General features: G+C 39.6%; 11 protein-coding genes and 1 long non-coding RNA gene across 19 annotated transcripts; 9 read left to right on the top strand and 3 right to left on the bottom strand.

Moving 5' to 3' along the window:
* The first annotated feature begins 11,613 nt into the window (after positions 1 to 11,613).
* On the top strand, positions 11,614 to 21,019 carry kiss1ra (KISS1 receptor a). Its single transcript, XM_041055096.1, has 5 exons — positions 11,614 to 11,872; positions 14,659 to 14,783; positions 19,295 to 19,430; positions 19,621 to 19,859; positions 20,607 to 21,019. The coding sequence occupies exons 1-5, from the start codon at positions 11,614 to 11,616 to the stop codon at positions 20,985 to 20,987; spliced, it is 1,140 nt and encodes a 379-aa protein (XP_040911030.1). The 3' UTR covers positions 20,988 to 21,019.
* Positions 21,020 to 87,899: 66,880 nt separating this feature from the next.
* LOC121193403 (ATP synthase subunit g, mitochondrial-like) lies at positions 87,900 to 89,615 on the top strand. Its single transcript, XM_041055662.1, has 3 exons — positions 87,900 to 88,038; positions 88,332 to 88,492; positions 89,421 to 89,615. The coding sequence occupies exons 1-3, from the start codon at positions 87,987 to 87,989 to the stop codon at positions 89,517 to 89,519; spliced, it is 312 nt and encodes a 103-aa protein (XP_040911596.1). The 5' UTR covers positions 87,900 to 87,986; the 3' UTR covers positions 89,520 to 89,615.
* A 290-nt stretch (positions 89,616 to 89,905) lies between these two features.
* ift22 (intraflagellar transport 22 homolog (Chlamydomonas)) lies at positions 89,906 to 91,747 on the bottom strand. The gene is made up of 5 exons (XM_041055661.1): positions 91,484 to 91,747; positions 90,829 to 90,911; positions 90,478 to 90,564; positions 90,140 to 90,342; positions 89,906 to 90,054 (listed from the first exon to the last, which is right to left on the bottom strand). The coding sequence occupies exons 1-5, from the start codon at positions 91,520 to 91,522 to the stop codon at positions 89,906 to 89,908; spliced, it is 561 nt and encodes a 186-aa protein (XP_040911595.1). The 5' UTR covers positions 91,523 to 91,747.
* Positions 91,748 to 91,758: 11 nt separating this feature from the next.
* LOC121193401 (outer dense fiber protein 2-like) lies at positions 91,759 to 99,434 on the top strand. 2 transcript variants are annotated; one of them, XM_041055660.1, is made up of 16 exons: positions 91,759 to 92,000; positions 92,347 to 92,518; positions 92,644 to 92,767; positions 92,917 to 93,048; positions 93,228 to 93,302; positions 93,653 to 93,724; positions 93,829 to 93,945; positions 94,054 to 94,239; positions 94,351 to 94,460; positions 94,578 to 94,713; positions 94,984 to 95,094; positions 95,677 to 95,781; positions 96,924 to 97,024; positions 97,152 to 97,314; positions 97,758 to 97,883; positions 98,034 to 99,434. In XM_041055660.1, exons 2-16 carry the CDS (start codon positions 92,355 to 92,357, stop codon positions 98,205 to 98,207), a joined length of 1,896 nt encoding a protein of 631 aa, XP_040911594.1. In that variant the 5' UTR covers positions 91,759 to 92,000; positions 92,347 to 92,354; the 3' UTR covers positions 98,208 to 99,434. The 2 variants fall into 2 exon arrangements, with proteins under 2 accessions (XP_040911594.1, XP_040911593.1); XM_041055659.1 differs by having other exon boundaries at positions 91,759 to 92,004.
* A 986-nt stretch (positions 99,435 to 100,420) lies between these two features.
* Positions 100,421 to 102,694, bottom strand: LOC121192655 (CCN family member 1-like). Its single transcript, XM_041054423.1, has 5 exons — positions 102,559 to 102,694; positions 102,241 to 102,454; positions 101,777 to 102,127; positions 101,412 to 101,614; positions 100,421 to 101,235 (listed from the first exon to the last, which is right to left on the bottom strand). The coding sequence occupies exons 1-5, from the start codon at positions 102,598 to 102,600 to the stop codon at positions 100,933 to 100,935; spliced, it is 1,113 nt and encodes a 370-aa protein (XP_040910357.1). The 5' UTR covers positions 102,601 to 102,694; the 3' UTR covers positions 100,421 to 100,932.
* A 4,409-nt stretch (positions 102,695 to 107,103) lies between these two features.
* bcl10 (BCL10 immune signaling adaptor) lies at positions 107,104 to 109,216 on the top strand. 2 transcript variants are annotated; one of them, XM_041054425.1, is made up of 3 exons: positions 107,104 to 107,611; positions 108,132 to 108,420; positions 108,540 to 109,216. In XM_041054425.1, the coding sequence occupies exons 1-3, from the start codon at positions 107,561 to 107,563 to the stop codon at positions 108,926 to 108,928; spliced, it is 729 nt and encodes a 242-aa protein (XP_040910359.1). In that variant the 5' UTR covers positions 107,104 to 107,560; the 3' UTR covers positions 108,929 to 109,216. The 2 variants fall into 2 exon arrangements, with proteins under 2 accessions (XP_040910359.1, XP_040910358.1); XM_041054424.1 differs by having other exon boundaries at positions 107,105 to 107,611; positions 108,537 to 109,216.
* Positions 109,217 to 110,896: 1,680 nt separating this feature from the next.
* Positions 110,897 to 115,592, bottom strand: LOC121192657. 2 transcript variants are annotated; one of them, XR_005895235.1, is made up of 5 exons: positions 115,432 to 115,592; positions 114,585 to 114,820; positions 112,766 to 112,909; positions 111,216 to 111,319; positions 110,897 to 111,034 (listed from the first exon to the last, which is right to left on the bottom strand). It is a non-coding gene; the product is annotated as an uncharacterized LOC121192657 (long non-coding RNA). The 2 variants fall into 2 exon arrangements; XR_005895236.1 differs by having other exon boundaries at positions 110,927 to 111,034; positions 111,212 to 111,319.
* On the top strand, positions 110,901 to 114,762 carry mcoln3a (mucolipin TRP cation channel 3a). Its single transcript, XM_041054422.1, has 12 exons — positions 110,901 to 111,116; positions 111,242 to 111,409; positions 111,503 to 111,656; positions 111,987 to 112,068; positions 112,144 to 112,240; positions 112,413 to 112,512; positions 112,792 to 112,904; positions 113,472 to 113,621; positions 113,835 to 113,936; positions 114,046 to 114,168; positions 114,307 to 114,513; positions 114,622 to 114,762. The coding sequence occupies exons 1-12, from the start codon at positions 110,901 to 110,903 to the stop codon at positions 114,760 to 114,762; spliced, it is 1,653 nt and encodes a 550-aa protein (XP_040910356.1).
* ssx2ipa (synovial sarcoma, X breakpoint 2 interacting protein a) lies at positions 115,567 to 121,692 on the top strand. 2 transcript variants are annotated; one of them, XM_041054420.1, is made up of 14 exons: positions 115,567 to 115,692; positions 116,879 to 117,025; positions 117,263 to 117,429; positions 117,571 to 117,780; positions 118,393 to 118,503; positions 118,615 to 118,750; positions 118,870 to 118,945; positions 119,042 to 119,222; positions 119,459 to 119,606; positions 119,782 to 119,918; positions 120,169 to 120,342; positions 120,435 to 120,552; positions 120,673 to 120,826; positions 121,092 to 121,692. In XM_041054420.1, exons 2-14 carry the CDS (start codon positions 116,983 to 116,985, stop codon positions 121,234 to 121,236), a joined length of 1,800 nt encoding a protein of 599 aa, XP_040910354.1. In that variant the 5' UTR covers positions 115,567 to 115,692; positions 116,879 to 116,982; the 3' UTR covers positions 121,237 to 121,692. The 2 variants fall into 2 exon arrangements, with proteins under 2 accessions (XP_040910354.1, XP_040910353.1); XM_041054419.1 differs by lacking the exon at positions 115,567 to 115,692 and adding an exon at positions 115,717 to 115,843.
* Positions 121,693 to 121,821: 129 nt separating this feature from the next.
* On the top strand, positions 121,822 to 124,100 carry LOC121193072 (guanine nucleotide-binding protein G(I)/G(S)/G(O) subunit gamma-5-like). The gene is made up of 3 exons (XM_041055194.1): positions 121,822 to 121,986; positions 122,921 to 123,064; positions 123,817 to 124,100. Exons 1-2 carry the CDS (start codon positions 121,906 to 121,908, stop codon positions 123,044 to 123,046), a joined length of 207 nt encoding a protein of 68 aa, XP_040911128.1. The 5' UTR covers positions 121,822 to 121,905; the 3' UTR covers positions 123,047 to 123,064; positions 123,817 to 124,100.
* Positions 124,101 to 125,501: 1,401 nt separating this feature from the next.
* Positions 125,502 to 140,428, top strand: gpt (glutamic--pyruvic transaminase). Of its 4 annotated transcripts, XM_041054854.1 has the most exons (13): positions 125,516 to 125,654; positions 128,436 to 128,486; positions 129,649 to 129,835; positions 134,148 to 134,237; positions 134,438 to 134,546; positions 134,727 to 134,860; positions 135,613 to 135,856; positions 136,119 to 136,198; positions 136,302 to 136,438; positions 136,921 to 137,095; positions 137,855 to 138,010; positions 138,991 to 139,103; positions 139,771 to 140,428. In XM_041054854.1, exons 3-13 carry the CDS (start codon positions 129,698 to 129,700, stop codon positions 139,859 to 139,861), a joined length of 1,467 nt encoding a protein of 488 aa, XP_040910788.1. In that variant the 5' UTR covers positions 125,516 to 125,654; positions 128,436 to 128,486; positions 129,649 to 129,697; the 3' UTR covers positions 139,862 to 140,428. The 4 variants fall into 4 exon arrangements, with proteins under 4 accessions (XP_040910787.1, XP_040910788.1, XP_040910789.1 ...); XM_041054853.1 differs by lacking the exon at positions 128,436 to 128,486 and having other exon boundaries at positions 125,502 to 125,654; XM_041054855.1 differs by lacking the exons at positions 125,516 to 125,654; positions 128,436 to 128,486 and adding an exon at positions 128,941 to 129,095.
* fuz (fuzzy planar cell polarity protein) lies at positions 125,662 to 127,950 on the top strand. The gene has a single exon (XM_041054856.1). The coding sequence runs from the start codon at positions 126,043 to 126,045 to the stop codon at positions 127,348 to 127,350; it is 1,308 nt and encodes a 435-aa protein (XP_040910790.1). The 5' UTR covers positions 125,662 to 126,042; the 3' UTR covers positions 127,351 to 127,950.
* Positions 140,429 to 140,867: the final 439 nt, after the last annotated feature.

The following is a 140,867-nucleotide window of genomic DNA, read 5'->3' as shown; positions in this document are numbered from 1 at the left end:
GTTGCTTCCTGCTGTGTATAGAGTAAAAACATTTTTTGTATCACCAGTCTGAGTCATGGTTACCAATTTTCATCTGGTGATTGAAGCAAAGACTTGTTCAGTTAACAGTGAGGTTTATCTCGACACCAACCATTTATACCTTCATTGTATAACCCAAGGGAGCACTGGTTCCTTTTATGTCAAACTGTCACTATATGGTGTAAGAAAAAAATAGATAGAGATAGCTGTCCACAAAATGGACTGCAGCAATCTTTGAATTCAGGACAGGTGCTTGGATCTCTGTATTCTGTGTCAGGAACAGGAAAATAAATCTGATTTTCTCACAGGGTTTACTGTGAGAAGGGTTTACAAATAAGCTACAGAATGCTTAAATTTCTATAGTCTGTTCTGTGTTTATTTACAACTGTTTTTTGGGGGTTTTTATTTATTTATTTATTTATTTAGCGTCTTACCTGAGGCTGTTTCTCTCCCATCCAACAGCCTCCCTGCTCTGAAGTGGCCTGTCAGTCTGTGTTGTGCAGTCAAAAATGGTCCAGATTTTCCATTTGCCTGCACTTTGAACAGTTTCTGATTATAATGATCTCCATTCAAACAACAGCATGTTCCTCCATGCCCTTCAGCGTAAAGCTGAAGGGAATGGAGATTAAGCTTTTGGCATGTCTTGACTGCTGACTGCCTGAGGAGTGCATCATGACTGACAACCTGTCAGGAGCTCAGGGAAACCAGCATGGACAACCTTCCTCTAACAAAGGACATTTTTTATGACATACTGAAGATAATTCTTCTACTACTCAACACTTAGTCTCTTCATTCATATATTAACTTCAGATCAATTACAAAAATTAGCTTATTTGATTGTTGAATAAAAAATCAGGCTACTTTAAGTAAACCACAATAAAGTATAAAGCATCTATTTTCCTGTGGTACTGGTTGTACTCTGGTCAGGTTTGTCCTGTTTGTTTCTTTTCTGTCTCAGTAGTTCTTTCACACATTTGTGATTAAGATGTAAACAATTTAACTAAATGTCTGCTAGTCTGCTCAGGATACAACATACAATTGGTAGATATTTGTTTATATACTGTAAAAATAATACATCAATACAATTATCAGAGTAAGTTAAGTTAAAACACTTATTGATTTCATAAGTTATTTGCATTATGCAGCCAACAGTGAGTGGACGCTAATGCATATTGTTTAATTCCTACGTGATACCACATTAGTGTGCCCTGCACTTTTGGGGCCTGAAAGGTGTGCAACACCCAATACTCCAAATACTTTTTAAAATACATTTAAAGGTCCACACCTAATAGATACTAAGGGAGAATGATACCAAAAAATGATACCACCCTGCAAACTCATTAACATGGATAAATCCAAAGCTTGACAGTCACGCTGTGCCAAGTCAAGGTTGCTGAGCTGTGATTAAACAATTGCTGTTTGGACTTTAGGGGTTAGTAAGTGAAATGAAACGTGAAAAGCAAGGAATGCATGGTGATAACATGCAAAACTGGCATGTTATTCATGCACCATTTGGTGAGACCAAGCTGCCCTGATAGAAGCGTCTGATATCAACAGGAACAAGACTCAACTGGAGCAGGTGTCTTCTTTAAAGCTGGTGATTGTCCTCATCTTCCAGGAACAGCTGAGTAATTCATGTAATTGGAAAGGAGATTGCGTTGCTAAAGAGCTCCCTCCCTAAAACTAATACAATACTTGAGGCAATATTTTACTCTGGTAGATTTTTTCATCCCCAGCATGCACACATCCAAAGGGATTAAAAATTTATCTTGTTTTGGATTCACCTGTGTCTTTTGCCAAGCCTTCGACATGAATAAATCACATACAGCTGTTTTCTGTTTATGCTGTAACACCATACTGTTCATTAATTATCCAGAGTGCACATCATGCTGCAGTGCCATCACAGGAACCAGTAAAGTTGCTTACAAGTACATCTGCATTCAGATACAGATGTCTTTTCTTATGTCAGCAAGGGACAGCAAGTGTTTTGTTTTTGTTTTTTTTTCACTTTGCTAACCAACACATATGCCTGCTTTATTAAACTTGAATCACTAACCTTGCTGTCCATCTGATCTGTCTCCCCAATGAGGTCTTCTATTCATGCTTCTAGGTTACGCTCTGCTTGACACCGTCCTGGGTCAGTTTGACCTCTATCTCTTTCTTCCTGTAACAAACCATTCAATCAATCAATCAATCTTTATTTATATAGCACACCTTTTCATACAAATACATTGTAGCACAAAGTGCTGCCAATTCCATCAATAATCACAAAGTAAAAGAAAAGGGACTCAATAAAAACAGCAACTGAGAAAATACTATCATAAATCTCATGGATTTGCAATGAGGGAACACCAGGGGTAGGATAAAAATTAAAATATCAGAATAGCAAAATAAAACCAGTAATTCAGAAAACAAAAATCAAAATAAAAGGATAAACCAAGTAATAAAATAGACCAGCATGTTTGAATAAACAAATAAACTTCACTTTCATCCTTTGGCTTTGTCTGGGCTAGGTCTAGGTGCACAGCTATAAAGTGAGAAAAACATGGATCTTGAAAGAGCAGATTCTTTTCCAACTTATCCATAATGCAAGCCTACTGAATCACCCTTTGGCATGCAAAGAAACAGCTGACTATGAGTGTGCATGCCTTACTGAATATTACAGAAAAACAGAACATTAGTTTTACTTTATAACTGACCCTTTCAGCAGTAATGTTAATGCATGCAGCTTTAAACACATCTCTTTATTGTCCTAAATGATCACTATTCATTCAAGGCACATTTCCTCACATTTCAGTGGCCCCGCGGCCTTTATGTCCATGAATGTGTTTACACACACACAGAGTATTCTGTAAAATGGCCTAAAACAGTATCCTCGTAGCCATATCATAAGTACAAATAGAATGATCTAAATGTTGTCATGGGAACAGAACATGTATAATATACAGTATAAAACGGTTATGTATGAGATGAGGTGCAAATGTGTATCAGTGCCTGAAGTTATATAACCATTGTGTTGATATTATCACTTTTTTTTTCCTGACACAGACATTCATCAGGATACCAAGTATCTTGAAAATTAGATATTGTCTATCATGGTAAGAACATGTTGTCTGTTCTCCTCTCATTTTATCTTTTTCCATCCAGGAAAAACAGCACAAAATGGTCCCAATCATGAATGTGCAATTCATTTACATACGCAATGTGCACAGTCCACTGTGTGATTCATTCACATTAAATTAAGAGATAGCACGTTGTGCTCTCGCATGTGCTTTGTTTAGACGTCTCCTTCTTCTTTTCCCCACAGACACCATATACATGCAAATGTCCTTTCAGATAAGACAGAAATCATAATATTCCATTCAAAATTGTAAAGCCCCACCTTCCCAGTGAGTGCATGCACACTGACACCCCATTAGTCTTTGGGATACTCAGGTTTTGCCTTTTTCAGCTGATACATTTAAAGCAACCTTATATAATCCTGGTTAAGAAAAACATGACAGTGAGGGGCTAGAAAATGAACACACACATGAATGTCATAGGTTTTTATGATCTCTCCTGTCTCCTGATCTTTCCTTACATGTAGATTTGTGTTTGGAACATAAAGGTGCATAACTTTAATCAAGAGGTAAGCTTTCACACCAACCGCTGTGTGCACATGAAATTTCCCCAGGCCCAGTTCTGTTTATGTAATTATTACTCACTGACATGAGTGAGCCTATAATTCTGTCTGTGGATGCTACAGATGCTGCTCCCATTTGCAAAAACAAATATCGTGTCCATCTAGGACAGAGCCACACAAATTAACTATCTTTGGGAAAGTACATTGAGTCTCAATAGTAGGCAGAAAAAATATGTTTTTGCATTAGTTAACAGCTTATCAACTGTGCTCATGTAAGAATTATTCAGGTCAATTCCGGCTGTTTTGCTTGTTAATTTCCTGGCTCTGCTGAAGAAAACACATGACAGATTGTGATTTATTCATTTATTTTGTTTGTTTTAATTTTACTCATACACGCAATATCTCATCAGTCCCACAGGCACATTTCTCTTGAGTAACTGTACTTAGAGAAAAGAGTGCAACGTGGTTGCAACGTTAAGCAGGGCTAACGTAAAGATGGCTGGAGTCGGACCGGAGACAAATCCAAGTCTGAGGAGTTTTGATACTGAGTTAACAACAACAGCAACAACAATCATGGTAACAGTCAGCTGTGGTGTAGCTTCAGTCACTCAGTATAGTCTCTGTTTAGAACATGAACAGGAAACAGTACATTTGTCTAAATGTGGCATCACTTTGCTAAAACTGCAACAACATAATGTTACAAGAAAACTATCATACTGTTGTATGATGTTTCCACACATTTGTACATAAAGTAACAGAGGTGAAGGTGAAGGGGTATATAGAGAAGGAGAAGGAACATTTTCCGAGGAGGTCAAAGCTCCTGCAACACTTGTAGCAGAATAACTTTATCATGAGACCAGCACATTTCAGCTTGTGGTTGACGTCTGTGGTTGCTGTTGTTTATCTAGAGTTTCTGAAGGTCTGGCTATGTCATGCATCTAAAATGAGACACACTATGGAATATAAACATAATCATTTGGCCAGTCGATGCATCAAAGTGCAGAACATCTAAATGAAGATGTGACAGCTGACAGACAGCAAAGCAGCATCTCCAGTCTTCAAAAAGAATTAGGAAGGACTTATTTAAAGTGGGAAGGACAGAGTGTGGTCAGTGTAGAACTGATTTTAATGAGCTCCTTTGAACTAAATATAGAAATGATAATTTTATGTAATAAAAAGACTCTATCATTGATTGTTCCTACATCATGAATTATTGAAGATCACTGCAGCTGCAATCCTAAACGCACCCCTTGAAAAATTAAGGACTGTAGTGCAGGACAAAATAACCACATATTCACCTATTCACCAATCTATTGTCTGTCTCCCCTCCACTTCCTTCCACTGCTGTAACTGCTGTTTTCAGCAGGCAGTGAGGGTGTGAAGCTACCCATCAGTCATGATTGATTTAAATAGGCTTTCATTGGCCAAAGTCGTGCTTTAAGCTACCAGTGGCTGATGAGGGACAGAAACACCGCCGTGCTAGTGATCAGTCACAGCAATCATTAGCTGCCTCTATTCTTAAAGAACAGGAATTACTAATCAAGAAATGGAGTGACTTGACATTTCAAGGTTGTGTAAAGTGACCAGCTGGCCAACTAAAGTGTCAGCATTTAAATGTTGCCTCTGAGTTGCTTTTAAGCCATCTTTTATCACGAATCTGCTGCAAGATATTTCTCAGTCTCATCACAATATATAATCAGCAATTTACATGCATCTTCTAGCATTAGTCACAATATGAGGCTCAAAAGCCTCCCATTACTCGTGTTAAGTGGATAAGTCAAACATTACAGTACATTAATGCAGTTTTTCTTTGGCACTTTGTGCCTTTGGTTGATGGCAACAAGAGACACAGAGGAAAAGTGGGAGAGAGAGCAGGGCAATGACATGCAGCAAATGGCCTGGCCGGCTGAGAGTCGAAGCAGGGCCTCGCCGCTCAGGGCATTTGGACCCATGTGGGATGCACCCTGACCACTCAGCTGTCAGGTGATGTGATTGAGGTCAGTTTTGCTGTGCATTTTTTTTTCCTGCAGAAGCTTTTCACTTAAAATGGAATAACTGAGCGTACACTAGAGCGAAAATGTTCTTACCAAAGCAGTGGATATAATCTTAAGGGAAATAATAATGTAACAGCTTTATTAAATGGCAAATCTTGGTAAAAAGTCAGCAGGAGGCTCCAGTGACTTAGCTGTGGCTGCACTCAGGATAATAACCCAACTTTAAAGAAGCTTGAAATTCTGGTATACTACCCAACCCTGGTGCCAGAGGAGACTGCTTCAATGGACAAGTGGTTTCCCTGAAGAGGCCCTTATTTATTTTGTTTTATTTTCTCTGCAAAATGTTGACCAATCACATCTAAATGCTTTGCTTGTTCTGAGCAACCACACTCGAAGGTGAGGCAAAAAAGCCTGTTGTCACACATAGTGGCCAGGTGCGATACATAGTTTAAATGGGGAGAACAGTGAACAACTTCAAACAGTCTCTCCTCAAAGGAATTCGTGGTGTGGAGAAGGTCTGGGCTGAGAATTCTCTATTTGAAGCACACTAGCCTTCAGTTGTCTATGTTTGGACTGAAAGATGTAAGTGCTGAAGTCTTTCCGTTCTTTTGGCAAAATTTGCATGTGAAAGCCAGTGAATCATTTCATTGTGAGCGCTGACAGGCGCAGAATGCACCATAAGAGGTAAAGGAAAGAGTGCTGACTGTTTTGAATTATAAAGTGAGAGCGATGCTTTGTTGCGACTCACCTGTCTGGGCTAAAACCCTGAACACTTGCTCACAAAAGGTAAAATAGTTCATTAAGTTTTGACTGAGAAGCAGCAAACAGATCATGGCTGGAATCATCTGAATACATGAAAGATTGAATCAAATAATCTCAGCCGGGAGGGATAACTTTTCCTTAAACCTGCTGATTTTACAACGATTAGCCTTGAGCATGATAACTCCAGCACATCAGTGGTTTGTTTATCTACTGAAGGGCAAACAAAATCTACAAAAGCCTACCTTATATTTCTTTCATTTATTGTTATCATTAGATATTTACTTTGACCACCTTCCCTAAAATGTTAAAATTTTTATTTCAGTATATGAGAGCCCACACAAAAAGACATTGGAGCCATTTTCTGCTTTCAGGCTGAAACAAACAAACCCCAGCCAAGCAACTGGTGCATTCATGCAACTTCTCAGAGAAAGTCTGACTCTAGGGAAACTGGACTGGTACTAGATTCTTGAAGACATTTCTCCTCTGATGAGACCCAGGAATCTAATACCAGTCCAGTTGCCCTAGATTCAAACTTTTACGCAAACTTCATGCAACTAATTTTAAATGTGGTGGTTGAGGCTGATCTTCAGCTTCCTCTGCTTTTACCCTACAATCCAGATTACTGTTTTTCTTCTCAGCCTGAGACAGTGTGATGGTGCAGATTAGAATTCAGTTCTTGCCTCTGACAGAAACTATTCAGCCTCCGACACAAACTGCTCAGCCTCCAGCTCATCTGCTCGTCTCTCACTGGTATTGACGGACAGTTTAACTTCTCGTATTAATTTGTGTTGTACAAAGATGGGTTGATTATGTAGCTGTCTCTGCTATCGATAACGCCATTGAGTACTGGGTGCTTGTTTCTGTTGATAATTTGTATGTAGGAAGCAACATCGAATCAGTAGGTGGTAACAAAGACAGACATCTATTTCCCCTTCATTGTTAGTGCAGTGCTGTCATGCAGAACTCATGCATTGTCATCTTTTGTGGAGTTCTACTGTGCAGCCTATGAACAATTGTTAAAACTCACAGTAAGAAGCAGCAAATCTGGCACCAAGCTGGTTCAAACCTATACTGTGCTAGTGCCTAATGGAATAAACTCATTTAATAAACAAGGTTTTGATTGTACAGATATTTCACAAATTGAATTACAGTGCATTTTCAGTTGGTAAGAAAACAATATCACACAGGCTGGAGAACAGTAACACAGAGGGTGTTATCACTGTATAAAAACAAACAAAATTTAAAAAATTATCAACCGAGTAAACAAGCCAAAACAAATACCAGGGAGATACATACTGATTTAATGGCAAAAACTAACCTTGCTTTCAGTGTGACTTTAAAATAGTATTAATTTATTTTTTGAGCGGACAGGGGGAACAGAACACAACACTGGCACATTATTATCTAATAAAGTTGCGGAATGTAGCACATGTTAGCAAACAGGGCAACATCAACATTAATGTGGAGTTGTGTTTCTCAACATATGGAAAGTCCAATATTCTCTTCCCCACCAAACCCTGGTGGAGGAGGGTCAGACATCATCAAACGGAAGCAAAGGATTAAGTCGGGTGACATTGTCCACCACTCAAAATAATAGTGAGTGGGTCACAGCAGTAAAGCTGTGGACCGTGAAACCACCCAACATGTTGAGATTCTGTACTTGTTGCTTGAGGGTAGTGTCAGCAGTCAGACCTGCACATGCCTTCACATGTACACACATTTACTATGCATGTCACATCTCTCACTCTCTCCTCTTCTGATACACAAACACATGTACACACACACACACACACACACATACATACACACACTCACATGATCTCCCATATGAGAACACACACATTTATACTGGATGCTCATTTCATATGAGGACCCTGTGCATCGTACTCCTCCCCCATTTTAAATCAGGGGAATGGCTGAAAAAGGTCATCACGTATGCACAAACACACACGAGAGACACTTCAAACAACTTGAGCATCTTAAAATTACCCACATGAGATATTTTGATTATTCTTCCTCTCCTCTGTGTGTGGGTACGTGTGTACAGGAGTGGGCATGTGTGTGAGCTTCCACTGCTTTCTAGAACGGATAAATGTGAAAATGCCAGTCTCCTACTTTTAGAGTGGACAGAGAAAATTAAGCTTTTGGAAAACAAAGAAGTAAGCCTGCTCAGAGGCAGTAAAGTTAAGACGATAACTTTCTGCTGCCTATAAGGGGGGCCTTCCACTAGTCGATCTGGCTGGGTTGTTCCGGTCCCAGTGGCAGTTATCACCTACATCGAGGTAGGTGAGAGAGGAGGACGTGCCGCTCCTCCTCTCTCTCCTTGGTGCTCTCTCTCCTCACTCTTTCTCTCTCATCTGTCCTTTTTCCTCACTATTTTCTTTTGCTTATTTTCTTGTGATTTAGTGAGGCTTTTAGTTTTATCTGTACATTTTTTTATGAAGTATCCACATTGAAATACAGACCAAGTAAAGTTGTTTCCAGTTTCTGTTTTGCTCCTGGTGTGAATGTGAATCCTTCTCATCTCTTTCCCATCATACCTTTGCCACAGATGTCTGACTGGCTGGCTTACTTTAGACTTACAATAACATTGCTCACAAAGACTCTTCAGCACAGTCTTGTATGGCTAATGGACCCTGCAAATATACCCCAAAAGCATACTGGCTGCTCACTCTGCACTCAGAAATGTAAGTTACAACTCCTAGCAAACAGTAAGATTTGGCTTATCAGTGTGTCAGCAGAGAGTATATAGTGTTTCATAGCTACATCATTACACTTAATCAAGATGCTGAAAAATGCTGGAAAATATGTATTGTTCTTCTCTGTCCAATTATTATTGTTCAATGGTTGTTGAACAATACAAAAACACCCACCTAATGTTATAAGAGGCTCCACTTCACCCATGATTGTCTGGTCTCATTATCCCTACAATAGATAACTACCACTCTAAAGTGATTGCCTTTGTTTTTCTATGAAAACAGTCTGCTTGAAACAAGCTCTTTGTTTTGAGTGACACATTAGCAAACGGGAAAAAATAATAATATTAAACATAACCATAGCAAACTTAGTACTGAATGAAAGTTTTGTTCCAAAGTAGGACATCAGCCATTTTGTAAGTGTGTAGAGATCTTAATGTAAAGGTCACTGACTTCCCAAAATGTCACCCTGCTTAAAAAGCCCCCACCCTTTCCACAAAGGACCAGATCCCATCCATCCATCCATCCATTTTCTATACCGCTTGATCCGTCAGGGTTGCAGGGGGCCGATGCCTATCCCACCTGACTATGGGCGAGAGGTGGGGTACATGCTGGACTGGTCGCCAGTCAATGCAGGACCAGATCCCTCTAGAATAAAATGCTGTTTGTGGTCGCTTCCTAGATGTTCAATGTTTCTTGATGTTTTTGTCCCTTTACTGTCATTTTGCATCTTCATGTGGTCTTTCTTAGTAACTTTGTTTTCACTTTGTGTCTTATTGTAGTTGTTTGTCCAAATTGACTCACAGTTTTTCCCTTACAGCTTCACACACTGGGAGCCATTTAGGATTCAGTGTCTTGCTAAAGGACACTTTTGTATGTGGACAGGAGGAGTCTGGGATTAAACCACCAACACTTTCATCAACCAATGCTCTTTACCACCTGAGCTGACCTTCTGTTGATGCTTTAATGAGAGATACTAGCATTTATGGGTATATACAGTTTTAGAAAATAATCTTTATTTCACTACATTTATTAAGAAGCTTTCCTGGTTTAAACTCTTCAATGAGACACATTCACTGTGACACTCTGTCTGTGCAGAGGCATGTTATCTACCTTAGCCGCAGGACTTACAATATTGTAATTTCCCATGGAACAGAGGGAGAAGAGAGAGAGAGGGTGAGAGGGTTTTTGGCAAATCGTTACAAAAAGATGGATTGAGGGATAACGTTGCTAGGAGACCCTGACATCAGCTATTTATCCCAGAGTCATGCAGTAGCCTACGTGCATTCAGACTCACTGTATGTGCATGTGTGTGTGTGTGTGTACCTCCTCTCCGCACTGCATCTGTGTGTCCTTGCTCTCGCTTGCACTATAAAGCCGTCAGCATCTCCTTCGCTCTGCTCTCTGCTCGAGCACAGTCGAGCCCGTTTCTGCTGAAACAAAAATTACCGTCAACTCAGCTGCGCTTGGAGAATGAACAATGAATAATGCTTGAGCTTTTTTTTTAGTTTTTACTTAAATACAAAGCATTTTGGAAGGCATACTTTTGTCAGGGTTATAGAGCAAATATCCAATCCTACACAAGCCTGTGTCCTCTTTGAATCAAGTTACTGTTCTTTCCTCCAGAGCAAAAGCCCTGAATGGAAGACTGAGAAACAGAGTGAAAAAATGCTTGAACCTCTCTACGGGTGGTGGAACAAAGGGAGGTGAAAAGGAACTCAGTGAAAGAAAGCTGTGAGTACAATGGATTGTTTACTTTGGGGTATTTGATGGCTGAGCTCACAGAAGACATCTGTCTGCCTCTCAGCATACTCTCTGCTCGCTTCTCGTGGACAAATCCCCCAGAGCTGCCCGGAGGCTTGCTTATCTAGCCGGTCAGAAACACAGCGTGCTTCAAAGCTCTGAAAGCGCGATGTGGTGACAACAAAGGGGGCAGTTTTCATACAACCTGATCTGAAGGAAAGACACATTTTCTCTTCCCCTGCGCCTTCTTTGTCCATCTGTGTCCTCTTCTCATGAGCACATCTAAATTCTCTCTCTTTGTGTTCCTGCTTTGGGGCTGAAATGTAATGAACACCTCTCTGCAACTTCAGGATCTTTTTTTTCATCCCCTTTCCCTCAGTCTCCTTCATCGCTCCTCCTCGTCATTCACTTTCCTGACTTTCCTCTTTGATCCCTAACCGGTTTCTTTCATTCCTCCATTTATTTCCTTCCCAAATCCACTTTATCCTCAGACGCACTCATCTCATAGCCTTCTTTCTCTAGGCTCTTCCTAATCTACACCTCAGTTCATCCCTCACTGTTGCACCTCTACTTTTCTCTCATGCCTCTGTCCCCACATTTTCCTTTTCCTTTCAATCTTTGTCTTCTTTCCATAGCCTAAGGGCAGATAGGACTCAGTGCAGGCATTCTGCACACTCTTTCCTAATTGCCATCTCTTCCTCTTATACCTCTCACATCCTGTGCTGCTTAGCACTCTTTCTCTCACCTCCATCACAATTATAGCTCCAGTCCCGTCAAAATGTACTCCTCCAACGAGCTGTGGAACTCCACTGAGCAGGTCTGGATCAACGGCTCCCGGATGAACTTCTCTCTGGGAAGACATGGAGACGATGAGGAGGAGGAAGAGGAAGGAGATCAGCACCCCTTCCTCACAGATGCCTGGCTGGTCCCCCTCTTCTTTTCCCTCATCATGCTGGTCGGACTGGTGGGCAACTCTCTGGTTATTTATGTCATTTCCAAACACAGGCAGATGAGGACAGCAACCAACTTCTACATTGGTGAGTAAGAACAGTTTATGGCTGTTTGTGAAAGAGGCACTGTGACAGAATACATGATCTAAAATACAAAACATCTTGGGGCATCAGTGGGCTATAGGTTGTACATCATGAACTTCAAATACATCTTATAAATATTTGATGTATGTCTCTTTCATCTGTCCAGCGACGCTTCATTGCATGCTAATAGTGGGTTCAAAAAACCTTCCAGGGTTCATGAGAAAGCACAGTGTAATTTCACTCACTCTTCATTTGCTCAATTAGCACACAGCTACGTGCAGGAATGTCAATGTCGATTACAGGTTTCACTTCTACCATTAAAGGAACAGGCAGGTGTTCCGATGTGTCCTGAATCACAACTGGGTGCAAATTGTTTCTTAGCTTGTTCATCCAAGGAGAAAAAAAATGGATTAAGCAGTGCTGGGGGTGTTTCGGGAGCCTTGCTGCATACAATTTGGAATTATTAGTTTGTACAAGAAAGCAATTTTTACTGGTCAAGTGCTCAGGGCTTAAAACATCGTCATTAATTTGTGCTTGTTTGCAAAAGTTTCATGCAGCATGATGCTCAGGGGATGCATGATATTAAACAATAAAAGTGTTTAAAGTTCAAACAGAATTCACCATCAAAACTGATGAGCCTCATGTTGTGGCTATTTGAGAACAGAAAGACTCAGCATTGAAAAATGGGAGATAAAAGTCAGGCTACCACCCACTTGTAGCACAAAGTTTAACAGAATTTCCAGAAATTCGGCAAAAGAAAATACAAATTAATCAGTGTTTCCATCTGTCTTTTATGTGAATATTAGGAGCTGGTTCTCTGAGATAAACAGTGGTGCTAATTCTCCAGTCTGATCCAATTAAACTGTTTCAGATGCAGAGGGAAACGTAATTAAAAGAGTGCTAAGTTCAAATGCCGGAGAAAAAAAAAAGTAGAAAACGTGATGGAAATATGGCATTCATGTATGTTTCTTGCACTAATTTAAGAAACATGACAGTCTTCCCATCGCTCCACACAGATCTGATGTATAAATCTGCTGCCATTTTTCGTGCCTTCAGCAGAGCGGAAGCTTTAGTGACGTTTTGTATCAGGAGGATTACAATAATCTTCTGTGTATCAATAAAACAAGGGGAATCAAAGGAGTGCATCAATCATGAACCTGTCTTATATCTCCTTTGGTATTCAGCGCACATAGACCTGAAACCTGGGTGATTGATTTTAGCTGATGAGGCTCATCTGATAGAGTGGTGATGTCACCTGCCACTTGAGGAGAATTGTGGGTGACTGATTAACAGAGGTTAAGTCCGAAAATAAGAATTCAAACACGAAATAAAAGAATGCATGTCACATAGATACTTCACATTTATGCAAGTGATCTTGTCTGTTGATCTGTAAATGAGGAAGTGGTTTGTGCAGGTCTGTGGTTGTGGATGCACACTGCACTGTGGATGTGGCAAGAATTTGATCTTTGATAGCGTCTCTAGGCCACGGAATTGAAACAGTTTAATATTCAGCAACATTAGATTAGCACCTGCAGCATCTGCCCGTGCTTTCGACATAATGGTCCAGCAACTATGATGTGATTAGATCAGCAAGTAAAACAAACAGGAAATAGTGAGGGGGCATATTTGTCAGAATGACAGATTAAATGGAGAAAAGGGAAAATCAGATCAGACTGCCAAGGTTACTGCTGCTGCTGCCTCTGCTCGCTGTGCTATCTAAACACGAATGTCTGTTTTTGTGTGCATTCATACGAAGATACTGGGTAACCACCGTGAATTTAAATCAGGCATTTCATCTGTGTTTGTGAGAGTCTGTGTGTGTAGGTGTACTGCTCGACCTGTTGTCAGTCAGTCAACAGTAGCTTGATTTTCTTAAAGCACCTACCTACAGCTCTTGATGAAGCAAACACCACATTTACATTACTTACCATTAGGCTTTTCAGAGTCCTAAATGGATAAAATCCTAAAGAGGACAAAAAAAAAAAACATCAGTTCAATCAACAAGCTGAATTAAAACTGAACATTTTAAGGTAGAATTTACTGTATAAAAAAATGCAATAGATTACATCAGATTGTGCATGTGTTGCTTGCTGTTCTGTCAGCTCCTGGTAGATAAAAGAGCATACAGAGAAGTATACTAGGATTTTTTCGATTTCTTAATTTCTTAGAATTTCATGACGTTCCTTTACTGTCATATCTGTAACGACCAGAAGTGGACAGATACATATTTGTTCAGGGTTTAATCCAGTAAAAAAAATTATGCATAATGTAATTCAGAATTGATTAGGCTGAACTGCATTACTATACACAGCTCGGTTCAGGCACATTTACAAACATTTACTACTTCATCACAATCTTTAGGCAGTTTGTAGACAGTTGTAAATTTTGGATGCGGTGTAGGGCTGCAAACTTACTTTCTATTATCAATTAATGTTAAGAATTTTCTTGATTAAATGCCAAATTAAAGGCCCATCCCAGCTTCCCAAAGCCCAATTCTACATATTCAAAGGACAAAAATCCAAAGATATTCAGGTTAATATCATAGGAGACTAAGAAAACTAGCAAATAAACACATTTGAGAAGCTGTTATTTACTTGAAAAAATATTTAAATCATTATTTGATAATGGAAAAACAGTATATTAAAAAAAAAGATGTTTCTCTGTTTTCCTCTGGCAACATTAAAGACTCTATGTGATATTTACCTGACACACTCTTAGTTATACTGTCTGTAAAACACTGTGCTGTGGTGTTCTCCAGAATTACAACATGTGGTTTTCTCCCTGTGCAGCAAACCTGGCTGCCACTGATATCATCTTCTTGGTGTGCTGCGTCCCCTTCACTGCTACCCTCTATCCTCTCCCTGGATGGATCTTTGGCAACTTCATGTGCAAATTTGTTGCCTTTCTTCAGCAGGTAAAAACATGACTCATGTTTTTAAATCTTATCTTAACTGAGTTCATCCTTGGCTCAGAAAATTGCTTTCACATTCACAGTAGTGTTATTTTGCTGTACTTTCTACAAAAGACACTGGAAAAAAAGACATTTCAGATTTGCTCTTAAATTGAACATAATCCCTGATAATTAGAATAATTCAATAAATCTGCTCACAGCAGTGACATTAAGAGCTTTGATACAATCAAATGCTCTTCCACAAGAGCAGCCAAATGTGTTCTGATTGCATAACTCAGCTGTGTCATAAAAGAAACCCATCTTTTTAATCCGCTCAAGGAGATCAAACCTCGTGCTTAAAAAGAAAAAAAGGACTGCTTCAAGAAGGTTGAAATAAAAAAAAAGTTGTTTTATCCATTTTCTTAAGTTATTGTTAAGATGCAAGATAAACAGCTAACTATTGATTTTAATAAAAGTATACAAGTCAAAGTAATAAAAAAAAGGATGCCCAAAAAACAATCAAAGAAAAAGAAGGGAAAAACAGCATCAGCTGTTTCTACAAGGTGCAGCAACAACAGGTACAACGAGCTAAAACTAATGCAGTCTAATACATCGAATTATGTTGACTGATGTTGCTGTTATTTTGTTCACCCCATTCAAATGAATGAGGGTAAGCTAACTAACAGATGCAACTCTTTGTGCAATGCAGTACACTTCCACAGCACCACAAACTGCAACCATATGGTTGAATCAACAGCTCTTTAACACAGTGTAAACATTCATTGTGAATCCCAAAATATCAATTTGTGCAGCTTTAAAAACATCTTGCAATCTTAGCAGGAAGTCTGCAGCAGAATGGTTTATACATAGGCAGATAGTAAATACCGACGCAGGTGACGTAGACCTACTTTACATCTTGATGATAAAACACCCTGAAATGCACAGCGTGTGACAAAAAGGGGGCGTCAAGTCCAGATCTTAAAACGTCACGTTTTCCACTGCACTGTAATTAACAGTTATTGGTGCCACGCACTAATAACTGCTGTTGACTGCTCTAAAAATACGCTCATCTGGCAACCATGGCCAAATAGCTTGGAAGGGCATCACTGTCACAGAGGGTCTAAAAGAAAAGGAGGCTTCTGTTTAGCAAGCAAAATGACAAAAAAAAAAATCCTAAACCAACATTAGATAAGACACGACTTTCATTTAGAAAACCAAGCTTGACTAAAATATAATACTTTTTTTTTTTTGGGCAATTGGGTTTCAAGTGTACTTCATTCATTATGAAGCTAGAAGGGAGGAGGAGACAATCTGTCAGGCTTAAAAAAGAAAAAAAGAATGCTGAACAATGAGATGTGCATGGCTAATGTGAGCATAAAAGACTAAGATGTTAGTCTGTGAAGCAGGCCTGGATCACATAAAAGCAGGGAGGCTAAAAGCATTTTTAATTGAAAACATGAAGATGTGATTTAGTTTATTCATCCATCGAACATGGAGACTGGTAGCTTGTGACTCTGAGTCTGAGGCTTTTCTCTCGGAAAATGGAAAAGGCAATTGTCTGTCATGCAGCTTTGTCTGTTTTTCTGCTTCCTCAAACCATTTTCTCTGTCCTTTACCATCCTACCCTGTGTACTTTTTAAAATGTTTTAATCAGTTACTGTGAAGGTAGACCTTCCACCATTTATTATTGTATGTTTCTGAGAGAAGGGTAATTAGGTTTTTAATGATTATAATGAGAGAGGGGAACTGACCGCTCTTTTCTCCTCGGTTTTACACATTTTTCAAAGAAATATGGCCTGTTAACCTGAGAACAGTTTCAAAACTTCTACAGTTCAATGAAAATAACCAGAGGGAAACATCAGGTGAGGTGAAGCACGTCTGCTGTGTTTACATCCACCATCAGTCTCAGATTACCCAACTACTGCTGCTGCTGTTTCACACAGAACTTGATTGTACAATGGCAAAAATGACCGAAGGCTTGATTAGACTGTTGATAAATACTAATGAAGCGAAAGCTGCCAGCAAAACCTTTTTCTTTCCAAAATAACCTTCCACTCACTTTCTCCTTTTCAAATACTTGTTTTCAGTAGCTCAACAGTGGAGGACAGTGCAAAGACAGCAGTATTATCACATTTATGTGATTACACATTTCAGTTAGCCTCATCTGTAATGATGTAAGAACTGTCATCTGCTCTACTTGATGAGGAATTATGCCACAGTGTGTTCGGCACAATAGGAAGAAGAGCCCAGACCTGACAAGCAGAAATGGTTCAGTGATTTTGATTAAAAAAAAAACAAAAAACAATAGTAGTAACAACAACAACAAAAAAACATGGTGATAGTTATGGCTTACAGGTGGGCAGGAACGGGTAACAGGAACAAAACAGGCCAGGTAGAACAAAGATGAAGCCATCAACATGGGAACTGACTAGGCTAAGATGGCTGGTATATATTTACTGTGAGCTGATTGGGGAATGGGAAACAGGTGAGGTGGGTGTGGCAAGTCAGATGACTGAGACCAGGAGGAAAGTCTGAGGACACCTGGTGGGTGAATAGAGCGTGGCAGGAGAAACTGAGAGGAGTGAAGATGCAGAATACTCTATAATAAGGACCCCCATGTCCCCCATGTCTCCTTTTATTTTCATTTCTTTGTTCCGTCCCTCTGGAGGACTTGCCATGTCCACCAGATGAAGCCAAGACAGTGATTGCGACAGTACAGTAACTCCTCTTAAAATAATTTTAAAGGAATTTTTAAAGGAACAAGATATAAATATGGTAATGAGTGAACTTTAGAACCTTTGGTAGGTGATTTTATTTTTTCCCTTGCCATTTACCTTTTGCTCACTTGCCTTTGTTATTTTAAGAAATATTATCCAACATAACATGACATAACATTTCCTCATTTTACTGAAAGAAATGAGAAGAAATAGAGATCATTTTGTTAGAGTACACTGCTCACCTTATGGTCTAAATATATTCCTTTGAATAGACATTTTGCATTAAAGATAACAAGACAGCATGTTTGTGGTGTATTAAAAATCGAGGGATTCCTGAACCCACTTCCTCAGTGGTCTCAATGCTGAACTCATCGTGACCGCTTTCTGTCTCTATCATCGTGTCTTCTGAGACCCTGATGTGGTGCTCTGAACTTCTGGAGGGTAATGGGTGCTGGCTTCAAAGTCACAGAGAAGAGGAGGAGGAAGAGAGAGAAAGAGGCAGATAGACAAAAGAGGGAAAAAATTAGATTGTACTTGGAAAAGAGCATGGAGAGAACTTCTGACCCCTCATTTCTCACCCTGCTGCACCCTGCAAGCAATATGGATAAGTTTACCCACATAAAACACAGTACAACCTTCAGAGGCCCATGTATTCGAAATGAACACAATGTCTCTCTCAAAGGACATTGAATCAAAAATGTGTTTTGAACGGGTTAAACTTATTGTGCCTTTAAAAAAAATCTTACTAAATTGAAGTCAAGACTTTGATATTAAAGAAAAACCTTGTTTTTTGGCAACAGAAACATGATATCTGCAAAAAAAATCAATGACTTCTCTCTCTTGTTGCCATAAAATGGCATCTTGAGTTTTGCAGTCTAGTTTTCAAGGGTTTTTTTCCTGGGAGATTAAAACATGCATATATACCTAAACATTCCTACTGCAACACGAATTCTACATTTGGCCTTAAATTAGCATTCTTCTGATGTGCCAGAGTTAATTAAATCAAGCATCACTGAACCCCATTAAGAATTAAATGGAATGATTTGTTCGTATGCTAATTAAAAATACTTATCGCAAAGGCAGCTTCCTGTCTGCTTGCTGTCGTTCTGTTCTGTTTGTCCCTCGCTCCTTCTCTCCTGTTTGGTTTAATAGCACGAAAGCTCATTAGCAAAAACCTCAGACAAGTTGAGTGACTCTGGAATAAAGCTGGTTTCTCAGAGACAAAAAAAAAAAAGTTGTTTGAACTTCTCTTTTGCTTCGTAATGAGGGGTGATTAACTACCAGACCTCACACACAGGACACCTACAGGGGTGTTCACCCATCAAAGTTTGAAAGATCTTGCAAGTTTGTGATAGGCTTTCTGAGAACGCAACTTGTTGCACCAGTTTTTTTTCCAAAGAATCATATCAATTATCACTTCCATGGAAAGAGGTAATTATCAGGGGATAGCAGATACCATATATATAACTGTGTCAGTGATAAATGTGGAAACTACCAGATCGTTGCTCTTCTGATACACTGATATTAATCTCCTGCAGTGTTTTTAATAATGTTTTCTTGCTGCAGGGCATGCCTTCTTCCTCAGTCTGAATGTAACGCATCCAATCTTCTAAGTAATGACCCTGAGAAAATGTAGAATCTCATGCTGGCACATCATACATTGCTTTAGAAAACCAATTAAAAATGTATCTTCTGCCCTGGGCTTTCGCTGTAGTAGAAACACTAAATTACAAATGAATCTGCTAATGGTCTCTGACACGAAACACATTCAAAGTACAGTGTTAAACATAACGTTTGTGCCTCCCTGTACTTTCTTAGGTGACAGTCCAAGCCACCTGTATCACTCTGACTGCTATGAGTGGAGATCGCTGTTATGTGACAGTCTACCCTCTGAAATCTCTGCGGCACCGTACCCCGAAAGTAGCTATGATTGTCAGCATCTGCATTTGGATCGGTCTGTCCTGCTCGTTTGATTAAAAAAAAAAAATTCTCATCACGTCTTCTGACTGCATGCACTAATTATTTTTGATTTAAGTAACCACTGAGCTAATTAATAATTAGAACCAACCGTATATAAAATGCGTAAAAGAAATAGCTTGTGCGATTTCAACTACTTCAACTAACACAGTCCTTGTCCTGTCTAGGCTCCTTCATCCTGTCCACCCCGATTTTAATGTACCAGCGTATAGAGGAGGGCTACTGGTACGGTCCTAGACAATACTGCATGGAGAGATTTCCCTCTAAAACACACGAGAGGGCTTTTATCCTCTACCAGTTTATTGCTGCCTACCTGCTGCCTGTCCTCACTATCTCCTTCTGTTACACTCTGATGGTGAAGAGGGTGGGTCAGCCCACTGTGGAACCTGTAGACAACAACTACCAGGTATGGCCATGGTTTGCTTTAGCTTTAAATGCTTAACTTAACTTAACTTTAAGAAATGCTACTAATTGTGAGCTAATTAAAATTCAAAAAGGTCATATCTTCTCTTCTTTGTATGATGGCTGTCTTTGAACATGAGTTCAAAGCACCTTTCTTTAAAGCAGCAGCAATGAATTGTTTCATAAAAACAATGGATCAAATGACAATGTGCAATGCATAAAAAGACTGTGTTTCTAATGACAAACCCAGCCCACAGAAGATTACAGCCTGACTCTGCTCTTTGTTTTGTTCTTTTGGCCTTTTTGTTTTTGGTTCAGTTTCATCACTCTCATACCATTTCTGAGTTCCTAGAACATTTGTTCAACAACTGCAAAGACCAAGTGCAAAAGTGCAAATGATCAAGCTCAGAATTGCGGAAAAAAAAACACCAAAGAAAAAGAAAAAAGCAAAACAAAATAATAAAAAAAAAAACAAACCAAGACAGGCAATAAAGCCACTCTGGAGCTGTTTTTTTTTTTTAAATGCAATCATATTTCACATTTTAGCTCTTTCTCATATTTCATAATTTGGGTTGCAGTTCTTGTTGGACCACATATTTCTTTGCAATAATAATATCAACTCCATCCAGCTCCAAATGGCAGACAAATATCTGATGCAGTGGCCAAATGTGGCCAAAAAGTCAGTTATTGCAGATTTAAACATTTTTATGTGTTGTGTACAAAGGTTCCTCCCGTCTTATCTGCTCCCCAGGTCAACCTCCTGTCTGAGAGAACTATAAGCATCAGAAGCAAAGTCTCCAAGATGGTGGTAGTAATTGTCCTCCTCTTCACCATCTGCTGGGGACCCATCCAAATTTTTGTCCTCTTCCAGTCTTTCTATCCAAACTACCGGCCAAACTACACCACATACAAGATTAAGACCTGGGCCAACTGCATGTCTTATGCCAACTCTTCAGTCAACCCCATCGTTTATGGATTCATGGGAGCCAGCTTCCAAAAGTCCTTCAGGAAAACCTTTCCCTTCCTGTTCAAGCACAAGGTGAGAGATAGCAGCATGGCTTCAAGGACTGCCAACGCTGAGATCAAGTTTGTTGCAGCAGAGGAAGGCAACAATAATAACGGAGTGAACTGAATGTAATAATAAAAAAAGGAGGAATGAGGTTATTGTTTGTATCCAGACCAATCACTACAAGAAGAAAATTACAGTAATGACAAATGGCAGCCATGGGTTCACTGTGTAAACGTCTCAATAGAGCAACTGGCTGATTTCAAAAGGCTATGTTTTTATTCATGTTAATGAATACAGCTAATTAGCAAATTAACATGGTGAAACACACTCATAACATGAATGGATGCTAACAGTGTTTGGCACAATATGTTACCTTTTTCACTGCCAAGGCCAGCTGGCATTGGCACATGTCATTCACCGAGCTGCCAAACACCTCCGCCAAATAACTGAAGACAGTCGTTCGCATCTGATGACGAAAGAGGAAAATGTGGCCTGAAAGCTGCAGGTGGGAGTCCCAGTTCCTGTCCGATCTGACAGAGTCTGCAGCTTCGGTGTAAACTGTCCAGCATTTGGACAGATGATGATCAAAGACAGTATATGAACAATGAATGTGCATTTCAAATGGATGAGATTATACTCTAGAACAAATGCCTATGGACATTTTTTTTTTTTTTTTAATTTATGTGGTTTACATTTGTGCCCATCACTGGAGAGAAAGAGAACAATTCAGCTGAAGACACTTTCATTATCTGTCATTCTGGGAAACCACTAACATTATTTAATTTTTTAAAGGAATAGTTTCAGATTTTGGAAAAAGGCTTTCCCATTCTCCTGCTGGGAATTAGATGAGAAGATTGATAATACTCTCATATCTGAATGATAAGTATGGAGCGAGGAGGTGATTAGCTTATCTTAGCGTAAAGACTGGAATCAAAGGGAAACAGCTAACCTGGTGCTCTCAAAAATTTAATATGAGTACCTCCAAAACACAATAATTAACATGAACAAGAAATAGTTATAGCAAATAACTCCCTATAAAACCAAAAGGTGTCACTTTTACTTTTCTGTTTGTACACTGTGCTAAATTAGTGAACTTTGGAGCAGCTGGTAGACATATTTAGTCAGGCAAGCTGTTTCTAGTATGCTAAGCTAAGTCATAGGATGCAAATGCAGTATTAATATGCGGATCTGGGATTGGCATCAATCGCAGCTCTTAGCCACAAACCAAATAAACACATTTCCCAAAACGTCAAAAGACTCCTTGAAGAAATATGTCTGTATCTTGATTTGTTGTTGGTGAGCTCATGCAATCAACCTGAATGCCTGAAGATAACACGACAAACATCAGTGGTATGTATTTGTATGGTGGCTGCTGTCAAAGTGCAAATACCTCTGTGGTGTCCGTGACGGAGATGCTGACAAGAACCTGCATCTGAAAAACAAAAAAAGGTTGTTTCTTTTTCTTAACTACATTCAACCTGCTGTGAAACAATAAGCTCAGGGTAACACAGGGTTGAAGTTGTGCTTTTCTCTTTGGTGAGAATCAAAAACAACAAAGCCAGCATCCAGTTGAAAGGGAGTTTCTCTGCTGCCAAACGTGATGAGTGGGAGCTGGCTGAAGCAGGGGTTATGACCAGTGATGCGTAGACAGTGTTTACCTTTCTTTTGTGTCAGACACACAAACATTCACACCTTCCTCAACACAAACGCAAACACAAACTCTCACAACTGTAGAAGCATGCACACACATGCCCAGACATGCACTTGGTGTATCCAGGTGTAGTTTATTGAAATTAGCTGTCACATCTTGTCTAAGGAACACCTTTGAGAGAAACCCTTGCACAATCTTGTCAGATGGACTCAATTCCAAATGGCAGAGGCTACCCGTATGGCCCGAGCCCTGTTGTGAGAGAACATTTTGAAGAACTTGTTCAGCTGTCTGGTGATGGAAAACAGCCTTCATTGTTAATAAATCTACAGAGCCCCTGCCAGCTCGCCACTCTCTAGATGCAGTCCTTTCTGTCCATCCCACACACTGACATTCAAAATCAGAACTCCAATTATGGCCCAAAGAAAGTCTGCTAATGCAATTCTCATTTGAATTGTAGATACTGCAGGACTCGCAGTCATGAGGGCTCCATCTGAATGACATCAAAGTGTCTTGAATGGAAAACCAGTGTGCTTCTGGCCACCATGATTAGGCCAAACAAACAACGTGCTCAAGGATTGTCACTAATTGAGGAAACATCTGGGCATGTTTTGCAGACAGAAGTGGTTAAATCTTTAGCTATGGCATCGTTAATGTAACTAAAGCTAAAGTAACTTAACATGTTCAGTAGTATATATGCTTTTGAATACACAAAGCTTACTTTTTTTCCCCTCAAAACAGCACCTCGACTTTCATTTCTATAAAATGATACAGAGTTCTTCTGTTTTAGCATAAAGTGATTGGACCTCCATCTATAAAAACAATTTTTATAAAAGACAGGCAAAGTTTGAAATGCATTGAAAGGTGCAAGGTTTGAAATGCATTATAAAGCCATTTATTTTTAACAGCGTGCCGCTGTTAAACATGTTTTAAGATGTTTATTTTTGTGCTAATGACTGCTTTTTACTTTTTAATATATGCTGCTTGCGCTGCATTTCCTCCACATGGAGCAATGTGCTCTACATCCATTAGGACCAAAGTCATCAATGATATATGTATGTTTTTGGCTTTACATTAAGTGTTCTCTTGTGTCCACGCTTCTTCTGACCTTGTGACTCTGTTATATGGCTTTAACAGTTCAGCTTTAACCTTCATGTACAATAAAAGACAGTTGTCATTAAATATATGGGTAAGCCATTTTAAATCAAGAGTGTCATTATGTTGAAAATGACAAGCAGTGATTATTCGATCATTTCTCAGGGTCACGTGGAATCAGTTCTGCTGTAAGTTTTACTTATAACTTTTAAACTGAGGTAATAAGGTGATGGAACCATTCAAACCTGTAATTTGATTGTTGTTGTGTCAATCATGCATTAGCCTGCAAACAGAGATGTAGCTATTGTAGAGGACCTGCAGAACTTAGCTAAATTAATGCTTGACATTTGCAGTGAAAATCAACTATGTTTTTCTGTCTTTCAGCCATTAAAAAATGGACTTGTCTGCTTTCTGGTTGATCTTCTAACTGAGCCAGTGATTAGATTCTACTTAATAAATTAAAAACAATTGTCTATAGTGGAATCGTGAGGCAAATCTAGAACAAATAAATGCAGAGGGTCTTTCACATTAGCTTTTACTCTAATGCTGATTATTGGTACTTAACAGGATGTAATCAGAATAATAAAAAATGTTTTCTTTTAAAGTTTAATAATAAAAGTGAACAACTTTGTCAACTAGACAAGCACAAGATGGAACAGTACAGTACATGTACTATTTATTATTGGGGTTAAAATACTGGGAAATTATTATTTTTTAAATATAAGCATTCAGTTCATTCTGTCATACTAAATTAAGTCACAGCATTTGCACCCACAGAATAATTTTGCTTTATTAAATCAACAGCAGCAATGAGTTAACAATAGTTAAGATTAGAGTCACTGTGCTCTGACATTATGCTTTGCTGAAGTACGAGAGCTGAACTGAACTGAATGATTGCCATGAAGATGACGCCTACTGACTTTCTTGACCCCCAGACTAATAATAATAAGACACATTAAAACATAAAATCTGAAATGATGAACACGGTAAACAGAGGCTTATTTGGCTGTAAACTCATAGTATGGCAGTGAGGAATACCATAAGAGAGGTAATTTAATCCAATAAAAAGATGCTAAGTACACAACCAGCTGAAGTGGAATCACTGGTGAAATTATGCATATTTCCTTGTCAGTTCAGTGGAATCTCATCATCAACTGTTGAGGGCAGACCTGCCTGTAGAATATAAAGAAAAGCTTTATCCTCTTGTGTCAAGGTTGTGAGACGTGTGCATTTTTATTTATTTTTTTTAAACGTAACTTTCAATGTGTCATGAGCACAATAGAGCGGTCCCATGGTACCTGATGGAAAACTTCACAACATAACAGTGTCCCTTGTTGATTTTCAGAGGCAAAAAAAAAACAAAAAAACAAAACTCACACACACAATAATGTGACAACCACCATGACTCACCCCTCCTGAGCAGAAGATCTGCCCACACTGTGTAACCACTGTACTTGGTGATGATGACCTTAGGAACAATAACGACTCTAAACTCCATTGTTGTCCATTTAGCACTGAGTTAACTGTAGATATGAAAAACATGGACAGTGCAGGAGGCTTTTACATCATTCACTGCCAGGCTGAGCTAAATAAAGGCTGCAGGAAACAAGTAGTCAGAATGTGGGAGGCTTGATTCACTAAAAGGTTTAAGCTAGTAACATAAAGGCCACAGTGTATTGTAGCTTGTGTTCTCTTCTCTGACACATCTTTTAATGTCAGCCATTATGCATTTACCTTGTACTGATTCTCTTTCTGTGGATGCTGAAGCCTTTCTGAACACACACAAAACCATTCTTCCTAACTTACTGAGTTTTATGTCCCAATGAAGCAAATGAATGGTGGAAAACAATAGTCTGTAGAATAATGGCAACTAGCGCCAAGAATTTTCAGGCGTCTGCAGAGCATTAAACAAATGTTCTCAAAGTAGGAAAAGGTGATACGACATCAAATCTGTGCATCAGCAAAACTGATTTATAGTTTTGAATTTTTCTCTCTCTGCAACACACACACACTCTATATTAGCCATAGGCCTGCTGTGTTTTCCTCAGTATATCGTCCATATTTTGGACAGCTGTCTGTTTTTATCAGTGGATTTCTACTCTACATTTTCCATCATAAAAAAAGCCTTTCGGACAGATGTCCAATCTACTATATGAGGCATTGTGCAGTAGCTTTATTTATTTAATTCTTCAGTCAGAAAAGTGTCAGTATAACCTTACACAAAAGTGTAAGAGGAAAAAGAAATTGAGTATAGAAAAAGCTCACCTTCTTGAACGCCTTCTGTTGACCCATCCATCCACCACAACCTCCTTCAAATGAGGATGTTGTGTCCCTATATACTACGTCCCTTATCTTCCTTCTTTGCTTCTGTCATAATTACTATGGCTGCTAGGTCACCTAACAATAAATCACAACTATGGCTTATAATAAGCTGCTTGCAGAGACAATCTATGGGCTGTTTCTTTTTAACATGAGGACAGTCTTCAAGGTCAAACTGTTGGAAGCTGTAGAGGCTGTCTTTGTGAAGACTGTGAAATAACCCCATAATGTTCCTGTAATTGTCACCATAGGCTACACAGTGTCGCTCAGGAAAAAAGTCCTTAATGGGAGCTCTCAAGTCTGTTTAAAATAAAGTGGAAAGGCCAACGAAGAAAATGAGCAATTATCTTTTCTGTTATGGTTGACAGACTTGATACTCAATGCTTCCAAAAAGCAGCTGCTGGCTGTTTTACGTCCAGTCTCCCTCACCTCCAGGGTGGCTGCAACTCCCTCACCAAACAGAGAGCTAATACTTTAAGATTCTGCAAAACCCTGTACAACATTCATGATAATTATACCCAGATTACTGTCAACGCACAGTACTTGTGCTCCTCACAGCTCTGTAATCTTTCAACCACCTTAAAGCTGTAAATGAATTTAAACTAAAGCCACCATCATGGACAACATGTGAATGAGCATTTTTTAATTAACATCCTCTCTTTTACCAGTCACGCCCCCTCTTTTGAGGGATCCAATCAGCTTCTTAAATTTCTCTTATCCACATATTCCTTTTCACAGGGCAATCCATCATATTATTTAAGTTAAAGAAGCTTTTCCCTTTCATTGTCATGACTTTAAAATTTGAGAAACAGTTCACCTCATTCATTCAAAATGATTAGGAGCAGACTAATTCTCACCCCAAGTGAGTCTTCACCACCAAATGCCCAATTCCCATCATAAACCACCAACAGCCTGATATCTATGCACCATGGTTCAATGACAGAGCTTGCTTGTTGTGTTATTAGTGCTGCCTGACTGGCTTAATTAAACCTCTAAACTCCCACAAGGCTGTTGTAGTGTGCTATAGCCCATTTCTACCATGGTTATATCACCAACATATTGAATGAAAAGAAATTTGACCTAAAAATGAATTCTCAGCTGAGGTTCACATTTTCCTATTGCTCCTGCCTGTTTGCCACCTCTATCAGGGGCTTCTGTTTACATTTCACCAAAGGAGGTTGAGTTCTCGACTTTCATTTAATGGTATAATACTATCTTCTATTTGTAGTCTTTTTCTGTTAATTAAACACACAGGTCCTTCTTCCTTGGGTGAACCACTTCCTTTATGCTGTAAGTAGGTCAAGCACATTGCAAAAAACAAAAACCAAAATGGCACAAAGTCACTGTAAAATAAATCAATAGAAAGCACCACAATGAATGAACCAGATCTTGGTATTGTATGGTATCATTTTCCAACAACCAAATATACAATGCTTGAGAATGACATTTGTGGTTTCAAGGCTGAAGTAACTAATCAGTTTTATAATTTTACAGCTTTTGCTTAATTTCTTAAAATAAACAAAGCATATTTAGTGACAAGTTTAAAATTAGAGACTTTTACCTGTACCTGACAAACATTAAGGCTCTACAACTAGTGGTAATAGTAATTTTATGGTTGCTTGGCCAGTTTCCAGTAAAGGAAAATCTTAACTCTACAACATACACTGATATTTCAGACAATAGTATGCTTTCAACTAGTTGCAACAGTTGTCGAAGGTCCTTTTTACTGTTTGTATAGCACAGTGTCCCTGTGCACTCAACAAGGTCCATAAGGAAATGGTTTTCCCAGTGTGGTGAGAAAGAGACTGACAGGCCTGCACAGAGCCCTGATTTCAACTGCATCCAACATTTTTGGTGTGAATTTTATCACCGAGCACTGTGTGCCGAACCCACCATCGAAGTTTGACCTCTTCAGTGCTCTTGTGGCTGAATGAGAACAATTCCCTGCAGCCAGGTTTTGAAATCTTGCAGAAAGCCTCGCAGAACAGTGAAGGCTGTTGAAGCAGCATTTTAAAACTCATGGTCTCAGAATGAGATCACAAATAGATGTGCAGTCTTGGCCACATACTTTTGGTCATGTAGTGTATATTACATGTAGTAAGTACATGCATTCATTAATTTTTTGGCCACTTGGGGGCAGCACAACAAGCCAAAACACAAAACTGACATAATCTTATACAGTTAGGTAATAATTCTCTTTGGAGCTATGAGCAACAATTTTCACTTAAGTCATTCGATCCATTGTTAATATAAAAATGATTAGCGAAGCTTTGATGTCACATTTAGCAGCTTTAACACTGAAGTTTCCAGTGTTTTTTTTTAATGGGAAGTTCTGTTTTGAGGTGTTTGGGAGGGTCACTGCCCTCTGACTTAAAACACAACATGGACACCCACACACTCACACCTTCTTGACAGATGATCATTAATCAACATCCCTGCTGTCCCTCCTTCACCTGCCTACACTTGCTGTCTGGACTTTTCAGGTTCTGACAGACAAATAGCTCCTTTCCTGTTTCTGTGGGCTTCGCTTCAGCTGAGATATCTCACCTGTTGTCGGCAGCAGTGTTCTCAGTTACCTTGGCAGCAGCTATTTAGGAAAGTGGAAGAAAATTGATAATGTTGATCTTTGAGGTGGATCGGTAGCCTTTAAAAGTATGTATCTGTCCACTGGGGAACGCATCCAAATGAGGTGTTGAGTTTTGTCTGACAGACTTTTAAGGTCTCGTAATCCTCTTCAGCTGCCTCTCAATAGAACACAAACTGCTCTACATGATTGATAATTTCACCTGGCTGAGCGTGCGGCTCCCACAGGAAATTAATCTTCAGATTAGAAAATGTAATGACAACGATGAAAAATGGTCTCGAGAAAAACTGGGAGAGATGCATGGTCTGCTATTTACCTTCCTGTTTAAAGCTTCACCACTTGACAGTAAACTGGATCTGTGATAGAGTATAAAAATTCATTTTATGTCACTATGACACAACCATTATTCTCCTACCAGCCCCTGCTGCTAAATAGAGTTGTATTTATGCCTAAATGAGTTTTGGGGCTCATTTTATAAACTCGTCAACAGAAATAATTCATCGCTCAATGGGGAAAACAGAGACAATCAATCAAAGTTCTAATTCTCATTGTGTCTGACTTTAACTGTCTTGACAATATAAGATCTGTAGAAGAATAAAAGATGAAAGAGCAATTTACTTGGGAAGAAGAAGGTCCCTTCAGGACTCAAATATTTTCCTTAGTGTAAAGTGCAAAGCAATTACCTGAAATCACTTCCAAAAGCAATCTGATATCTTAGCTTGTTCAATAATGGTTTTCCTCTCATGGCTTGTCACCTCAAGAAGACTTGAAGACAGTGCTCAACCGTATTTGCACAGAGTTTGTTATGACCAGCTTACAGTGTACCTGATGTGTGCGTTTCCATCCATCTGATTTAATGCACATTCACGTGTTTAAAATAAACCTAAGAGGAAATGGTGGAGAAAAAAAAGTCTCTGTCCCAGTTGGCTCTTGGCCTGGTCTTGCTGTATAACACACAGCTGAGAGTGGATTTCCCCCACAATGCCCGCCGCCCGTCCCCTGTGTCGCGGTCTTGCTGTATAACACACAGCTGAGAGTGGATTTCCCCCACAATGCCCGCCGCCTGTCCCTTGTAAAAAAAAAAGGTGTCCACTGACACTGTGAGCTGCACCATCCACCTCTGCAATGGTTCACTTGACTGGAGAATCAGTGCCACCATCAGTTTATCTCCATTGACCACTTCTTAATAATCACATAACAGTAGCGGATGGAAATCTGCTTGAATTTACATTTTGTTTGGATGATTTTCTGGAAATTTGTTTAAAATTTGTGTTGCTTTTGGATGGAAGTTGACATGACTCCAGCTGGGGACAAACCACTGCTAGCAACATTACACTTCTAACTGCTGTTCTCTTTTATTTCTTTCTTGCAGTGCTGCAAGACAATGAACTGCCTGCATCTTGTTACGGAGTAAAGTCAGAATCAGCAGCAGCCACTTAAATTCATGAGCTGCATCAAGCATCACGTAAGCCAAAGCCTTTCTCACTGTGGGAGTCTGGAGAGCTGCGTGTGTTACAGGGGTCACTGATCCCTATTCTCGTTCCTGCCACCATGATGGGTGTGGCGGCGCTATGGTTGAGCTCCTTTAAAAACACAGGTTTAAATGGGATACCGGGGAGTTTCTCCCATCCGTGGAACTCTTCATCTCTGAAGCACATGATAGGAAAGCAGCAGTGAATCAGAACAAAAAGGCTTTCTAATATATTCAAGGTAGAAGCCATCAGAGGAACCACTGGGACAAGAAAGTCTAGATGCAAGCACCAGTGATATGATCTCTTGAGAGGCGACATGCTGTTGTCCCTGAAGAGGGAGACAGAGAGCCAGAGTCACTTGAGGAAACACTTTGGTTGCAAAGCAGCAAATCACTGTGAGAAAAACTGGGGGGCGGGTGGACGTCTGGAAGAGAGGTCTAATGATCTGTGGCGGTTTTTCTTGGCAATGGTGCATGCTCTGTGGAAAAAAACTGTTGTGCATGTGTGTCAAGTGTGTTTGTGAAGACAGAAAAATAGTTTCTTGCTCAAACTGCAACTGAAAGACAAGTATGACTGTTGACACCCATGATTTTGCTCTGGCCCCAGAAACCACTTCAGATGATCTGGGGGCCCCCAAGAGACTAGGGCTAGTGGTGTGTAATTGTTGTATATTGAACGAACTGGCCAGTGATTCAAATTTGGGTGTTACATGCTAAATGTTCTCCTTGTCAGATGGAGATGGAAATTTATGGTCTTTGCCTTGATGGTCTCACGATAAATATAAAATAACAAAAATTTTAATGAGGGTTGTGTAATTCTTGGTGGCCCAACCTGGTAAAATATAGCAAATAAAGTTGATGAAACAAAGCCTCAGCCCAAACTATTTGCCGCCATTTCCAGTCTGTGAGCCCCCTGAGCCATCATCACACTTAAAGCAGGGGAAAATGAAAGGTGCAGCTGCTGAAATATAAACCTGCAGTTGTTGCTGTTTTTTTCTTTCATTCTTTCTTTCTGTCTTTGCCCCTCTTTCTTCTTTCTTTCTTTCTTTCTTTCTTTCTTTCTCAACGAGCAAGATGAAGAATGACGACAGCGGCTTAACACACCAAATCGTCAGCTGAGGGTTGGAGGGGAAAATAATTGTCAGCGGTGGAAAGAGGGAAAAGGCAGAGACGGTCATGCACAAAGAGGCCTTTCTACCAGCAAGCAGAACTGCCTCACGTCACAACACAAGCAGGAAACCACACCAACACCACCACCACCACCTTGCCCCTGAGACTGTGTGTGTGTATGTGTGTGTATGTCGGAGAGAGAAAAAAAGTGGAGGAATGGCAGGGGAAGGAGGGAAAAGAGGAATAGAAAGGGGTCTGGGACATTTAATGAAACCCAATATCCTGCCTCTGGTCTAAAAATAAATGGAGCAGTGAGCACATAAACACAATGTAGTGTGTGTGTGTGACGTATAGACGCAGTAGTGCAGATGAGAGGTGGGAGAGAGCTGGATTAAACCCCCGCCCCCCACCCCCCCTCTGGGGCACAGCTGCATGTAAAGGGGTAATGTCAGTTTGATTACAGAAACTGTACAGACTAAATGGTAGCCTGGGTGCAAGCAATTAAATGGCGAACTGGAACTTTAGAGCTGCATATTTTCCCCAGTGTTATTCTAAGAGTGTGTGTGCATGTGTGTGAAGTCTGATAAATACTAATTACTCGCGGACCATAAGTTTCCTCAACGTGTTTTTTTTTTTTTCTCTGCTGGACTTTTCAAGATAAAGGAATTGGAATGAAATGTATTAAAATCTTTTCTTTTCTTTTTTTTCAGATCTTTTAAGTTTACATCAAGTGTCAGGTCAGACGTTCTGATCATTTTCCATAACATACTCTTTACTCCAAACAAACAAATGTCATGTATCAGCAAGTGAACATTGGTTATGCCATATGCATGATATGTAACAAATGTATTGTAAAATCAGAAAAATAAAAAATAAAAGCGAATAATTAAGCCAAGGATAATTCCCAAAACGTGTCATTCCCTTGTTTACATTTCATTCCTGCTGGATTTTTTTTTTCTTTTTTCTTAAAAGTTTTGTTTTTTAAATTGAAAAGAAATGTTTGGCCCTGTCTTTGTACTCTGGCCTCTGGATGTTATACATTAATATTATGTGTTGGATGAAGGCCAACATTTGAGCGTCTAACCTGGCTTCCTTGCTGCCTACCCTTCCCTTGCCGGCTATGAACTTGTCATGCTCCTCGCAAGTGATTTGCCACTTGTCCTGAAAAAAATGAAAGGGAAGTACCTTCATTTGGTTGTGCTGTTCAAAAGGCAAAAAAATAAAACCTGCATTCAGATGATGTGAAAGGTAGAGATGAGAAAGAGTGATCATGACCTGCATTCGTTTCATACTTGGCAGCTTTCAAGATACGTTCACACACATAGATGCACACACAGAGGACAGCTAGAGGCGTAAATCACAGTGACGTGACAAAAGCGAAAAAGAAAAAAACACTATGTCAGTTACAACATATTAACACTCAGATCACCCTCAAGAAATCCCTCTGGCCACGTTTGAACGAGGCTGGTAACCTCCACCTCATTACTATAGCTGCTATCAAACTGTCACACAGCCCTGAGAACACGTGTGTTCATTGTTCTGCATGAATGTCTGTGTATGGATATATATTGTGTGAGTGTGAGTGCGTGTGTGTGTGTGTGTGTGTGTCTATGTGTGTGTGTAGGAGAGCATGCCAAGCCACCTGGAGCAGGGCAGGTATCATTAGTGATGGTGCCAAGAGACACTTAAAATGCAGCCACTCTGTCTAGTACAAACACGCCTGTCTGGGCAGAGATCAGATGTGTGTGTGTGTGTGTTTGTGTGTGTGTGTGATTACACCTTCATCGAAGCCTGACAAAGCCCAAGTGTTACACACCTCTCGGGTTCGCCCAGCACCGTGCGTTTTAAAAGTTTTATCTTTTATTAGAAATGTGTGCAGAGTGGCCACTCCAGTCACCTCCACTACTTTCATCAGCTGCAACAAAGAGCACACAGACAAAATTTATGGAACTGATACTATGATGTTCAGCCAGCAGGCATACACATTTTTTAGAGACAGTGGAATTTATCATTGAGTTGTCTTTTGGCACTGCTATCCTACTTTTCCTCAATGTTTTCCAACACAACACATCCCAGTCTCCTAAACATCTACGTAAGTGTTAAAATGTGCACAGCTGAGGAAACATCAGGTGATGAAACATAAAATGACACACTTATTAGTTCAGGTGTCGTGACTTTGTGGGATTATATCACCTGTACTTCCTGTCACTTTTTTTATTACAGCGTTGACACAGTACGCAGATACCTGTATAGTAATGGGCTTCACAAACTACACCTCTGTCGGTCATGTTGGCTAATAGTTGTTAAGGTGCAGGAATGTTTAATTATGTTTGTATGGGTCTCTCTCTGTGTGTGTGTGTGTGTGTGTGTGTGTGTGTGTGTCTACATTTACAAAATTTTTCCACGATCCATCATGGTGGTCTTGATAATTGCCTCATTTGTATAGTTGCCATGAACCTGATACACTGTTTTATTTTTCATCACAAAATGTGCCAAATGTGCCGTGCTCTCAGTGCTGTGGAGTCAGCTTTCATGTAAAACTGACACTGAGGAGACGGATCTGAAGATTTTCCTTTTTTCTTTTTGTAAGTAAAGAGGCTTAAGGGAGGGACAGGGTTGTACATGGGTATCAGGTATCTGAGACACTGGTGACATTTTTATAATTGCAAGCATCACAATTCGCTCTGCAGTAGGAAGTAGTTATGTTGCAGTGATTTCTACTTTTAATTTTGGATTTACTAAAAATATGTTTGTGGTTCATATTCAGAAGTTTTATTTTTATTTTTATTATTATTATTATTATTATTATTATTATTGTTGTTGTTGTTGTTATTATTATTTTAAATAATACAAATTCAATAAAATTACATTCTCGCTCAATTAAACCGGGCAATTTCATGAAAATAATCACAGTTGGATTGGATGGATAGAAATGATGCCTTTGATAAAAGAAAATTCTGAAATGTCATTACATCTCTGATATTCTTCAACCATTTATTCCACTGATTAAAATTAAAACAGAAAATATCAAAACAACTTTTAATTTATAACATGTAAAAAAACTGCTTTATTTTTAACATTATATTTGTGATTTTCATTATTTAGCTATTTTACTATAAATTAATAAGCAGAGTAAATTTTTTACCTAAATATAATTATAGGACATCTTGTCTATGGAATTATAGGGTGTGTATACTATTCTATTTCAATATGTGATAAAAGATCTTGTATTACTATTATTTTTTCATTCAAGACAAACAATTGTGAAGGTGTTTGCAATCTTGAATTCGGGGTTTTCGTGAAAATCAACAGTCACCAAAAATTTTGTACACTCACAAAAAGGGGGAAAAAATATTAGATGGAAAAATAATCAGTTTTATATCGTGAAAACGGCAACAAAATATAAGAAAATGTGTCAAAAACTGAACTTTTCAAAGTTGCGCTGATGATTAACATGACACAAATATTCTAAAGAGCTTCTTCTACTTATATTTGTCAGCATGCAGGGCTTTTATGAGATGGAATTGTTATTTTTGTTTAAAGGTTGTTTTGCCAAATCATTATTTAAATAACAGATGGATGCTGTCTTCTAATTATCTTAACATTTTGACAAAGTTAAAAACTACATTAACCATGAACCATAAATCGTCTCAACGGACCATGTGAAAAATGCATGCCAAGAAATTCATGGACAAGAAATGCAGTACTTTCAGGGTGACATTCAGTTATTCTGGAGTTGCTATCAAGTGTGTTAAGTGTGTTAAGAGGTGTGAACTTTATATAGTGACACTGCATTAGTTTGATTTGTACACTCCCGCATAGTTTAAGAAATGGCACAGAGGTCTAAATATAAATATAATTAATTCACTTCTATCCTTGGTGCAGCACAAAGACGATTTTATTCTCAGTCAAAACATTTTCTGACAGATAGTGTTCCTGTGTACTTGCCAGTGTTTTGGAGAGTGGGTAATAATAATGGTGTTTCTTTTTCAAGTCGTGCACACAGTAATTGGGTTACTGAAAATGCTTCTGAACAAATCTCATGTACTTTCTATAAATATACATGCAGTCAAAGGGTCGATTCACCCAAATGGCACCATTAGAAAAAGAATAAGGCACTCTATTTACAATTATAATTATTTACAATTTATATGGTTCTATGATGATAAAAAATATTTGTAATTTGTAAAGAAAAGAGTTCCTAAAAACTTAGCAACTTATTACTGGGACATTGTTCCTTGAAGTTTTTTCAATTTTTCAAAAGTCAATAGCAACTGAAGTCCTCAGCAGTGGACATCTCAAACCCCACTGCCGAAAAACAAATCTATCTGAATGGACAGAAGTGCTCTTGAAGTGAGCTGAATTTGGGTGACCTGATCCTTTAAACAGACTCTGCCATGTTCTAACCTGACCAAAATAACAACCAGACAGCAGCCACGCTAAACACAACCCATACTTTTACATGAATGGAACAAGTCTGGCATGTACACGCGTGTGTGTGTGTCTTTTACTTTATTCAAGAAGTTTGAAAACTGGAAGCCCACTATACTTGTGGCCCACAACTTTGTGGGGTCCAAAATGCTGGACCAAGTTTAAATGGCCGTTTGAATTTAGGGTAAGGGGTTAGGGAATGCACTGTGTCGGTGATTGGCCCCCACAAATATAGTAAAGGATGTGTGTTTATGTCTGTGCATGTGTGTGTGTAGTTCACACACAGTTGCTCAGGTGTCATGCCACAGTGAGTGCCCCGAAGTGACTCTTCTTATTTGGAGATTTTCCATTCAAAAAGACACAACCACTTTCGTTGACTGAAACACATACAGTATCTTCAGCTTTAGACATCTGCCGATATATGAGGGGTTTGCATGAATCAACAAGACTCGCAGAGAGACGCAAACAAATAAAAATACTTGGAAGACCGGGCACAAATCATTTTAATTGACTAAAGCTGACACAGGAGGAGAAGGGAGCGTGCAAAAATATATACTGTACAATGCATAAATGGAGTTCACATAACAAACAAAAGCTCCACATTCAACTGATTGAACAGAGAGCTGAACTGAACATAGTGCTGCTCAGCGAAGTATGTGTGAGAGAGTGTTAACAGCCAGTCAGCTTATAAACACTTGATCTTTATTGTTCTGAGGGGTCCGCCAAAACATAAACAAAAGGGCAGTGTGGTGACATAACTTTATCGGAATGAAATACTGGGAAAAAAAATAAAATAAAAAAACTGTAAGAAAAAAATGGATGAAATGCAGACTGATAGAATTACATCAAAGAAATCCACTGTTGAATCACGCCAGTCCAAGTCCACATCAAATAATAAAGAACATTATTATGTAACCAAACTACAAATGTTTCGTTCCTCACAAATTGAACTGGGAGTTTTGCTTATTAACAGTAAAGAAAACCACATCCCTTGACCATCATTTTAAATAAAACTAGTTCCCTAATTCCTTAAATAAAAGCACACAATTACAAAAATCCACTTAGGCTCAAAACCTTGAGAAATTCTCATCGCCACGTCATTAACCTGCCACAGGCCTGTTCACTCAGAACCGCAAGTGCTGCCTTTTCCCTGTTCAAGTGGCTGTAGCTGGATTATTTTATGTACCATAAGGGCATATGAAGCAAAGTCAAAGACCTTATTAAAAGAACTTTAATCACAGTCATCTTAGTTGCCAGAGGACGCATTAATTGCTTGAAAACACCAGCGCGGCTAGCAGCCACACGCAAACCAAAGGCTATTAGAAAGGATGGTTTAATATGTGCAACGGCTGGAGGGCAGACGGTGTGTTCTCCCTCGCCCTGTTTTGTAGTCCCCTATAACTACCTCAGTTTATTGTAGTCTATCCCTTTAATGGTCCTATACTTTTCTCATCGCTTTTTATTGCTTTTTTTTTTGTTTTGTTTTGTTTTGTTTTGTTTTGCTTTCGTGATATTTCTTTCTCTCTTATTATTTATTTTCTGGAGAGGCTGCATGATGAGTAACCACCTTAAAGGAATGCACAGTTTTTGGCACACACTCTAACACAAAACTCAACACAAAAAGCTGAGGTATGCCCTTAAAGTCAAATTCATTTTTGCTAAGAAATCTGTATTTACAGCCTGAGTATTTATTTTAACTTGTGTTCTTAATTGGTTCAAAAAAATTATTTTAAAAAAGAAGAAGGAGGAGGAAATTTAAGTTTTATGTTTTTTTTCTGCAGAGATAAAGTCCCAGGTGGACATTTTTGGTCACGGCTGACATTGTCAGGAACCAGTACTTTGACACGTCCACTATCTTTGTGCACAGGCACTAAAAATAAATTTGAAATCTCAGTTCTATTCCAATGACCACACAAGCCGTTATAGCTGTTCGTGACACCACCCAGAGGGAATCTTCACTAATGTTAGCAAGCTAGGTTAACTACTATGCAAGAGTGGACACTAGTTAGTCTAGCTTGTTAGCGTCTTAGCTCTTCAAGTGGAATACGAACTTCCGTATACGTGTCCTTCCACATGTTTAATATTGTGAAGAGACAAAATGTTACTCGTATTTATATTTTTTAGGGGGGAAACGGGTAAAACTGCAGTCAGTGTGAGAGTTCAGTGCTCTGCAGCTTCAGAAAACATACGCAAACAGACAAAACACATGCAAACTAAGAAAACAGCTCCACCAGCCATACATGGCTATGACGTGCACCAGTCAATAGCGCAACTCAGAAATTCTCCTTGCAACACTGGACATCAGATGTCAGTGAGCCGCTGTCATGGGAAATGCTCACCCAGACGCATGAAGATTAGACACTTGTTCCACGAACATGTCCAAAAACAAATCTATCCACTTAAAAAAAACAAAAAACTGGCAAAATAAGCCCAGCAGCTGCAGAATCATCATAGTTTATATTTACACAAAACAAGAGGAATATTCAGATATCAGTTCGACTTTAAAAGTGAGATGACAAAACAGACCATATCCCATTTATGTGTTATATTTTGTCAATGTGTCTTCAATCTCCTTCTCCCGCCTATTTCCTCTTCCTCTGTCCTCATGCATCTCATCTTCTCCTATCTTCGTCTGCTCCCTCTTTCAGCCCATTAGAGACAAAGGGAAGCCATCAGCCCATCGATCACACTAACCTCCTGTGTGACCTCTTGCCAAACGACGCCCCCAGAAAACCAGGTCTGCTTCATGCTGTTCTTTGTTTGCTCTCTTCCTGTGTTTCTCAGAGCAGCATTGTGGTACTCTCAACAAGTGGCTCATTTAGCCGCTGCAGCAACAGTGGCTTGATGTGTTGAAATATACATCCTGCTCTAAATGGACTTTCAGTTGTAAACAAATATAAATAGCGTTTTCTGTACATACTCTGGATATCAAACTGTTAATGTATGTGGAATAACAAAACGTAACTGTTGTCTTAACTTGGAAAAGTATGAAGCTCCAGCTCAGTACTTGGCTGAGATGGAGACTTATTTCAGTACTTTCATTTTTACTGTGCAGGGCAGAATTTATTTAGAACAGATGAGAACTCTTCAACCATGATGACCACCCTCATATCACTGAAAACATTTACAGTTCTTGTGGCAGTAGCTGTGGTGGAATGACTGTCAAGCCCATTTCACTTTGAAAGCTGAGCTCAAGAAGAGAGTTCGAAACCGGCGGGAAAGGAGAGGAGGAAGAGAATAGAAGAAATGGAGAAAAGTGGGGCGAGCCAAAGTGCTAATGTCCCTCAGAAGAAAAACAATATGAGTCAGTGGTTCTGATATTTTTTCAATGAGCCGTGCAGGAATGCAGTGTATGGCAAACAAACCTGAGGTGGGTTAACTCCCTTTAGCTGAGAAAGTAAAGCTTAGTCACGGCGTAGTTCATACAAAGATTTACATAATAAAAAGGCCATTTGAGAGGGGAAAAGTATGATGCATGACTGAAAATGAAGCTGGTTTATATGTATTTTGGTGCTTTTGTTGGCTATGAAGACAGGAGACTATAGCTTATCATTTACTACCTTCTAATTTTGCATGAACTGTTATGACCTTTTAGTTATGCAAAAAAAAAAAAAAATGCAAATGAAGCCACTCTCAGGAATAATTTGAAGCTGGCTCCTTATATCTAAAACAAATAAAGTATATCTTCATGGACAGCTATCATAATTTACTGTGTAAATTCATATGACATTTATTTTAAACTCTGGTACGCGTCTTTCAAAACGTCCCAGGTTCACATTTTGCACTGACAGTGCGGCAGATTTGTTGGAGAAGCAAATAATCGTTGGGAAAAGAAATCGCCCCACAGAGGGAGGCTGTGACTCATTCACCTAGAAGAAGAACATTGCTGGTGACTGAGTCATCAGGGCCACACCCCTACACACACCTACCAGTCACTCAACCAGTTCCCTATCTCTTTCTGTCTCTCGCGCACACACACACAAAGACAAAGACAGCATTTTAAAGTCATTTAAATGGTTCAAGATCAAATATTTTACTAACCTGACCTTCCATAGAATTATGCATCAAAACGTACAGTATAATAACAAAGGGCAAATGCCCATTGAATTCATTACTTGAGAAAAGTGAATACATCTATAAATATCAAGCTGTAAAGTGGAAAGGTGGCTGGATGAAGTGGATGGTGTATTTAAAGAGACCATTTGTCCACATTTGCAGATGAAGTGCTGGAAATCAAATGTCAAGTTGTGCCTCTATCTGTGTATTTTTGCTTCTTCTGTGCTTGTGTGTGTGTGTGTGTGTGTGTGTGTGTGTGTGAGAGAGAGAGAGAGAGAGAGAGAGAGAGAGAGAGAGAGAGAAATTCTTTTTGCAGATTTACATGTTAAATTTAATCGTTAACTTATTTGCCTTCTTGACTAGATTTAGATGAGAAGATTGACACAACTCACATGTCTGTTCACTACATATGAAGCTGCAGCCAGCAGTCGGTTAGCTTAACTTAGCATAAAGATTGGAAACGGGGAAGTAGATTTGTTTTTTTGTGCAGATTAAAAATGCAAGATATAATACGTTCAAACGTGAGCTTTACAGGTGCAGGTAGGTTTCACTTCACTCAGATCAGATCTGAAAGTGTTATCGATCTACTCATCTAATTCTGCAAAAATAAAAAATAAAAAACAAGCAAAAAAACCCCCAACTCTATTTCCTTTGCAATTGTTTGGATATGTGAGATGGACATATGAACCGCGTGTGTTGTTGTGAGCTATTGAACATGTTGGATCAGTAAAACTTCTGAAACGATATAATCCAGCTCTCCTTGAAAGTGATACGCTGTCATAAATCTGTCTTTGGAAGATCAGACATTCGACCCCTCCCACTGTATCCTCAAAAGGTGGCTGTAAACCATTTGCAGTTTGCCACTTCATGAAAAACTACCCCTGCTAGCTTCAATTATTTTCATTTGCAATGGATTTAAATGATGAAAAAAATCTAAAAGCAGCTGTGGAAGCTCCTCAAGCCTCCCCTGCAGCATTATCCGGTTCTAGTAGAGCCAATCATGAGTTTAATGGGGTCTACAGTTTAGGCCCAAATACAACTCCCCCAGCCAAGTTCTGGACAGAGCAATCCAACAACATGATAGCAGCGCACATTGCTATATCTCAAAGAAACAATGACTGAATATACTAAGCATATAAAGTCAACTGTACTGCAGAAGATTTCTTCTTCTTTTTCCTGCTGCAAAACAGCACCATTTCATGTCATTGTAAATGACTCTGTGAAGTAGGAAAATACAAACTTTTTAGTGACACTTTTCAATCCAACAAAGGACGAATGTTTCCCTCTTGAAAGCTGAGTTTAGGTGGATTGTGAAGTTATGATAGATCCACCCGCAATATATTAAACCCAGGACTTAGAGCACATAAGCTAGATGGATGGTGCACTTGTTTCAAACATACACACATATTGAAGTGTGATAAAAGAGTTCATATGGACTCAATTCATAAACAGTGATCTGCAACCTTACACAGAGCTAGATGCACCACAAATCGTACAGTCATTACCGTCCCTACCCTACGTAAAGCTCCTTTTCACATTTATCAAGGTCACTTATTCTCCCGCATTATGCGCTTTCTGCCATCTTTCATCTCAGCGCGTTAACATATCAATAAAAATCCTTGACACTGTTCAGTATGAATAGATTCTCCAATGGCCCACAGTTATTCACAGTGGGAACTTCTGTCAGAGCTCCATTGTAAACCAAGAGACTTCAAAATCAACAGACTTTCAGGTTTAAGCATGTTGAGATCACTTTGACCCTGAATGGTAAGCTTATTTTTACTGAATGTCAGTGATTCCATTACAAAAAGGAAAGACTTTGAAAGGAATATCAAAAGAACCCATAAAGTCAAATGCAAGTCTGTCAGAGCTGAACTTGAAAACAACTGTCCCATCACGCAAGCGAAGCAGCTTTTCTGCTCTGTGGAGTGTGCTCACTACATCATTCCTTTTCGAATGATAATTACATACAACATACACATCTGACAGAAATTACGTTTTGATTTTGATCTTGTAGCGCTCTCTTCAAGCGCCTCTCAGCATCAAGGTAATTCACGGCTGCATTCAAAGCTGACGATAATTCAACATAGCATTCTTCATACATCGCTTTTGTGTCATTAGCTACATTTGACAATTAATTTTTACCTGTAAAAACTGCTAATTATGAGCAGGGAGTTTTGAAAATATGAGAGTGTGAATTTGATAAACTTCACAAAAAAGGCAAATATTGGCAGATACCAGTGTTTTTCTGTGAGTTATTTGACATAAATACATGATCATTCGGTGCATTGCTCTGTCCTTTGTCACCTTCATTCCCTTAGTAAAGTCAAAATACTGTAGCATCAGTTTAAATGTCAGTCACAAACTGAATTTTGATTCAAAATAATCATTGTGCCACTATAAAAAAAAACTTCTACTAAATATTTCCTCTGCAGATCTTGTCTTCTTCCAAGAGACTGACAACAGTTCTCTGTATATATATAAAACCAACTTATTATTACTTATTTTACTTTTTTTCCTAATCATTTGACCTGTAGATAGTTATATGATATTATAAGGCATGTTTTTATAGAGCTGTACTAAAATGTCTTCTTCTAATTGCTTGGCTGGCAAGGTGTCTGTAACACCAAGGTGTTTTATTCACCAATTCGCCTCCTTTTCGTGGTCTTTCGATTAGAAAATTTACATATACTGCACGTGGAACTGTTGTGGTGCTTGTCTACCCGATGAAGGCTGATGGAGACCAAAATGTTGTAAATAAATGCAGCTGGCAATAAGCGAAACAATGTGCAGGAGTTTTTTCATTTTGATCACTTTAATATAATACTTTGATATTTTGTCTTTAGATGAAAGAAGAGTGTTTTGGAAATTCTTCAAACCTTTGTTCTCTTCATCAGAAAATATTGTCTTTCTTAAAAACTGCAAATGCACACAAGTTAAAGCATGAGGAAATAAATAATAATAATAATAATAAAAATCAAGCCTTATCCTTCTTTGACTTTCCTTATGTAACATAAGTTACATTCCAATAAAAACTACACCCTCAAGTTTGGATTATTATAATTAATCAGCAGGACTTCAGCGGCTTCACACACTCTACTCACAGCCTTAATTAGCTTGATTAATTTATAAGCTAGTTATTAACTGACAAATTAACAACTTTAAGTTAACACTGAATGCTACTTTGGTGCTGCACGGTTGAGCTCTTGTATTACCTCCCCGTTTCCCTTACAGGCTACGTGATCAGGTTTTAAAATCCGGTTTAGTTTAAAGTCCATACTGGACCGATTTATGATGTGCTGTTTTTGAAGCGTGCTACAGGGTATGGTTGCAGACCCAAAGCAGAGTCAAAACAGTGACTCAAGATAGAGAGATTTCCCTGCAAACATCTACAGGAATACACACACACATTCAGATAAATGCTAACGAATGAGTGTGCGTGCCTGGGTTTTTGAAAAAAAAAAAAACAAAGCCACTCTGAAGCAGACTTTCCACATGGTCGGCTGACTCTTCCAGTAACCGGATGGCACACTTCCCTCTTTTTCACAGAGGAAGAGAAATTAAAAGAGGGTATCAAGGGTGTGGATTCAAATAGGCAGACAAAAAAAAATATTAATTTGTTGACTTTCATTCAGAGTCCTGGAAAGCAAAATGAAACTTGTAGTTGCTAAACTGGCAAGTATATTGGTGTGTACCTTTTACATATGTGGTGAGGCCTTTAGATTACATTAGCATAAAGACTGGAAACAGTTAGGAAACAGCTAGCAAAATCCAACAACACCTCCAAAGGCCCTTAATTAACATTTTATAGCATCTAGTTTGTTTAATCCATACAAAAACCCAACATGTAAGCTGTTTTCTCCTGTTTCCTGTCATTGTGCTAAACTAAGCTAAATGGCTGCTGGCGGGACTTTCATATTTACTCTTCAGACACAAGAGAGATATCCGTCTGCTCGTCCAAGTCTTGGTTAGAAAGCTCATAAGCATATCCCCAAATGTCTATTTGAACATACACCTTCTTTAAAAGTAGGTAGTTCTAGGTTGCTCTGTGAATGAAAAAGAGTCTATCTGAAGTTGGGTGGGTAGGAGGGAAAAAAAAAAAAAACATATTAAGGGTTAAAAAATGTTTTTCTTAACTGAGTAATCACATGGTTCTGATTCATCTCCAGGCTTCTGCAGTTTACTACTTAAAAACCTGACCAATTATTTCCCTACAGCATGGAAGTGGTCCACGTAAGCTCTAATAAAAACAAGACGTGAATACAACTTTTCCTTGCTTCTCTGTGTCATAGAAGCTGACAAGATATAACTCACACCCACCACCACAATCCAAAATAACAATCGCAAATATAATAATATGTCTACTCTGTATAGTGTAATGAATTCGAGCCACATAGGGCTGCATAAGGTACCATTTCAAGCATTTTTGGGGACTCACAGATTGTATGGTGGATTTGACAATGAAAAAGAGCTTGACAAGAAAATGACAGCCCCATGTACACATTCACAGGTAAAGAATATGCATTGTAAAAACCCAGCTTGTACGCAGTCAAAGAGTGGTAGCATTTGACATCATGTAGAGTCATGTTTTTGCTGTTTTCATGGGAAAATGTGTGGACAACTGGTCATAAAAATGAAAAATAGCAGATAAATATTCATATACAGGTTATTGCAGGCCTCTTTTCTAAAAGCTTTTTTTTTTTTTTTGCTTTCTGATGGAAAACATCAACAAAACAAAGGTAGTCTGTGCCACATAGCAATTTCAGCAGTAACAATATATGTCCCTGTCAGTACCAATGTTCCCACATCAAGCATATGTAGACGACAGGGCTGCAATCTGGGGCTCGGGTCTGCTGCATCTCTCCCCTGTTGCCTTATAATGAGGGTTGACTCAAGCAGAGATTAACTGCGATCTGGCTTACGTTAACCCCCAGCAGCTTCATGAGCTTCAGATAAAGATTAAATATTTTAACATAGGACTATAAGGTGGGTGGTTATTTGATTCGCCCAGTTTGTCAAGTCTGTTCATGAAAAATACACCAATTAGGCAGATTTGAATGGATGGCCATGAAAACTACATCCAATTATAGAAGAATAAATGGACATCTCCAGGAGGGAAACCTTATTATTGTAAAATGAATGAAAGTCTGTCTGAGCTGATGCAAGTCAGTGAGAGCTGCAGATATCAAGACTAATCATTCTGACAGTTAATTTTCTGATGTCACCTTAAGTAGAATTAGGGATTATAAAGAGCAAGAAGCAAAAAAAAAAAAAAGCTAAATATGATGTTTAAATGCATAATGAGAAGCTTTTTGCCACTTTTGGCTTGTAAACTAAACTTTTAAATTCGCCCTCTACTCCACAGCTCAACAAGACGTGAAGCACGAGGCCTGTAAATGTGGCTGCCAAAGCACCACAGTGCACTGGCATTGGGATCAGCAGACCTCCCAAATGCTCAGTCTGTGTCTGAACCAGATGACAAAGTGATGTAAAAATCTATTTGTATATTTTCTGTAGTTTTCTAATATATAATGAATTTCTAAATACATTGAGACTTTAGTAATAGCTAAAACTCAACACACTGCCAAGCTGCTATTTAAAAAAAAAAAAGAAATCTACTCACAGCTAGATTGGTTGCAGGTGTTATTTCCTCACCTCTGTCCCCTGCCAAAAGGTTAATGACCAGATCATTCAGGAATCATAAAAATTGTTGTTAAGTTTACCATTTTATTTAAATGGGATTTTTTTCAGAAGTGAATCTGAGTCAGTGCTTGTGAACCATCCATTGTATAAGAAAAACTGCATACTGCAGCTCAAAATCTAATGATTGTTTACAGCAGTTTTTGGAAATTATTTCCACATTTGCCTTTGTTTTCTTTTCCAAGTAATTATGGTAAAATTGTTTGTTTAAGCAGTGTGATTATCTGCCTGCTTAATGTTCTAAAAGATGATCAAACCTACAAAAACGAGGTCATGTTTACAGAAGCATATACAAATAAAGAGTGTTTCTTTCAGGCTTTTTAAAGCTTGGGTCTTACTTTCATAGTTTTGGCCATCATTTATATAATAGTTTACTCACCAGGGTAAGATAGATTGATTGATGGAGTATTTTATTAATTCCAAAGGGAAATTGCACTGTCACAGCAGTCAAATCACATAAAACACAAAAACAAAGGCGAGAAGGTGATGAGAATAAACCCTTAAATTAATTCAACATAATCTTTAACTTTGATATGAATATAGACAATGATCCTACTAAGTAAATGTGAAATTCAGTAGGTAATGTTTTATGTTGTGCAATAAATGGATAAGAAGGATTGTCCTTGGATATATTCATACTCATACAGAGGTATTTTACATCATAGTCTAGAGTGAAGAGATGTGAAGAGGTGAAGTGAAGCATAATAAGGCATAAAGGACACTGACAGGGACACACTGATAAAGATAATAATAGTACTCAACAGTACATCCAGTATGTGCACCTGTCTATATAGAGATTTTTCTAAAGTAGTGATGGGCAAAGCAGTTGTTTGCAAAGGAGCTGGTCAGTAAGCTGAGAATTTAGTTGGGTAAAGATAGCGTTTTTAAACTGACAGCTGCTATAACAAAGTCCGGTACTGTTAGATACAACACATATATTTTCATGACACCTAATTATTAAATAAAAGACTTCAAGACATATGCAGGAGAGAGAGGGAGAGCAGTGGGCTTAAGCAACTCAGCAACTGTCTGTCACCCGGGGCTCACATTCCCTCACAGTGAAAGGATCTGAGACAGTCTCAGGTTCAACCATATGGCAGGATTCACCACGCAATGTAAACTACACTACACTAAATCATATATTGTTCCATTGCCACTTGTTTCTTGTTGTATTGTACTGAATGTGTGTTGCTGCTGTGGCTAATCACCAATCACCACAGGTGTAATCACGTCAAGTAGCCTAAAGCGGAAAATAACCATGTTGAGACCGGCTAGTGGTATACTTCCAAGTTCCAAGACTGCTGCAATAGTCTTGGAAGACACACATGGACACACTCCGTTCAATGAGTGTATGCACATAGCTGTCCCCTTTTCAACACAGTAACGTTATGTGTGGGGGCTGGGGGGAACGTGTAATAACGTTAAATGTTGACCTATACATTATAATATCGAGCGAGATAATGTCATATATGTGAATTTCAGTCCAAGACCAATACGGTTGAATCACGGAAGCTAAATGTTAGCAGCCCGGATCATCTGTGTACTTGCTGCCTTGAACACACCCCATTCCTCGTGTGAACAAATGACTCGAATCCTTCAATCTGTGCGTGTATCCCTGCACGTTCGCTTGCCAATGACTGAGAGCTCAACTGAAGCGACTGAGAATGGGTCCGTTCAGGAAGTGATTCAGCTGAATTCGTTCTCCCAAAAGATTTTTTTCTTAACAACACACCTAACGACACAACATTAATCCTGAAGATCTGAAATATTCTAAGAATAATAAGTAATTCCCGAGATCTGGAAACACAAAGACATAAAAACAAGAAAAAAGTTTTCAAATGACTTTTCTTGGAACAGGAAGTTGGTCAGTGAACCATGATGGATGACAGTTTGGGTAATAATTTAGCATTTGCCCTGCTGATTAGCCTAGCTTTCCCAAATGAGTTAGGCTAATCTGGGCATTTGTTTAAAACTCACATGATAAGACTAATCTGACTTGCCCCATCTTGCTTTTTCTAGAAAACTTGCATGGCTTCCCGATCCATGTAGTTAGCATACCGTGTAAAATATGACCAACAGATGACGGCCAAAACGAGTTGTAATAAACCAGAATTACTAGATAAGGATTTTGTGCTTATTTTTCACATTGTATTCAGACTTGATCCCTTCTTTGAACCTTACTTTTCAGCACTAAACTGAAATACAACATTGCCTCTTCAATTCTGAGCCGCACACATTAACCTCTTCTTTAAGGGTGGATGCACATGGCTGATGGATTTAGCTCCAAATGGCCCGTTCAGAAATTATACATCCTGGTTTTTCACTTTCTCCTTCGCCACCAAATAAAAAAATGGCTGGATGGTAAGTTTGGCACATCATTAAGTCAAGAAATTTTGTAGTGGTTTGCATCCAGGCTTCCCATATCCCTCGGGTTTAACTCCATTTCTGTTTCGAGACGTAGTCATCCATCTGCACTCGCTTGATCCCCCATCCAAACCACAAAGATGACTCACGGGTAAATGAGCAGGGCTTGGGGGTGGGGGTGGGGGGGGGGGGCAGAAAGCGGACAGATTAAGTCGCGGGGAACGGTTCGTGGCGGGGAATCAGAGAGACGTAGTTTGAACGAGACGGCTTGCGGGTGCTGGAGGCCCATCAGGCGGTGCAGTTGCCTGGAATAACAAACAGAGACTGTCAGGATGACGAGCATGGATGGTGGTCCCTACTGTACAGACTTTTATAGTAGCGCCTTCTCCAGAAAAGAGGGAAAGAAGATGAATTTCATTTTAATTCTGGAAAGGTTTTGGGAAGACATCCAGGATGTACTCGCAGAGGACAGTGAAACACTAGTGAACAATGTGAAACACTACTTCTATTCAGATGTATCAGACGGCCAGTTTTATTTTTATGGTTCTCCCTAATGTTGAGGTAAATACAAAACATTGTATTACAAGTAATATAAGTCATTTTCTACTTCTACTTCTAATGTCTACTCGTTTGAGTAATGCTTACTAAAAACAACAGTGTCCAGCTGTTTCATGAACTTACAGATCCTTTCTTTTCTTTTTTTTTTTAAACAAAACTATATATTTGTGACCCATCTCTAAAAATTTATGCTCTCAGTTGAAATAAATGGTCTCAGGGATGTGTGCCACATGGCAGACGAGGGAAAGTATTGAGAGGCCGACAAACTCGCTGTTGGTTTTGGGCTTTTCATGTGATTTGTTGCCAGTAACTGACTCAGTATTTTTATTTTGAGTCAATCCCAGATCAATTGTGCTGTAAGTACTCAAGAGTGCATCAAGTGTGTACTGATCTGCAGCTGTAAATAGTCTCTAGTGAATGCACTATTTATTCTTGTTTAAGTAATCTTCTGGAAAATCTACAGTGCCCAGCTGTTTAAAGAAATTAAAACCTAAAGTAAACAAAAATGAAACTATTAAAAAAAAAAGAAAAAAAAAACCTTGTAAAAACAAGAAACTGGCTTTGGTTTTAGTGCCACAGACAGGGTAAGTAAGGCCGACAGTGTTAAGAGACAGACTAAAACATTGTTAGTTTTTCTATTTAGATGGCTTTGTTACCAATAAGAAAAATGTTAAATTATAATAATAATGATAATAATTTAAGTCTCAGCACAAAACAGAATTAATCATTCCATTACTTATATAATATTTTTCAGTTTTTTCGAGAGGTGAATCAACAACTATCCAATGAAAGATGTAACGACTGCTTTTGAATCAGGATCAAAACTTTTTTCTTTGCTCCATTTGTTTTTTATTCCCTGTTACTTGCCCCCCACATCTTAGCCAACAGCCACCTAAGTCAGAAACTGATTGCACGTTTTTTTCATCCTTTTTATTTGTAAAGAAGAAAACAAAAAGGTCAAGAAACACACTTTACAAGCAAGGCAGGAAAAACACTTCAAGGGAGCAAGAAGCACATAGTAGTTGAGATGTTTTCGACTACCAGTGTTCAAGCATCCCCAGATGGTTGTATTTGAACGCCCGGCTGTCTGCCAGTCCACTTCACCAGAGGCACTACCATCCAGAGTGGAATACTCTCTACTGGTGAGAATCCAAGTGGAGAAAAAAAAAAAAGAAAAACACTTCTGTTCTGTTTCTGAGATAAAACAGAACAAGAAACAAAAGAGCAGTGGAAAAATGAGGGCAAAATGGCCTTGTTTTCACTGCCTGGGCTGAACTGAACTTATCTATGATTGAGTTCATTTCTTTAAAGAATCTTTCACCCATCAGGATGCATTATTTTAAGTAGTACGCACACAACATTGTAGCTCTGCTTGCAAAGCGGCAGCAGTTTTTCTGTCTTCTGTGTTACACGAACAAAATAACACAGAGCAGCTCAAATGATTTGAGCTTTTATTCTCATTTCTGCCCGTGGTTGCGGCCGTTGTTGGGGAACAAGCCCTACAGTTCAGCTGGTCAAACACTGCATTGAAAAGGGCCTGTCCAAACCTCTCGTTAACGTGAGTAACAACAGTAAATATGAGGTGATAATAGGAGAGTATAGACAAACATGAGTCACAGCCCGTTGGCGTTAAAGATTTAACAATATAACAGATGTTAGTGCCGAATCAAATGTCTGTTTAAAACTTTGTGTTTCCTTTTATAAGGAAATTTGACTTTAACCATTTTGGACATGGTGAATACATACATGTTATATATTATTAGTATCACATTTTATATCATCAGCAAGTGCACACATCAGCACAAGTTCAGCTTTCAATTGATGTCAGTTACTGAACTTTTCCAAATTTCAAAATTTTAAAAAATGAAAAAAATTATTTGAAGCAACAGATTTTTAAAAAAGGGCTTGAATCAAGCTCAGTGAAATCATTAAAAAAAAGTTTTACAAATCAAAATCTAAGTAATGAAACAAACCACAAACAAAGTGGTGTCAAGTCAATTTTACCTACGTACTGTATATAAGCCCAAAATCTCAAATGTGCAAAGGGTTTTACAGTCTCCACAATACACTGCACAACATCCAGTATCCTAAGACCTTGGACTTAGAGGAAAAGCTCCACCCAAAAAAAAGCTTTTACAGTTTAAATGTGAGTGAAACAGCTTTGTATTTTGCTGACATTATGCTTTGTGTTGAAATACAATGATTCGTTCATGAGAGTATTGGCGTTGTTATGACTTGTCTCTAATCTGTAACAGCGTTTTACTGATGTTACACATTTCAGTGACTTCACTCGTGAGCCACAGTTCGTGTTTCTCCCTCTGAGCTCTTCCTCTGTCTTTGAAATAAAAGCAGCATGTAGTGGGGTCAACTGAGGTAGCTAAGAGTCTTTCACTCTCCAGCGGAGGATGTGCTACTCACGCATCTTAATATGTGTTTGTGTGTGTGTGTGTCTGTGTGCGTGTGTGTGTGTGAGCTTCACCATCTGGCCGCCATCAGCCGCTTTAGCTGAGGTCCTGCTGACAGTCAGGACCAGCTGGCTGACTGGACAACATGTACCAGAGCAGACCAGAAGCAGACAGAGGCAGGTTACTGCTGCGTCTGACCCTTACTGTGGGAAAATACTAAGTGAATGAGTGTACGGCCTTGGTCGTGACATAAAGAAGAGCTTTTTTGTTAGAACTCAGTCACATTATGCGCTCCTGTAGCACGGAATAAACTACATACACAGTAAGTACACTACACCTCTTCTTGGTCCCATGTCAGGATGACTCATCCTAGAGTTAATAATACTTTTAATATTTCATGTGGATAAGTACAGTATAGCTTTTGAGATATAAACGTCAATACAAAATATAAGATAGTTCAAATCAGCTCCACCCGCACCATCTACAGCACTAAAATCCTGCCTACATAAATAAGCATAATCAGTCCATCAGTAATGATACTTTGGTACTTACAGTAACACTTGAGTTTTCTATACTCTAGTTACTCTCAATAAATCTGAAAAAAAAAGTTTCAAGGTACTTTACAATTTCCTGTCTTTTACCTTGTCTGTGGCACTGGCTCATTGTTTTCCACTGAAAACACAAATACTTGAACACAGGTCATACTTAAAAAAAAATAATTAATCAAACTAACTCATAAGGAATTATCATGTCACAAAAAAATGTCACACAGTGCAACCACGTGGCTCACTAGCCTTTTTAATAGTTTTTGGAAAACAATGGTGGTCTGTGGTTCAAAGGACTAAGTTATATCAGACTTTAACTGCACCGACAATACCTGTTTACAGAACCCATTCGCTGTCGGCCTTTTCATGGGCTTTGTTGACGGAAAGACAAATATGAAACATTCCAATTGCAGCAGAACTTTGAGATTTGAGATTTAATGTATTAATAAGTATGTTCATGTAAATTTGCAACTTTTTTCATTGCAGACTTTGGTCATTTGTCAGGCAGACAGAAACAAAAGACAAAACAGAAAGAAAAGTTACTGTGTCATTTAACTTTTGCAGGTATCGGGTCTGGACGTGGAGACCTACTGTATTTCGTCCATACTCGTTCCCGAATGAGATAAGAGCAGAGATAGCAGCAGTAAAATGTAGTGGACTGTAACATCCTGCATGCCTGCCAGCGCCTCAGCCTTTACAGCCTCTCGGTGCTATCTGCCGTGTAGCTGGCGCAGTGCCTCAGTCTGCTTATTGTCTATTCCACATGACGCAGACTTGAATGCTTTGTGGAAATTGCTGTGCCGCCCGTGGAACTCACTAGTGAGTCAGTGCAACATTGTTTTGGCCACCTTCCTCAAAATGGCCCCTACAGACCAGACTGGGCCACAGCAGAAAGAGAACAAAGCATGGCCTCTGGCCCCTAGTGTTGTTCCCACACTTCCACTGCTAATCATAGAGAGTCCAAAACACAGGATAAAAAAGGCTTGGATGTCTGTGTTGGCATTTGCATTAAAACAATATTTTTGGAGGAATCAGTTTGTAATATAATACAGAATAATTCCAACAAAAAGATCAATCTAAATTTAGAGTAAAAATCAAAATGGCATGATGCTAGTATATTGTATGAACCCCATTTTAATCTTTTCAGATCCATTTGTCCCTTTGAACACTAGATCCAGTGCTGTCTGGTTGCAGACACGTCAAGCATGTTTTGAGTGACCTTTATTTTCTTTTAGGTACAGAATGCATGTTTATTTTCCTGTGTGTGTGTTCACTGACATCTTGTGCAATCAGAGCCGGTCCCATGAGCCACGAAATAAAAAACAGCATGCTCATCGCGGCTGTGGTGCAGAAACGAATCCACAGTTTTGATATGCAGAGGAGAGAAATAAGTCACGGCTGATTCTGTCTTTTTCAAACTGCTCAACACTGAGACAAAAGATCTGTAATCATAAAAAGCGAAGCTCTAGAACAGAAGCCAAAATGACAAGACACAATGTAAAAAGTTGAATGCATTAGATCTAGTTAACTGTTAACATCTGGCTTGGGCACATGAACCCGCAGGGGTGTAAAAACATAACTTTTTTAAACACTGTGTCTGACTCTGTGTTACTGTAATTTGGCAAAATGGTCGTGACATTTTCAGTGATCATGTATTGTGTCTTTAGAGGCAAGCCTGGATGCCCCGGAGGTCTGAGGGTTGTGACTCATGCTTAAAGCCTTTGCGCCTGCGACATGGAGAAAGGAAATAAGAGCCAGATGCCAACAGATATCCACAAGCACATGGCTCACGCGACAGATCCTGCTCTGGTGTGTGTGTATTCACAGTAGTTATACACAAAGGATTCAGGTGCGACTCAAGTGATTTTCCAGAGGTGATTTTACGTCAAAGTCCTGACAATATGTTTACAGTTCTCAAAAATCCACCTTAAAAACCAAAACAAAGGCGACAAAAACACACAAACTCAAGCCACCAGCCGTATACAGTAAGAGGTATCATGGGTTTTAATTGTTTACTCTGTAACCTATAATTTTGTCCTAGGTTTTATGATGTTTTTTTTCCAGTATTTTGGCGGGAATAAAAATGTTCCAGCTAAAACAGATTTTACCAACCATGTTTTAAATTAGTAGAATTTGAGAACTGGCACAGATGTTGGTTTCCATCAGAAATATCTTAATATACTGTGGTGTGCTGCCAGTAAATCATTTTAAAAACCAAGATCCACCAAACTGGAACATTCACCATCTGCTTATATAGTTGATTCAAAGAATGAACTCAAGAGCTAGGACTTAATGAGGTGCAGCTTTCCCAGGGTTTTACAAATTTCTCTCCATTTTTACTCAAAAACTGGAGCTCGGGTTGCTTCTTTTCTTCTTCACACTTTTTCTGTTAGATGAAAAGTTTCCATCCATCCATCTGTAGCTGGGTCATGTGCACAGCAACCTCGTGTTAGTGTAAGTACACGGCATTTATCAAAATATAATGAGACAAGACATATAGGTGAACAAGACAGAACATAACGCAGCTAGACAAAGCTAATATGACAGAACATATATACATAGACTATACAGTGAAGTACAGGAAGGTATTCTGCAGGTTCAAACTGGAGCGACACAAGACGTGGGTTACAGAAGGAGGTCACACTATGCTGTGTGGCTACGGGTGAGTATGAGTGTGTTTGTATACATGTATATAAATATATGTGAGGAATGGGGAAAGGCTTCCAGAAAACAATATATATATATATAAATAACTCAGAAAAGACAACAAATAAAAGAAACCTCACCTCTCCCTGTTTGGATTGTATTCCTGTGGGAAAGGTGGGTGTCATTTTTTAAATCACTCTGTTTAGCAGGGTTTCCCTTCTTATGGTTTCTCACAGTTTATTGCATAAACACCCGTCCCCCTGTCTTCACCTGCCAATATGTATCATATAGCATGATATATCATATAGCCTCATTTGCTCTGTAAACCACATGCCCTGTGTTCACCTTTGAGAAAAAAATGAGTCACCAAAAGGGAATAATTTATATTTTATATATTTTGGCTTTGTGTTTGCCGCCCCTTAGGTTTGTATTAATTTAACAGGATACCATCAGTGCTCCATCTATATAAATGGTTCAATGGTTTCCTGCAAATGTCAGTTCGTAAGCTAATTAGCTTCTCAGTTGCAGCACGTAAAACCAGAAGAGAGACTTAAACATACCTACAAATGTACAGTTAGATGCTGATGTTGTCCTTTCTCTTCATTACCAGTGCTAACAACACACTTTCTGCCTATTAACTGTAGGTTACAAAACAGTCTGTTTTCCTTTTCCCTGTCTGTTTATACCCTGTTCATCTTTGAGGGGAAAGGTGTTTCGTCTGTAAAATTAATGTATTTTCTGACACGATGAGCCAGATTGAGCAGGATCCCAGACACAGACAGCCCTCACTGAAGATACCAAGTTTCTTCGGTGAGGACTGAAAAAAATCTGGCAACGTCATCACCGAAATGTGTGTGGTGTGAATGTTGCTGCACGTCTCAGCTGGATGTATTAAAAATCAAAGACTATTCTGTACATCTGGAGAACATGGACAAGGAGGGGGGGAGGATTATCCAAAATATTCATGTCCCCTCAGAGCGATCCATCATTTGAACAGTGAAGTCCATCAAATCCATCACTGTACTTGAAGAGGTAATTACAAATCCATCTTTCTATGGCTGACACATAATTACACTGTGTACCCTGAGTGGAAGAAGTAATTATAAGATGTGGCGTTAAGGCAGCAGGGTGGCTTGTTTTATCATAATATTTATTTTGTGTGGCTAAATACAAAAAGCTTTTCTCAAGAGCACATGAATTCTCCAAAGTGATGGTACCCAGACCACACTGCTAGATGGCCTTTTCTCAAACACAAAGTGAGTGCCATAATTTAAACCTGCTGTGCTGTGGGTGGGTTTTAACAACTTGTATCTTCAGGAGAGTTCGTCACCTTTACACCTGTAACCTGACACTCATCCATCAGTGAGTAACAAGAGTTACAATGAGGGTATTATAAACAAAAGCCGAGGGTAAATGGTTCCAATTTGTGAGTCACTGACCCATAGTGCTGCTGCTTGTTCATGTAATGCTTTTCAGTTTGACATGAGCCCTGATGTGACGCATGATGTTTAAGTTTTCCACAACATTCTTGTGTGTACCCAGTAAAAGGGATCAGTCACAGTAGGTGTCGGGTGTGCCCAAGGTCAATTAGAGCAGGTTCATAGCAGAGAGTCATCAGCATATTGTTTAAACTTGTCTGATTGAGTCACTTGGCTTTATTTTAAATTCCTGCCTAGAAAAGAAATCTATTTGCTGTAGCATGAGAATGTCTCCAGTTAAAAACTTTGGGTCTATGATAGTCATCATACATTTCACATACATACAAACTCAGAGATATACTATACTTGTGTTAAAGGGTGCATGCACAGAACTCCAACAGCTTTCTCCTGCAATTACTACATGATTTTGTAATATCATGTACAACATGCATAGAAAATCACTCAAATAAGACAGCTTGAAAGAGCAATTGTGATCCCAGAATGACTCCATATTTATTCTATGGTGCACTATATATTTACTGTGCAACATTGCATTTTAGTCTCTGAAATGTGAATGTAATATTCATGCACTCTGTAGCACACATCAAAAATTCCTACAATAGAACAAAACAAGGTAGTGTCCATAGCATAAATGCTTCTTTCTGAAAACAGTCCCACAATGCAAAACAACAGTTGTGCAGCACTTCACCTCATCCTAAAATAATGATGATGTAGGTGTTCAAAACGTCTACAATGTTCCAGCTACTTGTTTTCAATTTCATCAAGCAATGATAAAATGTAATAATTATTATATCTGGTGCTAACGAGGGGGCTGTGGCTCAGATGGTGGAGCAGGTTGGCCTCTGATCCCCAGGTAGGCGGTTCGGTTCCCGGCTACTTGGAAGCAGCCGAAACACAACAACAACATCTGATACTAAAGGTTATACAGCTGTCCGCAATTTGTTTACAGTCAGGTTGTATTCTTACTTTTGAGAGGAAGTAATTTACTAAAGTAACACCTGCCGTATTTGTTTGCTCCATCTGTTGTGTCTTTGGGTAAAAAGCAGCCATGATTTTCTCAAGTTAGGATTTTTCCTCTGGTTGTAAACAACTGTGAGTAGCTGGAGGTGTAAAGAGACAAAGGCAAAGGTAGCCTGGTGTTATTAACACCCTGAAACCTCAAAGAGATAGAGTAAGAGGATGGATAGATAGTTCAACAAAGCATGTGACCTTGACATTACAGACTGCCTACAAACTACCAACGTTGCTTTCTTGTAACCAGGACCGCAGTCTGTCTCTCTCGCTTAAGTTTTAACCACAGCGACAATCATTTCCTAACCTAACAAAGTAGTTTTTGTGCATAAACCTAACCAAACGCTAAGCAATGTGATGATTCATTTTTGTAACAGCCACACATAACTGTACTGTTTACCAGTGTTGTTCTGCCCAGGTCTGCTTTATTTTCATCCACAATGTGCTCATACATAGAGGTTTGTTTGATCATAATCACCTCTTTAGAAACCAACAACTACATTAATGCCATCATAAATGCTCAGTAATGTTTTCTTTTGATGTTAAGTACCATATTTATAGCAAAGAAATGTCTTGTCACAGGTCAGAGGCTTCATGTATGTTATTTATAATGACTAAAACGTTGTCTGGACAGTTACGGATGGAGAAAATACATGAAACTTGAACCTTGTTTTATGGTTCTCCGGTTAATATTAATGGTTTTCTGTAGGCTGTTTACGTTCATTCACTCACTGCTGTGATGTTGAATATTTTGGCACGTTTTATTTTTTTATTTTTAGATGTAATCCAATCCAGGTGACAAAGATAATTTACCTCCCTAAAATCTGATCCGTGAGACGTTTGCTGTCTCCGCTCAGCAGTTGTTCACGCAGTGTAGGACTAATGGAGCAAACACGCCCCTGTTTAAGTGCTTCCACGTTGTGAGATTGCCTTTAACTTGTACATTTTACATTTGACCTTTCTGCCTTGCCAACTCACGTGCTATTAAATACTAGGAAAGCGTAATGTTCCCTGGCACTAGAACACACATAAAATAAAATAGCCCCATTCTTTTTGTGCACATGCTTCCAGAATATCAGTGTGCTTATGAATTTAAATGTGCAGCCCTGATCTGGGTGATTTATTGACTTTTCTATGTTTCCAGCTGTATTGGTTATGGAGTCCTTTGAGGATTTCTCATATACATATTGTGTCAATATCCATAATTGTTGTGGAGCTATTGACATACTGAAGGGTCATAAAACCAGACAAAGCAAGCTTGCCAATTAATCTGAGTGATGCACACATGGACATAGGGGTGAAGATTAGGAGAAAACAGCTAAACATACTTTTAGAAATGTCTTACATTTGGAAGTGGTGGCTGAGCTGCTATGGTAAACATTTCTTTTAAACGACATTTGCCGCAGGCTAGCTGCTGGCACGACGCTCAGGACTGAAACCTAATGGTAGGCATTAAAGGGAAATTAAGAGGCCCACATGGCCGCACACTTACTCGATCGCCCGCTGGCCAGCAACTCTGGTCTTCACCCTCTCTGCTCAGATGAAACTTCAAAGACAAAGACGTCAGAGCATGAGCAGCACAGATTCATAACTGGGAACAGGATGAACTGGAGCCACACTGCTCCCACAGCAGCTTGTTGTGCGCCTGAGAATGTTTCTCTGTTTTCTTACAGCGCCAGAGTTTATTTGACGAATTGACACATTGAAAACTGTTCCTTTTCCAGAAACAGATGGTGCTGAGCTGCAGCAGGAGGATTTCAGTACACAAGGCCCCTATGCAGTGTAACTGCAGCTGCTGCTGTAGCTAACTGCTGGGCAAAAAGAAGCCCAGGGACGTGATTAAACTTAATCTGCATTCATCCCACAAACTATAAGAAGAGTGCAATTCTGTCAACTGTGGCCCAGACATATCGTGTTGAAAGTAATAAGGCATGTTTATTGACTGTAACAGCACAATATGCAGAAAGTAATTTGCTATTAATTACAGTTTAGTTAAAAATGCACTGAGCCGCATTTATGTATTGACGCTGTCAGATTTTCTCATTCGAAGCTGAGGCTTTTCGGATGGTCAAGGGTTAACACCCGACTTATTCACGTCAGTGTAACAGTACACTGGTTTATGACCTGATGCTGACATGCACTGCTATATTCTCTGTTAAATCTTAATTAAAAGGCATGATATGACATGAGCACAAGTGAAATTGGGGCAGTGCTTGACAGACAATATGTAACTGAATCCATCAGGAAAAAAAAAAACTATCAAAGCAGCAAAAGCTGTGTTTCATAAGAGCATGGAAGAGAAATTTACACATATTCTTTTATCAGCAGAGCGTTCAAGACTATACTCAAGTAAAAATGAATGCAGTTTTGAGCAAATATCACCATACATTGATTAGAATTGCTTTTTTTTCTTTTTCCCTTCCAGCTGCAAATGTGATCGCCTTCAACAACTCTCATTTCTGACAAAATGGCTTATTAATGTTATGCATTTTTGCTGAGTTGTTTTAAATTGTTTGTTACATATTGCAGATAATCTTTAAATGTTTTCATTCTATTCATCATTTCCTTGGGCTATTTGTATGTTTTGAAACTTGCAGATTATCCCACCATGCGGTCAATGTGGTGAACTTAACACAGTCAGTGTCATTCTTGGCACCTTCTTTGCAGTGCAGATTCAGTTTTATGTTTTACAAAATAAAACACTACCACATAATTACCTCAGCTTGCCTCTTTTTTAACATTTCTATGTTCATCAATACTTCTTTGAACTGATTCTGTCTTTTTCTTGCTTAACATTATTTCAGTTTTTGATTTCAGTTTTCATTTTAAAACAAACTGTGAATTTCACTTTACCATAGTGCATATACAGTATAATTATTTCCCTTGAGAGAGGTTCATTATTCAGGTAATGATGGCCACGCCTGTTCTGCAGCCTTTTTCAGTCGTCTTGTTAGTCACTAATGTTCCTATGCCGACTCTTTGCCCTGGCTGTCCCAAAAATTGAGTTATCAGCCTCATCCTGAACAATCTCTCTATTACAGGCATGTGCATAGGAATCACGAGGGCACAACAATGGTTCCTTTTCATGCTCTTGATAAGGAAGGGTACCCAACCTTGTTCTAACCTTTTCAGGTGCTGTAATCTCTTTCCTAAGAGGCGTTAGGTCATACTGAATGAAGTGATTACCTGGGAAATTAACTGGACACTTGACACAATTGCCCTTAACTACACAAGTGCATCTGTTAAGCTGTAAGATTCAGTGTGAAGAGGCACCTGCTTTTGCTCAAGTGTGCTCAATTAGACCAAGACATACGAAAAAGATTCAAGCGTCACCTCTTGCTAATAAGCTGACTACATAGCAGGATGGTGACAGCAACATCTGGTTTCGATGAGCGTTTTGCTGTCAAAAATTTTGAACTTCAGCCTGACATTTGAATAAGGGTAGAGACTAATCTGAAATTGCAAGTACACACGAGCGGGTTTTGCAAATCTCAGGAAGCAAGTAATTTTGGCACGTACTCTTTTTATATGTAGTGGAGTATTGACTTCTTTTTGACACAAATGAATATACCAGGGCAGTCCCCAATAGTCAAACAGCTTAAATTAGCCTGATGTTTCACCTGTACAACTAATATTTTGATGTCTTTTGTTTGCCATCTGTGATATGAAAACATAAAGAGTTTGCATCCTATCATGGTTCAGATATAAAATCTTAGTGCACCACAGTGTGTCTCTCCTTTCTGGCTGCTGACAGCACTGTCAGACACAAGTGTCAGCGACACGAGACACAGGTTGGACCAGCATCTGGTTCAAAAGTAGTTCAGGTGACATTTAGCATGGGAACTAAGAGTGAACAGAAACAAGTCACACTACCTTCTGTCTCCATCACAGTTGGTTAAAGGCTTCTCTATTATGACTCAGATCATCACAGGTGGCAGGTTATTCCTCCTCTCAGATGACATGCAACCTAAAATTACGATCATATTCTCGAAAAATTAACACTTTTTCCTCATAAAGTTACAAGTTTATTCTCACAATATCATGACTTTCCCTTGTAAAATTATTACTTTATCCTTGCACTGTTACTACCTTATTCTCAAAATCTCAGATTTTTTTTTTCTCCTTAATGTGGTCCTTAATTTCAATCATTAAAACACCCTCGCTCCCCTCCAGGCTGTTTGCAAGAACACTGTCATTATAAAAACTGTGCATAAAAGGTTGCAGAGCTCTGATTTAAATGGTCGCTAGAACACTGCTGTCACTTTGTAACTGAGAAAGAATAAAACATAATTGTGAATAGGATGCTGAATACTCGAGAAGGTTATGTAACACTATAATCTGGTATCAAACAACATGAAAGTGGTTTTAAACCCATTTCACACCACGAGTGTTCCGGTAAATAACCTGATTCTCCTCGACAGGAGTACAACTCTTATGTGTCATTTTGCCTTTTTATGTAACTCTCACATAAAGTTAGTTCAAAACAGAGCAACTGCAAATGTTGCCACAAAAGCACAATTTTAATTGGTCATGTGCAGCAGTGGTGCAGAAAAGGAATGAGAAGGATACTCAACAATCAACAAGATGAGAAGAAACAGAGGACCAACAGTGCATTCATTCCTTACTACTCTACTCCCTTCTTTGGAATAATTTTTTTTCCCGAGGCAAACACAGATAATGCTTTTGGTATGAAAAATGTATTACTATCAATGCTAATAAGCTCCCAAGACAAGCCCTGAGGCCGCTTTATTTAAAATGAATCTAAAAACTGGTGCTATTAGTTCAAGTTTTACAACATGTCTATTACCCCCGAGTGACGGCCAGCCTTCAGTAATATTTTGTGGGTCCGGCTCAGCAACAGAGACAGACTCAAGGAAAGGGCACGAAAGGCAGCGACGGGATCCCTTTTCTTCCTTTGAGGGGAGTGACATTTGGAACAAAGAGGCCAGTTATGTGAGCAGTTCTTTCTGGGACAGGCAGACTGACAGAGGCCAAATACTCCCGGCCCGCCAAATCAACCGCCCACGTAGGGTGGGGTCACTCTGGGATGACTCATTCAGACACACACAGGGAAACAGTAACACACACACACACACACACACACACAAAGTATATACTGTTCATACTCCAAACATTCTTAAAAACATCAGTCCTGTAAGGCGAAGAAGTGCAACTGTGCAAAACGGCAAGGAAATGTTTAATGGAAACGTCAAAGGAAATAAATATCTTGCTCTCACACTCACACATTGCTCCCAACACTCGGATTTGTCTGCAGCACAGGTGAAAGTGTTTCTAGTGGGATTGCCTGTCTGGCTGTCTTTGTCTTGTCACTGATAGTGTGCGCGTAGGCGGCCTTTGTTTTCACTTGCCATTCGGGCAACCTGCCAGTCCAAATAAGATTTTTTTTATAGTTTGTTTCTAGAGCTCTCCTTTGTGAGATAGCACTTTATGTGGCTCCTTGGAAAAGCTTTGTCAATATTTCAGCATCTATTTAGTCACAGTAAATTATATCGGCCAGACAAATAAACACCATTTACTGGAGTTTGTGTGGCTTTGGTATCACTGATGGTGGTCAGCTGAACTACCAGAGGCAGCTTTTGCATCTTTCCCCGGAACATTTGTTTGTGTTTCTCTATGCGTCACTGCGTCTCCGTAAGAGGGACATGATGAGATTTGGCATATACGTTGCTGCTGCTTGCTGAGCTGCTAACGTTAATTTGATAACTTCGATAGAGCCGACTGTTCCCTAGCAACATAATATTTGGCCATAAATAGAAACTAATGGTCAAACATCGCCCAGCTTGGCCATCTTCCAAACACCACCCCTGGTTTCGACGGCCATTTTTATGAATGATTACTCCTGAAACGTTGCAAGTATGAACTTTGTCATAATTGTGTTGTTAACATAAGCCAGAGGAACTCCCTGGAAAGGAAATATTAAACAGTTTGAGGAAAGGAGATGTTTGTTTTCACACCTTAGCTACAAAGTCATCGGTCTTGAGTTATAATTCATCCCTTCAGCCTGTTATTATCAGTAAAATCAAACATTAATGAAAATAAAACATTCAAATTTTAATTAGGATGGCAATTAGGATGGCATCTTTCCGAGTTTCAGTAATTTTTGTTTATTTGTTAATATATTTCTTAACTGTGGTGGTTACTTATTATTTCAATGTGCAAATGTAACCTATCCCAATTCCCTGCAGCATATTAGGAACAATTATCTATGTTGGTATTAGACCTCATCAAACACAGATCAGCAAAATTAACTCTCGCCTGGTGGAGTTACCCACATCATACAACTGGGAGTTGTTAACAGCTGACTATTCAAGGAAAAGTCGGGTGATATTCTATATTTTCCTTATTATTGTCCTATTAGTCAGAGCCTGATATTGTTTATTTCCCTGTTCCATAAATCTCCATTACTATCCAAAAACTCGAACGAAACTCATGTACACTGTAGGTTGAGTTGATTTCACATACACCTTCCCGCTGCTGTAAATCCTCACCATCGTGCCTAAAGTGGATTAATCCACATCTGAAAATAGTTCCCACTATTTACTTGTGTTCTAGCTATGTCTGCTAAAAATCACAGTGCCCAGCTGTTTTATGCCTTTATTTATTCTTTTTTCAAAAATGAAACTATATATTTGTGACTGACTCTACATCTTTAGTAGGAACAAATGGGCTACGCTGCGACAGACAGAGAAGGGAAGTTGAAAAATACTGTCAAACATAATAACGGTCGAAAGTTACAAAAATATATGTTTTTGCTAGTGTTATCCTCTAGAGGAAAACACTACCTTGGCATGGTCCGGTTGAAACACATTAATTCAACCTACCATTTGAGAAAAATTATTGGTCCATGTGAGTTTTGACGACGTTAATCCATAGCTGTGAAACTGACTGAGATCTGAAAAGGCATAACGTGGCACTGACACTGCCAGTAATAGGAGTTTGATTTCCGCCAGGCCCCACTGTGCACTCATGGCATTAGTAAACCCCCTTCAGATGAAAGCTGCCACCAAAGGGTCTTATGTTATGTTATAATAAAGTGAGATCAAATAAGCGGCAGGGGCAGAAGAATTGCTCTGGGATTGCACGTGTTTGGTTAACGCCAAACAGATGTAGGCATACTGTATGATTACTGCATTATAGCATGGATTGTATACCCACTCAGACAGGAAAGAGATGGCAGCTGTTAGCCATCAGCGTGGAGGCGCAGGCAGCCCCAAACTATAGGCCGCAGCCGTGCCTACTCAAACACACATGAATGTATGCACATGTTCACAAATATACACGCCGTGCAGCCGGATGTGCAGACACAGAGGTGCGTATGGAGGCACGAACACACACAAACACACTCACAAACTAATCCTTTTTATCTGGGTAATCTGATGTTTAACGTCAGGGCCCACCGTACGCCTACCGCCATCTTAAAAAGTACAGAGCTTCTGCCAAATAACATAAACATCCTGAAATGACCGCTGCTCTGCGTCATAATTTTCTTTTCATAACAGAGCCTGCTCCCTGGTTATTTCAAGGCTCTGGGTGACCCTGAAACCAGAAGTTTCCTCACTCCACCTCTGTTGTTATTTAAGGAAAACTTCAGTGTTTCCCTTTCTGCCCTCTCTCCGTCTCTGGCTCTCTCTCGCTCTCTCTCTCTCTTTCTCTCTCTCTCTCTCTCTCTCTCTCTCTCTCTCACTGGGTGTGGTTTTCAAGAGGCAAACTTGTGTGAATGATGTGGACTCTCCATAGTCATAGCTTTGACACAGTCCACACCCTTCAGCTAAAAGAGGAGTTTGGAGGAGGTGGAGCAAAGCAACGCTTGGAACACAATTTGAGCTTGGACTTGAGCTCGGAGGCTTTTGCAGGCAACATGTATGAACGCTGTGACCTGTGTTCTCTTTGTGCTGCACTCTGTGACTTTTGGATCTCTTCAGTTTGAGCGTGTAGAGACATCAGGGTTTTTTTTTTTTTTTTTAACTGTCTCCACTCAAAGACTTGTGAGTATGAGAACTATTTCTGCTTCTCTAAAGTTTCCGAGGTGAGTGAAGTGTGCAGGTGGTGGCTGTTGTAAAGGTGAAAATGAAAGAGTTGAGGGAGTTTGGGCATTTATGAAATGTTTTGGGGAGTTGTGACTGTTTGTCTTTAAGTGTAGTTCATGCAGTGGAACAGTTTCAAAAAAATTTGAACAGTGGAATCACAGCAGTGTGAGACTGCCACTTCTGAATTTAAAATGTATGCAATTATAAATGTTTTATCCCTAAATTTCTCAGAATGAATCAATCCAGAGGTGATTTGTTGTTATTTTTAAGCCTTGCAGTCTTCATGTATCTGCATATTTATGGATTTATTTATTTATTTAGTTAGTTTATTGGTTGCAAATTTCATCAGGAAATACACTCGTGTGACATGACATGTGAGGGACTGTGAGACTTGATTTTGCATTATGGAAGTTAAAACATGATCAGGCAAAACAATGTAAAAAGTTTGTATCAAAAGTGATCATAAACATTACTGTGTCTCACACTCCTGAACTTAGTCTGTCATCAGACTGCTTAAATCTGCAGCTTGTGTTGTGAAAAGAAAGCATGTTCGAAGGCCCATTTCGATGATACGACAGTAGATGAGTAAATATTAATCAGATCTTTGGTGTACGTGGCGGGTTTCAGGGTGTTCGACCCTTCGCTTTAATGCTGCTAAACCTCTTTCGGTGAGGTTTCATATGAATAGCTTTTGCATTCAGACTCATAATTTACTTTTACTTTGGGCCCTCTGATTATACCTTTTGAATCCTTTTTTTTTTCTTTTTCCCCCAAAACTCAAAAGGTTTCCATTTTTGGTACTGATGGGAGTATAATTGGCTTCTCCATTCATTGTTTCTTTGGCCTTCCTCAGCTCTCATCGTCAATAAACGAGGCATCTTTTCAAAACTAGGATTCATTTTTTACCAGGATAAGTTGCGTATTCGATGCGACTGGAGGTTGATCAAGCTTAACTGTAACTTAAACTGGAAGGATATGCTCTTTCAGAGGGCATTTGGTTCTTTCAGATGAGCAGAAACCCTGCAAACAGAATATGAAACTTGGACCATGTGGCTTCTGTGGTCTTACTCTTTTTCTCGCTCTGTCTTCCTTCCTCCCTCCATACGTTAAAAGCTGGCACAGATGAAGGAAGTAGCCAGTCCTTTCCACCTGACATCACTTTGCAATTACAGACACATACACACACACACACACTCACACACACACAATAGTCTCCCCCGATTCACTGACTGCCCATTTGGCTTTACAAGTCTATCTGGGTTTCCTCAGCGAGCAATAAAAATCAAAGTGATACTGTCCAGAAAACTGGAGAAAAACACACCAACCTCTGACTGAAAAAACACACCTGCCTCAGCCTATATGTCAGGGGGAGTGTGTGGAGACAGTCCAGAGTTGGTTTGATTTCTCTAACAAACTGAGGCAGTGAACAAAGGACTGGTAGGAGCAGCAGCATGTCACCATGACAAATTACTGCTGACATGAAAATACGTTGTAATATGAAGTCAGTATTCAAAGCATCTACAGCTTTCTTTGATTTGATTTAGCTTTTTTGGCAATGTGTGTCATATTTCATATTTATAGATAAATATATTATGTATTTTACTTATTGATTTTTAAAAGCACAAAATGTCCTTTTTTATATTTTTTTAAGCCAGTGGGGAATTTCTGCATCACAGAAATAAAATAAACTAAAAATAAATAAGTATAATTGAAAAAAATAAATAACAAAAATTTCAAGTTCATCAACTTCACTTCTTTTTGGCTGCTGTAACAACATGAAACATTACATGTATTTTTTGTTTTTAGTTGTATCTCTATCCAGGAGAAATAAGAAAAAAAAAAAAAACATAAAATACTTGGATTTCATGCAGCACACTGTTCTGTAAAACTGTTTTACATCAGCTTTGAATTTAATAAAAGACGACACATCAGTGGAGGTGTACTGAGACGATGTCCAGGCCTTGCTAATTGAATTTTGTTGAGCCTGGTATTTAATGCGCACAGAGGAAACGGGGAAAATGCTCTTGAATCAAATATGTCATGAGGCTGTTTTACAAATTGTATTGTTTATAAACAACAGCTCAAAAAACATGGGGATGGTCAGACTTTCAGACAAAAAGCTATTGTAGATTTTGAGAACTGGAATCCAACAAGGATTCACACAGATAAAAAACAAGCAAGAAATCCAGATTTAGTACTGTTTTATAGCATATCTTAATGTGTCCCATTCTGTTAAGTATAATATTAAAAAGCAGTTCAAATACAGTGAAAAAACGTGCAGTGATAAAATGTAAAAACAAAATCCCGGCTTTAAGAAATTTGGCGTAATTCAAAATTTTGATTACATTAACGTCAGCAAGGTGCTGTGAGGACGGGAGAGGAAGGTAGGGAAAGGAAGAAATGGAGAATGAGGAAGAAGACAGAGCAACACTGACACAGACAGGGAGAGGTGACAGAGAAAGAAAGCTGCGAGTCAGAGATCCAAGGCTGAAAGCAAAGCAAAGTAGAGAAAAAAAATGAGGGAAACAAAGATGAAAGGCTAATTCTAGGCGGCAGTGGAGTGTTGGAAGAGTGTGAGAGGATTTGTTCTCCTCAGTCTTGTTTACAGGAAGTTCTTTTAAAGTTCCACAGATGGCTGCATTCACAGAAAGGCTTTTTATTGCATTTTTCCGAGCCCCCATAAACTCCCTATACCTTCATTTATGTGTGGGAAAGTATGATTGCTGCTGCTGCTTGGCTCAACGTTGGTCTCATCTTGGGCTGCAGGTTGACTTGCCGAGAGTCATCACACTGTGAAGAACTAATTTTGTCTTCAGCAGTGTCTGGATATGTACTGTGTGTGTCGGAGTGTTTATGCAAGGTGTTCATAGACTTTACTCTGTATTTATACGTTTTCTGTCAGTTTTTCTTTTTTTTTTTTTAAGGTCAGTGCTTTCAACAACAAACAAGAAAGGAAAAAAAAACAATTCCTTCATCTGACTGACTCACACACTGCATCACCTATAACAAACACCCAGCCACTGAACGGAGGCGTTTGAGCTCCAGTTCATGTTTTGAACTACAGCTGTATGATCCAATTGTTTATGTATGATAAGTCCAAATGCTATTAAAGTTATAAACAAATTTATTAATGTAAAAATTTTAACTGTAATAATAACATTTTTTCTTATGACTAAGGGGAAAAAATCAACAAGAAACAGTTTTTGCCAAAACTGACAAACTGGAGCATGTCACTTTGTTCGTTTCTAAGTATTATCACTACCACTGAAACAATTAATTGATTGATTGTTAATTGACAGAAAATTAATTTTCAACAATTGTTCTAACCACGCAAGGCATTCATGAGGAAAATCATGTTACACAAGGTTCAATATTTGTGGGCTAAAGCTTCTCGAATTAGAAATTTTGCTGCTTTTCTCTCTTTAATGTCATTATAAGTTGACTATTTTGAGATTGTGGACTGTTGAAAATACTTAATAAAATAATTGGGGAAAAAAACAATATGGGTTGAAAATAGATTAATCAGTGATAAAGCATAATGGTTAGATGTAGCCCAGATTACTGTGTTGTACAAAGTATATATATATATATATATATAGTACGAAACCAGCCCTGTTCAGAATATCTCCTTCTGCTGATGTATAGGGCTTCATACTTAAAAGGTCTGTTTCCAACCACCCAAAGCATTAATTTGGTCTTCCAGTCTAGGCATGAGCCAAGACTCTGAGTCCACAGAGGGCCCTTTAAAATTCAGCAAAGGCATATGTTACTCCGGTACCATGTTGAGAGGTAAATAAAGTTAAGGAGTCCTTAAGGGCTGTTTTGCTTCCAGATTCACTGGGACTGTCGGTCTGCAAGAGATTTAATGTACAAGGAGTTTCTACAGAAGTGAGTTGGCTGCACTGGCCAAACCTCAACCAAATTATTTTTGTTGATTTATTTCACAGGCAAATGTAAACCATCCTATGGATTGTAATTAGGCTTATTTTTTAGGATTTTTTTCATTTAGTTTTACACATATGTTGACAATTGAGGCTTTATCTGGAAAAAGATATATGTTCCAGGTTATGTTTGGACGTTTGGAGGCTGAAAACCTTCAAAGGATTGCCAGCAGAGCTGTTAAACGTGTATCTAATTATGAAATCATTATGTTCCATTTGGAGAATAAACATCATGAAACACTATTCTGTCAACTTTTGATTCAAATAACTAATAATAAGCACGGGGAAGAAAAAAACACTTCTTCCTACAAAAGATCAAAAAATATTTTTGAGTAGTTTATTCTACTGAAAAATTGATCACCATAGTTACTGTTTTGTCAGTTTGTCAAATGGGTATAAAAGTACTACTGTGAAAAGGCAAAGAAAACCTACATTGTATGATTAATGAAACAGGACATATTAATCATGAATTTCCAACTATGGGCGTACGGGGAAAGATTGTTGAACAATTGAATGAGCTGAGACAATTGAGCGCCACATGCTGCAACTGTGTGAAAACTAGTAAAAATAGTGAACAAATGGTTAAAACACAGCTAAAAGTAGCTGATAAGCCGTGGTTAGTTAGAAGTGAATGGATTTGTAATTAGTTTGCTCAAAGTAATGGATTGAGGGTTAACCCAGACAGGTAAAAGTAGATACATTTTTAAAATAAGTAGCTAAAAAATAATGGATAAATGGTTGAACAAACTCTCAAAGCAAACTTTTCTCCTTGGTTCAGTTCTGCAGCGACGCCGTCAGGAGACACCATGAACTCCTTTTCACTTGGCATGAACTTATTTCCTCAGTGGCAGCAAAACACGTTACACGAGCCTTCAACTGCTGCAAGTTAAACTGGACTAACAAAGCAGTTTTAGGGCTGACTAACTCTGAGAGACTCACTATAAACAGCCTTAAAAACACCCAGTAACACTAAGGCTCCCAACAACCCATAATTCAACATTTTCAGAAAAGTACAACTTCTCAGTCCATTAGTTAGCTGCAAGTGATTGATAAACAGTTAAAACAGCGAAACATAATTGTTAAACAGTTGAAACTGCTAAGAGTAATTGATAAATGGCTGAAAATGCTAAAAGTAATGGTGTTGATGAAGAGGTTGATGAAGAGGCCACAAACTATTCTAATGATTGTGTTTGCTTCATTTCACTAAAAAGTCCTGGCCTGTCCTTTTACACACTGCATGCTGATTTTTCACAGGTCCTTAAAATTTGGTCGTGGAAAATTAGCTGCAGGCAATCTGAAGTTAAATCTTTCCATCTCTAAAGCTCTTCTGTTTAGTCCTGTTAAAGTTCTCACTCTCGGTCATACGTCATGTTTTCTTGGTCTGACTTCACTCTGTTCCCTCTTCCCGTGTCTGCCTCTCTTTCTCCTGTGCCCTCTTCCCGCCTCAGGCACAAAGCCAACTGTAACAGCAGCTCAGGAAACCCTCCTATAGGTTCACGATAATGCAGTACCTCCTTTGTCCGCACTGACATGGACACAGTGGCGCCACCACTTGAGGCTCTGGATTGATGCCACCTTAAGATGTTGACAAGAGATCGACTTACAGAGTCCTGATCCAAACCTTTGAACATTATGAGCAAAGGGGCAAAACTGATCCTAGCATCAAGTAGCTGCAGTTTTTTTTTTTTTTTTTCTTTTTTAGTGCAGGTGACTGAACGCTGCAGGTCAAATTAGGACAAACCAACCATGTGCAAGACCCAGACAGACCCCGGCCAATCATGTGTGCCCTTGGCCTGGTCTCAAAAAAAGTGTCTAGCCAAAATACAGCACAGCTGAGGCTGTTAAAATCACGGGGTAATCACAAGAGAAGAGCCTGGGCTGGTAGCTCTTTGGAGATTGAAAAGGTAAGCTGAGGAGGAGCAGAGATTGTTTGGTAGTCTGTGAGGGCTCCCATACATGAGGCCAACCTACGTGTTGAGTGTCAGGTTAATGCATTCCCAGACTGAGGTGGCAGCTGCTGATGTTTGGAATGGATGCGCTTTAAGGCCAGTCATCGAGGCTCTCTGCCTCCAACGTACCTTTCTATCTGATAGAAAGGCGGCAAGAGAAAGCATTTCTCCGGAAATTTTATAAGTGTCATTCTAAAGAACATGCCAGCACTTGTGGATATAGGGATTCAGTTATTATTTTCTACTGAGATAGTACAGCAGACGAGCTTCAGGTGCTGTCAAAACGCCATGTTTTAAAGGCACTTAGGGCAGTGAAGAACGTGCTATGGATTTTCTTTTCTCCATATAGCTTGTCTTAGAAAAATGTGTGTAATTGACATGAGAGGCGTCCCTTCAAGCTCTCAAGGCTGACGGGTGATTCATTATCCGAGTACTTTTCTCTCTTGATTAAACAAAAGCCAGGAGCACTCATTACAGGTTGTCATAAGGTAAAGGTTAAACATAAGTAAGAGCCAGTTTAGGCTCATTTGTGTATTTCTATGTCTTTTATATCTTTCATTAAAAAACACAGTCATGCGTTGCGATGAGCAGCATTCATTCCGTCAGGCTTAGTTGTCGTACAAAGAATGAAGGACGGAAAATGAGAGAGAACAGAAAGAAGCAAACTGTGTGGAAGGCATTAGTCATGTATGTACTTCCTGCTGTTATTGAGTAGCTCAGGCGGTCTGGAGCTTGGCCAGACCAATTGTTGCTCATTTAGCTGTCAAACAGCCATAACTGAGAGTCAGCCACGAGGCGAGGAGTGAACAAGTTTTAAACTGGTTGAAATGTAAGACTTTATTTTAATGTTGTCATGTGAGTGTGTTTTTTTTTTTTTTTTTTTTTTTTTTTTGGGAGACGTGATCAGCCCTTTGAGGTTAAAATCAGGGGTAATTTGGATTTTTTTTTCTCCCCAGCTTCAAATTGCTGTGTGTCATTTTAGGTGTGTCCAAAAAATCCTGCAGATGGAAGTACCGGCTCAACAGTCCCTATGTGCAGGTTCGTCACTCATGCCAGCATTAATGCAGCGCAGTGGTACTGCATTAGCGCACATCACTATCCAAAAATACCACTCTAGGTTGGCGGTTAACAGATGGAGAGAGTGTGAGGGAGATGGAAACATAGATGGAGACAGGCAGACAGCACAGAGCTATTGAGTTACCGTGACTGACTGTCAAAGCCAAACCCAGAAACAGACTAGCTCGGGGTTGTTATTGTCTGCCAGCTGTGAAAGTTTGAGATTGACTAGAGAACTACTGCTCCACTGAAACTAAAAAGTCAGACATCAATAACATTCGTAATAGTGGTTATTACTAATGTAAAGCAGTTAAATCCGCATGAAGAGAGGAGTTTTTTTGGCCACTTGGGGGCAGTGGAAACAAGCTGTAAACATAACACTGGCACATTATCACCTTTAACAGTGCAATATCAAAACTTGTTCGCAAACAAGCTTTGTAAACAGCTGCTTTTTTTTACACATCAACCAGACCCAGAACGGCATTATCTATGAGTCATGTTTCTGGCCACCTGATAAATCTAGTCCAATATTTGCTCTCCTTACAGTTCTGGTTTGCAGGAAATATCTGGCTCTTTAGCAGCTAAATGCGCCACCATGTTAGCGAGTCTTTGTGTGTCTACTGTTGAAGAGCACAGTAGGTCTTTAGAGCCTTTTCACTGAAAACAGCTGCCTGCTGCATTTAGAAGCTATTCTAATGAGACTGGTGAGACTGAACCAAAACAGTAAAGTTGCACGCAGCAAAACCAAAACAATGTGCTGAAAGATGAAAAAATGCCAAGAGGAGCTGCAGAGTCTGGCGATAAATATTTGTGGGTTTGTCACTATGAACGACCTCTTTCACATATATTATCATGTGATCCACTGTTAATATAGAAACATTTGACAAGAGCAGCTTAAAGGCTTGATCGTTGTTCTTTGCTTTCTGTATTATTACATGTTTTTTTTGTGCTGAAGTGTGGTGTAATTTTCAGTTTGAATGCAGGTTTGAAATGAACAAAACAGAGTCAGGAATAGGCTAAAGGTACTATTATTCTTTTTATTGGCCTTTCCCTCTTTTTTTAATGTGCGAAGAGAAAGCCAAAAGAGGGGGATGACAAGAAGTTAAGTTTCCCAGCTGGATCAAAGCAGGAGTGTAGTTGATTCATTGCACATAAACAATGATAACTTGGAGCTTTTCAGAGTATCAGCTGTCCAAGACACATTGGAATAATAATAATATAATAAAGTGTATATTATTATTTATAGGGGTGTTGGACAACCTGATTGCCATTATTTGCCAATTTACCAAGGCTAGAAAATAGTTTTTATGTGATGTACTGGTTGTAAACGTGATGATTAGCGTGTGTGTGTGTGTGTGTGCATGTTTGTGTTTGTGTCAGTATGTGAGCTAAGCCTTCAGAGTCAAATAGATCACTTCCCACCACCTACCTCGCTCTCCTCATAGATTAAAGCAAACTCTCTCCATTTGAATGAATCTGCATTAGCAATTCCAAAAGTTCTGGCCAGCAACAGCAGCAGAAACATTTAACCAAGAATATCAGTGTCGGGGTGAAAGGAAGCCTGATGTTTACTCTGGACTGGTCACTGATATTTCCTGTTCTATCAAACACTGTGTTGAGATAAATATTTCCAAAGAACAGCCATGTGCACCCCTTTACTCCTGTGTCTGTGCTCGTCATCCTACTCAAAATCAAGTTCAATTAAGCACGCTTAAGTGTGCCTAATAATTTGAGTGTCATGCTGAAAAATGGAGGTCTTTTTGCTTAATTGACGTTGATGCTGAACTGCATGAGCTCTTCTAAGGTACTTCTCCCTTTTTCTTTTTTCCTCATTTCTTTACCCGCTCATTCATGTGCTTCGTGACAGGAGGTTTGTGGTGACAAATGCAGGAACAACATGTAGCTTTATTTCGCACAGTATTTAAAAAATAGGGAAATCCACACTTTCAAATGTAGCTACAGGCTGCCAATAGTTACTGAGTACTATATTATGACATGTGATATGGGAGATTGATTTGATGTAGTTAGATGAAAAAAAAAGTTACAGAATTGCCTGAATATCATTTATCACTAGGTTATATAGTAATCCTCACGCACATAAAACTCCTCACTCAATAAAAAATATTGTGAGACTATACTACAGACAAACTGCTGAACACCTAATACATCACTGGTTGCAAACCTGTGGCTCTCAAGGCACACCTGAGAGTTGTTAGATGATTAACAGGATAGGACCGCTGACAAGGCTCGTTTCTGCTACAACTACACCTTGTGAATTACCAGATTATTTTACTTGTAAAAGTCAGTTTGTTTGTTGAACACATCTCAACCGGTAAACAAATACAACCTGTGACCAGACACTGCTTCATTTTAAAGGGGCCATGAGCCATAAACACTGTGGACAACTAAAATAGGACATCATAAAGAGAAGTTGGAAATGGTGAGGTTAAGCTTCAAAACAAGAAAAAAATAAAATACTGTAAGCTTAACACGTTATGGGTAAACCACTTCCTCTTATGTGGCGTATGCTTAACAGTAAAGAATGATGGAAATGACAAATAATCGTGGAAAATCTTTTTCAACAACAGAGGAGTAATTACTCATTCAGGTTCATTCAGATTCCTACAAAACAGAGAATTTCAGATTCCATTACCATTTGATAAAAATATGTAAAACTATGTTACATGCACATTATGCGAAAAGAATACTGCAGCCAATTTGCTGATTCTGACTAAAATATAAATTTGCATGGTTGTTGTGTGTGAGACTATAGATCTGATGCTTGCCTCCCTGAAACCAAATCAACACAGTCCTTGACTGCTTCAGAACATTTGTATGCTTGAACTTGATCACACACACACATCGACACACCTGCTTTCGTGCCGACAATCAGTGAGAGCCTATAGATTTAAAACACAACTCTGTTTGTCCAGGTGCATCGGTGAAAGAAAGCTCATGCGTGGTGTGTGCATGTGTTAGCATTTAAAAGTGTAAGAGTGTGTGTGCTTCCCATAATTACATAGTGATGAGGGAGTAAATGTGCTCTGCCACGCTGATGTGTGCTCAGATAAACACCTGCAGTCTGCGCTCTTTCTCTGTCCTCATCTGCAACCTTGGCTCACCACAACATGCATCTTTTTTCTAGTCATGTTCTGTATTTGTACTTGCTGTTCTATCGCTGCCCTCCCTCTTCTCCTCCTCCTCCTTTGTGTCTCTATCTTCCCAAACAGGATACTGAATGGTTGGTTTAGCTGGAGGGATTCCTGGCAGAGTGATTTGGTTGTGATGTAATGTAAATCACATTGCCAGGGATTTCCAACCAGCTACAACTGAAACCCACGCTAGTCTTCTACACCTGACGGCTGCTCCAGCAAACGCCCACGTTAGCAGAAGCCACTGCCCTAAATGCTTTTGTAAATGTTTAATGAAAAATCCCTTGCAAAATTAATTCAGCCTTCTGATCTCCTTAAAGCAATTGTTAAACATTCTGGGAAATACTCAAATTTGCTTTCTTGCTGCATGGTAAATATTAAGCAACCACCAGCATCTATGTAGCTTAGCTTAGCATGAAGACTTGAAACAGGGGGTAACAGCTTGCTGGATATCTCTAGCTGGATATCTCTCAACAAAATCTGCCTACCAGGGCCACCAAAGCTCACATTATATCTCTTTCGTCTAATCTATACAAAAAAACAACATGCAAAAACAACATGTTGGCATTTTACAGGGGTCATGTGTTGGACTGTTTCTTGGCCAGGTGCAGTAGCTTATTGATGTCTTCGCTGGCTTCCTAGCTTCACAGTGATGGCAAGACTCCAGGCTTTTACACTTCACTTTTTGTGTGTATTAATCACATGTGAATTTGTGAGCTTTAGAGGTGCTGGTAGGCGGATTTTGTTGCCTTTGGATAGAGCCCAGCTAGCTGTTTCCTCCTGTTTCCACTCTAATCTAAGCGAGCTGGCTTCTGACAGTAGCTTCATATTTACTCATCTAAATCTTGGCAAGAAGGCGAATAAGCATATTTATCAAAATGTTGAATTACTGTGCTTGTTATATAGTATTTATGTCTATTCCTGCTGGGCTTCTACATTAGAAAACGTACAGACGGAGAGGGATAACCAGTGCCGTCCAGATGCCTTCAGTATGTGTTTGTGCAGAGTTTTGTGGAGGTGCAGGACTTAGCTCGCTCCGTGAACAGTTCAGTGAAAGCCTGTGTTCACAGTGGCTAAGTTCCGCTCCTCACAAGCCTTTACAGCCTTTACGTGCCACTGTTCTAACAGCTGTAAGAAGTCAACACGGAATCTGAGGTCTTCATGAAATTATGTGCCACTACAACCAACTATACAGCATTGGAAGTGGCTTAATTTCAAGAAGATGAACATAGTAAATATGGCTGGGTTTTGTGGTTCGTCTTTTCACTTCCTATTCTCATAGTGGTTGTATAATAGAAGACACAATGTTTCCTAGCAAACCATTCATGCCATAGTAACAAGCTTCATACATCTCTGTTATGTTGGACAGCACAATAGGTTCAAAGACACTCAGTAATGCACTCGCTTTCTTCTCTGACCATCCCTTTTATCTTTTCTTGACAGCAGATGGAGGAGAAATAACATTATGTGGTGCATTTTCTGAGAAGATGAGGATGAGGATCCTGAAAAAAAAAAAGAAACAGAAAGATGGGTAAGGGAAGAGGGTGGGAGGGAGGAGGCATGGAGGGCTTACTCATACAGGAAGGAAGTAGAGGAAATGTCCCATCGGGAAAACAAGTAGCAATGTAATTGTGAACCCTGAGCTCATTTACTGTCTGGGTGGTCATGAAGGGAAACCACTGATTGTGTGGGTATTTGTCTGTGTGTGCAACAAGTAAACATGCAGCAACTCATGTATGTAGGGGAAAAAGGCTTTTGTAAATGGTGCATGACCACACAGAGCTGCTAACATTGTTTTTAAAGACTATTCTGTTTTATTCGGGGTTATTCTGCCTTTTCCAGCTATATTTAAGATGCACACAGACAACAACTTTTTTTCTATCAATAGCCAAGTAAAGCATACTGTAAAGCCCAGTCTAAGCATGTCCTCAGTACAAAGCTAAAAGAGCAGCTACTGCACATTGAAAAAGATCATTTAGGCACAGTATTAGGGACAGTTTATACTGAGATTCTGCTTTTAGTCTTTAATGTCACCGACTCCGTTTACTGGAGCAATGTGATCGGAATTATGCTCCAAACTATTAAATCCTCTTCCTGACAATCTCAGTTAGTTGTGGAAATGTCTTTTTTGGATTTTAGCATTACTTGTAGCAGTATGGCACAGATCAGCATTATCTGTCTGATTTAATGTCCAAACTTCCTGTGGCAGTGTAACTATTATTTGCTTCCCCTTGTGGTGATAACAGGGTGGTGCAGGTGCCTGGGCTCAACCTCCTGTGCCTACTGAGCTGATTACAGTTAGATGTTAAACAAGTACTGGCTCAGTTCAGCAGGAACCGGAGTTAGGCCCTTTAGAAACAGCGGCCGATCGACATTCAGCTGAAATGGATCTTCTGTACTGCATGTGTAGCAATATAGCTGGTATTGCATCAGTGTTTTCTCATTTCTTTACTGCTCTAAGAGGTCATTAGATTTTTTTCCCCCACAAAGGCTCTTCAAGGCTATTCTCCAAGTAATAGCCAGAGTGTAATCATCCTTAATCAGAGCTGAGGAAGCACAGAACTCACATAAATGCACCCACACATCCTCTCCGAATTTAAAACTCTCACTGTAAAGCCTCATGATGGAGGAAATCTGCTTCTGATGGTTTGGTATTACTAAAAGATCACAGGAGCAGAGTTTTTCCAGTTGTATTCTCCACATCATATCACACAATGGTTCCAGGAGAACTCCTCTGGGTGTCATTTGAACAGTGCAGTGCATTTTAATAACTGTTTACTGACAAGCCTTCATTCAGTTTCTAGGAACATACGCCACACTTGCCCCTGAACACACCCTAATAATTGAGAATATTAACTGAAGGTTAGAAATCCTCAGAAAACTGAGAATTAGGTTGTTGCAGATTTTTTCATGAGCAAGTCCTAAAAGGTTACCACCGTTTGTTTACCAGTGGTGGAATTTAAGAAATAAACCTCTCCCACCACTACCCATAAATCACTTAAATGAATTTCAAATTGCACAGAGATACAATCATAGCTCAGAGTGCACCCTGGGTAAGATTTGCCACTGTGTACATCATTGCTCATCCACTCCCTCAGCCCTTCAAGGGTTAACCTAACTGAAATCCACTTGGGCTGTTAGAGTATTTGAACACCACTTAAGATGGTGACGGGGATTCCTTCAAGGGGAAGTGCTGAGAGGAAGTCAGTGTGGGCTTGTACTGGAACACTCAGATGCACTGGGTTATTTGAGGACAACCAAACGTAGAAAACACTGAGTCACTGAGACATTTTTTCAGCACTTCTTTCAGTTTTACATGCAAGCTGTAGTCAAAGAGAACAAAGGCTCAAAGTGACAAGACAGATCTTTTTTTTTTTTTTTTTTGTCACTCTCACATCACCTGGGGACTTCTAGTAATTTATACAATTACAGGATAACATGTTTGTGAGATGTTTTAAACAACCCACGATGTGTTTCTGAAATTGAAAATCTCCCACAGAGTGGCAAGTGTACACTTGGTGGTTTTCAATTGATTTTTCAATTTCTATCACATGTTGAGTTTGCCTCCTGTATGCTGTCTAGTCTGTCCTCTTTGCAGGTCTTCATAGTGGAAAGGAGGTCACGTGGCTCAGGTCCTGTCTATTGATGGAACCTGGAAGTTGACGTTCTCCTGGATCTTTTACTTTATATATGTTTACAGTCTATAATTTTCTCATCCTGATTGTCCATACTGTAAAGCTACTATGCGGGCTACTCTGTACACAGTAGAACTATTGCATGTCCTTCCTTGAAGAGCATGTGGGAGGAGGGAGGAGGGATGACTCCTCTATTACTCTTCTCTGTTTAAGGGTTTTTTGGGGGAGTTTATTCTTATCTGATTCAAGGTCCAAGGAAAGAGGATGTCGTATACTGTACTGATTGCAAAGGCCCTTTAGGGAGTTTGTGATTAGTGATATTAAGCTCTATAGATAAAAATCTGACTTGACATTTTATAGACCAAACACTTAATCTAGAATTGATACATAAAGTAATTGTTGGTTGTGGAAGGAAATTATTTACATCTAGCAGAAGTTTGGCTATTTGCATTATGACTACTACTGCTGCTGCTGCTGCTGCTGCTTATTGAGAAAAGTGTGGAAAATCCAACAAGTCCTCTGCATTGCTGATTAGTAAAACAGTAAGAGTGAGAGTAAAAGAACACATACACTGTCGTACTCTATCACTGTCAGACTGCGTTTTTGAAAGCATACTTTAGCTTCCTATCACTTTTTTATTTTATAACTCTGTGCCTCTGAACATGTAAAAAGGCATCTGGGCAAATCTGGAAGATTAAGTTCACTCTTGACCTGCCCAAAAAAATATGTATGAATATTTAGCGATTGGTGGAACATTTTGTTTCAATTAAAACCACATCTAATATACTTCAGAAAGTGCTTCAGTCTTATAGGAGGATATTTTTGGTCAGATTTGTGGCTGCCATCTTCACACCTTCATTGTCTGCCGCAAGAATACAATAATAATAATTTCCTTCTCTAATCAAAAAATTAAGCACTGCGTTAAGGTTGCTTTAAAAACCGCCCAAAGCATTGTTCCAGCCTGAATACTGAGCTCTGTTTATTATTTATAAAAATGAATCATTATGTAACAGCTTCTTTGGACAACACAGCACCTAGTGCTGGAGACTACCTCCTTGAATAAATCCTGTACTGCAGCTTATTGCTCAGACAAAGATTTCATTCAACAATGTGTCGTATTCTGTAGCAGAAAAAATAAATATGCGCATGAAATAGTAACTAAGAGTTTTGTGTTTCTGTGGAAAAAAAAAATAATTTTAGGGATAGATACATGATTAAAGTGATATAAATGTGATGTTTGACAGCTGTGATTAGGTTCCTGATGTTACATCTTAGCTACAAAAGATAAGGATATGAGAGATTTATTTGTCATCTGACCTCTTGTATCAGCACACAATAGCTTCACGTTAACGTGCACACAAACACATTTATAAACACACCTGCATGCACACAAACTGCACTCATATATTTTATCCCTCGGTTTTTCACAAGCAGCCTATATCCACTCCCACTGAATCGGTACTGCACCAAGATGATTCATGCCAGATATATTATTTTTATATATATATATGTGTGTGTGTGTGTCACACTAACCATTTAAAGTTAGACTGTAAAAATACTGCTATGATGTTGCACTGAAGGAGAAGCTAGTTTGCGTGACAACAAATCGTCTTCCCTATCCGAAAGAAACCACCAAGAAACAGCTGTGTGCGTGTGCGTGCGTGTGTGTGTGCGTGTGTGTGTGTGTGTGCATATGTTGATCGCAATTTCGTTCGATATGAAAATAAATCATTTAAAAGTTTGCGTCAGGCTTGTTTGTGACAGCCTCAAACCCAAACCATGCATGAGGGCTCAAATTTTGACAATTAGAGTAGACTCACACACAAATCCACAAATGACGCTTTACTGGTGCATTTCAGCAACCAAATGTGATTAAAGTGGCCAAAAACAGTCAAATATAAAACATGCTATCCCTGTTTCCTATATTTAACAAATAGATGAGGACAAACCTGATAAGACCAAGGTCATTCTGTAACAGTCTTCGGGTTTAGATTGAAATCCTTAGATATACAATCTGTCACATATGACATACTCATACTCAGAGACAGATTATAGCTTGGCTCTCTGACCTGAGTGGTTCTGTTTATGTGAAGTTTCGTCTTCTTAGCTCTGATAGCTGGGTGCAATGGCTTTGACCTTTGCAAGTTTTACTTGGTTGGTTGAAATGCTGACAGTTTAGAATTAAATGAGATTTTTCTGGTAGCTGCGGCTCTGTCCTGCAAACAGAAGGTCAGTGGTTTGATCCCTGGCTGCTGCAGTCTGCATGTCAAAGTGTCCTTGGGCAAGATGCTGAACCCAAAATTACTCCTGATGGTTGTACTATCAGTGTTTGAGTGTGTGTATGAATGTGTGTGTGTGTGTGAATGGGTGATTGGCATATAGTGTAAAGCGCTTTGAGTGGTCGATTAGACTAGAAAAGCACTATATAATTTTCTAGTCGATTAGACAAGACAAGCGATATACAAGTGCAGTCCATTTTCCATTTACCATTTATGGTCACAAGCTCGTGGTTCTTTCTGAAATGGGAAAGAATTATGAGAAAACAGTGTGCACATAATTCCTTTGGCCTTTGACTTCTTCATTCCCTACAAGCAAACACCAAGTTCAGCACAGAAAATGTAGGAGGAGGAGGGATGATTAAAAAAAATAAATAAATAAATAAAAATAAAAATAAAAATAAAAAACTCGCCTCAGGGAAACTTAAACTCAGTCCACAGGTGGATGCTGGGGTAAAGGTGGTGAATATGAAATTCAGAGTTTTTGAAATATTATATAAATAGCAGCAGCACTGGTAGCAGCAAGTAATTGCAAAAGCCATGACAAAAGCCATCGCATCCAGTGTTACAGTGATTTAAGTATATGAATAGCTTGTGTACAAGACAGCAGTTAGGTTTACATTCCTAAAAAGAATATATACCACTATTCTCAACAAAAAAAAAACTGTTTATAGCGAGTCCATAGGACCCTCTTCTCAAAACAATTCCAACGACCGAGGGGGAAATGCTCTGCAAAACCATTACAGGCACAGTATTTTACGTGAGAGGTCATATTTTACCAGTATCAACAATGTGAAAACATCACAGCTCGTGTGCCATAAGGAAAATGAGCTCAGTCACTACAAGTGAGTAATTCACAATAAATACCAATGCGCACTGCGAAGAGGTTGCTGATAGTGGCGTAAGAGCATAAATTAGAAGGCAGACAGACACCATGACATCACCCATATAGAGATCAACAGTAGAGCCAAAAAAAGGATGCAGAAATAGACGGCAGGATCAGCAACCTCATAACTGGTATTACCAAGCGCACAGACACTAGCATAGTGCATGATAAAACAAACAGGATACACCATAATGATGAGCAGTGTTCATCAGAGAGTCTAAAGTCCTTTAGAAAGAGGCACCATCATTCCAAATGTTCATCCAACGACAGGACAGGGAAACTCTGCCTTGCACAAACATGCATCGGAAGCTTCAAGTGCATGTTTCAGGCTTCAAATGAGTGTTTGTGGCCGGCAGTTCTTATGACCCATGGCCAGTAGGAGGGAGCGTACCACAAACACAATTATTTCTCTACAAAGTCATTCTAAAGCCACATCACTGGACTATTGGCAAAGAGAGCTAGCATATAAAATGCTAAACAATGACATTGGTTGGAGCAAGTGACTGAAGCAGTTACAGCAGAATTTTGAAGTTGCCAGTGCAACAGAAGGAAAGCAGAGAAAGAGAGTTGGTGAAGCAGATTTTAAAATAGAAGACTTTATTGCAAAGGGTGTGTTTGACGTACTGTCTGAATATAAGACAGTATGTTTTTCTGGGGGTTCTGTTTGTAAATCTAGGGGGAAAATGTTAAGCTAGTATTTATTCAACTCCTTTTATAGTGTGACTTTTTGACTTTGTCAGCCCTGAAAGTGTGCACAGCTGACTCAGACGTGTATAATGACAGGTCATGTAACGTGTTACATGGAGGAAATAAATTCCCACAAGTCTCCTGCAGTCTTTGCCAGCCAGAATGAATCACCTGTCAAGCAGCCAAAACATACCAGTGTCACAGAGTGTCAAGATGAGGAGCTCAAAAAGGCAGTCTGAAAAAATGTAACTGCCTGAGAAAATATCTCCAACCACTTCCAAGAATGTGGAGAGTGTTTATGTACATGACTAATAAACGGAAGGAATTAGCTGAAAAACACAAGCTACAAAGGTGTGTAGTCTAAAATGGAAGTTGTTTCATTTTCATAAGTGAAATTATTTTTCAAAGATGTAGTATCTCAGGGAAACTGTCTCAGCAAATAGTTTCTTATCTTCAAAAAGTGTTTTTCCAAAAACAGGTGTTTGAAGAGGGAGTTTACTGGTCTGTCATGTTTGTGTAACAGTGAGTTGTTTGCAGCTTGCACACTTCATTTAACTGTAATAGGACCACACAATACATTCTACATTATTAAGGTAGCAGCCATTCACCTCAGCCCACTGCAGTTCTGCAACATGTAGAGCCCATTTATACATGCATTTAAAATGGCAAAAATTAAGTCAGAAAATGCAGATCTGGAATATTTGCTGTTTGTGGTCTGTGTCCCGTTTCTAGCATCATCACACAGTATCACCAGTGTGTGCTGAAACAGTTTTCAGCTCAGTGTGAACCTCAAGTCTGAATGCATCTCTCCCACAGCAGGTGGCTCTTTCAGGCGAAAAGCACAGTGGCTGCTTTAAGTGGAAGAGTTCAGGTGCAATATCTTAGATAAGCTTTTGAGTTACACTTAGAAGGACGTATAGGACACTATTTCAAACAGAAGTACATAACTAAAGAAATCAAGAGCACAAAAATGCTCTTGAAAAGATAAAGAACAAATAGTAGTTTTGTGTATAGACGTCAAGTGATAATCAGACGCACATCGACATTTTGTTTAACAAAAAAAAAAAGAGTTAAATGCTAAATTTTTATTTTACTGTCATCTGTATTGGAACCACTAGAAATCTGTTTTTGTACCGAGACAAGCTCAATTTAAACTGACAGTAGACAGTATATGAATTATGTTGCTGACATATGATATAAAACATCAATTTAAAATGCAAAATTTGAAACACATCATACAAAAATATACTACGGTGACAACTGAGAAATGTCATCCACTGAGCAAAGCCACTACATGTCACTGAAGGAACAACTAATTGATTTGGACAGACCCTGTGTTTTTTTGTCCAGAATCTGTACAATATCTTGGATATAAAAACATGTAACTGAGGTGGCACTGTATTGTGACTACAGTTTAAAAAGTAAAAGTATGTACAGTGTACTACAGTAGAGCATCTGAAACTTGCCATAACAAATTTTTGGATGACTTGGGGGCAAGAAAATGGTATCAAAGGACGTAGAGATCTAGACGCATTCAATCTCGTTTCTAATGCATGTTTCTAGCAATTTTGTGACACGCGTGTGCCAAACACAGCTTACCTGACCGAGGTACTGTGTCATCCACTGTCTCTTTCTGACTCATCTAACTTTTCCTCATTTGAGTTTTATAGCTTTATGCCATTTGCAAATACACACAATAATCCTCATCTAAAGCTGCACAAGCAAAGATACCCACAGAGAAAATCTGCAAAGAAGATAAGCAAAATCTAACAGAGCGTATTTGAGACTGATTTTTATACAAGTTGGGAACTGCAGTTTTGTTTTGTTCTTATAAATTATCTACATGCAGTCTGGATATGTGGATGCACATACTGAACAGGGTCAGAAAGAGAATGAAAACAGCCAGCGAGAGAAAAAAAGATTAGAATAAAGATGATCATTTGAGAGAAGAGTCATGCAATCTGTTGTCCAAATTCTGAAAAAGCTACAAGTGAGATTAAAACAAATGACTTCATCACCTCAGTCTTGGCAATCAAGTTGACACTTCCCCACAGATCAGCACAGAGGACTGGATGATGTCCTTATTTGTCTCCATACCCCAGAGGGAGAAGACTGATTACTGGCCTGTACGATTGCTCTATCACCAAAAGTGTGTGTCTGTGTTGATTGCAGAGGCTGAGGTAGTGATGCCATTTGTTTTAATCTCATCTGCATTTACAAGCCGCTTTAGACCATGAAAGGCAAGATTTACTCAGTCACTGCAGCCTCCTTTCCTGTCTGTTTTTGTCTCCCTCTCTATGTATATTCATGTCTATTTCAGTTTGTTTCTATGACTCACTGTGTGAAACTAACATAAATCCTGAATGAGCATTATGCTGTCTGGTCACAGTGACACATTTTACCCCTTAAAACTGATTAAAAGAAAGTGTCAGCTAAAGGCCAGCAACTAGAAATTAACCGCTATTGTCTATTTTAATTTCTCGTGTATCCTACTGTTACCTTAAAGAAACAGGTTGACATTTAAAAATTTGCTTACAAGCATTAACTATAGAGCAGGACCTACTAGCTTAGCTTAGTATAAAGACTGGCTGTGGGAAACAGCTAGCTTGATGTTGTAATTTGTGCTCTGCATTACAGTAAATCAGTGACATTGTTTCACTGTTTAACCTTAATATTCCACCAAAAGTGACTCAGATATCCTCAAAGTTAGCTAAACATCCTCCCACACCATCTGACAAGATAACAAACCTGTAAATGTATTTTGCTTCTGCCTGTAAACAAGATTCTTTGAACAGCTATCACACTTACTCTGAATGAAATCTGAGATGACACTGAAATGGAAAATTGTTGATGCCTTTTGATGCCTTTTTTCCACTAAAAACATTTCCTCGTAATTCAGGCTGACACATTTGTTATTTTTGGAAACCGCGGCAATTTGAGCAGAGTTCAAAATAAAGTTCTGTGGGTTCCTGCACTGTTTGAATGTGCAAAATGAGTTCATAATGATGAAATCATCAAAGGCTCTGTGGGCCACAGGAGTTAAGAACTCCCCCATGGGGCAAGGCAAGGCAAATTTATCTATGTAGCAAATTCCATTACAGGTAAACTTGATGTGTTTTATATGAAGGTTAATACAACAACAAGTGACATGAGAATATAACAAAAAGTCCCAAAACATACAAAACTGACAACCATCAGCCCTCAAAAAGACATTTACAAGCCACACAATAATCCCAAAGGAAGGAGGGAATACAAAAAGAAAGACCTGTGCAACTTAAATACAACTACTGTTCAACCACAAAACTCAAAGGCAGCTCAGTGCACTCTTTTTTCAGCAAAGACAGTTTCCTGCTCTGTATCTCCCTGATTTGGTATTGCAAACTATTAGAGAGCACCCTCTAGTGATTTATTCCTTGGAAATCTAATTACACCACATGTCCACCACAGCAGGTGGTGCTTCTGCCTTGCATTCTGCATGAATTTGAAAAATAATGAGTACATCTTAGGAAGTTATTGTAGAACTTCTTCTAGAACTACTACTGAAAAACTCACAGCCATATGCAAACTATTTACATCCAATTTTCCTATATTGCTGGAAGACTAGGAGGCATTAATTACAGAATGTTCACATTTGTACGATATCTTAAAAATATTCAGTACTATGTTTAAAGCTTCGAGTCAATCAGATAGCACCATTAGCTGGGTTTTTTTTTTGTTTGGTTTTTTTCCTATGTGGGCCGCGGGATGAGTCACAGGAGAGTGAGTAATGAGTTAGTCATCCATGTGATGCACACAAACTACATGCACTGACTGTACACATATGGGAGACACAGTGTTTGGTTTGTACGCCTTTCTTTCTCTCAGTTTCACACAATGCACACATACACAACAAAATACAGATCATAATAACCCCTTTTGTTAGACCGTCTTTAGATCTTTGGGTCACTGAATGACATCCTTACAGCTTTCTAGTACTGGAAAAAAATACACCTTAGAGACATGCTCTTCAATAATGGGTTTCCTCTGTACATCAGAAACAATGGTTAAAGGGAAACACTGCAAACTAACACTCTGAGGGGGTCTTTATCTGTGGCCTTAATTTCCAACCACATACACTACACTGGTAACTTTAAAATCAAAATCCTTTCCAATTATTTAGGCCACTTTACTGATGCAGTTTGATTGATCTTCTCTTTTAATCCTAAAGTAAAAACTCTGCTGTTATCTTGTGCCTTTGATTAGTTGGTGTCTCTAAGGCACTTTTGCTTTGTTTTATTGGGTTTTTAAATATCACGCATTTCGTCTCCTGTGCAGCAGGAAATAATTGAAGGAGGTAACTGAAAACAATCATGGAAAGTAATAGGGCTTTTCTGAAAAATCACAAGATGGGACAAGGTAAAATCTAACTTTCCTTAACTGAAAATGTGTTAAAGATATTTAACTTACTTGAAATCTCCTGAACAGTCCCAAAGTGCATCCTCGCATGTTTTGTTGTCACCACTGCCTTCAGGTTGTGATTCAAATTCCAGGATCCTTGAAACAAATGAAAACAATTGCATGTGTTTTGTGTAACGTGTAAGTCGTACCCCTCAAGATATTTTGATATTGTACAGTGTTTCAAGGCAGGTTAGGGCTAATAATCTAATAATATTAGATTACTTTTACTTAAAATTTTAAATGTCCCCTCCAAGCATTCAATTAGATGACTAGCTCAACCCCCTACCACCACGACACACAGCATATAACAGAGATCATAATGTTGCTGCTGTGTTTTAAACATGACTGTCTCAGATAGAGAGGTTTTAGGTGGAGCTGCAGGGTTTGGTGGAGTTGAGGGGGGAAATTTATTTCTAGCCTATTATTTAACTGTGAAACAATCATTATTATTTCATATTAATAAAATATAGTAAAACGTTAAAAAAAACATTATGCTTATTATTGTCATTATTAATGATAATAATAATATATTAAAACGTTTAATATTTAATATTTACTGGCTTTCACCGCTGCCTCCTCCCACTATCCACTTACAGTTACAGCAGCACACAAACAGCAGCCGCTTACTGACGGAGCTGCTGTGTCCATGCAATGTCGAACTTTTTAAAGAGAAAAATGAGACGAAATAAAATTGTAGCCTAGTATTCCCGAAATAAACGGAACACATCGCAACAGCGTTCCTAACATTAGCTGCTCCGGTCCTCTGTCGGTATCAGCAGCGACCATAAATCGGCAATTAAGCCATAAGCCAGTGGCAAAATATGCTAATACATGCTAATTAGTGCAAACATCTAGGTAAAATAGTGAGAAATTTACTTACTGAAAAAACTGCAACACAGACTCCCTCGACGGTCGCTTAGTACAGTCTACACTACAAACAAGCCATATTGTCACAAAAACCTATCCGAACATTGGCAAACAAACACGGACACTGCAGCCCCTGTCAACCGCTGGAGTTAGCCGGAGGCCTCTGGATGTAGCCGCCTAGCCCAGCCGATGCTTTAGCAAAGGGCTAGCTGCCAATGCTTGTCTGTGGGGCTGTCGCTCAACGTAACCACGCCCTAATTTATGTAAGCATTTTAAGCCTAAATAACACAAAAACGGTTGACCAAAAACAATGTACCAGGCTGTAAATATGTTTTTTTAGGCTGTAGAGTTGGCTATTTTAACATGGAGGTCCATGGAGAATTGCTCACTTCTGGAGCCAGCCCCCAGCGGCAGCCGAGGAACTGCAGCTTTTTGAACGCGGAAGTGATCCTCACTGCTGAAACCTACAACATCCCCCTTGGGTCTTATTTAAGTTCAAACCGATCATCAATATGGGGAAGAAAGGTGGTTTAAGCGACTTTGAATGTGGCGTGGTTGTGGCATGTATAAATAAAACTGCCTTGCTTTGCCTCTTTAGCAAATCTGCTCTATGAAATAATGGACGCGACGTGATTTTTAACTCTATCTTAGCTTTCTGGTCCTTTTATTTTGAAAATACAACCTCTTCCTGGCATTTTTGAATACCTTGTATTTTGAAATCAACGACCCGGAAACTTTCTCTGGGAACTTTTCTTCTTCTTTCCTGTTTTTTTTTTTTTTTTCTGGTGTTCTGGCCAGTCGTTACAATGGCGCAGGCAGTACAGAAACTCGTTGCAAAAGTACCTACTTTAATCGGCGGTATGTTTTATTTTCCTTCTTTGGGCCAATTACAGACTGAGGTAGTGGAGCAAAACCTTTCAACACCAGCTAGGTCACATTGTTACAGCTTGTTAGCTGCTGCACAGCTTCAGTCTGACCTCTGTTAAGATAACCACAGGTGTAAATGCACGAATTGACCGCTGCAACAGGTTTTCTGTAAAGTCTTTCCTTTAGGTTGTTGTTGTTGTGGAAATACCTCGGTTGGCGTGTGGCTGTTCTGCTTATTAGCGAACGTATTTCCTGAGACGGTTTTGTGTTTGTATCACCCGCAGCCGCTGTCACATACTCCAAACCCCGACTTGCGACCTTCTGGCACTATGCCCGGGTGGAGCTCATCCCGCCGTCTCCGGCTGAGATCCCCAAAGCTATAGAGGCAGCTTCAGGCCTCATCAAGAGCTACCAATCAGGACGCCTGGGACAAACCACAGTAAAGGTGAGTCCTCACCAGTTTGACAACTGCTTGACTTTCATTGACCAGTGTTTGAACCCTGTGTTGCTAAGCCAACAACAGGTGAATGAACCTTGTTAGTGGCTTAATTCTACAAAATGCGCACTGTTTAAATTAGGAGCAGGTGTAATTTATAACGTGTTCTCACCTGTTGAAATGTGGAGGTGTTAAGGCCCAGAAAATGATCTTAAGTCATTTACAGCTAGCAGGATTAGCCAATTAATCATTCACTTGGGCTACAGGAAAATTAATAAACAATTCTGAATACTAATTAGTAGCTGAACTCATATCAAGCAAAAGTGCCAAACACTGACTGGTCCCAGCCTCTCCACTGATTCCACAAAACAACTGCTACAGCCTTGAAATCATTACTCAAATATAAAGAAGCATCATAAGGTCTTAATTTTGGTTGCTGCACACTGTATATAAACAGAAAGTTACTTTCCAGGAGGCAGTCATTATACTGACATAGTGCATGCCAGATACAGTGCATGGTTGGTCCCTTGGCTCAGATGTCCAGTCCTCAGTGTGTACACCAGTTGTACTGAGTTTATTTACATTGAGCTAAAATTAGTTAGTTCAATGGAAAATGAGTGGAAAACACACCAAGGAGATGAAACAGGTTATTTGTGCAAAGATGTGTGGCAGCAAAAGTTAAGAACTATACAAAATTCATACACAACAATAAAATACCTTAAACTGACCTGGATACATGAGGAGATAATTAGTGCGTGTGTGTATACAATCATAGTGCATGTTCTGTGACTGGTAGCGTGAAATTGTCTGCATGTAAAGGGACTGCTTTTTATTCTTTACAGTTAATCTTTTATGTTATATTGTCATGTCATCACAACTCTTCTTCTCAATACTTTTTAAAAAATATTTTTTATGACTGAAAGTGTTTATTTTGTAGGACGCCTTAAGGAATGGGCTCGTGACCACAGAGGTACTGATGTGGTTCTACATCGGAGAGTGCATTGGCAAAGGAGGCATTATTGGATACGACGTCTAAATATTGGACTTTTTTTTCCTGCCTTTGCACTTATAATTGTCACATTCTCAACAACCTGCACCAAGTTTTGAAATAAAAAGCAGTCTATAGTAAGAACTATGCTTTGTATCTCTTGAGAATTAAGTTCCAGAGTGAGAAAGGTTATATTTTATTCACAAAAGCTTTAATATTAACATGTAAGAAAAAAAACAACAAGAACATGTAACTGTAGGAAAATATTAAAGTCTGAAAGGGGTTTTGAGAGATTTATATACACCTGAATGACAGTAAAGATGTATAATTAATAACTTTAAAATGAGAAGTGTTCATGAATGTTACTTAAATAGAGATTACCAATGTGAACAAGATTTCCCTTCATTAAGTTGCATATTTTATAGGTTCCGGTGCTATGTAATGATTGACATCTCCTCTCGCTCCCGACTCTCTGACATTGTATTCACAACATTTCCCAAGTATCTGCAGAAAGCTTGCCTCACATCTTCTGGTTCTTCCTCCAGGTTGGAGTGAATAAGTGGCAGTCTGCTCAAATGTGAGGCTGCATCAAAAGGAGTGAACATGTTAGCTGAGAAATGGTAAAATAAAATCATACAACAGCAGTGGGGGGCCTGCAGTGGAATTACCTAAAGTCAAGCGTCCGTCTTCTACTCCGCTGCCAGGCTTGTGGTGAGCCATGAGTAAGCACTGATTGTCTTGCAAACCCTGAGAGGAGATGAACATCGAATACCATCTCTCTATTTCTTTGAGGTGACTTGGAACATCCGGATTAAAAATAATCACCACACCACTGGAGTCCTTCATGAGTGTAGGCCAGCATGATTCAAATCTGGATCAAGAGAATGAAGAAAAACAAAAACAATTATGGGAAGTAAAAAGGTTTTTCTTAAAAATCACAAGATGGGACAGGGTAAAATCTAGGCCTTTGTTAACTGAAAATGTGGTAATGACATTTATAACTTACTTGAAATCTCCTGAACAGTCCCACAGTTCGACCTCACATGTTTTGTTGTCACCACTGCCTTCGAGTTGTGATTCAAATTCCAGTATCCTTGAAACAAATGAAAACAATTGCATGTGTTTTGTATAACATGAGTAAGTCGTACCTCTCAAGATATTTTGATATTGTACAGTGTTTCAAGGCAGGTTAGGGCTAATAATCTAATAATATTAGATTACTTTTACTTTAAATTTTAAATGTCCCCTCCAAGCATTCAATTAGATGATGTTAATGCCATCATTTCACTGATTTATAAAGTTGGGTTAAAGTGTCTGAAACAGGTGTAAAGCAGTAAAGCTGACACACAGTTTGTACCTGACTCCCTGAGTAGGTCTGTATTCACCTCCAACATTTTCTGTTGTGTCTGAGAGAAAATTTGCAAGAACCGTTTTCCCACTCTGAAAGACAGACAGACCAGTTACAGCAAGAGAAAACTTTGACCCCATTTGAACGGTAAAGCAGAAGGACACACACAGGTGTAATTAATGAAGTTAATAAAGGCTTCATTGCAGTTAGGGGTCATTGTGTATCTAGTATGGCTTAATGGAATACCTAAAGGAAACACAGGCTTGACTGATGTTTTAAGTTTGGCTTGGACTTTTAATGCAATGACCAATTAAAATGTGGGCTGTGAAAAAGGTACATTACTACTTCTACTTAAGTCACTACTGTCAGAGGCTGCCGGGTTGGCTCAGATGGTAGAGCACGAGTCTCTCTCTCGGGGTCGTGGGTTTGAGCCCCACTCTGGGTGGCACCGCTTTCCATGGGCCCGCCATGTTATTTGTGTTTTTATTACACCAAAACATCGGTCTGTGAGGCTGCAGAGCATGGTCGGGGCTATTAGCTAAAGTTATATGTGCTCAACACATAAAAACTGTCTTACGCGTTCGGCGTTAACATTATCTTCTAGTTCCGTACATATGACAGTAGAAACAGACAACACTGCAGAGATAAAAAGTCATTTACTTACCTCACTGGGACCAATAAAGAGTAATTTTGCTTTGAACATTTTTACTCAACAGAAACCGAACATTAGCTGTCCAGCTAACTGACTGAAGAGGCCCTGGAACTGCGAAATTATGCCACCAAAACAAGTTAAATCACACTCGGTCAGTTTTAGCTTTAGAGTATGTGTCTGAAAAAAACCGATATTGTATTTTTGGTGTTTCACACAATGAAATGTTCAAAATGTTAATCTTTCAAACTTGATGCTGGTCGAGGACGCTCTGCCTGAGCTATAGTAGCGGTAAACTTCCTATTCGTTTCTATGGTTTCAGCCAGGCTCTTTGTTTTCTTTTGTTCATTGGCTGTTCTTAACTTAAATCAAATTTAGTCCCGCCTACTTGGCCGTGGGAAACAAATCAGCAGTGAGAAAGCAAGTCAGTGTCATGACGTTGCCTCAGTGCTAACCAATCCGGTTAGACCGTTTAAGAGGGGGCTCTTCAGTTTTGGGCCAGCGTTGTTCATAACCGACACAAGGCGAAAGCGTAAGTAAGTAATATTTACATTTTCAGTGGCATTGATTTGTGAGGGATTACAGGTTTTTAGTTACAATAAGCACAATGAAGATGTTAGTGGATTCGCATGGTAGAATGTTTGCTGTCTTTATTGTAGCGTACAGCTTAGCAGCCACTTAACCTAGTGCCGTCTGTCGCTATGGAGGAAGCTTAGGTAGCTTGCTTGACAACAAGTCTAACTGTCCGTCATAATAAACCGCAAACTGGGTTATATAGGGTAACGAAGCTAATTTTAAAAGTCACTTAGTGGAAACTAACTTCCTGCCCTCCTCACCGTGTTAAAACGAATTTATTCTGTATGTCATTGTGTCTGTAGTAAGAGGTATGTCTCCAGAGGATGATCTCCAGAGTCCCCCCCTTGGTTTCAGCTCTACCAGGGACGATGTCACTCTGAGTTGTGGTGATCTAGATAGCTCTCATGAGCTGGGCAGAAGGAGCAGGGCACGCAGCAGTCTCCAGACAAGAACCTCAGAGGCCGACATCAGTTGGTGAGGTGCTATGATGTATGGACGTTTGAACATAGCAGCCTAATCTGTGGGGCTAAACATCCACTCACCAGCAGCCACAGCCTAAGTGATTTAAATCATTTTCTTATCTTTTGTTTTTCTTGTAGCCATGGAGACTTTGCCAGGGGAAAGAGCCCTTTCCTGAAAACACTGATTGATGCAGAAGCGGCTGCCAACTCTGCAGCCATACAACTTGTGTCTTTTAAAGATGCAATGGAAGACGAATTTGCTGTACGGTTGTTGCAGCTTTGCACATATCAAATGGGTTCAAACATGGGCCTTTCGTGTGGGAAACCAGAATAGTTTACCTACATCAAACAAAGCTTTAATATTCATGACTCAGTAATGTAACTTATTTTTCTGTTTTGCTGTCATTTAAGGATTCCAGACGATCTTCCATAGATAAGCGCCGAATTGCAAGGCAGAGAGGGCTGTTGCTGGAGAAGTTGGAGGACTTTAGGCGAATAAATAAGTCTGTTCGACAGAAACTGAAACAGCTCCAGGAAGCCGAGGTTGGTTATAATACCCTCTACATTAAATATTTCTCAGGATAGTGAGCCATGGGTCGAGATTAATGGTGCACAGTAGTACTTTGGCTACTTTAAGTTAATAACAGCAAATGAAACGTGTGTAAAATGTTTTTTTCATTTTCCTTGTACTTATCCTAAATAACTCATGTCACTTTATACAGGCTGAAAGAATTGATGCCAACCATCAGATTGACATCTTACTGAAGAAGATCTCACAGGCTGAAAGTGAAAATGAGGTGAGTGTTTTGTTACATTTAACCAATGCTTCAAAGGAAGTACCTTTCTTTTTTTTAATGTAAGCAAATTAAGCTTTGTACTTAAGTTGTGGCAGCCTCCTTGAAGATTTAGTCTGTGAAAAAGGTTAATCTACTTATGTCAGGTTAATAGCTTATACTGTGTAGTGGTATGGATGGTTGAGTTGGTAAGAGCTGGTCAAATTAATGCTAAGGTCTGAGTTACCAGTACAGCCACAGTGGTACAAAATTGATGTGATATTTCAGACATAGATTTTTAGTGCATTAGCAAAAAAAAAAGCAAATTCTATTTCCTAATCATGTAGTGATGGTTGTCCTTTTTTCTCCTCAAGCATTTAAAAAGAGATTTGAGTGAGACAGAAAGAAGAGTTGAGGAGCTGATGGATCTGCGGAGAGAAGAGCAGGTAAGTACGGAGGAATATGGATGATGCAGATGTTCTTGCACACTAACAAATCATTGCAATCAATCATTGCATTGGATAGCACCTGTCCATGTTGGCCTTCACAGGAGAACATAAAGACTGCAGTTCACATGACCAAGTCTGTGGAGGCAACTCGCGCTCATCTGCAGGGGCAACTGCGCAACAAGGAAGCTGAAAACAATCGCCTGACTGCACACCTACGGGTATAAACACCTGAGTGCTTTATCAGCCAGCGTTTCTACAAACAGACAGCTTTAAAGAAAATGTGTAATATTACAAACATACTCTTGTGGATTTATGGTGTCTTCCAGACTCTGGAAAGAACCCTGACTGAGCAGAAGATGGAGATTGATGATCTGAAAGGCTCCATCACCTCTTTGACTGAGAAGGCAGCCCAGGACAAAGAATCTCTCAAGAAAGCCACTCGAGCACAGAAACTGAGAGCTGAGAGATTCGAAGCCGCCATTGAGAAATGCTATGCACAGTTGAGGGAAAAGGTATGAAGTAAATATATCTCTTATTTTAGTTTTTTTTTTAAATTCTCTTTTATATTAACGGTAATTTTAAAGTATCTGGCTTTGTGTTTCTTTCTCTCGGTGGGACGAAAGGATGCTCAGATAGTCAATGCCCGTTTAGAACGGGACTCCAGGAGACAGCAAAAGGAGCAGATGACAGATGAAAAAGACAAGCTTGTTGCTCATATAGAGTTACTGAAAAGGTTGGCCTTTTCTCTGTTAACACTCACTACCACTTTTAGTATGCTGTGGAAATCGATAACACACGTGTCAGCCAGCAGTTTTCACTGATGAATGTTAAATGTGCATCTCCATCAAAGTCAAATCGCAGACTTGACTGCGAGGCTGCAGGAGGAGAAGCAGGAGCTAACCGTGGCCAGTGAAACTCTGATGCAACGTGTTGAACAACTCAGCGCTGAAAATGGAGACCTCAACGTCAATAATGCAGCACTCAAGGTACAAGTTGCCAAACAGCTTGCACATGAGGAAAAAGGCATATATATAAACAGTGCATTAGTATGTTGTCCACAATATTCATACAGCCATTTGGTGTGAGGTTAAAGGTCAAGGGCCAGATGACACACAAACAACTCTTTAATGTTGTTAATTCTTGCTGGATCCACATGTTTCACCACCATCATATTCAATCATGGAAAAGTAGTCTGTCTCTGGTTTGCTGACTTTTGTTTCTGTTCCCACATTGATTTTGTGTTTGTGTGATCTCAGGCATCTGTGGCAGAGTTGGACCAGCAGCTGGCTGATTGTGAGTCTGCACTGGTAGAGGAGAAGGTCGTGTCTCAGGAGAGGAAGCATCAGGCCGAACAGTATAAAAATCAGGTGGGTTCATAAAAATAATCTCTGCAACTTAGCATACATTTTTTGTACCATATTTGATCCATCCATACACATAATAAATATTGATAGAAAGATAATTAACCTTATGCGTAGTATTGGCCGCAAATTGTGCCTTAAAAGAACATGTTTTTTTAGGTGCTATCCAGATGCAATTTCTGAATTGACACTTAGCAGATGAAAGCATTGGACATCTGGTCAAGAACACAAAGCAAAATACTAAATTTTATGATAAACCATTGTGCTGTTTTCACAGAGAACTAATCTTTTTATTCTCTCTTCTTATGCCATGAATTATTTATTTTTTGTGTTTTCTTAATACTGATTTCTATTTTCACTCTTTACTTGATCCTTGATGTTTTAAGTATTTCTTCTAGAAAACATTGTTTTGAAAAGTGGTTTACAAAGAGGAGAATAATCATAGTGAGTGAGTGAGTGAGTCCACTGTGAGTCTTTTATGATTGCCATATAAATTTAGTAAAGTTAATAAAGTTTGCAGCTTCCAGCTTCCCTATAGAAGGACACAGCGGGTTTGATTATACTGTTCTGGTTTTTTTTTTTTTTTAGGTTGCAGAACTTCAAGCTGAGATAGATGATCTGAGGATAAAATATGCAAAGATTTTACGAGAGACAGAGAAGGCATGTGATGGGAAAGATACAGAAGTTGAGAAGGTAACCCCTCCCTCTCCATATAAAGTTTTTTCCTATTTTCTATGAAAGTTTTGAACTGGTTTAATGTGCAAAAATCTTGATGTCTGCCAGCTTGTACATTTAACAATACATAACATTTTAGGTGGCTGATTTCTTTTTCTTTTCTAACAAATTCTAACAGTACTGTTGCACTTTTTCCAGTATGTGCGCCTCTGCAGCTCTGTTGCTCCTGCTGCAGAATGACCAGTCAGTGTGCTGTTCAGTTTTCTAGTTCTTTTTCAGCTGCATAACATTTGTTGCACCTCGACCTGCATGTGTTTGAACAACTTAAGAAACTTCCTTCAGTAATTCTGGAAAACAAAACACTTGGAACACTAACAACCACCAAAGCTCAGTCTGAGGAGGAAACTTGATATATTTTGCACGCTTAAAGGATTATATGCATCTCTGAGCCGTCAGGGTTTACTGTGAGAGGCGTGATTAGTTTTTAGGCTAATATTTTGTCTGTTCCCAACACTTCACTCCTTCTGCCATCCCCCCTTCTGGAGCCCAGGTGAGGCAGCAGCTGCAGGCGCGCGTGGAGGAACTGAAGGCTTACCCTGAGTTACTGAGCGCAGCTGAGCAGAGTCTCTTCGAGTGCCAGGAGAACCTGCGACGCTCAGAGAGGAAGTGCTCAGAAAAGTCAGAGTCCATTAGGCAACTGCAGGTTAAGGTGTGCAGCGTGAGATGTGGCGGACAGAGAATGTAAAATTCAGTCATTTTCCTACATGTGACCACTAGGCAGACGTACGACCCCATGTGTCTACTGGTGCATGTTGTTCTCTGGTCCTGCTTTGAGTTTGATGTCTGTAATTAAAAAAATAATCATCTGTGATTACAGTGGTTGATTACATTTAGATTATAACCATCTGTTGCTGCGTACCAATTAGTGAGTGTTTTGTGCTGTGTGTCCTTTTCAGTCACCCACATCAGCAGTGTTGAACTGGTATTTTGAAAACTGCCCATTTAGCGCTTGCAAGATTGTGGCAAATCGTGTCAAATGGGCCGTTATTTTATCCAGTTTTTGCATGTGATGTGAAATCCCCCTGTTTGTTCCATTCACTTGTAACCAATGCGCGTGATATAAAAATAGCAATTCTGAGTGTCACATTTTGCATTTACAGATGGAGAGTCAGACACAACTGCTGAAATCATCTGTGGAGATGAAAGAGTCCATTCATGAGGCCAATTTGCAACTACTGGAGAAAGTGAATTCTCTTCAAAAGTAAGACATCCGCTCACGTCTGTTTTCAAGTTGTCAGATGTTTCTGTTCCGCAGATTTAAACATAGAAATTGTTTAAGCCTTATCTTTTTTTAATGTGTGTATTCCATTGTTTGTGCGCGTTTATAGGCAGATGGACGAACTGCAGCAGGAGAACCTGGAGCTCGTACGGAGCCTCGCCGCTCAGGAGGAAGCTCTGAGCTACAGCAACCGGCAGCTGGATCAGCGCTCGTCAGAGTGCCATGCCCTCAGCCGGCAGCTGGAGGCAGCTTTAGCAGATGTTAAACAACAGGTACAGCTCAAAGACAGTCCAGTAATGTCTGAGTAAAAACTGACTATTAGTCATTGCCACTTATGGCTACCATATTGCTGCAAAAGGCCATCAGCTGACCAGGTACCTTCAATGCAAATATTTTTTAAGCATTGTCAACAAGGACAGGTGCAAATCAACCTTTTTAATTGTTATCAGCAGATTTTGAAGACCAACTACAACAATGTAAATATGCCAATCTGAGTGTTTTACAACAACATACCTTACAGTTTTAAACTTTAAGCAAACATATTTATGTGCCCATCTGTTCTGCCACTGTCTGTCACTGATTGATCCCATACAGCACAATCAAACCTGTGTTCCTGAAACCTTTTTTTGTGCCTTCCCAGTCTATGATACTATAGGTGTTTCCAGAAAAAGATCTTGTACACAGGACGTGACGTATGTCTTTTCCTCTTGTCCAGGTCAACAAGGTAAAAGACCAGGCTCTTTCCAGAGAAGAGGCCCTTCAGACCAAAATCCTTGAGCTGGAAGCAGAGAAGAGCAGAAGGGATAATGAGCTGAGGCTTCTTCGTCAGAGTAAGCTGACTGTGAGTATTCTGCTTTTCTCTAACATAAAGTTAAGTGTGTCATGGAGCAGGTATGGTCAGACTGTGCTGAGTTCATCCAAGATGCAAACTGAGATGCGCAGCTGTTAAGTAATGTCTGAGGAAAACCACTGTCTCTATCCAAATCTGTAGGCAGAGAGACAGTTTGAGGTGCGTCTGAAGGACCTGCAGCTCAGCCTGGACCAATCAGAGAGCCACAAACAGAGCATTCAGAACTATGTTGATTTCCTCAAAAATTCCTACAAGACCATGTTTGACGAGGGACTGCAAACTTCGAGTTTTGGATCATCATATTTTCTAAAATAATTAAGGACTCCTTAACTCAGTTTTAAATTTTGTATTTATTAATTTGTTTTTGTGTACTGTAATATTTATAAGGCCTATTTTTAAAAAAAGGGAAGGGAGGCAAGAATTTAAATCACTTTTAGAGGAAGTAAAAGCTCATTTTTTATAGCTCTGGGCTATCTTTAGATATCTACTTCTTCATTTAGCTGACAGTCTATTACCTTTTTTCCCCCTCAGGTGTCAGGGGAATCGGCTCCTGTTGTGAAAGGTTTCAATACCTGTTTTTATCTCATGTCCCGAGTCGCGTTACCTAATATTTTCACGTGTATGCAAATTTTGGATTGTGAACTCTTGGTGCTACTACATCTTTTTCCATTTGGGGGAAAAGTAACGTGCCACTAGGTGGGACTGTTTTGTTAGCCATCTTTTCTCCTCTGTCAAGTGGAGTCTTTTACCCACAGTATATTGTGCATTTGGTCAGCAGTCTTACCTCAGTCACTACTAAATGAGTTCTGTGAAACATACAGAATTCAATGCAAGTGTAAGACAAGGTCTATCTTTGTGCAGCTGGTTCCAGGTTGTCATATTTGAAGCCATGCGTACAGCTAATTATGACAACAGTTTTTAACCCATACAACTAGTGCTTTAAACCTAAGTATTATGTTGGTGCATATGCAGCCAGCCAAGTTTACCTCGTTTAAACCACATTTAACATGGTGCTCCATTTAAACATGAATATGCTCCAACTGCTCTCCAATTAAAATCATCATAATTCTTCTGCTGATGCATCTGATGGGAAATTTCACTGTTATTCTGCTTATGCTAAAAACCAGTTTGTGTGTGTTTTTGAATTTGTAGAAATCATAGGAAGGTGTGATGTAAATTGAATGTGTTTGCTTTGTGATTCTCAGCTGGACTGAGATGAATTAGGCTGAAAATCCATTGTTTAGCTGTCAGATGTGAAGCTTATGCCTTTAGGCTCGCAAACATAATTACTGAGATACATGCAACGCTGGGATATTTCCAAACCACTGATGCTGGTTTGCTCTCATGCTTTTGTAATGGAGGTTTTTACATTACTGAGGCTTAGGGGCACGGGAGGATACAGGTATCTGCTGCAGCACAGTTTACCAAAAAAAACCGAACTCTGTTTGTCTTGTACTCTATTTGGATTTTTGTTGTTGTCTCCTGTTGCTTGACTTGTGGTCATGCTGTATCTATGGTAATAAACTACCATCGTTCAAACCACTGCAAGGCTCTGGTGTGTCTTTGCAGCGGACGTATTCCCCCGGGTGAGCAACGCTCCTCTCAAGTTCTCAAAGACAAAGCTCTATTGTGTTCCTTGTCAGAGGATGGAACCATTTCATCTGTGTGTGCGTCAGTACCCCTGTTTTTCCTTCACTCTTGTTTTCAGTCTCCTGGTCTTGCCCGTTTACGTAACTGCTGATCATACTCTGGGAATTTGCTTTTCTCTGCTGTTTGCTGGAAAATAAGCTTACATGTGACTTCTGGCAATTTGGTTGGTATCACAGTGCAGCAGCATGATAGACACACCCTGAGCTTATGTGCTCATTAGGCCCAAATGAGTTGGATGACCCATTTGTCTTTTTGTTTTTTTTTATTCTGTTCTGCTGAGCCAACTATCAAAAACAAACAGGCTTCACGGTTGTATGTATTAAAATTATTTTCTTAAGGTCACATACAGTAGGTTAACCCTTGTAAAAACTTGGAAAATAAGTCATACTTCAAATTAGAATGAGCAAAATATTGTCAACTTACAGTTCATCAGGATGACTTTTGAAAGATAACAGTTGAAGGGAAATTCACCCAGATCTGAGCAGCTGATTTCAGATTCAGGACTGTACTCCCTTTTGCATGTAATGAATCTGTGTGGATAGTGTAGATTATTCTCTGCTCCTCTGTAACTTTTTTTTTTTTTTCACAAAGCATCATTCTGCAGCTTGAGCCCAGCATCTGTCCAACAGCAGGAAAACCACTCTGAGGTTTACATTACAGCCATTCCCCAAACTATTCAGTGACATGTAGGTCCTCTCAGAAGTGGGTCAGCCATATGCAGCTGAAACAGTACAGCTCATTTCCTACTGGAAATTGTAATAACAGACCCCCTAAGAATTTGAATTTTTTTCTGACTATTACAAAAGCCAAGCTATACTTTTTTACTTTTCTCCCTAAAATGAAGTAATTGGTAAACTGTATTGGATTTTCTTGTATTTATTTGTGAAAAAGTAAATCATAAAATTGCAACATGTTACACACAAGCCGGTGTAAAGAACATGGTACAGTATTCCATGATTAAAATAATACATTAGTGAAGAATCCATTAAGTGAAGTATGAAATAAAAAGTCTTATAAATAAAATGAATAAGTACAGTAAATCAACAGAAACCTGGAGACATATTGAGTAATGACTTATCTAGTAGCTGCCATAGTTTTTAATGTCATTTCCATGCTACATGTCTTGTCAAGAGAAGCTTAAATATGTATGTCAATAAGATAAAAGTGGAGAACAATAAATTTTGGTTTAACTAGAAAAATACGAATTTTGGCATAGTAAAACAACAGCTTCGCAAAGAAGCAAACCACAAGGCTCCAGTGTTATGAAGCAAAATCATAAACAATATAGTTCACTAAATTCATCCTACTGGGTGTCTGTAACCTCACAGTGCAATTTGTTTTTCTCTCAGTCAACACTTAATGAATCTTCTTTTCAATTAAATTGGGAAGTTTACATTTTCAGTGTGTGTATATTATTTAAAACTCTTTTGAGGGCAGGTTTCTTCTCCTTGCTGCCGGGGCAGTTGAGGTTACACTTGCAAGACTCGATCATCATCACCATCCTTCTGAAGGTTTCTCCATTTTTGCACCTGAAGCTCACAGGTATCGTCTTAGTCCGATGAGGCCTGCAGCACTGCCCATCTGAGCAAGACCCGCAGTATCTGGGCTGGAACTTTTTAAGGCTACGGCAGCCTGCGTGGGACAGTTTCACTGGACGGCTGGCCATTTCTATGCGGTTACATTTGTGACCTTTCTGTTAGAAAAAAAAGCCGTCAAAAGCACGTGTTAAATGTGTTTGCAAAACAATTCAGAGAGAAGGTTTTATTCCACAAAGGATGCTAACTGTACAGACTGACTGTAATAAAATAATCTGACTGTATTGTTATAAAATAAGCTAAAAAATCAGGACAAAAAAGGTTTGGAACATACCTTTAATTTGACAAAGGTCATTTGGTTGCATGGGCGAACTTCACAGATCCGAGTCTCTTTCATCATTTTGCACTGACCATTGTGGATCACCCTCGAGGACTCTCCAGTGCCACAGGATTTAGAGCAAGGTGACCAGGCCGTGGTGTGAGGCACACACGTGACTCCTCTGGCAAACACGAGGCTCACTGGGTGACTTCTGAAAGCTGATCAGAGAAAAATGTAAAAAGTTTAGCCGGTACACCTGGCAATTTGATGAAAATGTAAGAGAAATCAAGACATTTCATTCACTTGTCGCTATGTTTGTAATTTCACACTCAATTCCTGACCTCTTAAACTTTTAACCAATGTCTCCAGAAAGGACTCACCAGCTAAAGACTGTGATTCTCCTCTCCACACAGGAGCCAACTCATTCTTGTTAGTGAGGTCCTCTTCAGATGCTCTGTCTTTGCTGTCCTTTTTTCTGTGCTTCTTCACCACAGAACTCTCTGGCTTTGCTTCCTCGGAGCAGACGAGTTGTTCACAGCACCGTCCCGGTACCTTGACCCGCCTGGGTCTGGCACAACCCAGTTTCGGCAGCGACAGCTCACGTGGGCACAGAGAAACACATCCAACAGCACCGTCCATGCAAGTGCACTGGTGTTTGCAGTTTGGATGGAAGATTTCGCCGTTTTGGTAAATCTTGTTGTTGTACTCACAAGTTCTTCCATCTGATTTAGCTGTTTTACAGAAACAGGGAAAGTATTGAGGTTTGAAATGAGTATAGTGTAAATTGGGAAAAGAGTAAATTAATTTTAAAAAAACATAGATAAGAGAATAGAAGCCACTGTACCTCGACAGATTCCCTTAGCAGAACCAAATCCACCTCCAAAGTTGCACTCCAGTCCCTTTGTGTGGTCACATGGCTGTGTCCTGCTGCAGTCTTCAAAGAGCTGCCGAGCACAAACTTTACAGCATGCGCAGCTGTCCAGCATGAGACTGACTCCTGCTGCACATGTGGGGACTTCAGGGGGACAACGACACTCGTTTGGGCACGAGGCTGACACCTGAGGTGAGACACAGAATCAAAATCAAAAGCTTGATAACAAAAGTGATAATCTTAAAACAACTAAACAAGCAACTTATGAATGAACAGTGATTATTTCCTCACCAGTGTAACACAGAGGATCACAACGACAAAGACTTTCCACATCTTCAGAAGCTGAAGCAATCTTTCCTGAGTGAATAATCTTCTGTCAGTTTATAATAACACCAGACCTGGCAGTGAGTTGACGACGGCTTGCTCTCCCTCTTTTGGAGTCCCCATCTCCTTTTATACATGCTGAAGAGGTGTCCCAAAACTATGACAGGAATGCTTCTCCACGCGTCCTCCCATAAGCCCAAAAGAAGCCCCCCCCCCCCCCCCCCTGCTCACTCACTGAGCCAAGAACCACCCTGTGTAACTTCCATTCTGCCAGGGCTTTCACTCTGATTTAACCATGTCATTTTCATCATCATGTCTGTTTTATAATCATGAAGAGCAACCAGAACAAACTGTTCTCAACATGAACCATACTGGTCTCTGACAGGAACGTAATTGTATACCCTTCAAGCAATGCACGGAATTGGTTTCTGCCTGATAGATTATGTATTGCTTTGTTCCTGTTTTGAGGAATGTCTATTCTGGTTATGTCTCTGTTGATGTTGCTTTTATTGTATTCATTATTGTAACAATATTTCTGGCTTCCTTCTCTGTCAGGTGTCTCCTGGCTAAATTACTTTGCCTGATTAAGTAAAAAGAACAAAAGAAAAAAGTACTGATGGAATGCAGTACTGTATGATTATGTAAAGGCGAAAAAAAAAAAAAAGAGTGCATTTATGCCTGATACCTGAAATATTTCATCACCAGCCCTGTGCATGTGAGAGCAGCCCCACAAGGGATTCAACATCGGGGCACCACAAGTTCTGACATAAATATTGAAGAGAAGCTACATATTTCTATGACCAACTGAGTTTCTATCTCAGACGAAGCCGTGTTTAGACTATTGCCCCTTGTCTGTGATTGGTGTTTGTATTTTCTAACCTTGCTAGCATTAAAAGTCACAGATGAAATTCGCTTCAGTCACCTATCGGGGCGGGGATGGATCAGAGTTTGTTTGACTTCAGTATTTCCAAAAGGAGGCGAGAGCCTCTTGGAATGTTTGAACCTTGGGAATTCTTTGTTCGGTCTCAATGAGAGTGTCCAGAATGAGAAACACACCAAAAAAACAAGAAAGGAAAAAAAGAAAACTTGAGCAATGCCTGCAGCAACATTCCTCTCAGGATAAACATCTTTGAAATAGCTGCCAGGATAAAAAGCATCCTCTTTTATCTACATCAAAGAACAATGAAAATTATCCAGGCAAAAAAAAAAAAAAGCCTTTCCTTTCATTATAACCTGTGAGAACAAGAGGCTGAGCAGGGAAGACTGGCACATCCTCCTTCTTATCTAACTGAGGTTACCAGAGCCAGTTTGAATCAGTGCCAGCTCAGGCAGATGAAGAGCGAACAAGCATGAGCTCGGTGCATTCACCGATGCCTGGAAATTGCTGACTGTTGTGGTTTGGAGTGGAAACTTTCCCCTCCAAAGCTGTAATATAAAGAATTTGCAGAACCATGTTAGGTAAGAGGAACATCAGATATATAACAGGCAGCTGGAGGACTTGGAAAGGATTTCAGTTGCATATTAAACTGACCTGCTTGACGCTCAGCCTGGCATCAGTGTATCTTAAATTATATTAATTCTAATATTAATGTTTAAAAAGGCCTGCTGTTAATTTTTAATGGAATTTGCACGTGTCATGTCAAGTTCATCAAAGCTAAACTCACATGGAATAATTTGGCCCCCACGAGCACATCTGAACTGAGGCGATTTTTCTGTGAAAATGTAACTGCTGGCATGACCAGACTTGAGGGAAGTAATTGTTCCTGGCCACTGTTTTGCCAAGAAAAAAGTTACATAATGTAGGCTAACTCCCCATGAAACCACAAGTCGTCTAACATTTCTGTTTATATGCAAATTAAACAAAGATACGAAAAAAAAAAGTGAGTGCGGACACAGCCAGGTTAGCAGTTTCCCCCTCTTTCCAGTCTTTATGCAATGTAAAGCTAATTGCTTCTTGCCTCAGTCCCATACCTAACACAGAGACATGAGAGAGGTATCAGTCTCTTCATCTAATTCTTGGAAAGACAGCACATGCATAAATGTATTTCTTTTCTGACAGCCATAACAATGAAACATTTTACAGTATGAATGACCACATTTGAAGCATTTTCTTTCATCTTGCTGTCAAGCTCCTGTGGTCATCCATTGCAGCTATAAGAGATAAAAGATGTTATGTAACATGTAATTACCCATTCTGGAGATTATCCTATCAGGGAGACAAGGCTTTTATCTTTGTTATCCACTTATGGTTGATACTGCGCAGCATCCTACTAAAATTAAATCAGTCCATAGTTTTAGTTAATTACACGTCCCCCGGCCTCGAGGACGACATGTAATGGGACGTGGAGACCAGTCAAATTAAAAGGTGGGTGGGCAGACAGATGACGGAGAAAAGGAGAGAAGTGTAAAACGTCATCTTGTGATACGTTACACATTCATGCTAAGCTACAAATCCAAAAAGGGAGAAACATAGGCAAAATATGGAATTCAAATTCTCTGTGTCTCATAAATATTGGCTGCAGAGAGTGGAAAGGAAGACAAACCTCCCCGGTGGTACTCAGAGTAAAACCACAGCAGGTCTGAGACAAGCTTGTTCTGGCTGTTGTGTGAGAGCGGGTCATACACTCCACCACAGACGAGGATGTCTGTAGGGGTTGTCTAGATATGACTGCAAATCCAGTTCATTACATCATTTCTATAAATGACTCCCTTTCTTCGACTTTCGTTCCCTGCAGAGGCCACTCACGAGTTAGTACATTGTGTTTGTCTGAGTATCTCACAGCTGATTCGGCATTATTTCCAGACTACTGCTCTCTGCTATTTCACAGGAGTGATGGGAATCAGCGTGAAGCTTTTCTGGAGAAAAGAGACCATGTATTGTCAGTTTCTGTGGATGCTTTGTAGCCAATTCACAGTTTTTTTTCTCGTGTAACGGAGGCTGATCCACGTACAGTTTGACCTTTTAACACCTGACATTTAAAGGGCATCTTTCTGTAGCCATTCTCCCCCAGAAATTGCTGGGATGCAACAGCACTGGCGCAGATATTGGAGCCTGTATTTCCGCTCTCTTTCAAACCATTATCATTACACTGAAAAGCCTTCACAGGAGCAACAGCCGGCGTTGTGTCTGATTTAAAGTTAGCATATCCTTCTGCTTGGGGATGGTGTTTTCCAGCTACACAGTACATATTACATTGCAGAACATGACAAAACAAGCCTGACAACAATCTCCTCGGGGGCACCCGTACTCAGACAGTCCATGGCATATCATGATTAGAGGGAAGTGAAAATCTTTACTGCATGTGTTTTGCCATTTTGCAATTTATTTCAGGTTTACTGGAGTGCTGTTTTGTTCTTCTCATGCAGAGCAGTTCACCAAGTCACTCAGGAAGACTGTGTTTTCTATGCTGTGATTCACACTTTCCATGCCAATCCCCATTAACAGTTTACAGTTACTGCTAACTATACAGCTGCTGCTATCTTTGAAATTTAATGCCATCTCGTGCCATGAGCTTTCAATTTCATTTGTAGGTCGATGACCATATTAGTATACAACACAAATCAATAGTGTGTTATAACTGAAGAGTCTATAACATAAACTATAAAACCACATCTGGGCTGATCTGATACCTTATCTGACAAGCTAAGGTATCAGATGTTTTTGAATCGCAGTTGCTTCGTGGCTAACACCTATCTAAAATAGTTTTGACAAACACAGAACATTGTAGCCTTTATGAAGAAAGTATTTATTGTTGGGCTGTAGTGTTAAATTACATTAAGTTTGAACTAACTAACTAACTAACTAACTTAGTTTTAACTACTTCATAGACAGGTAGTTTAGTTCAGTGCTTCCCAACCTAGAGGTCAGAGGTCACAAGATAAATCTGGAGACTTGTGAGAGGATTAATGGGGTAGGACAGAAAAATCTCATACCAAAAAAAAAAAAAAAAAAGTTTGCTACACAAATTTGCATTCTTTTTTCCTCTCTTTTCTCCTATCTTATCATCTCCTCTAGCTGTGATTTAAATAAACAATCTGAGAAGTTTAAGGGGTGGGGGTGGATCTACTAACAAATCACAGATTTCTGGGACATTACGAGGGGCCGCGAGTAGACAAAGCACTTTGTAAGGAGTTTTTCATGGTATTTTATATTTTATATATATTTTAAAGATAAATTCTTAATTTGAAAAGCATCTAGTAACTCCAGCTGTCAGATGAATAAATATTTCCCTCTGCAATGCAGAGGAGGAGCAGTATAAAGATGCATAAAAGAGTGAAACTCAACTAATTCAGGAGTACATCAAAACTGTACTTAAGTAGGAGCAGCTGAGTAAGTGTGCCCAGTTACTTTCCACCACTGGAAATGCATCTCTAAATGTATGCTGAGGCACATACTGTGTGAAAGTAGCTGTGCGTGTGTGTGTGGGTGAGTGTGTGTGTGTGAGGAGGTCCAGCAGCGCCACCCGGTGGAGTTCATCAGAATAGCTTCACCTGTGTTAGGAACATTTTAAAGCGCTTTAAATCAGCGACACACGAGTCAAGGCAACGGAAGTTGGGCAACAGTGGACTTTTTCTGCTATCGTCGCCTTGAACGTAGACTTTTTTTAATTATTATTATTTATTATTTACTATTTTAGAGACTTCTTATTGGACAAACGTCTACATAAATTAGCTCTGAGTCTGAAACTGGGGGCTCTGCTCGCTGTTCTTCTCCACTCGTGTCGACGTAAAACCTCGACACAATCAGGAAGTCCGGGGAGTTTTTTTTTTCGCTCGCTTCGTCAAACACAAAACGTGAATGGCCAGTAGATATGCCGGCTTCTAACGACAAGTAATGAGGAGCTAAGTTAGTCAGCGGTCAGATTTAAGTTATTGATGTGGTTTGTTTCATTATTACTACCTTGGTAACTAATTTTAGTCGTCATTCGTTACCCGGAACACCTGGATTTACACTTTGCGGGTGAGAGGGATGGATGCTCATCACCTCACTGAAGATGAAATGGCAGAGATTAAAAAAGACGTGAGTATGATAAATGAGCCACACCTGGCTCCCAAGTAAATCACCTTTCCAGTAAATGAGTGCGTGTGGAAAGTGCGGACAGATTGTAGCACCGACAGCACTTGATTTGTAAGCTGTTTGGCGTTAAAGGCCTGTTAAAGGAGGAAATAAAGCACCACACCCTCTCTGTGCCCACATCAACACCCATTTCTTTATAACATTTGACAACAACACATTGTTGAACACACAGGCTGGAGGTGTGAGTGTACTTTTTTTCTGTAAATACAGACAAGGTATGGTCTGCCTGCATGATCAAAAGCAGTACCAGTGGCTGAAACCAGGATAAAGAACTATATCCCATGGAAAGAAGAACCAGTTTTTGTGATTTCAAACTACTCGCTGTAGACTTTTTACACTATAACCAGCTGTAGTTGTTGTTTTGGTTCTTTGTCCACATATAAAGAATTACTCTTTCTGTTAAGGGCTTTAACAGTTCCCCTTTTGCCTCTCCCTCATGGCTGCTGTGGATGTGGATTTCCAGGTGCTGACCAGACTGCGGCACTACCTCTGCGACAAGATCAGAGCCGAACGCCACCTCGACTACCTGCGCTCTCGCAGGATCCTGACGCGGGACGATGCGGAGGAAATCGGCTGCAGGACCACACAGACCAAGAGGACGGCCATGTTGTTGGATATCCTGGCTGAAAACCCCCGGGGCCTGGATGCCTTGATTGACTCCATCAGGGAGTTGCGCTCGCAAAACTTTATCATCACCAAGATCACGGACGAGGTGCAGAGGGCCAAAAATGAGAAGATGGAGTCTCTCAGAGGTTATTAGGCCAAACCATAATGAGATCTATTGTGTGTTTTAAATCTGTTCTATGTTTTGAAATTTTTAATTCAATTTTCTGTCCCACTTTTCCTCTGTTCATCTGTCACTCCTCAGCAGGGGCTTCTAGTTCCTCATCTGACAGCAACCTCAGCAGTCCGAGCACAACCAGCGACACGTTTTCAAACAACTCCACCCTGCTCTTCCACCCCGATGGAGAACGAAGCCCTTCCACTTCAGACATAGCAGGCTCACTCAATCTGCCATCGTTACAGAAAGGTGGAGACTTGCCGTCTATCTCAGGTGCTAGCATTGCTGCAGCTTCGTCCTCCAGCCTCCCGAGGCCCGGAGACCCGGGAGCTCCTCCGCTGCCGGATGAGGTGGCGGTCGAACCCCCCTCTAACATGGATTCCACAACGCCAGGGTGTAGCAGCAGCGGCGGGGACCCAAACTTCCAGCCCCTCCGGTCACGCTCACTCACGCCGACATCACACAGGAGCATCTTTTAACTTCATGTGTCCATAAGACAGTTCTCATGCAGTTAAAGGGACAACCACTCAACTCATATACAAACACTCTCTTGTTGTGTTTTTTTGGTGTTGCTCTTGCCTTTGATTAGGCAGTTTCTGAGAATTGCTCCACATGGGATCTACTACTAAATGTTAGCACTATACCAATCAGCTTTTTGAAGAGAAAATAGACACATTTTGTCACTGTGGCTGGGGTTTTTTAATACTTGTGCTAATCTGTTACCTTAGTTTTGGTATGAGGCCAATACGATACCTTAGTTTCGAGAATATAAATATATGTTTTTCTACTAAATCCTTTTTAAAAATCAAACATAAGAAGCCAAATGTTGAATGTTCACGCAGAACTGTGCAAGAACTGTGCCTAAATAAAATAAAGTTTAATTTGACAAAATTATTATATTAAATCACAGACACAGGACACATTTAAGGCAAGACGGCAATAATAAGTTCAGTTCCCTGCCCAAAATGTCATGAGCTAAGAAAATCTGACTTACATCTTTAACTTTTCCTCCTCCTCTTATTAAAGATGTGACTTCCTGATGAACTGTATATTGTGAAGACACGGCAGCTACAGTTTAGGTGCAGTGAGAAAAAACATGTCATATACACTGGAATGACTACTTGAGCATGTATGTGTGTGATGAGCCAGTCTGATCTTTTAAGATTTGCTGCCTTTGACCAGAGCTGTGTAACTTCAGATGATGTTTTCCACTTCGTTCTGTGCAGCATTAAGTCAAGAAGAAGTAGCCTTGCATTTTCATCACTACAGAAGTCGTGAATCACAAAAAAATATTGTGAAATACGAACCATGTCCCGCTTTTTACTTCGTTCATTGGTCTTGTACAATAATCTATTGCCAACTAAAGGTTTTCAGTGTGAATTGAACGCACTGGTACATTTTTTTTTCACCATGTGGTGATTAAGAAAACAGTTGGAGTTTAGTTTTATTTATCTTGGCTGATTTCACCTGAGATAGTGAGGACATATTACTGATTTTGCTGATTAATAAGACACGTTAGGAAATCCTACAACCATCGACTCATTTGCTTTCAGTTCAAATCTGCAAAATAGTATCTTGACAGTTCTTGCAACACATTAATTGATGATGTCAAATTCAAACTTAGATTGCTGACAGACTGCAGAAGCACACATCATTAGCTTCTGGATGTGCAGAGATGCTGTAACTGGGTGTTCTCCTTTTGCTTTGGAAAAACTGGAAAAGCTTAAAATGACGCAGTGGAATGTCAGTCACCGCGGTGGGAGGCTGGTGTGGTGACTGCACCGCCCAGTCTTCACAGACAGTGATGAGGCCCCTTTTGGACTAGTTGCTCTGTGGTGCACTGCAGGTGTTAGCAGGTAATAAATTTATACGTATGTATTCATATCTATTATATTCATATATGTATTTGTGTGTATGTGTATGTGTATGTATATGTTTTAGCAAGGGGTTATAAAAATATATGTAGTCACATGACAACAGTATCTACAATTAGCATTTAACTTTTATTTATTTCTCTTTGTTGTCATGATTTTTCTACATAGTTTAAATTTAAAAGTATGATATAAAAAGAGCTTTCTTACATAAGTGGTTGAAGTCTGTACATTTGCTGTCTCATTTCTGCTCGCTGTTGCTGGCAAGTCTTCTACAATAAGCTACATCTGAGCTAAAAATGGCCAAGAGACACTGAAAAACACACACCTTTGTGATTTCCTATGGTGTTACAGCTTATTTTAATGCAATTAGTTTGGACTACAGAGTAATGCTGTAAAGACAAGAAGGGAAGAATGGCAGTGTGCTTGCGCAGGAGAACCAGTTTGATAAACATCAGAATGACTGGAATGGCTAAGGCCTTACCTTATTTCAAACACATTTCTAATGTATGTATGAACCTTTTACGAAAAATATGAAGACAAACACTAATAGTAAAATTCTATCCTGCACTTCAGTATAATGGAGGACTCTCAACCTTTAGTGAGATCAGAGGAGAGGGGGCAAAATAGCCACCACAGATGGAGCACTCGCAGTCTGGAGTCAAAGGTGGTGGACGACTTCAGACGAAGGCTCAAGTACTTCTTCATGAACCCCTGTGAGAAATACAGAGCCAGAGGTCGCAAACCATGGAAACTGATGTTGCAGATATTCAAAATTGCCATCATCACAATCCAGGTAGGGTATAGAGTCCTTAAATTACAATTAATTTAAGGACTCTAGTTACAAGTAACAATGAATGAGTGCAGAGGGTGAATATCTGTTTGTCTCACATACACACTATTTTCCTCTTTTCCGAGCAGTTAGTGTCTTTTGGCCTGAGCAACGAAATGATGGTCACCTTCAAAGATGAAAATCTGATGACCTTCAGACATCTGTTTCTGAAAGGATACAAAGATCACCGGCTGGGAAGCTATGCACTTTACACGAGAGCAGATGTGTATGATCACATCAACTACATTATCAACAGGGTACTGTTATATCACAATGGGATTTCATGGCAAAATTACAATTTTGTTAAATTAAAATAACGTGTTTCACTCTTCTTCACATATTTTTTTCAGTACATCAATATCCAAAACCTGACCGTAGGTAATCTGGTATACGAGAAGGTTGATGGCAACTACACTCCTTTGTCTATCTGTCAAGAGTTTTACAGAAACAGCAGCATTGATCCTGGCAATGAGACCTTTCACATTGATCCACATATTGATAAAGGTACTAAGACGCAAAACTGATATATAAAACACAAAAAAATATTTATTTTATTGTCCAATAGAGTCATAACTAACTGCGGAACTTGTGTATTTAAGTCCAGAAGCTCCTTTGAGTTATATCCATATTGTTTCATTCTTTTTTTTATGCAAGATGTATTTCTGGAAGCTGATTCATAGTAAGAATGGAACATAATCACAATGTGGATTTACTTGTGACTCCATGAAAAGAGGAAGCTCGTACTGTTAACAGCAGTTGGAGGAATGAATGCTGAATCATGCCAAATGAAATCTGGCCACTTTTGAACAGATTGCCTGTGTTTCCTTCTCTCAGATTGTGTTTCCATATATCCTGTGCAGTCGTTTGACAACAGCAGTTTGGCAACACACTTCAACTTCTCTTTAGATTTCAAAAGGTGACTAAACTGAAAATACTGGTTTCATGCCAGGTGTTATGAGTGCTGCCTGCTAACATATGTTTGTGTGCTCAGGCTGCTATCAGTGACCATCTACCTAACACTGAAAACCATCAATCTCCAGACTGTGCGGCACCATGAGCTACCAGACTGTTATGACTTCCACATAATGGTTGGTGACAGTGTTTGAAAACTAACCCTAACCCTAACCCTGCCACACCCTGATTTCAGCTTGTCGGACAGAATGAATTCACAGAGTAATAGTTTGCCAAATCACATTTTCCATGCTCAGGAATGACTTGTGCCGTGTCCCTAACAAATTCCTTACCTCGGTTTTTACACAGATCGTGTTTGACAACCGTGCACACAGTGGAAAGATCAATGTTGATGTTGAAAATGATGTCAGAATTAACGAATGCAGAGACTTGAACGTGAAAGACACTTGTAAGTTGTTGTTGTTTTTTTTTCAATCTCATGCTGTAAATTGAACCCATACTTCAAGCTTTTTGATACCAACAAATTACTGATAGTTGTCATTGCTTCAAAAAGTCAGCAGGGGGCACAGAGACATTGTTCTGTAACCTTGATACCTGTGTGATCTAACAGAGCATCTGATTTCTCCAAGATTGGACAAATCGTATTATGTCACAGTCATGTATACATAACAATAACAAAATCTGTTAATGCAACATCTAACCTTCGATGTGTGGCTCTCATTTCCAGCTGGGAAGAACGATTATCTCCTCTTGTGGTTTGACTCAGTGGTCATCCTTGCCTGTTTCACCTCTCTCATCCTCTGCACACGATCTGTCATCAATGGCGTCCAACTTCAGTTTGTAAGCTACAATTTGACAAACAAGTAAATCGATTGCTTAGTCACTGGTTTAAGACACTAGATCATTCAGTCAGTAATTTATTACTGATTTAATTAATTAATCAGCATAACATTTAATATGCAAACCAGCATGAGAGGCAGAGCTGTAGCTGTAGTACACTGAGGTCATCTGCTCTGTATTATTTCTGGGAATTTGTTGGTGGTGGGGCTTAGCAACCAGTTTACGTTCCATAATTAATAACCTGTGTATATTGGGTATTTGAATAAGCTAGATTCAGTCTATATAAACATGTCTACTTTTAAGCCAACAAGAAACAAATAATGGAGATAGTATTTCCCTCCCAACACTATAATCCTGGCAGTATCCTCGCTTTAAAGAATATATATTTGATCTGTTTTAGACACTTTTTTGTTGTCTGGTCAAAATTTTGAGGGATTCATGCACCTCGGTATTTATAAAATACTGACTACAGCCCTGAAAAAGTCAGCACCTCCTCATCAGGTAAAAAGGTTCGAGTGTATTGATCTAATTGATGTATTTTACTAAACGTTCATGTCTCTTATGCAGGAGTTCAACACATTCTTCCATGCGTACTACAATAAAATTGTCTCTTGGTCAGACCGCATGGAGTTTGTGAATGGCTGGTACATCCTTATTATTGTCAGCGACGCATTGGCCATCTCTGGGTCAGCGCTCAAAATTGGAATACAAACAAAGGTTTGTTTTTACACTGAGCTTCACTGGCTGTATTTTCACTGTAGGAATGTTGGGATGAATGGAAACCTGATTAGCTAAATGGTTGGAAATCAACACTCATAATTTATAATTGATTGAAAAAATTATTAAAGGCCCTTATGTTTGTAGTTTGATGTAAGAAAATTACATGGTACTGATGTTTATTCAGTTGTCCTTCTCTCATTTCTTTGGCAGTTCCTGACAAACTATGATGTCTGTAGTATCTTGCTGGGAACAGCCACAATGCTTATCTGGGTCGGTGTGATCCGTTACCTTGGTTTCTTCAAGAAATACAACGTAAGAACTTCCCAGGCACTGCTTTTTGTTTTTACATAATGCATGAGCCAACCTGATGAAAATAGCAAATTCATATCCAAAGGAACTGAACACTTTTATTCCTTTCTAGATCTTAATCTTAACCCTGAGAGCAGCTTTCCCAAATGTGATCCGATTCTGCTGTTGTGCAGCCATGATCTACCTTGGATACTGCTTCTGCGGCTGGATTGTGCTTGGCCCTTACCATGACAAAGTATGAAAATTAGAATCACAATCTATTTCAAGCAATCACAATCTATTTGCCTAATAAATTCTCCCAAGTATTGCGATGCTCTGTTCTGGTGATGCAGCTATCACTGAAACTCCATTACCAAATCGTTTTTTTTTCCAGTTCCGAACACTGGACAGGGTGACAGAGTGCCTCTTCTCTCTCATCAACGGTGACGACATGTATGCCACCTTCCTGAAGATGAGAGATAAGAGCTACATGGTATGGTTTTTCAGCAGACTCTACCTCTATTCCTTCATCTCCCTCTTCATCTACATGGTGCTCAGCCTGTTTATCGCTCTCATCACTGACACCTATGAGACCATCAAGGTCAGTCTGAGCCACCTGCACATTTATTGCATCAACATTTTGCCATACAGAAATGTTATTTATCTTTGTACCTGGTTGTGATTTTTGACTGTACAATGGTTCCTCCAGCATCACCAGCGAGAAAAGGTGCCAGTGTCCCAGCTTCAGGCCTTCATAGCAGAGTGCAGGGACCAGCCTGAGTCTGGAAGATACCAGAATGATGAAGAGTCAGCGTCCTGCTGCCTCTCTCCATGCTGCTGTTTTGGATGAAGTGAGGAGATGTAGCATGTGTTTTTTGTTGTTTTGGTTTCACCTGACTTGCTGAAAACTGATGAAGTAAAGAAAAAAATTTTTAATCAAGACTGTTATATGGCCACTTTGAAAGAGCCAATGTGATATTCTCAATAAGTATTTCAGTATTAATATGCATTACCAAACACAATTCCTCCTCAGTCCAGTGGTGGGTAACTTTTCCTTCCAAGAAAGAGCTGTACTGTAAATATTTTCTGTGCATATTTTTCTGTATTTGACTATACTGATATATGAACTAAACTGACTGTCTTAATGGTTTGACTTTTGTAGTTTTGCACTGCTTCTGTGTATTTTTCCATCTCTGACCAAATGATTTTTCTTTATTTGCCAATTAAGTTCATTCTGACTTTTGTTCAGATTATATTATTCTAATACTTTCACCAAAGAAAATATATGTATCACACCATCCAAAGGTCTCTACAAAGTATTGAATTGTGGGACAAGCATGTTCCCTTCAAGTACCTAAAACTTTTGTACACTATTTTAACATGGCCTACTTAAGTAATAACAAAGCCAGTAAAAATATGTCGTTTATCACGCAAATAAATGTCAGCTGCGTGTACTGTATTTAGAAAGTAGACAGTATTGTGAAGAGAGATCTTGCAGCACTGTGGAGGTGACACTTACCTCTAGCTGCCACAGGGATGCCATTACAGTGCCTTTCGACACCTGACAGCGTTTCTTATTTGCATAATCGTCGTTCACATCCAATGTACGGCTCACATACTGGTTGCTTAACAACCCTGCCTCCAATAACAATGGCGTTTGTTTTGCAGCCGGCGGAGGACTAGACTTCAAAAAACACAACCAACCGCTGCTGCAGCCTGAGCTTACCTACAGTACGGTGTGTGGATCTCCGACTGACTGACTGCGTTCAGATTAATATCGGTGAGGTTTTTCGCTTGTTTTTGACGAAAACATGGTGACAGCTGAACTCGACACGGCAGTCGCGGGTGTTTTCGTTGAAGGAGTATTTTGCTGATTTTGTCGGCATCGCCGAACTTGTCAGCTATCGGACTGAGTTGACCCATTTCACGCCGTGAGTATGTTTAACTTAGCATAGCTCTTCTGCAGGTTAGCAGACGCTCCAGAGTAACGTATCAAGCTAACGTTTGTAGCAGTTAACGTACTATGTTAGGATTCAGCAACTTAGCTACGGCCAAATTCATCTTACGGACGAGGAATGTTTGGCTGAGTTACCTAGCTCAAGTGTACTCACTACTTACGTTAACGTCGGTAAATTGTCGCACTGTTACCTTTTAATTTAGCAAACCAGCTAACGTTAGCGAACCGAACAGACGTTACCTTGTAACGTAAGTCTAGCTAACCTAACAGTAACTTTAATGTATGCGGTCATGTTTAATGTCAGTATATAACGTTAAGGTAAACTACATTAAGCAGAGGCACGCTTGACTTACCCCACCACTCCCATCCCCAGGAGCAATTTAGATAAAAGTTGTGTATCTTTTCTGGTCTGTTAGATAAGAATATTGCAGAGTGCGTTTGCTATGATGCATATTGACATGGCTGTCACTGACTGGTAGTTATGTCCTCACCAACACGGTGCACTCACGCTGTTATTGTTGTATTACTTAACAAGACAGGTAGGTTTTCCTCTTTTGTTCATCAACACAATGTGCTTGACAGTCCCCGAGCACAAGTTGAAACATTTCAAGTACATAGGAAAGCTGTGGGAGCGGCAGGTGTACATATCTGGTTCAGCTTGTTTCACAGCAACATGTCAAGATAATAAAATGGTCCCGAAGGCACAAAAGTCCAAAAACAAATGTATGCACACTATTTTTTTTTGTATTTTATATCCATTAGAGAGGGGGCTGTTACTTAGCCCCTCTCTAATGGATTCCCTCATATTTATTTTTGTAAATCCATTGGCTTGTAGCTGAGATCATCTTACTATCGTGCAATTTAGATGCCTGTGGCCAATAGGAGGGCCCTCTTAAACTACAATCTAACCCCCCACTGATACACAACTGACAGTTAATCCTGTGTGGGTGAAGCAGCAACCCAGATTATCTGTTGGTGCTCTGTATCATGGCTTGATGCTCTATTCCAGGGCTCTGTTCCAGTGGGAGCCTCTGATCTACCGCCTGACTGCTAATCCACCTCCCGGTTGATAACTAATGACCTCACATCCCTGTGTCCTGATGTGTCGATGACATGGGAGAGTGGTGGACAAGTGTGCCAACAGAGACATCAATGGGTACATTTTTCTCCTCTGTATCTGGCAGAACACTATAAATATGGAAAGACCCATCAGCTATGCTTTTTTTGGAATCTGCTAGCTGTGACCCATATTTATGTTCTAATTTTGAAGCAGCAACCTAATTCAACCCTGTCTATAATAAGAGAAAGTACAATAGATGTAATGCAACCACTCTGTCCATAATTTCCATGTCTCTGTTCTATTTTTTTAATTTTTAATTTTTATTTTGTTTAGGAAACTATGAGATCTCCAGCATATCGCATGTGACAATGTCACCCTCGAGACAGAACAACCTTGTGTCAATGTACTCATCTTTGCCCTTGTCCAAAAGTTCCTACAGTGTGATAAGTGCCTTTTGCACAGAGGACAATATTCCTCAGTGCATTTTATACATCAATCAGGTATGGAAATGCCCAGGTTTTGTTCATCTGTTATAAAATAAAATACATTTGTATGGGTACACCCTCACATTATATTTGATTTCTTCAGGAATAATTTACTACAAAACCAGGACACTGACAAAAGTTCCCATTCTTTCATAGGAGCTTGCCTCACTGGGCCTCTCTTCCACATGTATCGAGGCCAGCTCACCAGGGGGAGCCGGTCTAAACACAGTGCCAGCCCTGAATGCCATGTATGAGCTGCTGCAGATTCACAGACGAAATATGTGCAATTTAGAGGAGCTGGAGAAAGAACAGCTGAAGAAATCCAGCACCTTGGAGCACATGCAGACGAGCAATTCCAGACTCAAGGCATGTATGATAGGAGCATCTCAGGGTTACTTCTTTCCTAGTCTAATTACAGTACTAGACAAAAGTGTCTTTTGTCATATCTCTTTGGATTCAACACCCTGTGTACCCACAGACTGTATGTGTCCTGGTGTAAAGGTACAGTAATAAAAGGTCTGGCCACTAGCAAGCAGAAAGAAGACACAACAATTACGTATACAGTAAATGTACTGATAAGATGCTCCTCGCTCATGACAGTCATGTTTTCTTATCTCTTGGCTAAACATACCTCTTCTGTCTAAACCCACCAAGAAAAAGTCAAGGTTATAAGTTTCTCAATGATGAGGAGTAAGGAATGGTACAGGAGGCACATTAGTTTGGATTACACTTTTAAAGCACATGTTTTCAGGTTCTTCAGAAAGGAGATAAAAACGGTGAATATCTGGTCTATATGTGTGGATATTGTTGGTACGTTTACAGTCTGTCTTATTAAATCCTCAGATTGCACATACCAGTGTTAGGTTGGGGTTTTGCTCAGGAATCTGCTCTTGGAGCTTCAACCCTGAACTGATTGCTTGTACAAAACATTCCCATCTCCCTGTGCTCATAATAGGACTTATGTGTATTTCCTTCCAGGATCAGTTGGAACTATCCTTAAGGGAGAAGTCAGGCCTACATGAGACAGAGAGGCAGCTGCAACTCAAAATCAAGACTTTGCAGAGCTGCTTGAAAACTGAAAAAGATGAGGTAGACTTCCTTTCCTTTTATAACCAGCAACACACGTTTTCTGTTTTACAGAGTGTGGAAGTGTATATTCAGAAGCCTGGCAAACTCTCGTAATTCATTTATACATTGCAGGTTCAGAAGCTCCAAAGTATCATTGCCAGTCGTGCCTCTCAGTACAGTCATGATGCCAAGAGAAAAGAGAGAGAAGCTGCAAAGCTCAAGGAACGACTCAGCCAGCTTCTGGTTGAGAGGAAGGATAAAAAAATAGGTAAGCATGCTCATCTGTGGCATAAATATATGTATCTAATAAATACCTGGCATGTGATAGCTTTTTCATCTTTTATTCTGGACGTTTCAGAACAACTTCTTTTCCCTTTCCTGTTTTAGCTATTGATGTCCTAAATTGCTTGGGACGTTCAGATGGGAAAAGGAGCCACTGGAAGACTGCAAAGGCGACAGCCAGGTATCATGAAAGGCATCTTGTCACTGGTTAACCATCGAATTTGTATAATGCGCAAGGTCAATCAGATGAACTGAATCTGTAAATGGTTCCTTGCAGCCATGAAGGTGAGATGTACAAGTCCTTGCTCAGTGACTATGAGGCCAGTCAGAAGTCCTTGATGCTAGAGAACGCTGAGCTTAAGAAAGTCCTCCAGCAGATGAAGAAGGAGATGATACATATCCTGAGTCCATGTCGGTCCTCAAACAAAGGAGCCACTTCTGATGACAGCCAAGAGCAGGTATTTTTATCTTCTTTTTTTTTAAATACCCAAAAAAGTTAGATGTTAGATGGGTTTGAGGAGTTTAAAAGCTTGATGGGAAGATTAGTAAATAATGTTCAAGGTGCTTGGTTTCTGTTCAAATTCATAATTTTTTATCAATCATTACTCGTACAAGCTGTTCATGTTTGTCAGATTTAGTGAGATGGGATGCTTTTACATTGAGAAGTCATCCTGTTTCTTTTTGTTTTGCTCAGGCTGTTTCAGATGGGGAGGAGAAGATGGGGGACTCAAGCAGGGAAACACTGGACCAGTCCTGTGAGCATGCTAGGGAGCAGCTCACCAACAGCATTCGCCAGCAGTGGCGTAAACTGAGGAACCACATGGAGAAGTTAGACAGCCAAGGTACACACTGCATGGCCACATACCCTGAAATACTTAAATAATTGTGGTGTACTATTGTGAAGTTATTAAAAAGTTGGATTCTGAAAATATGTAAAGCTGTTCCATCATTTACAACCATGCAGTATACCTGGAAGAAAATTAAGTTTATCAACTGTGGGTGTTTCTGTTTGCAAAGCATCTCAAGCACAGAATCAGCTGGAGTCCAATAAAGAGGTGATACCAAGGGAGACGCATGAAGATGAGATGGAAAGGATGAGGTGTGAAGTCCAGCAGTGCAAAGAGTTCATTCATACGCAACAACAACTCCTGCAGGTCAGTGTCTGCTGATTTAAGACCAGAGATAGTCAGTTAGTCTGTGCAGATTAAACCTTTGCTTAGCACAGATTCATACCAATTATACCAAATGAGGCTTCTCATGATGAGTGTAAATTAAGGTACAAAATAGGAGTTTAGCTGAATGAGCACGTCTGTTGTACATGTCATTAGTGAATGTTATTTGGACAGAATGAAGAATAATTTGTTCTAAAATAATAAACACATTCATCTCTTTCTGTCTGTGTAGCAACAACTCAACACATCATTTGACGATGAGACTGCGGCTCTTCTTAATGACTGCTACACACTGGAGGAGAAAGAGCGTCTCAAAGAGGAATGGAGGCTGTTTGAGGAACAGAAGAGAAACTTTGAAAGGGAGAGAAAGAACTTCACAGAGGCTGCCATTCGCCTGGGGCGAGAGGTACTCATGTCTGTGTTACCAATGTTATTCTGCATATACCACAGGGGTTGTAAGTGCATTGTATTTATTTTAGTCTTTTTTGTATTTCACAGAAAAAGGCCTTTGAGGAGGACCGTGCTTCTTGGCTCAAAAATCAGTTTTTGAACATGACTCCCTTCACAGATCGTAGGAGATGTTCCTCGTCTGATGGTCAAAGTGCCTTATCAATCAGTAAGTCTATGTTATTTAAAAAAAAGAAAATGGACAATATGAAAAAATTTAGTAATATTGGATTTAAGCACCAAAAACCTTTTTTCCTTCTTTAAATCTCAATGTCCCTTGAAATTGCAGGAAGTGAGCCAGAGATGAGGATGTCTTCCACGAAAGCTGAACTGACCAAATCATCAACCTACGCTACGTTCTCCACTCCGAAACCTACTCTAAATGCTGCTGTGCCATCCACAACCGAACTTTACCGGACACTCCGCCTAATACCAGAGAGCAGGTATTACTCAATCACTTGCTTTAAATTGCTGTTGTCTGTATTTATCAGACTTTGAATTTGTGTTTCCTGGGCATGTTTGCAGTGCCAGAATTTTGTGCTGTGTAATTTCACCTGTAGGACATGAAATTTTAACCTCCAAACAACAATTCTTAGGAGCCTTTTAAATTAATGTCTGTCTTAGTGTAGAAGTACCTACTACAACCTGCAACTGTCCCTGTTAGCGCTGTGTCATACTTGTGTCACAATCTGTATTTTCCTATTTCAGTTCCTCCAGACATTCAAATCGAGGACGCTGGCAAGAGTCCAGCACCATTGAAGATGGAGATAGTCGTGCAAAGTCAAAACACAGAGTTCGATGTGGAGACTTGAGCATCTTCTCTCTGGGTGAAGATGAGAACAGCCTCACTTAAAGAATAACCAGTGCCTTTTTTCTTTATTTCTTTATTTTTTTAATGTGACTCTGCAGTGGACTTTAGCATCAATCCATGGCTGAATTCCATCACCACCGATGAACTGATTCATTTTTGGCAACATCATTTTTCTGTGTTGCTTTGTTATGGACATGCACATATTATTTCACCAAAGCTGATCAAACAAGAAAGCACTTTAGATAATCTGCCATTGTTCATTTCTTTTCTTTACAAATCAACACTGACAAATCAGACTTTAAGCTATATTCAGGGGGAGGGTATCTACCAAGTAGAGATTTGAACATTTGGAGTTAGTCATCTCACATATTGATTTATATGGAATACTTAAGTTTTAGTTTTAAACTAACTTAAATGTTTGCATATTGTAGATGTATAAATTATGAGTTTTAATGGAAGCATATATTGACATTAAAATGTTCTGCCCTGCTGGTGTAATGGTACAATAAAGATATTTTTAAATTAGATGCTTTATTTTCTCTTTAATTTGGCGCCCACTGGTGTATGTCAGCAGGAGTTGCTGCCACGAATGTGAGCAACCGGAATCCGGATGTCATCATATTTGCTTTTGTCTCAGTATCCAGCCCAGAATCCCACCCTTTTGTCGGCGTTTATTTTGTTCACACACAAAAAAAACCAACAACCTCGACAATGTCGGGTTCCTCAAATCTTGTAGCCATGAAAAAAGTCGTTCAGCAGCTCCGTTTCGAGGCGAGCATAAACAGAGTGAAGGTAATTTCTGGTTTTACTGTTTTTCTGCCTAATAACGGGGAGAAATCTCGACCGTTACCCCGATCTGCTAACAGCGCTAGCTGGTGCTACAGGCTAGCAGCATTGCGCTAAGTTAGCCGATAGTCAACAGGCGTAGCAGGGCGTTGCTTGGAAAGAAAGTTGTTGTTTTTTTTTTGGTTCGTTTTTTTAAAGAATTAAGTGTAGAGATAATGTCCAGACCTCAACCTAGTGGCAGTTCGCATCTATCTATTAATTAAAGATTACTAGACCGGAGTTGTAACGTTGTTTAAAGGTACAACAATATAGCTGTGTTTGTGTGTGTGTGTGTGTGTGTGTGTATATATATACACACACACACACACACACACACACACATTTGTGTAAATTGACATATAATGACCTCATAGTTTTGGTTCCTCGTGCATAAAGACAGATAAACAATTAAAGGATTCAAGTATTCCAGTGATTTAGAAGTGCATTTCCGTGGAGTTTGGTGACTCGGACTTGATGAATTAAACAAATTGGGGAAATGCAATTTCCCAACTGAGGGACTAATAAGGGATTTCTTATTCTTATTCTTATTCTTAAATTTAGTAAACAGATTAGTCAATATTGAAGCAGCAGGGGTCAGGAAATCCTGACTTTAAATATCTAGCATGGATCAAGCTTAAGAAATACTGCATCCTGCAATTTCCATAATGTAATTCAGTACAGTCTTTTTGATCATGTCATCTGTCAGTTTGTTGTTTCATCTGTCAAAATGCTCCCTCTGTAGCCACTGACAAAAATCTATGCAACTGTGTTCCTTTTGTGATGGACAAAGTGAAATCCATGTGTAAAATTAGTGGAGTGTCTATATAGCCAGTCTGTTTGAAGAAACCCTGATATAACCCCAATGTCATGGTTTACATTTTTATTTGTCTTTTGTCATCAGGTCTCCCAGGCAGCGGCAGACCTTCAACAGTTTTGCATTCAGAATGCTGTACAGGACCCTCTGCTCACCGGTGTGTCCTCCAGCACCAACCCCTTCAGGCCTCAGAAGGTCTGCTCCTTCTTGTGAAACCACTGTTATTCATTGGTGAGTCTGCCACCTTGTTCACGCACTCATAGCTACTGTACATTCAGCACAAGCAATCTTTTATTTTAAAAGATGGCTGTTAAAGGTTGGTAGTTTCTTTCACTATGAATAGACTGCAGTCAGCTTGAATATCACTGTTATATTTTCACATCAAAACATCCATAGAAACTTCTCAGACCTCTCCAGCATAATTTACTTATTTTCTATCAACTTCTACTCTGTGTGTTCCAGACTCTGTTTTCATCACTTACTCCTTAAAATGGTGAAACTGGGGCTTCTATTAGCCACTCACACAGCAATCTGCATGTATTTGATGCTATATTTTGCCAATAATATGGATGTTTGGGAGTACATATGTTTCAGTCACTTGAGGATTTATGCAGCTGCAGAGTACAGATTACAGTAGAATTCAATGAAGGCATAAACTATCAATTTTACTATCTATTAAAAGGATTGATTAAATTTATTTCATAAGTTAGCACTTTTCACCTTAGCAATACATTTTTAAGGTTTGCACTATTATTATAAAGTAGGGAAATCACAGTGTGTCTCTAATTGTGCAAACAATGTTGAACATATTCTACACCCCTAAAATACTGGTTCACCGCACCTAATAAAAAAAGGTCAACCATATAACATTTTTTTACAATTAAAAAAATCGACTTAAACACATTAAAAGTCAAATCCAGTGTCTCATGTGTTGTCTGTTTTTGTCTCCTTTTGTATTTTTTTATTTGTTTGTTTGTTTGCAGGCCTTCATTTTGATGCTACAGGGAAAAGTTGACCTCAACACTGCTCCTCATGCCAAGCCATTATACTGCCACGGGATCTCTTGAGTGTAGAACACAATGTCAGGAAGATGACCATCTATTTTCAGCCACAGTAGAAGAAAGGAGACAGTTTTATTTTTCATGGCACTGTGATTTTTGAGTAAATTATTGTGCCTTTTCTATTGTTCTATTTTAGTCATCACTGTTCTGGACTTTTTGTATTTAATGAATAAAAAACATTCTTTCCTACTCCAAGGTTTTATCGATATGGCATCTCCTGTTTTCTGCTGTTTAGCTATTTGACAGCATTGCATGACAGACATAACAGCTTGTGAAAGCCAGCTGACAGCGTGCTGCTGAGCTAAAGAGGTTAAAGCGGTGGTACTTGAGTTTGTACAGAAGAGACTTTGCCACAAAATGTGACTTTAAAATGTTACTTTAAAAACACTAAAATCTAAAGAAACACTATAAAATTCTAAACACTGAAAAACAAGATACATCAAAAAGATACATAAATACTCCAAACCACTGCAAAGCCACATGATTGAAAGATATCCAGGAACCACTATAAAACCCCTGCTTCCTGGAAACAAACTTTTAAAATAAAAAAAATCCAAAATCTTTCTCTTTTTTTCCTGGGAAAATTGACATTACCACTGCTCTGGCTGGGCTTAATCACTTCTGTGCCTTCTATAGGCGTAGAAGTGATTAAGCCTAGGTGGAGTTTCGATTTCTTTAGACTTTTCTCCTTCTCCATTCACTGTGGAAGCAGGTGAAGTTCAATGCAATGCAGAGCGGACAGAGGCATTTTAATGTAGAGATAATAATGGAGGCAGCTGAGATACAGATCAGAAAATAAAAATATTGAAGGTTAGCTCTAAAGATGCTGTTTTACATAAGTTTTATATTTCAATGCAAAACAAGGAAGAAAAAACAAGAGTGATGAACTGCTAGACTGCCAAATTGGGTGGTTGAGAATTACAACCAGTGCTGGAAGAAATGTCCCAGATTCTAAACTTCACTTTATAGGTATCATCAGCTTACTAAAAATTATAAGTGGTATAAAATAATATGTGACCTGAGCTAAAGGTATTTTTGGGGAAAATTCAGTTATAAACAAACTTAAGAAAGGGAATTTTGATATAAAAACCTATATGAATAAATAAAAATCAACTATTCAAATTCATGAAAATGAAATGAAATTTCATTAAGATTTTTATCATGATTAAGATTCTTTTTCAAAATGTAAGTGTTCATTTATATATATTATTCTATTTGTTTATATGATTATTTCGTGTCATTTATTTAATTAATACTGAACACTTTCGGGCTCTATAGGGTAAATATAACGTAAAACTGAAATAATGTTCAAGTACCTCAAAACTGAATAGGAGTTGAGTAATTGGACTTCATTACTTTCCACCAGTAACTGATCATAATAAGATGTAATTTAATTTACATTGTAGTAATGCATGTAACTTGCAGTACTCAGATGAGGCACCCAGCTATAACTTAATCGTGACAATCATCAATTAATGATAGAAATACTATTAATAAAGCAATAATGTCGAGTTTCAGTATCGTAGCGCTATCCGTTGTTTGGTTCGACTCTCGCGAGAAGTGAACTAACTGACGTTGGCTCCACGTGAACAACAGTTCTGTGTGCTCTGGGGGCTGAACCCAGGTCGGTGTTGTTATCCCGCTCATTCAGCGGTTAAAACAGAGCTCGTAACTCTTAACTGAAGCTCGACCAGCCGAATGTAACTGTCCTCGTCAGTCTGAAGAATGAATCATGGGACAACGTTACTGTGGAAACGACGGTAACTTCTTTTGTTAACCTAGCATGTTAAATAGTTAGCCTACAAAAGCAAGAGGGTTTAGCGAGCCGACGGCATGTCAGGTCATGATAGCTAGATTTGCTGCATGATATCTCCTGTCTTGTCGTTGTTAGTACCGGTGTCAGCCAGCTGCAGGAAAATGGTTTAACCGTACGTGACGCTAACGGCTCACCAAGGTGTTCACCCTGTATGATGCAACACCAGAGCCAGACTCATCTATAGCTGTTAGCCGGTCAGTTTTTGACTTAATGGTTGTCATTACACAATCAACTCGATTAGACGTGTATTGACTGGTTCAGTAACCTACAACAGCTGAAAAGCGAGTTTGTTGACCGCACATGCAGCAGTGAACCACAGCTAGCTAAACCTCATGATGATGCTCCAGGATGGGTCAACACAGCTCATCTGCCTCACAGCCAGCAGCGGGGTTCCTCTTTTCACAAGGGGGGCTTCCAAACAGCTACCCTTTTCTGTCATCGGCTCCCTGAATGGTGTGCACATGTTTGGAGGTGGTCAGGGAGTGGTGTTGTCCTGCTGTGAGACCGAAGGCGGGGGGAAGGTCGTGTGGAGAGTTTTTCAGGACAGCGTGATGCTCATCGCTGTGAGTGGAGGTGGACACGGTGGTGCTGGTACCAGCAAAGAGGAGGAGTTTCGTTTACAACGACTTCTGGAGAATGTGTGGAACTGCATGGTGCTGGTGTTGGGGCAGGATGAGCTAGCTAACATGAGGAATGTTGAAAGGCTAAAGAGGGACTTGCGGTCCTGCTTCAGGCTCATTGATCAGCTGTTGGAGGAGAGGCAAGAGGGCATCCTGGGTAACCTAACACACTGTGCTGATTCGCTGCTGCCTCCAAACTCTAGTGTTCTTCAGGAGGCTGTGGATGGATTTGCTCAGGCTGCAGACAGTGAATTTTGTTGCCTTATTGTCCACGGGCGAATCGCCGCAGCAACTGAAAAGTGGTGGCGCCTAGCACCACAGGAAGTTGTGCTGCTCTCTGTTTTGATGCGGTCTCTCTCAGCCTCTGGATCAGCTTCTTGTGATTACCCAGTCTTCCTTCCACACGGCAGCCCCACTGTGGCCCACCGCCTGCTCCGCTTCCAGCTGCTCCCTGGAGCGGATGTGTGTGTGCTGTGTGGTCCCACTCCTTCCCTGCACAGAGCCGAGAGTGGGCTGGTGGGTCGTTTCTGGTCACCCCTGCTGGAGACCCTGAGAGATTGCCTGGCTGTTGGAGAGCGCTGTTTACCAGCATCTCTATCCCTGCGGCCTGATGTACTGGCACTTCTCCTGATCAACCGTGAAACACGTCGGTCAGTCTCTTGTGTGCGGACTTCTACTACTCATCTGCTCGGTAACCCTACTTTAACCTCCAAAGCCCGCTACTGGGAGCTGCTGAAGCTGTTCTACATCTTCAGCACGACACGCTACTTTAGCCAGGAGGAGACACTGTGTGTCTTCCCAGAAGAGAGGTCTCAAAGAAGCAACACTGAAGACTTTGTCCTTGGATTCTCACACCAGCCACTGCAGTGCTACCTAGTTACAGAGGAGTGCAAAAGTTATGGACTTCAGACAGCACAGCACCAGCTCTTCCTGCTAATCCCACCATCAGTTCCCACTTTTGCACTGCGTACGGTGGCCACACAGACTCTCTCTGATATAGTTGCAGCCACTGGGTTTTAACTGAACAGTTTACTTTAACATAACATTTCAGTTTTTAGTAAACCTACCATGTTTGACTTAAAAATATATCAGTGATTAAGTAATGTGAATTCACTGCTGATATTTTGTTTAATATATCACCAGGCATTTTTAGTAAACTACTGCTTTAATTAACTAATCAATGCTAACAAAAGTATGAAAATGCCATACCAATGTGACCGTCTTGTTGCTCTCTTTTGCATGTAAGAGAGAAGTCACTCTTTCAGTTATCAGTTGTGTGTGTGTAACTTCACTGGCTTTAAGACAGTTTCATTCAGCAGTGAAAGCTGGATGGATCTCAGTTCAAATTCTGTTGGCTCACTGAGTACTAACATTATCATGAGGATTGCACTGTATCTCAAAGTGTATTAGAAAAGCGCGTGTAAACGTTACACTGGGATAAATAAGTGCCTGCTGTTTGTTGTTGTAACATTTTTTAATCATTTGGCTTCAAAAGAGATAAAATTATTCTTTTTTTCTGTTCCAGTTCTGATCCTAAATATAGTTAGTTACTTTCTGTGGGTCTTTGTATCATTGACTGATTTATTCACATTTTTCTTACGGCTGATGTGATAATCATAATTTTTGCGCTTTTTTGGGTGAACGTTTGATTGCAATACTTTACAAAAGTAAATCAAAAGTTTTATTCTTAAAAATTCATTTTTAATAAGATGATAATATTTAAATGTGTTATTAATATTTCAATTTAAAACTAATTGTAAATGAAAAAGTAATATTTCAGTAATGTTTTTGTCACATCTCAGTTACTTGGCCGATTTGAAACAGAGGGTGGGTAATATAGACAAAGTGAACTTATAACTGTACTGAACCTTAAGGGAAAAAAAATCTAAAAGCATCTGCTATGGCTTCTGTTCTTTAACATACTTACTTATGCAAAAAAATAACAAAACTATACTATTTCTCACCACTGTAAGAACAGTGGCATTGACTATTGACAAAACAGACACCGCCATTATTAAATGAAGACACCTAGGCATGATAACTGCTGTGTTTTGTCTTGTTTATATCTGCACTGGTGATTTCAAGAAACCTTTCTCACTTTTCAGTGTGAAGGCAGAGTTTCACTGAAAGTCGCACTGAGGATCTGTAACATCCCAGTAAGTAGTTTCTAATCCCAGTTTTCATCAGATGCCCCGCTCCTCATGCTCATTTTGTATGTAGAGGAAGTCAGAGGACAGGACCATCCCAGTTTAACCTGAGAAATGTGAAATTTGACCCAGTGCCATCAGGTCTGACCTTGTTCCTTTGGTCTTCCTACCATCAAGGGTCAACAGATGCTGCTGAGCAACATTGACACAATATATAGCCTGTATGAATATTACAGGTATTGTTTTTTTCCCCATTAGGGCCACATGTGTATACATTTAAAATGAATACATTTTCTGTATCAGATTATTCTGATGGCACAGGTTGATGACTTTTTCCCAAAGTAAGTTGCATTAAACCACCTCTGCAGACTGAAGAAACTTAAGCCTAGTCCAGATAGGAGGAGCATTCATAATCATTGTGTTCACCAACAATCCTTCAGAGTCTCCTCCCAAACCGCATGGAGCACTCGGGAGAAAAAGTGAGGCGCGGTGCGGTGAGCTCAGGACAAAGTTGGACGCTGCACCGGGTCGCTGGTTATATCTCTCCGAGCCACGTCTCTAGTCCAGAGCTGTTTAGACTCAGTAACCGGAGAACCGACCCTGACTGACAGGCTAACGGTGCGTTGGATAACAGAGGAGAGGAGTGGGGGGGGGGGGGGTTGGCTAACGGTGGACTCGAAGCCACACAAAGGGGAGGGATACGCTCGCCGGTTGTAGCGTTGCCATGTGAGCAGGGAACGTACCCCAAAAATTTCAGAGTGAAATGTTTACTCAGTGCGTGTGGACGCAGCCAGAGTCTTAAGAAACTTCCCGGGACTTTATTCTTATTTTGTCGAGGTCCCTGTCACCTCTGTAAGGTTCAAAGGTCTGAGCGCTTAGTCATTTTTTAGGAGCGCGGTGGCTCAACTTGCACAACACTGATTTCACTCCTCTCGAGTGAAGTAACAGTAGCAGTTCGCTGTCGCACCGCAGAGGCTTTTAAAGCTGTTGAAAGAAGGTCTTGTAACATGTCGGCCACACGGATGCAGTTGCTATCACCCAGAAACGTTCGGCTTTTAAGCCGGGGGCAAAACGAGTTGTTGGCCGGTGGCAGCGGAGCGCAGCGGCCCGGCGGTGGTCCCAGGGTCCGCTCACTGACCTCTCCCCCTCTGTCGTCCTCTTCTCCCGGCAGAGCCTTATCGAGTCTGAGTGCGACGCGGCGCGGGCTCCCCAGTGAGAAAATGTCCGAAAATGGAGTGGTGTCCCGGGCCAAGGTGTTGACCATCGACACCATGAACCCCACGGTGAAGAAGGTGGAGTATGCCGTGCGGGGGCCCATCGTGCAGCGGGCTGTGGAGCTGGAGAGGGAACTCTCAGAGGTTTGTGCAAGAAACTGATCTCAGTGTTTACACCAACTGCAGTCTCTACGGACCATACTTTGTGTAATATCTCTCGCTTCTCATCTTTGTATGTGAAATATTTTTTTTTGTTTCGTCTGTCTTTCATTGCATCAGCCCATTATAGGCTTATTGTTCTGGTCAGATTGTGGCAGTGTAGACCAACATTCTTTACCTGATAGGCTTAAACTTTCTAAGAGCCCTTTTATTTTGCTCTATCCGAATCAGAAGGCTGGGGAAAAAATGATGTTCATATCATCCAGGACTTGGCACAATGAACAGTTTTAAATCGCTTTTAACCTTGAGCCATGTTCTGTTCAAGATTTCTGTCTGTTAAAGGGAAGTTTTTCTTTACCACTGTCATCAAGCACTTTTTCTTGGGGAAAATATTGGGTCTCTGTAGATAAAGAGTAGTCTAAACCTGCTCTACATGTAAAGTGCCTTGAAATAACTTATGACTCTTATGATTTGGCACTATATAAATAAAACTGACTTGACTTAAATGTACAAATTGGTGCATGTGATATGGTAGATTTGAACCCATTAAAGATGACTCTGCATGCTTCTTTCCTGCTGATGAAAGCTTTTGTTTTGTGGCTAAGCAAAGTGTCTTTAACCAGTTATAATTGCAGATCAGCAGTTTCCTTTCCTGGTTATGTTCTCACAATTACCATCGATGGCCTCCAAAGAGAACTCTTTGTGTTCTCATTTGCTGTTGGGTTTACACACCCTCTTATCAAAGTCCACCAGATAATTAGAAATTGAGGTTGATCATGTCAAATTTGTTGACCTGCTATGATCCAGATGATGTGTTATACCCACAAATTTCACCATCTCTTTCTGTCTGGTCCTCAGAGTTAATCTCTAACCCATATTGTTTTTAAGTCTCACTTCTTGTTTGTGGAGAAGCCAAAGAGAGCGGTGAAAGTCCATAGTCTGAGCTATTGACTGAAATGTTTTTTCTATCTTTTCTTTACTATCTGTGTTTCACTGTCTGAAGACCTAGTGATGATAAACGTGTCAGTCAAACTCTAAAAAATATCCAAAATATCCAGCTGTTGTATTTGGCTCACCATTGTAGGTTTTGTTGTAATGCCTTCAGAAAAGCGCAAACATAGCTATGGTTGTCTTTTAAGTTAAAAAAAAAAAAGTTTTAAGTTAAGTAAGAACTTTTATTGCATGAGATAATGTGATTTTGTTGAATATCCATGACATTATAGGTCCTTTTCAAGTTATTGGCACTGTCAGTACAGCTTATTTGTACATTCCTTTTTTTTTTTTAAGCACCGTAGGATCCCTTCCTCCGACACTGTTTATGGTGATGTGGCAACCAGCTGTTAGTGTACCAAGTGCAGTCTGGTGTGAAAACTGTCCTCTCTTGAGTGCTTTGCTCAGGAAGGGATGAGTATGCGAACAGGTTCTTGCACAGGTGAAAGGCATAGTGACGTGGGCCTGCAGGGGCTGTAATGACCTTTTTAACCAGATGGTTCACTGCCACCAAAGATTTTATGTTCTGTTTGTTCTAACCAATGCTTATTTGAAGCTGAGCCCCTTCATAGGATATTTATTTTCTTCTCAACTGTACAAGAGGTCGATCATGCATTGTCGAGCTGGTATTTAGGTGTTAAGAAAGCAGAGGAAATTGAAGTTGGATTCAGCTGGTAAAACTCAGCCAAGATATTGAGGGATGGGAGCATTTTCAGGGGAGCAATGAGATAATTACCATAATACTTACAACTGCTAATACCTTTTTATTCATCACACTTTCCTCAAAGACAGGAAAATCACTTCAGTTTCTTTGTTCATTAACTGCACATTTTCCCACTGTCAGTGTTTTCAATAGTGCAGCACCAAGCCAGAAGGCAAAAATGTACTGCAAGTAATCAGCCACAGTCCTCTCAGTCAGCTACAGTCCCCTCAGCGTACTAAGAGTCTTCAGGACAACTGATCTGTGCTTTTAAAGACCTTTATACTTTCCCCTTCATTTTCCAAAATGTGGTGTTGGGTTACTTTGGGAAACAGGTCACAGTGGTATTCTCTCTTTTGTCTGGGAATTATACACACACACACACACACACACACACACACACACAAACACACACAAAAAGAGGAATGTACACTCTGTGATCCCCTACTCTGGTTACCTACACACCTTGTTTTTAGGAAGCAAGATCTTTGCTCTTCATTTACAGTACAAGTATGGCATTGTTCTTGTTTTTTATCACTTAACACTAAAGATTGGTTGTTCAGAGCTTTTCCCAACAGGGAGCTGAACGAGAGCAACTTTGAGTGCACCAGTTAACACATCCAGTTATTACATTGTGGTCTTTGTTTTGTCCTAATGAGCTCCCAGCTGATAGCGAATGAGGGCCTTTTGAGAGAGTATCTCTGGGGACAGAACAGAGAGACACAAGACTAGTTTTTCTCAAATTCTTTCCACCAGAATCAAATACAATATGCAAACCACTAAAAAGGTTTTCCATTGTAGAAGCATTGCTGAGTTTGCATTTCAAATGAGTCTGGTCTGAATATAGGACGGATTTGTTAATGACTGGCTGAGAACTAAAGAAAAATGTGAATGATTCAAAGTGAATTTTCTTATCTTTGTTTATTCTGAACTTTATACTGTTACCAGCTTAGGTCACCGTGTTATTTACAAGGGCTTTCACTGTTTTACGTCTTTAATGAAAAGCATCTGCTGCAATTCCTTGGGAGTAAACAGAAATACTGTCTGAGCATTACACCAAGGGCACTGTTTCACCTTCTGCTGGAACTTCAGCTGTGTTTGCTGACCTGTTTTAATCAGCGATGGAGGGCAAAAAGTACAGGCCTTTGAAGTCAGTACTCAGGAGCAGAGGTCAGTTTGTTTCTGAAAGATCCCCATCATGAATGGGCAGTACCTTTAACCTAGGGGTGTTATTCACCCCATATAATGTTATTGGTCCAGATTGAGAGACGCCTCTCTTGTGTGACCAATGGGAAAGCCAGGGACTCAAGTTTCCTAAAATCTGGACTGGATTGGACAAATCAAACAAACAGGCTGCTTTGATTTCCACTGGACGTGTGAGCCTACACTTGTGGCTACTCTGCAGTGTCATGATGTTCCTAACATCTGGTGTTAACAGCATGTGTGTGTGTGCATGTGTGTGAGTTTGTGTTTGTGCACGTGTCTGCATTGCTGTTTGTCCTCTGTCAGTGATCTCAGCTGTTCAAGATATTATCTTTCTGAAATGTTATATCATCCGCCTGGAACTGATATTTCGATTTGGCATTATATTCTCCTAATTATTTTTAACATGTAGTTTACTGCTGCTTTGCTGTAACATATCCCGTTCCTTCTTGGTCTACACTAAACGAGGCCAAAAGCCACTGTATAATGTATATCTCTGTGTTTATGTGTCAGAGAGTTAATGTTATCAGTATGATAAAGTGGTTTGCTCAGGGTGAAACCTTGTTCCCCTGTTTGCGCATTCTATCGGAGTCAAGGTTGTTGTAAATACACTAAAGCCTTTTTACCAAATGGATTATGTCCGTGTAGCAGTGTAAGCTCCCGAAAAAAACAAAGTTCACCAAATAATTGTACTTCACTTTGGTATCAGTATGTATGAGAAGAATATAGAAAGAAAGTTTGCTTTGAGAACGAACAGTTGACACTTTACATGCTTTTCCTGGAAACTGACTTCTTGACGTTAAAATGTTACTCAGAAAATCTGACAGGTGAAATTTCATGAGAACACTTGAAATTAAAGGCGCTCTGTGGAGTAAACCTGCTGCATTTAGTCCTGAAGCAGCAGAAAATCTGTGGTATCACTTGATAACGTCGCCAAATTTTAGTCCAGAACAGGGTAACATTTAGGACAAGATCAATATTTAGAATTGTAACTTTTTGAATATTTCAATTTCCACAATTTCTTTATGCACTCCTCTTGCAGGAAAATAACTGATTGAGTACAGCCAACAGACAATAAATTTGAGTAAACCACTAAGCCACTGTGTGCTTCGCAGCTGCTGGGCTCTCAGCTTTTTTTGGCGTAAATGTTTATGGGAAAGTTATGTATGTGTTTAAGCCTGTGTGTAGTCACGGGGTCAGGGTTGTTTAGGGGCAGTGGGGATTCTCAGCCACCCCCATTCTCCGTGAGTCAGGTTTGTTAATGGGCAGGCACCGGAAAATTCAGAAAAGATAATGACGTTATTTTCTTGAATGCAAAGTTAACAAATGCTCTCGCGGATCTAGCTTTTGTTTCCATTCTTCAGATGTGTAATCATTTCTGTATGTTGTGTTTATGTTATGCAGGGAATGAAGAAGCCATTTGCAGAGGTCATCAAGGCCAACATTGGTGACGCGCATGCTATGGGACAGCAGCCAATCACTTTCTTCCGACAGGTCTGCTCCTAAGCCCTTCCCCCAACCTGTCACCTAAAAATAGCACCTCCCTCCTGACTCCTAAATATCTATCTTAACTGATTTCTCCCTCCTTAAATAAGTTGGTGTTGATCATTTTTGCCTAACTTATGCAATAATCTGTGCAGGGTTCGCATGATGTTCCTTCCACCCTTTATACTCACACCTCCCTTTGTTTCAAGGTCTTGGCGCTATGCTCCTATCCTGAACTGCTCAATGACAGCACATTCCCAGAGGATGCTAAAAGTAGAGCACATCGCATTCTGCAGTCTTGTGGAGGGAACAGTATGGGTGTGTATGAGTGTGCTGGTTTTTTGCGGAAACACAAACAAGCTCTCTAAACCCTGGCTTCTAATTATCACCTTTACAAGCTCATTTTGTTTTAAATGCTGCTTTCTGCTGGTGCTATGTTGTGTAAAAGTTTTAAGTTGCCAAAGAAAGTTCCATTGTCTCCATACAAATCTCCCTCAGGCTCCTACAGTGCCAGTCAGGGCATAGACTCTGTGCGTCAGGATGTGGCCCGCTACATTGAGCGAAGGGATGGCGGTGTGCCCTGCGACCCAGACGACATTTACCTCACCACAGGGGCCAGCGACGGCATTGTGGTACAAAAAACCTCTTATTTTAACTTTCTGACTTTGTGTCTCTTCTGTAGAAGGAGGTTATCTGAGATATTTACATCACTGAACTGTGAAAACATGACAAGACATATTTTAGGGTGATCTCAACATCATCTCAGCTCATACAATATAATTGAGTTCCCTTCTTAAAGGACAAATCATAAATGCAGAAAAAAGTCGAATGTATCACAGAAAGTGTTCAAATGAGATCACTGATATCAACATGTGACCTTTGTGTCTTTGTTTCCTTTTACAAGTGAGGTCCAATGAAGGTTTGATACCTAAGATGCAGAAGTAGAGCACCCAATTGAAATTCAGTGTACGAGAAGTGCACCTGCTTCCTCTTTCGATTTTTGACTCAAATCTATTTGCATGGAAAGCAGCATAGAGACAACTGTACTACTGTATATATAATTCTAAAATACGATCACATGTTAACATGGCAGTTTATTTACATTCATTTGGCAATTTATTGGGTACAACTATCTAAAACAAATGCAGTCTAACACAAAAGCAAATGTTCAACCTCATGTTCATTTTGGAAGATATAGTTTGTGGCGCTGTTGGAATGTATTGTGTTATACAAATAGATGTTTCTATTATTTTTCCCACCCTATTTATATCAATGACAGTAGACTAAATAACACTTTAATCTTAATTTATTATCTCTCTGTATAATGCAGTACAGGTCGAGAGCATATCATGTCTTTCTTCACTTCCCTGCCCTGTCCTTTCAGACCATGCTGAAGCTGCTGGTGTGTGGTGAAGGTGCGGCCCGCACAGGCGTCATGATCTCCATACCTCAGTATCCCCTGTATTCGGCTGCATTGGCCGAACTTGGCGCTGTGCAGATCAACTATTACCTTAATGAGGAAAAGTGCTGGAGTCTGGACATCAGCGAGCTGCAGCGCGCCCTGGATGAAGCTCGGCAATACTGTAACCCGAGAGCCCTGTGCATCATTAACCCTGGAAACCCCACCGGTAAACCAGTCTCTTTTCTTTTTTTTTTTTGGTCAAAATTAATGCTATTATAACTTCTTACTGCAGGCTCAAACACTTCAAATTAAATCACCCTTCATATGATGTATACATCATTACATCTCCTCTGTAGTAGTAGCTTTATGACCACAGATTTCATGTGCTGTTCAAAGAGGAGCCACTAGATGGCAGCAAATGGACATAACTATCTGCTTAATTGTCATTTCAAACCCTTCACCATAATGAGCCTCCTCTTTTTTCACAGGTCAGGTTCAGAGCAGAGAGTGCATTGAAGATGTAATCCGATTTGCGGCGAAGGAACGTCTCTTCCTCATGGCTGATGAGGTACTGTCTCTGCTTTTCTTTAACTTTAACTCTTTAACTTTTATCTACATGCTTTATTGTCCACTTCACCTGTAATATCTATCATTCTTTCCCCATCACCCAGGTATACCAGGACAACGTGTATGCTGATGGCTGCCAGTTCCACTCTTTCAAGAAGGTTCTGTTTGAGATGGGGCCAGAGTACTCAAATACAGTGGAACTGGCATCCTTCCACTCCACTTCAAAGTGTTACATGGGAGAGTAAGTCATCTCACTTTCATGCTCGGATAAATCTGTCAGACCTTGTGACAAAAATGTTGACAGCTAGTTTACCTTTGTTTACTGTAACTTGTTTGGTTTTGTTGCTTTCTGTCTTTTTATGCCTCCATGCTGGCGACATCCATAGCTGCAGGCATTATGTATCTGTCTGTCCGTCCCATTCTCGTGAATGGGATATCTCAGGAAAGTCTTGCTTGAATTTCTTCAAATTTGGCACAAACATTCACTTTGGCTCAAGGATGACCTGATTAGACTTTGGTGGTCAAAGGTCCAGGTCACCGTGACCTCACAAAACAGGTTTTTGGCACTAACTCAAGAATTTATTCGCTTTTATGAAAAAATTTCACACAGATGTCTAAGAGGATAAAATGATGAAGTGATGACAGTTTGTATCCAAAAGGTCAAAGTTCAGCTTCACTATCACATCAACTGGTCACATCATAAAGTTTTCATCTCCCAATTAGGTGTGGCTTCCGTGGAGGCTACATGGAGATCATCAACATGGATGATGAGGTGAAGGCCCAGCTGACCAAGCTGGTGTCGGTCCGTCTCTGTCCTCCTGTTCCCGGTCAGGCTCTAATGGACCTGGTGGTCAACCCTCCGCAGCCTGGGGAGCCTTCATTTGACAACTTCATCAAGGTACACAGTTTACATCCTGCAACCCTCATTATTTACTCTAGGGGTAGAACAGATAATCAATTCACCAATACAGTACATATTCTGATTAAACATAATCTGTTGTTAGGCATTATCAGTACACTGGCACTGGTAAGATTACACATTCTTTTTGCAGTGTACTATCAGAACATTGTCACTGATTGTGGATTTTATCAAGTATTTTCTTTGTTGCTTTAATTGGCTATTTTAATTAATTTTAACACACTGAAAACTTCAGATTTATTATGATACTCAAGGTGTGTCCTTTTTTACCCCAAGAGATAAATAAACTGTGGAGCTCTTCTTCCCTCTGACTGTTCAGCCTTTCGAAAATATATCTGCGTTCAGCTTTTTTAGAATATCGTGCTTTACATGTATATGTTGCTGTGTTAAAATGGCCTCTATGCTACTTGTTTAATACTGTTTTTTTCTCAAATCTCTGTGAAACTGAAATCATTTTGTAATACAGTGAATATGCATTATATCCCATTATATTCCTGTTTTATTAAAAATTAGTTTGCTGTTAATGGGGTTCATCTTTTTAAAATACCATTTTCTGTGGCGAACATTTCCTCCAGACAACCTTGAGATCGATAAGACAGGTATTGCTACGCAATATGAATGTTTCTTGTACAGTCAGTCACAGGCAGTGCATATGTAGTTCTAGTAACCTCTCTCTTTGGTTTGCTGTAATTTTATTTTTCTCTCTTCTATATTTTCTGTTCTCTCTCCCACATCCAGGAGCGCACTGCCACCTTAAGTGCCTTAGCAGAGAAGGCCAAGCTTACTGAGCAGGTTCTCAATACGGTGCAAGGTATCAGCTGCAATCCTGTGCAGGGTGCTATGTACTCCTTCCCTCGCATAACCATCCCTGAAAAAGCCATCACAGAGGCCATGGTCAGTCCTTAACCTTCTTATAAATGTTTCTGTGATTCAGATTTCATTGTATTTTTGCTTCAAGGCAATTACATTGATAAGAAGCAGCAAAAAAGAGAGGAATAAAATAGACAGTACAGTTATATAAGATTTTTTTTCTCAATGCACCACTCCACTCCACTCCACTACTTATTATTTGCTCCACTTATTATTATTATTATTTCACTTACTATTTCTCTTCATGGTCTCAACAGCCCTCGATTCACTAACACTCATGTTCCATTACAAACAACCAAAATCTGGGCTGGTATTAAATTACATTTGGGAGGACGTGCAAAAAGACATCAGACCAACATCTCTTACTCTGTGCTATGCTGGATTAAATAACTCTTTAACCAGGTTCACTGGGCATCCACCACTGTTTGCTAAAGGGAACAAATGATTTCCGATAGCTTGTGGTTTCAGTTCTGTCTCCCGGTTGACTGCTCAGTAGGAATTTCAGTGAGGGTGGACTGAGAATCTGATTAGCCTAACAAAGGATAAGGTCAGAGTAAAGCTGACCTACTGACACTTGATCAATCCCAATGACTCCGCTCACTATCCTGATCACACCGTTCCACCATATGTTGTCCTTAGCTGTGCTTTTCCCAAAAAACAATGCATGGACACAGAGCCTCTTTATGTCAACATTTCCATTGGCATTTTTAATAGAGCTTCTGTGCAGTTTGTTTCTCAATCTCAGTGCTCAGCTACTTCTAAGGATGAGACACTTAAAAGGATTTAAAATGGTTCTAAAAGAGGTTTTGATCCAAAGAAAAGCAGATACACTTCAGATTTATTTGACCTCAAACTGGTGTTCATCTCGTTTTGTTTTGTGTTCTTATCAACCTTCAGTTACCTTTTTGCTGGTGAAAAGATGTCCTCAAAGCTGAGGGCCACTTGTACTAAAATAAAAATGAAGGCTGAACTAGCTATATCATGTTTCTTTTTCTCTCTGTCAGGCTATGGGTCAGCAGCCAGATATGTTTTACTGCATGAAGATGCTGGAGGAGACAGGGATCTGCCTTGTACCTGGAAGCGGCTTTGGCCAGAAGGATGGAACCTTCCACTTCAGGTACAGAAATCTTCTTAGGCTGCAACTGTATCATGTCTGAAAATAGTGAAAAATGCCCCTCACAATTTCCTTGGGCCAAGTTGATATCAACAAAGTTTTTTTCTGCCCAACCAACAGACGATCAGTCACTCAGCAGAATTTTTACCATTTTGATTTAATATTACTTGGCTGAAATTATTTTTTTTGACAGCTAATTGATTAATAAACTATTCTACTAAGTCACCTGATTGAGCTAATTGAGTAGAGGCCTTGACTAAAAATCTTTGCTTTTTCCTGTCTTGTAAGGTTCTCAGTTGCCACTTCAGTAGGTACACCTAGTTAAAACATACGGGGTCTGTTACAACAGTCCTGCAATAAAAATCTTCTGCATTGGTTTGCGTGCCTAATAAACTGGAAATAGATTGTGAATAAACCATTTACTGCAATTGTTTTGATCTGGCTGAGAGGAAACAAAGTTTTTTTCCTCAGTTTAAACAGGAGAATTATTGTCAGACATTATCCCTTTATACTCTCTCTAGTTATTGAATAACTTTTAAAAATAATCCTTAGGTGGCTCTTTGACGTCCATAATAATCTTTAACTCTTTGCCAAGGCATCTCCTCTTGTTACATCACTCAGTAAACAGTTCATTTTTGACTTTTGAATTTTCTTCCGCTCTCCTGCTCAGAATGACCATCTTGCCACCAAAAGACAAGCTGCAGATCCTGCTGAACAAAGTCAAGGAGTTCCACCAGAAATTCACCCACCAGTATTCTTAAATTTCCACACCTGTTTTGTCCTCCATTCACAAAGGGAGGAGCTCACCAACCACAACAAAAAGAACTCAGCCAATCACAATTTAACTGTCACTAGTAAGTGCCTTCTCTACGGCGGCTCTGGTGGTCTCTGTGATGACGCACTTCAGCCTCTACAGCTGTCTCATTTGGACATTGGTGGACATTACACTAGGCACTGTTTTGTGTCAGAAAACAAAAGAAAACTGGAGATGAAGAAATGAATTCAGAGACGCTTGTCAGTTTATTAAGAAAAATATGGCTTCGTCTACTGTTGTTTCCAGTTTTGAAAGATGTATTATACTATAGGTCTGTGTATTCGTGAGTACGAGAGGTAGATTATCTATGTCAATGCCAAGCTTATAAAAAAAAAAACAAAGTTACAACTGAAGACAGTGTGATGCTGCTTAAAACCTTGAGTACGTGTACAACTGATGAAAATATTTCATTCCTGCAGGCTGTACTTGACAGGGAGGAGGAGGATACAGGAAAGTCTCGTTTGCATGACGATTGAGAAATGATTTTGTAGAATCAAAATAAATGTAACAGTCAGTGGTTTGTCTCATTATTTTGGAAAGAGCTATCAGATATGTTTAGGGTTTATAATGATAGAAATAGGTCATATCCTTTGATCGTAAAGATGTAATGTCCAAAAATGTCACTGCTGCATTATATAATCTTATGTCTTCATATCTTCGTACTTTCATTAAGGGAAGGATTATGTAATCGCAGTTTGTCTGATATTTGAAAAGAAACAGTCTAAAACATAAACTGACAGTGGTTAGTCATCTCCTACCTCTATTCATTACTCTATTTAAGGCCAAAGGAGAGAGTCTCATTCACAACATGTTACTCATTCAAAATAACAACATGGTTAAATTAAAATAAGACTTATAAATAAGAATAATTCAATGTTGGAAAGAAAAATTCCAGCCACATAGATGAAGGCTGTTTTTACTTGAAACATTAATTATGTAATTTAATCTATTGT

This window comes from Toxotes jaculatrix, chromosome 14 (assembly GCF_017976425.1).
Source record: "Toxotes jaculatrix isolate fToxJac2 chromosome 14, fToxJac2.pri, whole genome shotgun sequence".
Classification (NCBI taxonomy): Eukaryota; Metazoa; Chordata; class Actinopteri; family Toxotidae; genus Toxotes; species Toxotes jaculatrix.
Note: the sequence above shows the minus strand (reverse complement) of the source record. Positions and strands in the feature narration are given on the sequence as shown.

What these genes read in the sequence shown, in the direction of transcription:
- bcl10 (XM_041054424.1), top strand. Translation starts at nt 107,561, where the DNA reads ATGGATGCTCATCACCTCACTGAAGATGAAATGGCAGAGATTAAAAAA. An exon ending in TGGCAGAGATTAAAAAAGAC is followed by an intron (nt 107,612 to 108,131) that starts GTGAGTATGATA and finishes GTGGATTTCCAG; the next exon opens with GTGCTGACCAGACTGCGGCA. An exon ending in GAAGATGGAGTCTCTCAGAG is followed by an intron (nt 108,421 to 108,536) that starts GTTATTAGGCCA and finishes GTCACTCCTCAG; the next exon opens with CAGGGGCTTCTAGTTCCTCA.
- LOC121192655 (XM_041054423.1), bottom strand. Translation starts at nt 102,600, where the DNA reads ATGTGGAAAGTCTTTGTCGTTGTGATCCTCTGTGTTACACTG. An exon ending in AGAATCACAGTCTTTAGCTG is followed by an intron (nt 101,615 to 101,776) that starts GTGAGTCCTTTC and finishes TTCTCTGATCAG; the next exon opens with CTTTCAGAAGTCACCCAGTG. An exon ending in TGACCTTTGTCAAATTAAAG is followed by an intron (nt 101,236 to 101,411) that starts GTATGTTCCAAA and finishes TTTTTCTAACAG; the next exon opens with AAAGGTCACAAATGTAACCG.
- fuz (XM_041054856.1), top strand. Translation starts at nt 126,043, where the DNA reads ATGATGATGCTCCAGGATGGGTCAACACAGCTCATCTGCCTCACAGCC.
- mcoln3a (XM_041054422.1), top strand. Translation starts at nt 110,901, where the DNA reads ATGGAGGACTCTCAACCTTTAGTGAGATCAGAGGAGAGGGGGCAAAAT. An exon ending in TGATCCACATATTGATAAAG is followed by an intron (nt 111,657 to 111,986) that starts GTACTAAGACGC and finishes TCCTTCTCTCAG; the next exon opens with ATTGTGTTTCCATATATCCT. An exon ending in TTCTCTTTAGATTTCAAAAG is followed by an intron (nt 112,069 to 112,143) that starts GTGACTAAACTG and finishes TTGTGTGCTCAG; the next exon opens with GCTGCTATCAGTGACCATCT.
- ift22 (XM_041055661.1), bottom strand. Translation starts at nt 91,522, where the DNA reads ATGTTCAAAGCAAAATTACTCTTTATTGGTCCCAGTGAG. An exon ending in TCTTTATTGGTCCCAGTGAG is followed by an intron (nt 90,912 to 91,483) that starts GTAAGTAAATGA and finishes TCTGTCTTTCAG; the next exon opens with AGTGGGAAAACGGTTCTTGC. An exon ending in AGACGGACGCTTGACTTTAG is followed by an intron (nt 90,055 to 90,139) that starts GTAATTCCACTG and finishes CTTTTGATGCAG; the next exon opens with CCTCACATTTGAGCAGACTG.
- LOC121193403 (XM_041055662.1), top strand. Translation starts at nt 87,987, where the DNA reads ATGGCGCAGGCAGTACAGAAACTCGTTGCAAAAGTACCTACTTTAATC. An exon ending in AGTACCTACTTTAATCGGCG is followed by an intron (nt 88,039 to 88,331) that starts GTATGTTTTATT and finishes TATCACCCGCAG; the next exon opens with CCGCTGTCACATACTCCAAA. An exon ending in TGGGACAAACCACAGTAAAG is followed by an intron (nt 88,493 to 89,420) that starts GTGAGTCCTCAC and finishes TTTATTTTGTAG; the next exon opens with GACGCCTTAAGGAATGGGCT.
- gpt (XM_041054852.1), top strand. Translation starts at nt 129,485, where the DNA reads ATGTCGGCCACACGGATGCAGTTGCTATCACCCAGAAACGTTCGGCTT. An exon ending in CAATCACTTTCTTCCGACAG is followed by an intron (nt 134,238 to 134,437) that starts GTCTGCTCCTAA and finishes CTTTGTTTCAAG; the next exon opens with GTCTTGGCGCTATGCTCCTA. An exon ending in TTGTGGAGGGAACAGTATGG is followed by an intron (nt 134,547 to 134,726) that starts GTGTGTATGAGT and finishes AATCTCCCTCAG; the next exon opens with GCTCCTACAGTGCCAGTCAG.
- LOC121193072 (XM_041055194.1), top strand. Translation starts at nt 121,906, where the DNA reads ATGTCGGGTTCCTCAAATCTTGTAGCCATGAAAAAAGTCGTTCAGCAG. An exon ending in CGAGCATAAACAGAGTGAAG is followed by an intron (nt 121,987 to 122,920) that starts GTAATTTCTGGT and finishes TTTTGTCATCAG; the next exon opens with GTCTCCCAGGCAGCGGCAGA.
- ssx2ipa (XM_041054420.1), top strand. Translation starts at nt 116,983, where the DNA reads ATGGGAGAGTGGTGGACAAGTGTGCCAACAGAGACATCAATGG. An exon ending in CGCAACAACAACTCCTGCAG is followed by an intron (nt 119,919 to 120,168) that starts GTCAGTGTCTGC and finishes CTGTCTGTGTAG; the next exon opens with CAACAACTCAACACATCATT. An exon ending in CCATTCGCCTGGGGCGAGAG is followed by an intron (nt 120,343 to 120,434) that starts GTACTCATGTCT and finishes TGTATTTCACAG; the next exon opens with AAAAAGGCCTTTGAGGAGGA.
- LOC121193401 (XM_041055660.1), top strand. Translation starts at nt 92,355, where the DNA reads ATGTCTCCAGAGGATGATCTCCAGAGTCCCCCCCTTGGTTTCAGCTCT. An exon ending in CAATGGAAGACGAATTTGCT is followed by an intron (nt 92,768 to 92,916) that starts GTACGGTTGTTG and finishes CTGTCATTTAAG; the next exon opens with GATTCCAGACGATCTTCCAT. An exon ending in TAGCAGATGTTAAACAACAG is followed by an intron (nt 97,315 to 97,757) that starts GTACAGCTCAAA and finishes CCTCTTGTCCAG; the next exon opens with GTCAACAAGGTAAAAGACCA.
- kiss1ra (XM_041055096.1), top strand. Translation starts at nt 11,614, where the DNA reads ATGTACTCCTCCAACGAGCTGTGGAACTCCACTGAGCAGGTCTGGATC. An exon ending in AGCAACCAACTTCTACATTG is followed by an intron (nt 11,873 to 14,658) that starts GTGAGTAAGAAC and finishes CTCCCTGTGCAG; the next exon opens with CAAACCTGGCTGCCACTGAT. An exon ending in TTGTTGCCTTTCTTCAGCAG is followed by an intron (nt 14,784 to 19,294) that starts GTAAAAACATGA and finishes GTACTTTCTTAG; the next exon opens with GTGACAGTCCAAGCCACCTG.